Below are 121896 nucleotides of genomic sequence, written 5' to 3'. Positions count from 1 at the left end.
TACGGACATTGTTTATTTATGTTCCCACACTAGTGGAAGAAACTTTATTTTAACCTAGAACAGTCAGACTCAGACCCCAGTGCTCTTCCACCCTGTTACACAGTCCCATTTTAGAATGTACAAATGGTTAGTTTACCTCAGGCACAAAAGGTGGCAAACTACAAAATTTACACTTTTAGGTGATTTAAAAAATTTTTCGTGGATCATACATCCACTGAACAATATGCATTTTTGCCGACTCTCAAAGGATAAAATAGGCAATAATCAGAAGAGCAGGGAAAAAAACGACACTCGGTGAAGGACCACCTGATAGCAAGTTTCCAGAAAAACAAGAGCAGAAGTAGGCAGGGTGTGGGGAACAGACTAATTTGTGAATGGATCTACTCTGCAACTTGGAGAAGAGGACTCACAAGAAGTAACCCAATCTCAAACCCTCCCCCTTTTCCAAAGAGACAAGATAAATGGGACTCAAATCCCGGAGATCTTTTTTTCCACGTTTCCCTTTGCCCACACCAAAGATGTCGCCTTTGGCTTCCTCCCTCAGCAGTACGCAGGTTATGGGAATCTCTGCACACCCTCTCTATGGTATTTCCTCCAATTCCGCCCCCTTGGTGCCTAGGGCGGGACTTGACTGGAGGCGGGGCGCAGGAATCCGGAAACACCTGAGCTGTCGCCGGTCATCTAAAGCTTTAGTGGTCAGTTTTTCTCAGCTGGACCTGGGGTCCAGGGTCAGAAGTATCTTCTCGCCGGGTCTCCTCGAGCCGTCTGGTGACTTCCACGACCTGATCCGCGGCCTGGTGCCCTGTCGTGGGGGCCCCATTTGCTTGGGCCATGCCCAAAGCCGCCGCCCCCATTATCAGCGCCGTCCAGAAGCTGGTTCTGTATGAGACCAGAGCTGTGAGTATCCGGAGCCGCCGGGTGCGAGCAGGAGGAAAGCAGCAGGCCGGGTGGAGTGGGGTCCTAGGGCAGAGGTAGCACCCGTCTTTCCTCCCTCCTCAGTTCCCGGATCTCGGTCAAAGACAGCCTTGGAGGAAGCTAACCGTTTTGGCCTGTGCCTGGGGGTCATTACCCTGTTTGCATACCCAGGACACTGCTGCGTTTGCATATACATACTTCCACTGACAAGCCCTGGCTGGAACACGTGCAAACAGGTGCCTGAGGTATCTCAGGAACTGGTGACGAGGTTCTGTACGAGTTACTGTATTCTCAGCTTTCAGAAAGTCTGTTAAAGTTCTCTAGTTCACGAGTTACTGTAGAGGCAGGGATACGAAAAAATTTTCGATGATGACTCGGTAACTTTTCTACTTTCCTATTCCATGGTACATCATTACTGTGATTGATGTTAATTACATCCACTTTTTATTGCTGGCTTTTTGGTTCTCTCTCTCTCTCATTCAAAAGGAAAGAAACTTACTTTTGTGTGCTAGTTTGTTTCTATAGCATTATCTTTCTTTTCACTTGACTTTATTTCCACTACTTACAATGGCCACTAAACACTGAATAAGATCAGTGTTTTTACAATTAGGTTGCTAATTACCAGTTTAGGGGATGGTGTTTGTAGAATTTAATACATTGTTATTTCTGTGGTTGGAAAGCAAAGTTGATAACAGTGTAGATTTTCTAAATTGGGGTACCACAATGATATTATGGTCTGAGTTTAAAATTACCCACCTCTTCGCGACAGTATTGCATATGCTGAATACTTGTTTAGTACTCTACACTATGCTGTAAAATGTCTGTAAGGTGCTTTCCTTGAACCTTGTGTTGTCTCCATTGGAAGAGTACAAGAAGTTACTTACCTTGAAAGTTTCTCAGTTATAACACAAGCCTAATAATATGTTTACCTCTGGTCATGAGTATAGACTCATTGATTCTAAAGTATTTTTTTTTCTGACTACTTCATTTGATTGGAACCAAACCAGAAGATGAAATTATCTAATATACTGTATTTACAAGTATCTTTAGTTCTCTGAGGAGAGTCATGAAGAAGTATCATTTTGACATTTGTTTTAGTCAGCTTTATCCACTGCTGTGACTAAAAGATCAGACCAGAACAATTTAGGAGGAAAAATTTATTTGGGGGCTCTGGGTTTCAGAGGTCTTGATCTATAGACAGCAGGCTCCATTCCTCAGGGCCCAAGGCTGGCATCATGGCAGAAGAGTGTGGTAGAGGGAAGCAGCTCACATGATGATCAGAAAGCAGAGAGAGGGGCTCCACTCTCTAGATACAAAATATATATCCTTGCTGGATTTGTGGGTCAGTGGTAGAATGCTTGCCTAGTATGGGTGAGGTACTGAGTTCAATCTTCAGCACCACATAAAATAAGTAAAGGTATTGTGTCCATCTACAACTTAAAAAATACAAAAAACCCAAAATATATAATATATAATATATTTAATAATATAATGTATTTAAAATATAATATATTTAAAGCCATAAATTTAAAAATAGTCAAAAATCAGGGGTTGGGGTTGTAGCTCAGTAGTAGAGCACTTGCCTCACATGTGTGAGGCACTGGGTTCGATCCTCAGCACCACATAAACATAAATAGAGGTATTGTGTTCATTTACAACTAAAAAATATATATAAAACAACAAAAAAATCTAATGACAGATGGGGAAAGTATTAGTAGCCCAAACAACAGATAAAAATGCAAAAATATTTAATAAGTAGTCTGAAAAATAAACGCCCAATGTAAACAAGGAAATGAATAGATGATTCACCATAAAAAGAAGTATGAATTATTCAGTTTACTAATAGTTAAAGCAATAAAATGAAAATAGGTTCCCATTTCTTACCTATATTAGAGGAAAGATGAACTAAGGTAATTGGCAACATGTATTTGAAAGAAATGGGCATTTTCATTTTGGTTGGTGGAAGTGTATTAATTTGCATTAATTGTTTATTAAGGAATTGGGAGATGCATTAAGGAATTGAAGAAACAGTGGGCAAGATGGCTGTTTCTCATTCTGAGCTTTCATTTGGAATAATAATTGGGTTCATATACTCCTGAGGTGACGTTCAGATGGTCATTGTTACCTATGTTTAGAGGTGAATTTTGAGAAATATTTGGAGTGGAAAGGAAGTATTTTAGTAGAGAGCATGCAGGAGGTATAGTTCTGGTCTGTGCAGGACCAGTCCCCTCCCAAATTTAGCTGTTCTCTCTGGTACCAGGCACCCTCATACTGCCCTTTGGCTCCTGCCCTGGTCTTTATCTGCCCTGTAGCCCAGCCTAATTTAGCCTGGACCCTCATATAGTTCAGTGCAAGTCGGAATTGTCCATAGGAGATTTAGCAACATTAAGTATCTTGGGTAAAATGGCAGTTTGCCTTAGGTGATTTCCAGTTTACAGGTGCTCTCTTGCTAGTATGTGATGCTGGAAGTCTTATTAACACAATAAGTGACTATTTCATAACAAATTAATTTATAGTGGTTTACTTTAAAGTTGGTAGCCTAACAGAATGAGGGCTGTATGTATCTATGTGTTTTGTCGGGGAATGTTGTTAGGATAATCTTGACTGTTATAGTTCAGAATTGTTTGTTTGTATATATTTATTCCTGCCTTATTCCAACAGATTTAAGAAAATCACCTGCATCACACAAAATAGAACAAAATAAGTAAGAACCATATCATGAGAAATGCAACTTGCTTAATTCATTTTGAATGTATAATTAGGGAACAAGAGAGAACAATGCAGTCCACAGTTGATTGAGAAATCGAAACAGGATGTCAATTGGGAGAGAGAAGTGATATAGCAGGTTTAGAAGATGTGGTCGAAGGTGACAAAGTTTCTGTTTCTATAGGAGCTTTGAACCATTCCCATCAGTAAAGTTCTGACTTTTTTTTTTTTTTTTTAAGAGAGAGTGAGAGAGGAGAGAGAGAGAGAGAGAGAGAGAGAGAGAGAGAGAGAGAGAGAGAGAGAATTTTTTAAAATATTTATTGCTTTTTTTTAGTTCTCGGCGGACACAACATCTTTGTTGGTATGTGGTGCTGAGAATCGAACCCGGGCCGCACGCATGCCAGGCGAGCGCACTACCACTTGAGCCACATCCCCAGCCCCTGACGTTCTTATTTATTTATTTGGGTATGGGAGATTGAACTCAGGGGCATTGATCACTGAGCCTCATCCCCAGCCCTATTTTTGTATTTTATGTAGAAACATGGTCTCACTGAGTTGCTTAGTGCCTTGCTTTTGCTGAGGCTGGCTTTGAACTCTTGATCCTCCTGCCTCAGCCTCCCCAGCTGCTGGGATTACAGGCATGTGCCACCCCTCCCGGCTAAATTCTGATATTCTAACAGGTGCATCCCTTTAGGCTATAAGACTCACTTCCCCTTTTCCAGATATACTACCCATTATTGGGATTGCTGGATTAAGGGAGGCAGCAGGCCTACGATATTATGAGACTGTGAGAAGTAACTTCAAGATGTTCTTTAAAAATAATATATTTAATCTGAAAGTTCACATGAAGTTTAACATCAATTGAAGCTGTCATACAACCTAAAATTTCTTCCCTTTCAAGAAGGCTGATTTTTCCTCCCTCAGATGAAAAGTGAATGATTAATTAGCCTGTCATTATAAAAGGAGGTAATAATGTTAGTAGATTCTAAATTTCCTATTAAATGGGTTACCTATTATATTCCATTTGGATTTTATGTATATATTTTAGAAACACATTCATCTTAATACCAATCACCACTGTTAAAGTTACATACTGATATTTTAAGCTTTTCCAGAAAGATGACACTCAACTTTTAGAAAAGAGCCAGCTCAGATCATCTTCTATCTTAATGTGTGTTTTAATGTAGACTTTTTGTTTGGTATTCTAATTCTCTACCCCGACTGCTCTCAAATCAACATGCCCCAACATACCTATAAGCAAACATTTGTTCCAGTGGGTTGATTTCATTTGATTTTGTTTGTATGATGAATGCATGCAGACAGATGCATGCCTTCATTTTTCTGCTTTCTTTCTTTCCTTGTTGCTCTTGGGCATTTTATTTATCTTCTTCACCTTCACCATTTGAACTGGAAACCCTTGACTTTTTCAGACTTTGCCAAAACTTGAGATGACCTTTCCTTCATCCTACAGTTCCTAGCTCTTACTATGAATTTATAATAAATTTAATCCCAACTTTTCCCCAGATGTGTAAATCTCCTCTCAACACATTCACACACCGGACGTATGTTATAGGTTTTATGTTCTTGAAGCAGTGGCTCAAATCTGGACGGGCTGCTCCCAAGGCCTGTGGCATCACTGCCATCCTGGGATGTCCCTTCACTATCATCCTATTTCCTATTTGTGATGACTTTGTTTTCCAGGATCATATAGTTTACTTTATGCCCTCATTTTGGTGAAGCACCTCCTTTAGTTGCTTCTTGAAAAGGGCTTATGGAGGGAATTTTTTTGAGCCTGTGTATGCCTAAGAACATCATTATGCTATCCTTAGTTCTGGTTGATAAATTAATGTTGAATTAAAGATTGAAATGAATTTTCCCCTAGAAATTTGAAGGCATTATGTCCTTGTCTTCCACCTTCCAATGTTGCTCCTGAGAATTTCTAATGTTATTCTGTTCTTGATCTTGAATTTGAAGCCTATTTTTTTTTTTTTTTTTAAGAAACATTTGCTACCTCCTTTTTGTCCTCCTCTGATTCTCCAGAGGTCTTGGGTGCCACAAATTTCCATGCCTTTTGGTGGTTCTGTGATATAAATTGGATTGCTTCTTGACCTTTCCACTGCCACTTTAGGATTCAGCTTTCTTGGGCACGCTTCTCAGTTTCAATTTATTACTATTTTTTCTGATGTCTCCTTCACTCCTTCTTTTGCCCTTAGAGCTTGTGCACATTATCAAACATAAAAAAGAACTTACTGTGTTTGAGAGGAAAAAAAGTGTTCTCTCTCTTTTCTTTATCCAGAATCCTACCCATTTGCTCATCAGCCAGCTCTCCTATGGATTTTGTCCCCACCCCTCACTGAGACTGTTAGGCAAGGCCACACACAAGGTCCTGTTGTCAGATGTCCTGGGTGTTTCTCTGTCCTGACTTCTCAGTAGTGCTTGATGTGTATATGCCTGCTCCCTCCTTTTCCAGATGATCTCCCTTTGCCTCAAGGAGTCCACCCTGGGCAGGAATTTCCTAGTCACCTGTCATTTTTTCTCAACTGGTTCCTTCTCCATATCCAGCCTCTGGATGATGGAGTTTTTCAGCTCTGGGAGAGTGCTCACCCCACCCAATGCATTTCCTCAGGCTAGTTTTTTGTTTTGTTTTGTTTTGTTTTGTTTGTGCCTTGATGTCTGTCTTTACTTTCCCTATTGGGTTTTACACATTTCACTGGCTTGAAGTTCAGTATATGTGCTGGTGACATCAACTGAGATCTCTCCAATGAGATCCAGATTCACATACCTGTTCCCACTTGATCTCTTTAGGCATGTTGTGAAGAGGACTCTTGTTTTTCCCTGTTTCTTCTCTTATCATCTCTATGTTGATAAATGGTACCACCTTCTGGCTCTTGCTCAAACAAAAGTAATTAAATTTATTATTCTCTTTTCCAATCCAATCCATCAACAAAATACAGCTCCAAATATGTATTTGGTTTATTTTTTCTTCAGATATCCAGTCCAGTGCTTGGCACATGTGAGGCATTCACTAGTAAATGGTCAGATAAATGATGTGAATAGAAAACAAGTTAGTATAAACCACAACAAAAAAGTGGGGTCTTTAAAAATGTTGAAGTCAGGAAAAGGATTATTCTAGATTAAAAGATACAAAAAAAGACCTGGTAATCAAATGCAATGGATGATCCTTAATTAGATTCTGGGTTTTTAAAAGCTAGCTATAAATATTATAGGGATACTAAGGGAAATTTGAATACGAATTGTATATAGATAATATTATGTCAGTGGTATAATTATGTGGGAGGTCGGCCTTGTATTTAAGAAATATAAGTAGAGGTTTCTAGGGATGATGTGTTAAGATACCTGTATACATTCTGAATGGTTCAGAAGAAGCTTTTATTGAGAGGGAGGGAAGGAGGAAGAAAAAAATAACAAAATGTTAATAGTTGGTGCATCTAGGTGAAGGGCTTATGGATGTTCATTGTACTGCTCTGTTATCTTGCTATAGGTTTGAATTATTTTTCAAAATAAAAATTTGGAAAAATCAGAAATCAAGAATTTAATGGAAAGATATTTCGGGGCAATTTTTAAGCCTCAAATGCTGAGATCAGTTTTGAAGCATAGTATTAACTATAACAGACTCTAAGGTATACATAGTTACAGTGTTGCCATATTCAATAGGGAGTAAATAAGAGTGAGCAGAAACTAGGCCTTTCTGGACTTAGCAAAAAATCGTGTGAAAGTAGATTTCAAGTTCCCGCCAGAGGGCGGTGCAGACAGTAATTCTGCTGAACACAGCAGGCCCACCAAAATCTGTGGTTTTCTTTCCCACACAACTAACTCCACATGAGGTCGCTATTCTCTGCACAAAACATTTTTAGGGTTCTTAGATCATGTAGACCAATTTAGAAGAAAGAATATGGGTATTATTCTGCTTCCCATTTCTTTCTTCACACTTAAATCTGTTTCTGAATTCTGTGGATTCTAGCTTTTGGCTGCTCTGATTCATGGAATCTTTGGAAGGATCTGGATATGGGAGGTGCAGTTCTACATTCCTTTGTGTACTCCAGAGGCCACTAAATATTTGCCAACAGCATATCAGGATGCATGTCAGTCTTTTTATTACAAGCTGCCAAATCATAATTTTATGCAGTTATTCTTTAGATTTCATAGGAAATACAAAAATTCTTGGACTTTCATTTGGGGATTTTATCCCCTTTAAAACTGTGATGTGTTCCTTACTGAATGGTTGATTTAGAAAAGCCATCTTCTTAAGATGGGTTAATATAAATGTAGAAAATTACCCAACAAATTAAAAGATTACTCTGTGGTAGTTGATTGTTTTTCCCCCTAACACTTACCCATGCCTGTGGAGTCAGAATGCATCTAGTAGACTAGGAATTAAAAACCACAGAGGTTATTAGAGAGTTAGCCTCAGGCTCTTAAGGTGCTTATAATGAGATGTAGTGGGAAGACAAGCTCCAAACAATTTATACCAGGCCTTCAGAAGTTAAGTATTAAATTCAGATATAAATAAAAGTGCATTGAGGTGAGGGAGATAGATATATGACTAAGGATTTTTACAGGTGAAAATAGGAGCTATCACTTGTTCCATCATGGCTAAGTACACAAAGTCCTGCTTAGAGGTCATTCAAAGCTAAACTCGGCATCAGAATAACTCTAGCCTCTCTGCATGCCTCTCTCTGACCAACCCTAAATGAATTAAATGTCCTTTCTATGTTTTCTCTGCATCTAGTTCACACCTCTATTATAGTATGTTATTTGTGGTGGCTAATTGCACACTCATCTCTCCCAAGGATCAAGGCTAGTGACCAAAAAATTGGTGCATTCTCTCATTCTAGTTTCTGGTCATGTATGAGATTTCCTCTCTTTAGGACACACACTGTCACTTTCTCTCTCCCTCTCACTCTCTCTTTTTGTCTTTTTTTTTTTTTTTCAAATAAATGGCATAGACTCACTGATGTCTTTAAGAGGAGAGAAAAAGAACACCTGATGAGTGCCTTCTTAAATTTGAACACTGTACTCACCCTGTGAGGTGCTTTGTGAGCATTTTCTCAGTTCTGTTCCTCTAACAGATGAGATGCAACAAGCTTCTTCCTCTTCTAGGTCTTTGCCCTTCCTGTTTCCTTCCCTGGGACCTGTTTTTTTTTTTTTTTTTTTTTAAGTCCTCAAGAAAGTGACTCTCTTTTTTGCTAACAATTATGAATCATTTACAAATCATTCTTCTGAATTTTATTAGGTTGGTTCCTTGCTCCTCTCAATAGTGGGTTGAGCCTAAGGAACAGGAATGACCTGACTCCTCACTGAGATGGACCTCTTCCTTTTCTCCCTGTTTTCTTGGCCTTTTTAGCTACTCCCTGGGACATGGAATCTGTTGCTGGATGACCCAACTTAGTACTAATTATTAGTATAATTACTTTATTTCCACCTCTTCTAACTGGTAGTGTCATCTGAACCCTGCCTCTCATTGGAGAAGAGGCATTAAGTCTTTTGGTTGGCCTTCTTCTTGATGCTGGACTCATGTATCATCTCTTAACCTACGGTTTCACTCTTTACATTCTCTAAGTAGATCAGATCTTTATAAGCTGATATGTAGTCATGGGTCACTGAGCAACAGGGACAGGTTCTGAGAAATTCAACATTAGGTGATTTCTTTGTTGCACAAACATCAAAGTGTGCTTACACAAAGATAGCTATGATGTCATTAGGTGATATAATCTTAAGAGACCACCATTGTTTACAAGCTCCATGGTTGGCCAGAAAATTGGTGACCAAGTTATGTGGCACATGACCACATACTTAATAATAATTTTTTAAAAACCCATCTGTTTCTACAGATTTAGAGTTAAGACAGTATAACCAAATATTCATATTCTGAAATAAAATCTTAAAATCTTACCCATTCTTTTTTTTTTTTTGGTGATACTGGGGATTGAACACAGTGCTTTGTGCATGTGAGGCAGGCACTCTACCAACTGAGCTATATCCCCAGCCCCCAAAATCTTACCCATTCTTGATGACTCAATTCTATTCTCTACTCTTCCATTTTTACATCTATAGTAACCTACATGAATCTTTCTTGTCCTGATTTCTTGTGGTCTACATTCTTCAGTTTGGCCATTAATCTAGAAAATCATATTTGTTATTTTCATTGCTTTGTGTATGTATACCTTATATGAACAATAAGATGGTAAGATGAAAGTTGATTGTGGCAGTTGTCTTTTCAATTTTTGCAATGTTCAAAACATGACACTTTTTAAAGGGCATATTAAAAGCAAAATACCATTAAGTAACTTATTTTTGTTAATGAACTTTTACTACTTTTCCAAAATTAATTTAAAAATAATTCATCCATGGGCTGGGGATATGGCCCAGTGGTAGAACGTGTGCTAAGCAAGTGCAAGGCTCTGGGTTTGATCCTCCTCACTACCACCCCCCCCCCACACACACACACACACATAAATTCATAATAAAAACTCATTTAGTTTTTCTTAAAAACATTTTTATTACATATATGATTATTTTCCACATTTTTTTTTGCTGGGAGCCATCAGCCAAGTAGGTATGACAAATTCCTTGCCAGCTTACTCCCATGCTGTCTAGTGGAAGGACTTCTGAAAGGTGACCTTGCTCAAGGACCAGGGCAGGATCCGTGTTTAGGGTGTTCCCCCTTTAGAATAGGGCGGTTTAGCATAATAGGAGATTAGGGTGTTCCCCCTTTAGAATAGGGCAGTTTAGCATAATAGGAGATTAGGGTGTTCCCCCTTTAGAATAGGGCTTATCCTGCTGCTGAGTTCCTGTTGAGTGCTTAGGGTCAGACAGTATATTTTGGGAGACTGAAGCCCATGCGGTGTGGATTTGGGAGAGAGTGGATTTTGGGCAGAGTAGTGGATTTGGGAGAGAGTGGATTTGGGCAGAGAACGTGGATTCCCCCAGAGCGTGTTTGTAGACGGCCGGTGTGAGTTCGGGAATAAAGAATTGCTGTTTGAATCTACAAGCTGTGTGGAGACTCGTGATTTGTGCCCAGCCAGAGACTGCGGCATTTTTTATTCATTTATTGTCAGTATTTATTTAAGTGGGCTAGTGTTATTGTGTTTAGATATAAGGCTCCAAGGATGTGTTTCAAGAAGGAAAGAATATTAGACAATAACTCAATATAAAAGACCATTTGGGAAAGTACAACTATTTTAATATTTTACAGGACTTTCATGTGGACTTTTATACAATTTCATACTTGTATAGAATTTTTTAAAGTTTTATTGATTATCAATATTTTAATAGCTATAGTTGTCTAAGCTTCCTAATTACATAGTTAACTTTCTAATTCTTATCAGAGTTGCTTCTTCCTGGCAAAGCTTAAACATCAGTCTCCAATCAGATTAATTTCTAATTTTATCTTATAATTAAATTCATCTGACCTGGTTACTGGGTGTATTTCAGACATAAGACTGATACTTATCATGAAGCCACTAAGAATATTTCAATTTTAAAACTGACCTTTTGGAATCAATCTTTCTTTAAGGTGTCAGTTATACTTAGCAGAAATATTCTTTAAAAAGTAACCTGACTTTATGAATGTATTTTCACAACCTGTGTGGTAATAAAATGTGTATAGGGCAAACTGCCTTAAAAAACTAATGATATTCCTTTTTATTTATAGAGATACTTTCTTGTTGGGAGCAATCATGCAGAAACAAAATACCGTGTCTTAAAAATTGACAGAACAGAACCAAAAGACTTGGTTATAATTGATGATAGGGTAAGTAGCTTCCAAATCTGACTATAAGCAGGAATTTTTGTAGGTGTGTTGTTAAAAGGATGTGAAATAGCCTTTAGTGATATGTATATTTTAGTGATATGTATTTTTATCACGGATCTTAAGTTACAATTATTTTTCTTGGTTGACTAGATTTGAACCTCTAATCTGGTTTCTTGAAATTACTAATGTCAAAAATTATGCTAAAATTATAATTTGTCCCTCGTTTTGATTCGTTTTTGAAAGCACACTCTTCAGATAAGGTAATGAATATAGTTTCTTAAAGAGTTGACGTTTTAAGATTCCAGTGTAACTTAATATTGTATCTGCTGAAGGGAGATTATCTATTACTGTGTTTGAGTATGATGTTACTACAAGTCAGGGAAGACTTTTATCCTTTAGACTTACTATTACACTGTTAAAAATCACTTCTAGTGATTTTGCCTTAGGGGAGATCCTTCCCTCTCCTTCTCACCCCCCCTTCCCTGCCCCCACCTCCCCCCCTTTTCTTTCTACTTCCTCTTTTTATCTCTCTTTCTCCCCCTCCCTCCCTTCACTTTTGTTTTGCTTTTTTTTTTTTTTTTCTGTACTCTTTCTCTGCACTGCCCCCTCCCCCTTATGGTAGGGGACTATGTCGTGTGGGACTGACTATGTGCTTATATAGTTGTGTCCATCCATCTTTCTTTCTTCCTTCCTTCCTTCTTTCCTTCCTTCCTTTCTTCCTTCCTTCCTTCCTTTCTTCTTTTCTTTCCTCTTCTCTCAATCCCTCCCTCTCTCTCTTTCTCTTTCTCCCTCCCTCCTTCCCTCTGTCCCTCCCTCCCTCCCTCACTCTTGATCCTATCCCTGATGCCAATCCAATAATGAGGACATGGTTTAGAGAAAAAGGAAAGATAAGGTTTATTGCTTCTTACAAAGGAGAAACATAGGGAACTTCTGTCCCAAGGCAGTGATTCTGCCCATCATCAGGCACAGGAGGCTTTTATAGAAGGTGTCCCTTATTTGCTGATGCTGGCTTCAACCATGTGATCCTCTTGTCTCAGCCTGGGATTACAGGACATTTGGCTCTCTTTCCTTCTTTAAATGATGGTGGCACCTCATGATATGAGACAGGATTGGAGAATTGGAACTTTTTTTCCTGGATGGCTGTCAAATCTGCAGTAGGACACATCTGTCCATCCCGCAGTAGAGGATCTCTAAATGATCTTTAAGGAAAAGATGGAATTGGAATAAAAGAAGTGAGTTCCAGAGACTCTTACCATGAGATCAAAACTCTCTTTCTTCCACTCTTTTTTCTTCTGGGAAATGAAAACCCAAAGTTTAAATAAATAATAATAAACAATGCAAGCAGAAATTTGAAAAAAAAAAAAAAGTCACCTCCAGGACCTCTTCTGATGACTTGCTATACTCTGAAGATATATCTGCTCTTATCCAGATATTAAGTTATCCAGAGTCAGGAATACAGAGGCTTAATTCAGGTGGCACAAAAACATGAAGCTGTTAGTTAAAAGTGAAGTACAACGTAGATGTGTTAAATAGTTAATTTTTAGCTTTACAAATGAAAGAATTTAACTTACCTTTTGTGTTAAAGTTCCTGTCTATGAATATTTCTCAATACATGTGGAGTCCTGGTTTTGCAAACATATTACTAGCTGAAATTTAGAATTCACTTTCATTAAACTCTTTATGAAACTATTCTCTGTTATAATAATTTTGGATAAGTTCTTTATTACGAATTCCTGGGAATCCATTCCCCTCCCCATCTGTTTGGGAGTTTTGATTAATGGTTCTTGGCTTTATTTGGTGGTGGGACTAATTGGGGGACACTTTGTAGGCCTTCTCATAAAAATGCACATGTATTTAAAAATTTTCATTTAGTTTTAAGGGATTTGCCTTCTTATTGAAATATGTCTGTGAATCTCTTAAATCTCTGCATCTCTGGATCAGATACAATTTTAACATTTTTTAGTGTAGCAATGTGATCCAATAATTTTATTTTATAATTAGAAATTAATTTAATATTAATTAGCAATTACTTTAGCACTAATTGCTAATGTTAAAGAACTTGTTGGCTTTAAAAATTGTAGCTTAGTCATACATTACTATATAGTTGTTTATGAAATAGCTAGCAATTCATGTAGACAACTTAATTTTCAGGGGTAAATAAATAATCTACAGAGTAAGCACAACCTTACAAATTACACATGCTTATTTTCAGCATGTATATACTCAACAAGAAGTACGGGAACTTCTTGGCCGCTTGGATCTAGGAAATAGAACAAAGATGGGACAGAAAGGATCCTCTGGGTTATTTCGAGCCGTCTCAGCTTTTGGTGTTGTTGGTAAGAAATCTGCCTTCCTCTTCCTTTTTTTTTTTCCCACCCTCACATAGACTACTTGAAGAGAGTTTATAAGGCTATTTAGCTTTATAGTCATAACCCATCACCTGTGTTTGTTTAAAACTTCATTATCCATCCATCAAATATCATTTGTATAGAATCTGATTATGTACTTAGCAGAGCTTAGTTTTATCCAGGAGACATACAAAAGTGTTTTTGGGTCTGTCTGGCTCATTGTGGAATAAAAAAGTAAAAATTAGCATGGACTATTAACATCAGTGTCCTGCTTTTCAGAGCTGGAATAACAAATACATTAACTTTAAAATTAACAGAAATTTCTTCTAAAGACAAGCTGCAGTGATGAAGTATCATAATCCCCTTCTTTAGATGATAACTGCTTTCTTACCGAGAAGCTTTCTTTATACTCACAGACCATCAGAAACTTTGCTGTTAGAAATTATAAGATAAAACATTCCACTGTAACCTGGATAATCTAATTCACTCTGATGCAGACAAGTGGGTTTAATTTACAACTCAGGTGCAGACTTCAGATAAGGGGTCACTGGACATAATACTCTATGATATGCTAACTCTGTTTTATTCAAGTAAATAGGACCCTGGATCTACTTCATAGTTCAGAGTTGATATTACTCTCTGTAAATACAGACTGCTTTAGTTTGTGTTTTTTAATTAAACTTGCTTTAATATTAAATTTTGACACCCTTTACCTTAGTGAGAAACTCTGAAGTTCCTTCATTGTGGTGGGTCAGTAAACCTGTTCTTACTGTACTATGGGTTTGTGTCTGATTGGGGTAGGACATAGGATCAAAATAAATGTACATGAAGCCATTCCAAGATTATAATTAAAAACCAAGGTGTATAAGTTTACTTGTATTGCAGATTTCATAAGAAGTAGATAGCTTGGTCCTGGAATGGCCGGGAAAGATTTTCTGGAGTAGATGAGACTCAAGCTGAACCCTGAGAGTGGAATAAGAAAGATATGGATAGAAGTAGGGAATTGAGGAGGGATTCCAGCAGGAGTGACAGCAGAGGGACAGAAATGAAGATGCTCATTGGAGCTGGAATGTTGGGGGATAGTCAGATGAGACCAGATTATTCAGAGCCATGTGAATAACACATTTGTGAAATGATTAGAACGGTTGTCTTCCATTCTAAAGCCAAAATGTTTTCTCTGCTAACTTTCAGCATGCTTTATTTGTGGACATTCTCATTGGAAAATGGCATAATCTATAGGAATCTAGAGCAGTGCTTCTCAATTCTTTGTAGTAAAGGACCAGCCTAGGTTTCATAGAATATATGAGAAATTAGTGTAAATTAGAAATTAATATATGAGAAATTGAAAAAATAGTTATGCTTGATAGAAGATTCTTGGTTGACAGGTTTTCTTTCAGTGCTTGGGAGGTGGCATCATCCTACCCTCTGACCTCTACTTATCAGCAGTCAGTTGTATATGACTTATTTGAGTTTCCCTAGAAGTGATTTCAGGCAAGGGCCACTAAGACCCAGGATTCTTGACTTATCATGTTAGGACAGAGCCTCCACTCTGTAAGTAGGGACTGGGTAGAAGAAAGGACTATAGACCTCAGCCATACTTGCCTACAGTGGAGCTTCTGCCACACAGAGCTAAACGGAAGAGAAGTGCTGGTGGTCTTTCTCTCTTGAGCAGAAACTGTGGTCTAGACTGGGAACTGGGGAGAGAGGAAGGAGCCTTGTCCTCTTGGCTGTGCCTGCCTGAAGTGAATTGCCTGTTATTGGGAGAGGGTGTATAAGCAGACCATGATTCAAATGCCACAGACTTGCTGTTCTTACCAAGACTTAGTAGGTTCTCTTGAATAAATATTTCTCCATTTGCTTTATACCCTTAGGAAATTTCTGGAAACTTTCTGTGTTTTACTAATTTTCACCAGTATGGTTGTTTCCTTGGGGAAGAATTCTGCTAAGCTCCTCACAGTGCTATTTCAGAAGTGAAACCTTCCTCCCCACCACCAAGAAAGTTAGTTTTAACTCCAAAAACAAAGTATTGGGAGCCATTTTTTTTTTAAACAAACTACTGTGCTGAGAACTAAATGCTACCAAATATTAATGCATATGGATCTCTCTTTAATCACTGATATAGAACATATACATTTTAATGATTTGACATAAAATATAACTTTATTTTTCAACTCTCTAATATAGATTGAACATCCTTAAACCCCAAATCCAAAATCCAAAGTGCTCCAAAATCTGAAATTTTTTGAGAGCTAACAGAACACTCAGGTGGAAAATTCCACACCATAAAACTTCATTTTATGCACAAAATTATCAATAATATTATCTAAAATTGTTTTTCAACTGTGTGTTTAAGGCATGTGTGAAATGAATATATAAATGAATTTCATGTTCAGACTATGGTCCCATTACCAAGATATCTCAAAACTCAAATTTTCCAAAATCTAAAAAAATCCAAGTTCCAAAGCATTTTTAATAAGGAATAGTCACTTGTATTCATAAAAAGCTGAACCATTCCACCATTATGTATAATTATAATGCACTAATAAAATATTTTTTAAAAATCGCTGTGTAACAAAAAATTTTAAAAAGCTTAACTATTACTAGAGGAAATGGCTTTATGGCTCCTTGTGTTTTATAAATACTCAGGAGTCAGGTTGGCAGGAGAAAGGTTTATTCAAAACAAGTTTTAAGGAAGATAGAGCAGAATTTTTCGTCTTAAATCTCCATCTTTAGGGAATTTAAGAGCATGAGATTTTAGAAGAGAAGGTAGATTAGGATAAAAGACAGGAAATACACATATGCAGATTTAGTTATTCAGAGATCATGTCAGTCTTAATTTCCTTAGCATCTGTCCTCAGCATGAGGAATTTTTTTTTATTCTTAGTGTGAGGAAGTACAGGATGCAGAAAAACAGGTTACCAGGAAGTTACCCTTAATTTCAGAGGGAGTCTGTTTTATAACTATCAGAAATGATGTTTATAGATTTCATGAAGGATATGTAACTTACTGAACTCATTGTTTTTCTACCCAACCTCTTCACTTTTCGGGGAATTGGTACTATCTCCCTCTGCCCAATCTAAATCACCTAGTTCTTATATAAAATGGCTTACAGAGCATTGTGACTTTGTTCATTGGCCATAGTTCATTTTGGCCCAGGGCTAGGCACTTAACCCAAATTAGGTCAACCCTAGTCCTTTCCTAGGAATTCTGGAATTGAATTTAGTCAAAGAGTCAGTTTCTTCCCAGTGAAGCTTTTGGTGGAAAAGCTTAAATTTGTCAGTAGCGGTTTTCCACCATATGATTTAGAGAAGTAGAAGAGTCTGGTCTGTGGAGAGAGACAGAGGAATGGGATCAATGTTCAGAGGTACTTCTTGACTGTTTTCTGTCAGTTAGTCACATATTTGCCCAAGTGTGTCATGAATCACTTCAGTATCTTTAATATAAATTTCTTTTTAAATTTGAGTTGGCTAAAGTTGAGTTTTACCACTCATAATCAACAGTCTGTGAAATCCCAAAATATGTTTCTAAAAACATTTATTGGTAATTATTTTTTTAAAGAAGGGGAAGGAGATTCCTTGAGAAGAATCCAAAAAGGTATCTCATCAAGATTAACATTATACATTAGCACAGAACTGGAAGGTTCTGAGAATTTATGTGGGTTTTTTGGGTTGTGCGTTTTTGAGCCCAATATTTCCCAAATTTATTTGCTCATATCTACTTTTCTCTCCCTGGAACCTACTAACTAGTATTTCCTGGAGAACACATTAGAGGAAATGCTCTGTAGATACTCATATTGTACCTTTAAATGAAATTAGACACCCATGCATCTGTGTGCCTTGTCTGCATTCTTTTAGTGAATTGGCTTTGACATATGAAATATATCCTTGACACTGCTGGAGAATACTCCTAAGGTTATTTCCTTTATCACATACCTTTTTATGACAATTCACTCTAGAATTATCTCCCAGTTCTCAGAACTAGGATGGTTTCTTCAAGAAACTGATTTGATTTTTAACTTTGGTCACTGTGTATAGTATAATTTTATGTGTATTCTTCTATATTATCTGTTAGAAAATGCAGAGGAAAATGTGAATTCATAGAGCCTTAAGATATATTCTGACATATTACTTTTATTCTTGGCTTCATTTTACTATTTTTTAATGTTTTTCTTTACTATAATTTCCTCCTTAATATTTATCACTCTTGTGAGTATGTATGTGAGTAAAATTATGGCAGAACCCTTATAAAATGTACCATCTTAGTCATTTTTAAGTTTACAGTTCAGCAGTGGTAATGAGGCAGAAAAGTAGACAACTCATAGGTAGATAGGACAAGGCCCTCAGAGAAGAGAAGGAGGGAATGAGACCTTGCCATTCTACAAGGAGACAGCAGGCCTGGAGAACATCTTGTTGCTGCCCCTGACATCTTCAACCACAATGGCTCCTCCTTAGCTAGAATATCCTGTCATTGCCCCAGACATCTTGGACCCAATGACTCTTCCATGGTTACCCCAACCCCTATCCTTAATAACAGATAACCACAAAATCTGCCTCTACCCCAAGTACTTCCTTTTGTGCCAATAAACCCTATCCCAACTCTTGTGCTAATAAAGGCCCAGAAAGTACTTTGCTTCAGATTGAAGACGACAAAATAGAGTTGATTGGACCATTTCAGAATCCTGTACCCACCAATCACCTACAGGGACAGACCAAGCTCATAAAAACTCCCAGACAACAGACACCTATTGACATCCTTCTCTTGGGATCCCTCTGTCTTTGGGAGCTCTTCCTTGTGCTTTGCTCTCACCCTGTGTTCATGGATTTCATTCTACAAATTTATAAGACAGAGAACCCACCATCCATGCCCTTTGTTACGGTAATGATCCAGTGACACTTCTGATCCAGTGACAGTAGAAATGGAACTGGGCCAAAGAGCATGAGCACATAGGCAAAGCCTTAACTGGGGATGGTTTACCTCAAGGAGAGGAGAGACAACACTGAGAACAGAGAGAAAAGGCTATTTCCCAACTAAGGGGACAAGTCTTTTATCAGGTTACTCAGTTCTGGTTTTACAAGTGGCTCCTGAAAAAGTCTTTATCACATGAGGGGGCAATCTCCATTTGTCTTATGAGATGTTTATCTACCAGACCTGTGATCCTGGATGGGTGATTGCTCCTGCTTGCATGTGTAGGGAGCAGTCTCATCTTTTTGTTTTTGGTACCAGGGATTATTGAACCCAGGGCGCTTTACCACTGAACCACATCCTCAGCCTTTTTTTCCCCCCTCAGCTTAGGGCCTTGCTAAATTGCTGAGGCTGGCTTTGAACTTTTGATCCTCCTGCCTCAGCTTCCTGAGCCTGCCGGGATTACAGGCATGCACCAATGTGCCCGGCAAGCTGTCTCATCTTGAGGTTATCTGCCTGGAAAGTGTAGGACAATGAATAAAAAAAGCTTGAAGGTGGCAGTTGAATGTCTCTGTAAATTTGAAAATTCCTTAGTCACTCATATCATGGTGTACTCAAAGGGGAACAAGACAGGTTGGGTAAATTTGAGCTAATAAACCTCGTATCACCAGTTTTTAGACAGACATTCTGTGAGTAACATGCCTATATGCAGAAGGCCTTGGGAATGTATCTGCAATCTGTTCCTTTGGTATGTCTTATCTAGTAGCTCTATATACCTTATTGTGCAACACATCTCTAGAACTTTTCATCTATGCAGAATTGAAAGTTTATATCCATTGAACAACTCCCTTTAATCCTGTGTACAGCTTTGCTTAAGGCATCTCAATCCTGTTTGTATTGAGATTAAAGGAATTAATGAATTAAGTGAAATTGTTTACATTAATATTTTTACGTGAGATAAATGACTGTAAGGTTATTTCTAGATAATAATTCTAAGATAACCAAACAAATTTATGACTTTAAATGAGATAGAAAATGTGTTAAAAAGTCTTTGGCCTCTTAAATATGTATCTAAAAAACCTTACTATATTTACAAAACATTCTATTTATTTTTCTTTTTTGTTGTACAGGTTTTGTCAGGTTTTTAGAAGGCTATTATATTGTGTTGATAACTAAAAGGAGGAAGATGGCAGATATTGGTGGTCATGCAATATATAAGATCGAAGATACAAATATGATCTATATACCCAATGATTCTGTACGGATTACTCACCCTGATGAAGCTAGGTATGTACTAGTGGTAGTAACTTATTATTATTATTTTTTTTAATGAGGCAGGCCAATTAGAAAACAAACTAGAATCAAAAGATTCCAAATGCTATATATGAAGGTCAAATGTTGGCTCACAACTTTTGTTCCAGGCTGTGAAGGCTCCATTATAATAATTGATTCAGACAAGGACACAATGGTTATTATTTGCAAACAGGAAAAGGTAATTTGTATAATTAAAAAGAACAGACATACTTAACCAAATGATCAAACTTAGCATCACCAATAATGAGATAAAACTAGCATTATTTGCTTCTTATTGTGAAGCAATGGGAAAGACACAGATTATCTTAAAGTTTTTTTTTTATTTGCTGAAAATATTTCACTTGAATCTAAGCATGATGAAATGAGACAAATTTATATTGTATGAATTTTTTTTCAAGACTACTGGCCTGGACTCTGAAATATCAAAGTCATCAAAGACAGAAAAAAAAACCCCAAAATTTTAGTATTGACTATTCGAGATTTTAGAACAGAAATGACAGATGCAGCATGTGAATGTCAATTAGATCCTTGGTTGAAATGTACATGTGCATGCGCACACATACACAGGGCTACAGAGGACTTTCTGAGGACAGATTTTGGAGCATTTCAGATTTCAAATTTTCATATTAGGGATATGCAATGAAATGGTTTTGAAAAATAAAATGTGCTTGTGTATTTAAAGAGAGGGCTCTAACTGTGAATTCAGAAAAGGGGCTGGTGTTCATTGTACTATTTTCTCTCCAATTTATTTATTTTTTTTGTAGATTTGACATTTTTCCAAAGTTTTGGGAAAAATTATTGAAGACTTGGGAAAGTAGAGGAAATTAATAGATTCAAAATTATAAAGTTTCAATTCATTTAATATTGTAAGTGTTAAAATGAAACAAAGGTATATTTATGTTTTAATATAGTAATAGTTTAGATTTAAATTATGCTGTGTACTTTTCATAGTGTTGTTTTGATACACAAACCAAAATTAAAGGTGGTGTGACTTTTTTGCTTGAAATTTTGTTAGATTAAGGTTTCCTGGATTCTTGTGATGTCTTTGTTATGATTTAAAAAATAATTTGTTGCAGATGAAGATAGGAACAGTTCAACAGATAGATAAAGTAGATCTTTGTCTTACACTAACTGAAAAATTATATCACATATACCTAATAGACTGGAGTTGTATATTAATTAAAAGTGAATTAGATAGGCTATTGCACATGAATCAAGGGATGGGAAAGAGTTGAAGAGGTTTATATAATTAATAAATGCCATCTTTATGATTCTTTAGCCAAAAATAGTCAAACAAATTGTTTGGTTCTATGTAGAAATTTTAGTATCTTTAATTTTTTTTTTTAAAGAGAGAGTGAGAGAGAGAGAGAGAATTTTTTTTTTTTAAATATTTATTTTTTAGTTTTTGGTGAACACAACATCTTTGTTTGTATGTGGTGCTGAGGATCGAACCCGGGCCACACGCATGTCAGGAGAGTGTGCTACTGCTTGAGCCACATCCCCAGCCCTAGAAATTTTACTATCTTTAAAGAGAAAAAATATCTTATTGTTTTATCCAAAATAAAATACAATTATATTAATACCTCATTATAAGTGGAACAAAGTAATATTATTTGATAAACAAAATGTTTAGCACACTTACAAAACTGTATAATCCAATAATGCATTTAAGTACAAATATTTGGTAAAATATTAGTAAATTTTTACCACTTTAAAATATTGCTAGGAAAAATTATGATCATTTTAATATTTACAGGAAATAGAGAGTAAAACTTTAAAAGCATTGCCTTTAATTACATAAGGAACAATAGAGATATCTACCATCATAACTAATAGCCCTAGCCAATTCAATAAGACTAGAAAAATAAGGTATAAAGCTTAAAAAGGAGGGGCTGGAGTTGTAGCTCAGCAGTAGAGCACTTGCCTACAATGTGTGAGGCACAGGGTTCGATTCTTAGTACCACATAAAATAAATAAAATAAAGGTCCATTGACAACTTAAATAATATTTTTAAAAAAGCTTAAAAAGGAGGCACATTATTATTATGTAGACATGATGTAGAATATTTTCTACTTGAAAAATATAAGAATATCTACAAGCTCTCAGAACTAATGAAAAGGTGATTGAAAAAAAATATCAGCATGTAAGAACCAGTAGTGTTTTCATACATTGGCATTATCCAACTAGAGAATTTAATAATGACCCCATTCACAACAGCACCCAGACACATAAGCCACCTGGAAATAAACACAACAGAAGCTACACAAAACCTTATGGAGAAATTTAAATCATTACTAAAATATATTTAAAATCCCTAAATAATTGGAAAGATGTCCCTTTGTTCATGAATGAGAAGACAATGTCATAAAGATTGCTTTTCTCCAAAATTAATTCATAAATTTAATGTAACTAATCAAATTCCAGAGGATTTTTTAAAAATTTAAATGACAAAATTATTTTAATTTTCATATAGAAAAGCAAATGTCTAAGTATAGTTTAGATAATAATTCTAAAATAGAAAAACAAGAAGAAATAAACCTAACCAAACAGCAAGACTTATTATAGTAATGAAGATAATCAGTAAGTATAATTAAGATAACCAGTTAGTAATATGCTTGGTATTGGAGAAGGAACTAACAATGATTGATAAACAGAGTCGAAAAAGTCTAGAAAAGATTCACTTTATGTGGTAAAATGGCATATGAGAAGAGTGAGCACAACAAATCATTGGGGAAAAGTCAGGCTAAATGGTGCTGGTTTTAAATTTGGACAAAAATAAATTAGATTCTAATCTCTGACAGTACTCAAGAGGCAATTCCAGAAGTTCAAAGACAATTTTAAGGGAGAAAAAGAAAGTATTTTTATGATCCTAAAAGGGAGGAGGATTTCACAAATAAAATTTTAAAAAAAGCACTAAGTATAAAAAATGACATATTTGATGCTTTTTATATTAAAACAATATTATAATCCAGACAGATTTTGGGAGATAAGCTAAAGTCTGAAAGTCTAATAAAGATTAGTATGTAGACTATCTGAAGAATTTTTACAAATTAGTGAGAAGATGATAACCTAACTGAAATGGTTAAACGTTAGCTAACAAAAGAGATGCTGAACCTTGCTAGTAATTTGGGAACTGTAAATTTAAAAAGGTGCCATTTCATTCTCACTATATTGGGAATAATTAAAATATCTGTTGTTGTCAAATGTTAGCAGAGATAAAGGAAATGAATTTATGCTATGAGTAATGTGAATATCAGCAAGTTATAAAGTTATATTAATTTGGCCCCTTAGGAAGACAATTTGACATGTTCTAATAAAACTGAAAATGTGCATTATGTATATGCCAGTAGTTCTGCTTCTATATACGTGCCCTAGAGAAACTCATACAAGTGTATAGAAAAGTGGTATGTTCTTGGCAGCATTGTATCTTATAGTGGGAAACTAGAAAGGAATCACTCAAGGAATGGATAAATAAATGGATAAATAAAATGTGGCATGTATTATATGATGAAGTAGCAAACATCAGTTTAAGTGAACATATTAAATCCTTAGCTTTTAACATAGTTACTTTAAAAATTGAGTGGGAAAAAAGGGTTTCAGAAGAATATACAAAGTTTGGAATGATTTGGGCAAATGTATTCAACATAGTATAATGCTACATGTCATTTAGAAAAATTTTATTTATTTATTTGTTCTTTTTATTTATACATGACAGTAGAATGTATTTTGACATACCACACATACATGGAACATAATTTCCCATTCTTATGGTTGTACATAATGTGGAGTTACACTGTTCGTGCATTCATATATGAACATAGGAAAATTATGTTCCATTCATTCTACTGTCTTTCCTATTCCCATCCCCCATCTGCTGCGCCTCCTCCAATCTAGTGAACCTCTATCCCCACCACCCCCATTGTGAGTCAGCATCCACATATCAGAGAGAACATTAGGCCTTTGGTTTTTTGGGATTGGCTTATTTCGTTTAGCATGATAGCCTCCAGTTTCATCCGTTTACTGGCAAATGCCATAATTTCATTCTTATTTATGGCTAATATTCTATTGTTATATATACCACATGGATAAAGAAATTGTTATATATACCACATTTTCTTTATCCATTCATCTATTGAAGAGCATCTGGTTTGGTTCTATAGCTGAGCTATTGTGAATTGAGCTGCTATGAACATTGAGCTACATGTAATTTTAAAGATGTCTGTAATGGGGTAGAAGTAATGGCACACAAGGACAGAAGGGTTCATTCATGTCAGTAACAGAAAAGTGGTAGCCTTTAGAGAGAGAGAACAGGACTGAATAAACAAAGGGGATTTTAACTCTTTAAAGTATGTTTTAATTATTTTGTTTTTAAAAAGTTGAAGTGAATATAAAAATGTGAATATTTGTTTCTCTTGAGTGAAAGGCAGGTGGATATTCTATAATTTTTTCTTCAGTTTAAAAACTTTCCAACTTAGCCAGGCATGACATGCCTCCAATTCCAGGGACTCAGGAGGCTGTGGCAGGAGGATCATAAGTTCAAGTCCAGTTTCAGCAATTTAGTGAGACCCTGTCTCAAAATTAAAAAATAAATAAAAATAAACAAAAGGGCTGGGGATATAGTTTAGTGGTAAGGCTCTCCTGGGTTCAATCCCCAGTACCAACAAAACAAAATAACTTTCCAATTTAAAATTATAATGATACACAAATATCTGATTTTTGTTACACTCTTCTCTCCATCCTCAAAGTATTTACAAAACCGCACTGTAAAAGTGAAAACAGTTATTTACTGCTATCTTGCCATCAGTCGAAATGCCCCACACATGTAGGTGTATGATTTTGCCTCTGACAGGCATAATCAGTGACGAGGAACGAACTATGAAGTTAAGAGTCTTTTAGGGATGATCAGCAGATTTAGAGCGGCTTCTGATGAAATCTCTATTCAGGAATGGCTTGAATTACCCATTTTAATGAGTGTTTTACTAATATAAATATATATAAGCATATGTTATATATGTTATAAGTATATATAAGCATATATATAAATTTGTATCATCTGAATGTTTTTACATGCTTTGATTTTTTTAAGGTATCTACGAATATTTCAAAATGTGGACCTATCCAGCAATTTTTACTTTAGGTAAGTTGTAACTTAGTTTTGTCTCTATTAATAATCACTTAAAGTTTTACATTATTTTCCAAGGGGTATAAATAAAGTGAGAGCACACAGTAGCACTTCCTTCATTAAAAAAAAAATAACCAAATTATTTTATTTAAAAGCATTTAAATGTACTTATTCCTTTTAAAAATCTGATATTTTGAAAATTCATACTGGGAAGTGATATTGACCAAAATATATTGTTATATTGTGTCCATGTCCAAATATGTAACAATCAATCCCACCATTATGTACTATACCAATAAAATTGGAAAACAGAAAATTCAAATGGATAAACTAAAGGGTAGTCTCACTATAAAGGTTATTTTTTTTTTAGATAGGACTTGATGTGTTTTAAGGAAATATTTTTGTTTTGCAGTTTTGAATTAGAAACATGAACTCTGCATTCAGCCAGAGAGTTGTAACAGTGTCACAGTTCAATTTTCACTGAATAATCTGGCAAAATTAGGTGCAAATAAATTAAAAATAGGATAACTATCGCAATACTGACATATTACTGGTGCCATCTCAGATTAATAATTTTCCTGGAGAGAAATTAAGTATATATGAAAATACCTCCTAAAAAAATATTTTAGGAGGGAGAATATGAATCCCCATTAGTAAAGAGACATTTTTGGACATATATTTATGGTAACCTAACAAGCAAACCAACCAATCCAGGGATAGTCTGAATATCAATAATTAAAGAACAGGCAAGTAAATTATGGTATAGCATTATGATAAAGTGTTACACCACCACTGATGTGACCAATATGTAGATCTAGTAGAAAGAATTATTGTGATAGATGGGAGATTCTGTCTGCTATAATATCCAAATTAAAAAATAAAGCACAAAATAGCATGTGCTAATAAGAACCTCAGTCATGAGAACTGAAAGAGAACCTAGCACATTTGTAGCTGTTGGTATTATATAATGAGAGGGTAATTTGCATTTTTTAGAAATTTATTTTTAATTAATAGATTAATCGCTTGTTTATGAAATAAAAACATGTCTACTATGTATACTGTTTGATGTCTTCATTTATGTAAAATTAAAATTTGTTTTAATAATCACAGAGTGAAGGGCTCCTAATGAAATAATTTTCATTTCTGTAAATATTTGTTTTGTTTTGTTTTCTAATGCTGGGGATGGAACCCAGGGCTTCACATGTGCAAGGCAATGTTCCACTGCTGACTTATACCTCCATCCCCATAAATATTTATTGAATGTATATTTTTCTTGTATTTTATCATCTTCTTTTTAGTCTTTATTGCTGATATTATGTTTATAATGTCTGAATTATTTCTAAAATTCAGTGGTATCATTAAAATTGATCTTCATATTTCTCGGTTTGTCTTCATTAAGTCTTTCCAAAAGTAAAAATAATGAAGATTAAAGTTTTTGTGCCTCATCCATAGTCTTTTAAGAAGGGTATACTATATCCTTAAGATTCAGCTAGAATAAAGCAATTGTTTAAAATAGGAAGAACTGATTGTTAAAAGTCAGAAACCAACTTCTTTGGTTCTTTTTTAATATTTATTTTTTAGTTTCTGGTGGACACAACATCTTTATTTTATTTTTATGCGGTGCTGAGGATCGAACCCAGCGTCCCACACATGCCAGGCAAGCGCGTTCCACTTGAGCTACATCCCCAGCCCCCTAGCTTCTTAATATAGCTTTTATCTCTTTAAGATTGTCTACTATAAAATGAATGGAACCATCAAGAAAATGTAGTAAAGTTGAATTTCATGAAACTGAAATCAGTTTCAATTAAATTATGTAAATAAATTTAAAAAGAAAGGTGTTTGATTCTCCAGTCAGAATTGTAATCATCTTAAAATATTACTAAAATATTTTAAAAACAAATTGTATTAACCTGAAGTATTCAAAATACCTTTTGAAATTCTGTGCCAAAAATATATTCTAGAGATACTCATAAGATTGTTAATTATGTGAAATCAGAACTGTAACAGGTTTCTTTTGGCCTTATTTGCATAGACTTTTATAATTTTTATAAGGTTTTACTCTCCTGAAACATGTTTCACTGTAATGGCTTATCTTATATGCTTATTTTTGTTTTTTTTTATTTAGTCATTATACTACCAATAATAATTAATATAATCATTTTGGCTCATGTGTAAACTAGTGTTCACAACCATGCACTATTGTAGTGGATATTGTAATAACTTCAGGATCCCATCAAAATACATATGAAAATGTGACCCTTATGCATAAGACCATGAATGTACATTGATTTCAGCATGAAGCAATAAATGTACATTGTGCAAATCGATGAATATAAGTTACTCACAATGTGTTATTTATTTTTACTCATGCAAATATCTTTAGTCATGCCGTGAGTTTTTGAATTTCCAATCATGTTCATATTTTGCTATTTTATAGTGCTTATTTGAACAGCATTGCTTCTAAGTTGAAATAACAGGTGCTAAGTAATTTAGTTCACAGATTTTAATTCCATATGGGAGCAAGATCATGAAACGTGCTTTGCTTTTGTAATTCTCAAGTTAAAATTCTCTTCTCAGTTACAGCTATGATTTGTCTCACTCACTTCAGTATAATCTTACTGTCTTGCGAATGCCCCTGGAGATGTTAAAATCAGAAACGACCCAGAGTCGCCAGGAGAGTTTTGACATTTTTGAAGATGAAGGATTAATTACACAAGGTGGAAGTGGTAGGTGCTTTTCAGCATATTTAATGTATGTTAATGTGGCGTCCATGAAATGGCATCTCATTAAATTTATTCACATTCCTCTCATTTCTCCATCCCTCAGTGCTCTTTATCTTTACATGGGGTTGTTTTAGATTCATGAACTTGACCAATTCATTTTTATAGAGATCATTAATCACCATGTGATTTTGTTTGTAGGCCAGCCAGAAAATTGTATGCTGACATTTTCTAGCCATTATTCATGCACTTTTTTTTCTTTGTACCAGGGATTGCACCCAGGGATTTTATTCACTGAGCCACATTTACAGCCCTTTTATTGTTTATTTTGAGGCAGGGTCTTGCTAAGTTACTTAGGGCTTCACTAAGTTGCTGAGGCTGGCTTTGAACTTCTGATCCTCTTGCCTCAGATTCCCAAGGCTGTGGCATTACAGGCATGTCTCAACATGTCCAGCTATTCATGCACTTTAAAAAATTTTTTTTAAATTTGTTTTAATTAGTTATACATGACTGTGGAATGCATTTATGCACTTTGATACATATCATACATAGATGGGATATGATTTCTCATTTTTCTGAATGTACATGTTGCAGAATCATATTGGTCATGTAGTCACATATATACATACAGTAATAATGTTTGTTCATTCTACTATCCCATTACTTCCCTCTACCTAATCTAAGGTAATGCTATTCTTCCCTAGTGCCCCCGCCAGCCTTATTTTGAATTAGCATCCCCATATTAGAGAAAACATTCTCGACCTTTGGTTTTGTGTTATTGACTTATTTCGCTTAGCATGATATTCTCCAACTCCAACCATTTACTGGCAAATGCCATAATTTCACTCTTCTTTAAAGCTGAGTCATATACCATTGAGTATATATACCACATTTTCTTTATCCACTCATCTATTGAGGGACACCTAAGTTGGTTCCATAGTTTAGCTATTGTGAATTGAGCTGCTATAAACATTCATGTGGCTGTGTCACTATAGTATGCTGATTTTAAGTCCTTTGGGTATAAACTAAGGAGTGGGATAGCTGGGTCAAATGATGATTCCATTCCCAATTTTCTGAGGAATCTCCATACTGCTTTCCATAGTGGTTGCACCTATTTGCAGTTCCACCAGCAATGTGTGAGTGTACCTTTTTCACCACATCCTCACCACCATTTATTGTTGCCTGTATTCTTGATGACTGCCATTCTGACAGGAATGAGATGAAATCTTAGAGTAGTTTTGATTTTAATTTCTCAAATTGCTAGAGATGTTGAACACTTTTTTATATATTTATTGATCAGTTGTATTTCTTCTTCTGTGAAGTATCTGTTCAGTTCCTTAGCCCATTTATTGATTGAGTTATTTGTTTTATTGGTCTTAAGTTGTTGAGTTCTTTATATATCCTAGAGATTAACGCTTTATCAGAGGTGCATGTGGTAAAGATTTTCTCTCAATCTATAGGCTCTCTTCTCATGTTATTGTTTCCTTTGTTGAGAAGAAGCTTTCTAATTTGAATCCATCCCATTTATTGATTCTTGATTTTACTTCTTGTGCTTTAGGAGTCTTATTCAGGAAGTCAGATCCTAGGCTGACATGGTAAAGATTTGGGCCTGTTTTGGTGCCAATACCATGTCGTTTTTGTTACTGTAGCTCTGTAGTATAGTTTAAGGTCTGGTATTCATGCACTTTTTATTGGTCTAGACTTTTTGTAAAGTATAAATGGAAAAAATTTTTTGTTAATATCAGAGAATATAGTACATCTTATTTTCCATCATAAAGACTAATGCAACATTGTTTTTTTGGGGGGGGACAATATTACATATAATATCTCTAAGCCTCATAAATATGAGTGATGTAGTGGATTAGTTACTTGTTGCTATAACAAATTACAACTTAGTATAACACACATTTTTTATCTTATAGAAGTCAGTTTTCCCAAATGGGTCTCGTTGAAATAAGTTTGGTGTATCAGCAGGGCTGCATTTCTTTCTGGGGGATCTAGAGGAAAACCAGTTTTCTTGCCCTTTCTATCTTGTGGGAGCTCTCTCATTTCTTGGCCCTCTGCTCCCTTCCTTCCATTTTCAAAGCCAGTAGCAGCCATCCAAGTTGTTTTTCTACATTACATCATTTTAACATTCACACTCCTCTTTTCTTCTTTCATTTATAAAAACCCTATGATTACATTGGGTTCATGTGAATAATCCAGAATAATTTCCTTGGCTCAAAGTAATTTGCTTAGTAGCCTAAATTACATCTGTACTTTTATTCTTACATGGCATGTAATATAACACATTCATAAGTTCTGCTGATTAGGATTCTGACACCTTTGCTGGGGTCATGGATTAATTTCCCACACAGGGGAAAACTGATAGGAAATGAAGAGAGGGGAAAAAGTGGGAGAGAAGGTAAAAAGGAAAATAATACATTTTGAAAAGTCTCTGCTGTGTGTCATATAATGTGGCAGGGACTTTGCAAAAACTCTTTAATCTGAACAACATCTCTGAGTAGTAGGGTCATCATTTTACAGTTTAGAAAATGGCGATGTTAAGTAACTTGCCTAAGGTGCCAAAGTGGGAGAGTGTCTGCATTATTCATTCTCTCATGTGCTGCGTTGAAAGGACAGAGAAAGTTTAATTTTTATAAATGCATTATAGTACGTATCTCAGCCAGGTGTGGTGTACATGCCTGTAATCCCAGTGACTCAGGTGGCTGAGGCAAGGAGGATCACAAGTGTGAGGCCAGCCTGGGCAACTTAGTGAGACCCTGTCTCAAAATAAAATTTAAAAAAGGCTGGGGATGTAGCTCAGGGGTAGAATAGTCCTGGGTTCAATCCCCAATACCACAAAAGTAAATAAATTAATTAATACTCTTATCAGATCATGTTTTGAGGCAAAAAAATAGTATTGCTTAACTACTATCCAAAACTGGTACCGTATTTTAGGCTATTAGTTTATACATACACTTGTTTCTTGTCACTATAGATGATTTTTTAAAACTCATTGATGTTTAATACACTTATATGTGGATATTCTGAAATCATGTTTGATGAAATTAATTTCTTCATGTGAAAAAGGCCTGGTGTAATAATAACTACATTTTATTGAAGATTGAGTAATGTGTCAGGCTTGTTCTCAGTGAGTAATGTGCCAGGCTTGTTCTCAGGAATCATTCTAAGAAGTTGTTCTAAGCACTTTCTGTGCAATACTAATTTATTTCATGCACAGCAACCACATGATTCAGGTGCAGATGAGGAAACAGAGGCACTGAGATAGTGACACTTTGGTCACGCCTGTCATGCTACTGATAAAAGGCAGAGCCAGGATGTCTTAGGCCCAAGCACTCTGATTGCATGCTGTGCTCTCAACTCATACTCTCTGTTGTCTCTTAGCTTCTTAATGTATTTGTACATGTGACTACTTTCCCTCTGATTTTCTTTTCTCTTAAGTTAAAAACTCTCAGAAATCAGAAAAAGCATTTCTTTTTTGATTTTAGTACAGAATCAGCACAATGCTCTAGATACTGATATGAATGATATCTAATGAAAATGACAATTGTATTAATCAGGCATCTTGCTTTGAAGTTAAAAATGTCATTGGAAGAACTTAAAAATGAGTGAGTGTCAATCAGTTTTCTTATTTTTTTGGCATCAATTTTTATTTTTCAGGTGTATTTGGGATATGTAGTGAGCCTTATATGAAGTATGTGTGGAATGGTGAACTTCTGGATATAATTAAAAACACAGTGCATCGTGACTGGCTGTTGTATATTATTCATGGGTTCTGTGGGCAGTCAAGTATCCTTTTTGTAAAAATTTAAGTATATGTTATTAAACTTGCATTGTACCAATTTGCAAAAAACTCCATGCAAATAATATGATTATAATTATCATTCTATACGTTCCTATGCCAGGCAATAGAAATACAAAGAAGAAAAAAGACTGTTTGAACAGACCTGTTATGTGCAGAGAAAGATTAATAAGTAGCAAAGAAGAAAATGCTATATGTATGCTAAGCTATTTAGTATCATGCTATTTAGATCATGCTTCTCTGGGAGGAGCAGAATTCCTGGCAGGTGGAGAGGAATGCACAGGACAGTCTCATGGGAATAGAACTTGAACTTAGCCCTAAATAAAACTCAGGCCTCAAAGGTACAAGAGAGAGATCATGGGTTGGGATAGCACTGTGAGAGTAAAAATGGAAAAATACATGGCAGTATTCTCATGGCTTGTGTATAAAACTCCTGGGAAGGTAGGAGGTAGTGGAAAGCAGATTGGAGGGGTCAGATTGCCAGTGATCAGAGAGCCTTAGTGGTCAGGCTAAAGACTTTGGGTTTGGTGTTTTAATATTTGAAAAAATATTTTTTTTCAGAAGGGTGAGAGATATGTGTAAAGTAATATTTAGGAAGCTTTAATGGACAGCCATTTCCAAACTGGGTTAAGTAAAATGAAGGAAAATAATATACTAAATAGAAGTAGGTTGAACCTTGGGGTGAGCTGGTGAGTTCAATTTGAAGAAAACTTTTTTCCTTCTCCAACTTGATCTTTCATTTAACTTCTAGCTAAAGTTGAAGGCATTCAAGAAATTGTCATTATATTGTGAGGTTTAGAAAGGCAGTGTTATAGTATCTACAAGTGGATTTAGTTTTTTTCTGTCCTTTTTGAGATAATGGAGGGCATTTGTGCATTTGCATTTTTTAGTTGACATTCTTTTTTTTTTTTTTTTTTTTAAGACCTATAGTTAAAGCTTTAAAGGAGTGGTTTTTTTGAGACCACTAAGTGGGTGATGTGACCTAAACATTATTGTGCCTTCTTAGGCCAGACCATTGGGAGGAGTGGAATCAAGGGGCATACCTAGCCCGAGAGGTTTGCCTTAAAGAGTGTCAGTGTTGTCTTCTTTATGGCAAGTGGGGAGAGAGGCTAGATGCAGACACAGGACTTTGGAAATGGAGATGAGTGAGATTGATGTGCTACACTTGAAAATCAGGCTTATTACTTTATAATCATTTTCAACCAGAGAGTGGTATTATCAACTTGATCATTCACTGCATAATGAGATTTGACCCTGAATCACTTTCATCTGTTCCCCAAAATAAAATTCACCTGAGGAAAAAAACAAGTTTTTCTTCACCACCAAAGATTCCAAAGAGAATGTGCTATAGTTTCTAAAATGTAGTTCTAAACCATTTTGTATTTCGAAGATCTAGCTCCAGGACCTGGGATATACTAAGAATAATAAATGCTTGTTTTTTTAAAACAATGAACAGCATCATAGATTATCATTTTAAAGCTTATTAGTTTAAAAGATGAATCTAGTTTCCTGGTTATCAAGCATTTAATAAATCCTGGAAGTCTGTATGAAGATAAAAGTAATTGCTCTTTATTGAACATTTACTATATGCCGCAGTCTGACTGGGCACAAAATCACGAGCCACTCACAGCCTTGTAGATTCAAACAGCAACTCTTTATTCTCGAACTGTCACCGGCACTCTACACTGCACCTTCTGGGGAAAATCCACACCTCCACCAGGCTCTGCATCCCAAAATACTCTCTGAATCCCGGAGAACTCAGGGAACTCAAGGAGTGGGCGGGCGCCTGAGGCAGCAGGATACTCCCTATTCCCAGCAGGATACACCCCAAACCTGGACCCACCCTAATCCAGCAGGATCCTCCCTAAACCCGGATCCACCCTGGTCCTTGAGCAGGGTCACCTTTCTCAAACATTCATGCGTGTCACTGCAAATGACCTGGGTCCAAGGCAAGCCCATTTCCACAATGGAGAGTCCTTCCTCTAAGCAACATTGGGTAGGCTGACAAAGAAATTGCCACGCATCATTCCTACTTGGCAATGGCTCTCAGCAACTATAGGCTAGGCATTAGGTGTTTACAAGCATTACCTCGAGTAATCTTCCCAATCATCTAGCAAAAGTACAAGTTGACTCTCCTTTATTCAAAATGATTGGGACCAGAAATCTTTCAGATTTTGGATTTTGGGGATTTTGGAAATTTGTATAAACATAATGAAATATCTTAGGAATGAGACCCAAGTCTATATGTGAAATTCATGTTTCCTATAAAACTTAAATACTTGTCCTGAAGGTAATTTTATATAGTATTTTTAGCGTGCCTGCATTTTGACTATGACCTATCACACGAGATCATGTGTGGAATTTTCCACTTGTGGCTTATGTTGGTACTCAAAAATTTTCAGATTTTGGAACTTTGGAATTTTAGATTTTTAAATTAGTGATTTTTAACCTATAGCTACTTTTTAATTCCCATTTTATAGTAGATGAGAGTGCAATACAGAGGCTCAGAAGTTTAAATAAAGTCCCATAACTAATAAGATGTATGTTGTTAAGCATTGTACATTAATTCAGTGTTCAGGTTTTGGACCTGTTTTATAGAATTATGTTTACTCTATTCCCTCAATATTCTATATTACTTCATAATTTAAACATCCCAATGACACATGCTTTCTTTGGAAAGTGTATGACTCTGAAGACTATAGGCAGAATTATTTGTACTTATTTTCTTACATGATTTGATTATAAGAAAAGACAGATCTACCCTTGGCCAGTACCATTTCCTCTGAATTCATAGAAATCACACCTTAGATTGGGTTTTGCTAATATTCCTGCACAATTCTTATCAAATTCAATTCTCTTCCATTCTTACGTAGTGTTTTTGGTATCTTTAGGCCACTGGACAGGTATATTTAAATGTACCTTTAAAGTATAATGGTTCTCTTGTTTTGTGTGACATTTATGAATGCTAAACAACTTTAACTTGAATTCTAAGAGCTGTTGATCTATGGACGACCTGTGTATGTCACTCTAATAGCAAGAAGATCCAGTAAGTTTGCTGGGACCCGTTTTCTCAAGAGAGGAGCAAACTGTGAGGTAAGATGACAGACATAATCGCTGCCAACATTTTAACCTGTTACATCAGCTTTGCTGACATAGCTGAAGCAAAGTGGAATTGAAGAAGTACAATTTCTTAGTCTGGGCTATTATCAAGAGAATAATTAGTTCTTCAGAGTATATGAAACTTGTGAGAAATATGACTAATATACAAATGTTCTGAAAAGTCAGCTATCTTAGAATGAGTTACACAATGGAGTTATGAAATGTCTAATGTTTTAGAGGATGAGCCATTTCTGAATTATGTGAACAAATGTAGTACATATTAATATAGAGACAAAAATGGCAAAGCTCCCCACTCAAAAAATACCTGGAAGGCAGCCCTCATTATTGAGAGTACGTTCATGATGAAAATCAAAGTAGAGTAAGACATGGGAAAGCCATTGTCCTCTTCCCTTTTATGCCCAGTCTTCTTTACTGTTCACATCTGGAAAATAACAACAGAAGTCCACCCATCTTGTCATCAGCCATGTTATTCCTTTGAATGTTCCCTCTCTGCCTATAATAGACAACTTGAGTCTTGAGCAAGTGTGTCATCAAGAAGACAGATTGAGTGGGGCATTAGGTTTTGATCTTGGATTAAACTAGCAATATTGTTCTTCAACTCATATCAGCACTGAAATTCATTTTAACTGATATTTTTAGAAAAATCAGAATTTTGCAGCTATATTATTTACTTTGAAATGGTCAAAGGATTATCAAACACATGTTATTTTTTAATTTTATTTTTTATTCTCATTTGTTATGTATAACAGCAGAATGCAATGTAGTTCATATTACACATATAGAGCACAATTTTTCATATCTCTGGTTGTATTCAAAGTAGAGTCACACCATTCATGTCTTCATACATGTACTTAGGGTAATTATGTCCTCTCATTTCACCGTCTTTTCTACCCCCATGCCCCCTCCCTTCCCCTCCCACCCCTTTGCCTTATCTAGAGTTTGCCAAGACCTCCCTTGCTCCCCCTCCCAACTGCACTATGAATTAGCCTCCTGATATCAGAGAAAACATTTGGCATTTGGGTTTTGAGGATTGGCTAACTTCACTTAGCATTATCTTCTCCATCTCCATTCATTTACCTGCAAATGCCATGATTTTATTCTCTTTTATTGCTGAGTAATATTCCTTTGTGTATATATACCACATTTTTTAGTCCATTCATCTACTCAAGGGCATCTAAGTTGCAAACACGTGTTATTAATGCTTCTAAAATTGTTCTTTGTCATATCCGTGTGTACTTTTATAAGTAAAGCTACCTCCACCACCACCATAGCCACCCTCCCCCCTTTTTAACTTTTGTCTATCAGGTATTATTTGAATCTCTTTTGTCCTTTTATTCCTCTTTGGTTTCCAGAATTCAATTTTTATATTTTTCTGGCCTTCCTCATCTCCTGTATAATTTCATGTAAGTGTTTTTCTTTTCTGTTTCTCCTTACTACTACACCAGTCAAGCTGCTCTCTGTTACTTGAGCTATTAGCTATTTAATTTGATTTTTTCTACTCTATTCCATGATACTTTTAATTGCTTTTCTTTATTGCATTTTAATGGTTTTGCTTTTCTAGTATGCACATTGAATATTGATAACATTTACTTCTTTTTAAGACATTCAAAGAATAGAAGTTATAATTTCATTGTATTCTTGAAAAATTTTTTCATTCAAATGTTCTGAGAACACAAAATATCTTTAAATGCACTTTTTTTTCCTCCCAGGGTGATGTTGCAAATGAAGTGGAGACTGAACAGATACTCTGTGATGCTTCTGTGATGTCCTTTACTGCAGGCAGTTATTCTTCCTATGTGCAAGTTAGAGGATCAGTTCCCTTATACTGGTCCCAGGACATCTCAACTATGATGCCTAAACCACCTATTACATGTGTGTGGAACAATCTTTTTAATAGTAACTCTTCTCTACTCACCTTTAGAGATAATGAACTGTAGTCACAGAAATCTAATAAATACTTAGGTCCTGTACAGTAGTTAATGAAGAAGAGTAACTTCTATCATGCCTCATATATGCTAGGCAGGTACTCTATACTGAGCTACAGCCCCATCCCCTTTTTTATGGTTTTTGAGATGGGGGTCTTGCTAAGTTGCTTAGAGCCTCACTAATTTGCTGAGGCTGGTTTTGAACTTGCAATCCTCCTGCCTTAGCCTCCTGAGTCGCTGGGATTATAGGTACATGGCACCCCACCCAGCCTTCTGTTGTTTTTATGAAATAAATGTATCATTAATTTTGACTACTAGAAAATGCTTTATATTTCACCTCAGAAATATTAAAAGCATTCACATTTAATAAACACATGACGAATGAGTGTCCAGTGAATCCTTGAGAGGGATTTGGGGAGCAAAAGTACTAGATAATTGAGTTGTATTTCTTTTAACTCAATTTCACAGTAAAAGATGTTTAAAGAATGCTTATTTCTGCTTTATAATTTTTCTTTGAGTATTCATTCATTTTTTTTTTTCCTTCTCAGTGGACCAGGCAGATCCATTTGCTCATGTGGCTGCCCTTCACTTTGACCAGATGCTTCAGAGGTTTGGCTCTCCCATCATCATTTTGAATTTAGTAAAGGTATGATGTGCTTATCAAACACACTAGACAACTTTTCGTCAGCACAAAGGGGCTTAACAAGCTGTGCTTTCCCTTTTCCTAGAGAAGAGACTTGTAGATTATCATGCTGTGACATCTCACAGTGTCTGAGCCATCTGAACTATTGTTCTTTAGCTTCAGATTCCATGTGGCCTTTTCATTACATACCTGTAGGAATCAGTAGTATGTTTTTAAGGGAAGAAAGTGATTCAGCATATCAGACTCAGATTTTTTTTTTTGTGTGTGTGTGTGTGTGTGTGTGTGTGTGTGTGAAATTTCTGCTCTAGTTCCCAGGACAAGTTGGAGGAGCATGATGATAAAACTGCCATAGCCTAGCCTTGATACAGCCAGCTCTCTGTACAATCTGTCAGAACTCCTAGATGAAGTAATATATAGTTGTGTTATTTAGCTTTGTGTCTCTGTGGCCAAAATATCTGACAAGGACAACTCAGAGGAGGAAAAGTTTACTTTGGCTCATAGTTTCAGAGGTTTAGTCCATGATCAGCCAGCTTCATTGCTCTGGGCTCAGGGTGTGGTGGAGAAAAAGTATTCAGCTCATAGCAGATGGGAAGGAGGGATGGAGGGAGGGGGAGAGAGAGAGAGAGGGAGGGAGGGAGGAAGGGGAAGGAGTGAAGGAGAGGGAGAGGGGGGAAGGGAGGAAAGAATAGGCCACTGGGAAGAGACATCCTTCCAGGGCATGCCCCCAGTGACACACCTTCCCCAACCATAACCACCTGCCAATGATTGCCACCCAGTTAGTTAGTCCATTTAAACTAGGATGGACTGATTAGGTTTTAGCTCTCATAATCTAATCATTTTGTTTCTGAATATTCCTGCTTAACACAGGAGCTTTTGGGGGACACCTCATATTTATACCGTAACAGTAGTAATAGAATCAAAAGACTAGATTTAGAAATTGGGATTCTGTTGTTACTCAAGAATCTGATGGGAAGGTAAGAAGCTCAGAGGTGTCCTTTGATTCATGACAGAGTGCATGGATTGGACATATCTTGCATATGTGTTGTATATGTGAATGGGCATGCAGGTCAGAGGCCTTGGATGGAGGTTAGGGAGATCACAGAATAAATTCGTTGGCATCTATTGTGTTCTGGCAGCCCAGAACACCCTGAAAGTATGAAAAACAAAGATTTTGTTTTTTGTTTTGTTGTGGCAGTAAGCAACAGTGTAGTAGTATCAAGTTTATTTTGAGATGTTGGTTAATAAATATAAATCAGTTTAATTTAAAAAAAAAGAATCTTGTGTTTGTTCAGTCATTTAACAAGTATTTTTGAGGATTTCCTGTGTGACAAGGCAGCCATAGAAACAGTTCCTGCTGTTATGGAGCTCATGGAGGGGATGGTGAAGTAATACAGAGGTACCAGTACGGGATAAATTGTGCCATGAGTGCTCATCAAGGAAGAGGAGTCTTTCCTGAAAATGTGATGAGTCAGCCTCAGTCTGAAGGAAGAGGCATTAACTAGGTCAAGAGGAAAGAGAATAACATTCATCTTGGAGAACAAGGGCATGCACTGTGTGTGCATGTGTTGCGTGTGCACATGTATGCACGTGTACTTGCCTGCTCCCGTCTGACAGCCTTAATTTCTCTTTAAGGTAGGAGGAAAGGTCATCTGATGGGATTGGAGGTTTGAGCATAGTGTAAAAGGTTTAAAAGCCTTGTGTATGTGGGAGTGTAAGTTGACTAGAAACATTCAGGCAGTACTAAGAGCCACTTTCAAGTTGGCAGTGATTTCTTAAATGGAACTTTTTTTTTTATTATTATTACTGCTTCCTGTTTTCCCAGCAGGGCATGTGTATGTGTATAAGAATAGATAAAAGTGGTAGGTAATTGTGTTCATTTAGTTTTTCCAGATAGGTCTGACCTAAAAAAACAGGATCAAAGGCATTTTGGATATTGACAAATTATATGGTTGAAGTGGATCATAAAAGCTGAGCTGGATAAAGGAGGGGACATAAAAATGAGGACTGCTAGAGAAAGTGGAATTTTTGGTAGATTGAGGTCCTTATAAGGTGGGGCATTTAAAGCAAAATCAATTTGAGAATAAAAGAGGTTTTGGATAAGAAATGTTGAAGGCAGAGCAGTTACCTGTGATAATGACATGATCTAACGTGTGGAAATGGGGATCTAACTGGAGTGTAAGCAAAATTAGAGGTACTCAAAGTCAAATAGGATGGAGCAAAGCTTGGGGCAGAGGAAAAGGAAGTTCCCAGGAATAAACTGTACATTATAACCAAATGCATGAGCTCAAAGTGTCTGTGTGTGTGTGTGTGTGTGTGTGTGTGTGTGATCAAGAGCATATTACCCATAAATGACAGGTGCAGGGATTGGGAGAGGAGGGTGACGATGAGGCAGTCAGCTTAATTTGTTTCTTTCTCTTTGATTTATATAATCCCATCCTTCCAGATATTGAATTTGTAAAATAAACCATTCAGGTATTAAATATGCCATTTTCTAGATATTTATTTACATTAATTTGGAGTTTTCATATTGATGTTTCTCTCCTTGTCAACTCAGAATAATATAAGATAATAACTGGATAATCTATAACCTTAGCTTAGTATTGAATAGTAGCTATATTATGCATAATTGAAAAATCAGAGTAGGAAAACTTTAATAATAAAAATGTTCCTGAATACTTTTCCAATAAATGTATAGAAAATAAGACATTATTATTAGAGGAATAAGTTATTGCTCAAGCAGTGAGTTACAAAGCATTATTGGTATATAAACCTAGACCTAAATTAGGATCTTGTTCCTGTCTTACAGCATCCTTATGGTATGGTTGAAATGCTCTGGTTAAATGGAGATTCAAGTCTACAGTGCTTGAAATAATTCTCTATTAACTCTGCATATTCAAAAAGAATTAAATTATAACATATATTATTGGAGACTATGCCTACTACTGAACTAGGCCCGTTTTGCCCACCCCACAGTATGCCAATCACTGAAACAAGAAGTTTTGCCAAATAGAGAGTTTATTTATGAAGTGGTCAGTCATGTGGAGGTAGGCAATCTTTTCTCAAATCTGCCTCGTTATAGAGTTTAGGGGTATTTATGGGATAAAGAAACAGGATAGTCTTAAAGCATAAGGACAGGTGATGAAAGTAAGGAAAAGTGAAATAAACAGTGTTCTATACTTAATAGGACCAAACTTCAAGTATCTTCATAGGATTTGTGTTCAGAAAATGGCAGTTAGCATGCTGTGAGGATGGATTTTGGGACCCCTGATGTCAAAGGTCATTCATGGACACTTGCACAGGTTCAAGTGAAGGATTTGTGGTTTCTACTAGTTTGTGATAGATAAAAGGGCCCCTAAGCTCCTGAAAAACAGCTTAGGCAGCCATTACCACCATCAACATATGTCAGAAGTGTTATTTGTAGCAAAGCTAATGGGAATATACTGCTTAGCTATGTGACCTCTGAAATTGATAATTAAAGCAAGTAGCTAAAAAGCTAATGAAGCTAGCAGGTTTATTCAGGTTTTTTCTTGGTTTTATTCCTTCCAAGATTTCTCATGTCTATATTTATTTTTGAAAACTTAAAGCCAGCCAGTGGATTTTTAAATTATACTTAAAAAAATTGTTCCATGGTAATAAAAATCCTGGCAATAACTAGAGATTAACTAGAGAATAACTTAAATATTAAGTTGCTATTTCATGGCATAGAAAAAATTCTGATTTTTGTCATTGGTTATTTTACATAGAAACAAAGAGGATTTTTATTTTGTTCACTTAGAAGGAGATTTTATTACCTTGTGATTCAAGAGTCAAAGAATGCATATGTGTATAGAATGATACTGAGGGATGTTAAGTCTATTCTACCATTATATGAAGTTACTAAATTGAAATATATTTTTTAAAATTTCTTTTCTCTTACCCTGTGTAGTAAACTTCTCCCTAGTTGTGGAAATTTGAGGCACTGATTGAAAGACATTTTTTGGCCATCCATGTGCCTTCAATATGGATCCTGGGTAGCAGTAGGAAGTTAACCTGAGATCACATATAAGCTGTACATCAGAGGTTTTTAACCTGGAGACCACTGATGGTCATTATCTCTGAACCCTTGAAACATTATGTAAAATGACTTGTATACGTGAAGTTTTCATTTGGTGGTTAAAGGTTTCTGTGACCCTAAGAAGATTGATTAACAACCCATTAACACTAACCCACTATATACTGTGCATAAAGAAGATTCTTTACATAGAGATGACTAAAGGTTGATTAAATAATCTTTCTTTCTATATCATAAAATGGCAGCTTTGATATAAGAATTTCAAAAAGTTTTTGTTTACCTGGTTTGGTTTAAAATACTTTTGAGAAATATTCCAGATATGTAATTTAATTTTCTCAGATAAAAAAATAAGCTAAGTAGACTTGCATCCTAAACTGATTTAACACTGTTTTTGGTTCTTGTCTAATTTCCCATTTGATTTGTTTATCAGTGTGAAATAGATACTGTTTTTGTTTCCACAGTGGTTATCTAATTAAACTCATGGCAATTGGAAAGTCATCTCCATTATTGAAAGCAACACAGAACTAGTTTGATGCCAGCAATAGTTCCCTGACACTTTTGCAGTGTCACTGTTACGGAATTTTTTTTCTTTGTTTCTAAGATCAGGAGAACAATAAAATCAGCTAATTATACCATGTACCCACTATTTTTATAAGAACTGCTTTTTGTTGCATTTAAACTTCACACTAATGTATTAAGGGAGATGCTGTTATTACCCCATTTTACAGATGAAAAAATGGAGACCAAGGGAGATTCACAACTTTGTCCAAGGGGAGTAAGTAGCAGACCAGCATTCTAACTACAGAGCCAATCAATAAAGAACTTTCCCCCTTGAATTAATGGCAAAGTGATATCTAAGGAGATACTGCAGGCAAGAGGGAGCATCTCAGCTTTAGTCATTCTGCTACAGTGTAAAAGGAAGAGGAAGAAAGTGCCTATCTTGGCTATCTCACCCAGTATTTATGAGTCAAATTTAAAAGCATATGAAGGCTGGGAAAGTACTCTCTGCTTTGGCAGTTTGGGGATTGTCCATCCAGACCCAGTTGATTTCCCTCTTGTCCTCAGCTGGATGGAATTGGGGGTTCTCTTCTGGTTCTTGAGTGGCTATCTTTACTGGAATGGGTTGTGGAGCCTGAGGACCAGGCCTGTGATGGGTAAACTGGGTTTCTTGAAGCTGTGGGGAGGTTAGTAAGGAGAAACTTGATCCCCATGACTCTTCAAGTTCATTGTCTGTTGACTCTAATTCAGTGAAGAATTTATTTTTTTTGAATTTATATTATTTGTTTATTTAGTAGATAGGTTTCATGTCAGCATATTTAAAACTTGGGCTTTTGGTCTTACTTTAGTTGATAAGTAAAAATGTTTAAAATCATCCTTTGATTTAAGGTAACTATAATGCTGACATGTTTAATTTTTTATAGGCTTCCCCCCCCACCCCGCCCCCTTTTTTCTTTTTCTTTTGTAGTGCTGGGGATCAAACTCTGGGCCTTACTCATGTTAGGAAAGTCCTCTATCTGAACCACATCCCAAACCATACTTTTTTTTAAAAAAAATTATTATTATTATTTTTTTGACAAAGGAACGAGAGAAAAGAAAACATGAAAGAATTCTGAGTGAAGAACTTGTTGCCGCTGTGACCTACCTTAATCAGTTTTTGCCTCCTGAGCACACTATTGTCTATATTCCTTGGGATATGGCCAAGTACACCAAAAGGTGAATAATACTCATATGTCTGGTTTTGATATTTTCCTTTTCTTGGAGTACCAGATAGCAGCAAGCTAAACTCTATGGAAAAGTACATTCTACTCTTCCTTCATGAACCTGCTGAGTGGTGGTTTTGAGTGCTTAAACCAATTGACCAAACTCTCTTTTTTCCTACCATTTATACTATTTGCAAATTGTTTGAAGTATCCAGTCATTTCAGAATATCTCTACTATCCCTTAAAGACGTTAGTTTCCCTTTTTTCCATCTCATTCTAACTCACTATTTCCTCCAACACCATTTTTAGACTGTCTCACTTGTTGATGAACCTGTGGGAACTCCAGACTATTTATAGTAAATCCACACTTTTTAGTATAATGTTAAAGCCTCATCAATGGGTTGGTTCCAGAATATAGTAACTGTTTACTTATTCCAGGGTTATTCTGTTCCAGAAAGCCTAATCTTTATGTTCCCCGAATGTAGCAGCCAAGCTTCTAACCCTGAGCCTTTGTTCCTACTGGCTGACCTCCATGGAGTGCTTTCCCCACTGTGTTAGTTAGGTGTTTGTTGCTGTGACCAAAATACCTGACAAGAACAACTTAGAGGAGGAAAATTTTATTTGGGCTTAGAGTTTCAGAGGCTTAGTCCATTATGGGCCAACTCCATTGCTCTGGGCTCAAGGTAAGGCAAAACATCATGGCAGAAGGATATGGTGGAGAAGCTCTGTTCACCTCCTGGTGACTGGTAGCCAGGAAGCAAAGTGGGGAATGGGCTGCAGAGACAATGAATTCTTCAGGGCATGACCCTGGTGACCCACTTGCCTTCAGTTAAGCCCTACCTGCCTACCTACAGTTAGTCCATTCAAACTAGAATGGATTGATCAGGTCACAGCTCTTATAATCTATCATTCACTTTCTGCATTAATACAGGAGCTTTTGGGGACTCCTCACATCTAAACCATAATATCCCTTCTTTTATCTTGGAAGATTAGATTCAAAACTCTTCTCACTCAAAGAACTTTCTTTTATTAAATTTACATTATATTTTACTCATTTACAATGCATCACATAAGTACTAGGTTTATTTTAAGGCTTTACTTTTTAATGTTATTCATTTGTTTTGTACTTATTGTACTTTTTTTCTAAGTTATTTTATGTAGTTAGGTGCACACAAGTACACATGTGTACATACACACACATGTATAGCCTTTACCAAAGTATAAGTTGATTACAGTTGTTGTTATTCTTATTAATTTATTTTTCAATTTTTTTTTCCCCTGCTACCTGCACTATGCATTATGCTCTTGACACAGTCATTTCATGAATGCATATGGACTACAACTCTTGAGAAATGAAAGGCTCTTGTAGGGATGGCCTGTGCCAAAATTAAGGAATGCCAATAGTTGATTCAAAGTTACAAGTCCTTCAGGTCTCTTTTGCATTAAATATTATTAGTTATTAAATATACACTATATTACTGACATTAATTATTAGTGTTACTATTAACTATAACCCAAGAGATTTAAAAAATTAATTCCCTGAATATCTTTACTATAGAGTTGATTTACTTTAGGTATATGAATATAATTAAATATATAATGGTATATTATATATATTTAATATATATTAGAACTTGGGTTTTTACTTTTCTCAATTTTCTTTTCCTCTGCAGCAAGCTGTGCAATGTTCTTGATCGGTTGAATGTGATTGCAGAAAGCGTGGTGAAAAAAACTGGTTTCTTTGTCAACCGCCCCGATTCTTACTGTAGCATTTTGCGGCCAGATGAAAAGTATGTGTGGTATTTAAAAAAATTAAATTAAGATTTTTGTTCTTATTGATAAAAATATTCTAAATATGAACAGTTTGTACTAGATGGGTGAATTTAGTCCTTTGTGGAGGCAAGCTGCTCACAGGACTGTGTACTAAGTGTTCACTGTGCGCCTGGGAACTCCTTTGTTATAAACCTTGAGGTAGAAGCCACAGGGTCTTATTTATTGCTTTATGGAATAAACAGTACATAAAACATTTCTGTAAAGTAAAATTTTCAGTAGTGAATTTTGTTATTCAGTATTTAATAGAAACAGAAGTGATTCTGATAGATTAAATACTAATGCTTTTCTGAAAATAGTATTTATCATCGGATTATAGTTATTAGCTCACAGATACGTCTTCATTACTAGTTTATGAGCTTCATCAGACCAAAGATCATGCCTTATTTATCTTTTAAGGAACCAATATTATATACTTCCAGCATTTTATTTTCAGTTAACATAATTAACTACAGTAGTCAAACAACAAAAACCCCAAACCCAACTACTTTGTATGTATCTTTGGAAGTAGTTCTTTTGTTATTGTTTGCATTTGTTATAGTTGCAATTTTAGGGCATCTGTGATAGGGTTCCCTGTGACTATTCAGTGATTCACTAGGAGAACTCAGACAATATGTTGTACCCTGATTATAATTTATTATGGTAAAAGGATACAAATTAAAATTAGCAAAGGAAAAAAGTTCAAGGGACAAAATCCAAAGGAAATCAGACACAAGCTTGCAGTGTAGTCACATAGAACACACTTCATATCCCCAGAAATAAATTGTGACAGTATATTAAAAAGTTACCTACTAGGGAAGCTTGTTAGAAACTTGAGGTTTCTTACTAGAGACTGGTCACACAGACTCCCAGAAGGAAAGAAGGTGTTCATCAAAAGTCGTATTGTTCCTATAAATAGTTTAGGAATGATGAGCCACTCTTAGTAGTTCTTGGAATGGTGGGGACCCTCCTAAAATCCAAGGTCCAGATACCAGCCAGGCTGTTTTGTTTTTTTATTTATTTTGGCATTGGGGATTGAACCCAGGGGAATTTCATCACTAAGCAACATCCCCAGCTCTTTATATATTTTTTTTATTTTGAGATAGGGTTTCATTAATTTGTTTAGAGCTTCACTGAGTTGTTGAGACTGGCTTCAAACTTGTGATCCTCTTGTGCCACTGGAATTATAGGCCTGTACCATGACACCTGGCAGGAGCCAACCTTTTGAGCAGCCTTTTCTAAGGATAGCAGACCTAGCTCTTTCCTACCCAATACCTTCTTTTAAATAACTCAAGTACTAATATTATGATACAGTATTTCCTAACAAAACACATTCCCTTGTATCCACTATTATGTGTTGGGGGAGAAAAAACAAGTATTCTAAAAGGAAGTGTGTAAAAACAAACAAAAAAATAACTCCATTGGAATGCAACAAAATTTTCATAAAGAAAAGCTTATAGAGATAATGTTGAACGGAGAAGGCGAAGACCTAAAGGATTTTACTAGAAAAATGCTATACAATTATGCATGTCTGTAAAATCACACAGGAAATAGGCATAAATGAAAGCAGGGAGACTTTAGTTGAACCTGGGGGACAGAATGCCAAAGTGTGGGGCACTGGGATAAGCTAAGATGCCCTTTCTTGGGCTCTCTTTGGGGGGAATATGGTGAGTAGTCCACCTTAGTTATTTGCATATGTACTTACTTGAAAGAATGAGAATACACAGAATCAGCTGATTTTCCATGTGCCTTCAGCTCTATTACTTTGATTCTGTGATTCTTAACAAAAAGCTTAAAAAAAAAATAAACATTATACTATTAAATTTTCTTAAGAACTAGGGGACTGGAGGCTTAGTAGTAGAGCACATGCTTCGTGTGATTGAGGCACTCCCTGGGTTCAATCTCTACCCACCTCTGGGGAAAAAAATTAAAGCATTTATTTTTAAACACAGGTGGAATGAACTAGGAGGATGTGTAATTTCCACTGGTCGCCTACAGGTATGGATGATATATATTCATAATGAATAGAATGTGTATCTATAGTGTTTTCTGTAAGCAGTCACAGAGAGACTCTTATTTAATGCAGAATTATTAATCTTTTGAGAATGACTTTTAAAGCCTTACTGATAGTGTTTAAAACTCATAGAAGTATATGCAACTGAAATAATGTGGCTTATGAATTTTTCTATGTCCTAAGTTTTATTATTGGAAATAGAAACACAAACAAGAATGTGAGAAGATTAAATTGGAATGACTTTAGAAAATAAGCCAGTTATACTGTACTGTTAACTCTGCTTTAAGAATGATATGGCTTCAACCACTGACTGTTTCTTTTGTACAATAAAGGAGATATATCAGGGAAAAGTCCACATTTACTAACTGATACAGACTAAGTTTAATGATGCTGTTAAAAACATAGTTACTGAGCAGCAAATATAGCATTACCTCTTTTAAAAAATATTCTTCATTATTTTAACCTTTAACTTAACTGAATGATTAATATTTTTCCAAGACAGACAATTGCTTACAACCTTTCTTCTGCTTCTTTAAGAAATCTCATGTAGTATGGAAGTAGTTTTGGTGACTGAATAATGATTGAAAATCTGAAAATATTTCTTTGTAGACTGGCATCCTTCGAACCAACTGTGTGGATTGTTTAGATCGCACCAATACAGCACAGTTCATGGTGGGAAAATGTGCTCTGGCTTATCAGCTGTTTTCTTTGGGATTGATTGACAAACCTAATCTACAGTTTGATACAGATGCAGTTAGGTAAGTCCTGTTTTTTTTGTCATTTAAAGAACAGTGACAGAAAGCAAACCTGATTGACAATGAGGATTTTTATGAGCTATTTTCTACTTTCGGTAGCTCAAAGATTGTGTTGCTAGAAGACAATGTTCAAATTAATTCTGCAATTAATATTTTTACTTAAAGACCTGTCTATTATTGCCATGGGATTTTTTTTTGACTTATGTTAATTATCAATAAACACTTGTGTGTGTGTGTGTGTGTGTGTGTGTGTGTGTGTGTGTTTGGTTAATCTGAAGTGCTTGGACAAACTAGTGGGTTGTTAAAAAAAAATCCAGACGTCAATAATAAAATAAAAAGTACTAGGCCTTCATACATTTTGATCGAAAAATATGAGCTGGATAAAAGATTTAATTACTGTTTCTTCACTGTCCACTGGCTCTGTAACAATACATGAAATATTCTTTTAAAAAATAAAATGACAACTATCTCTGGTCATCTGAGATTTTCATAGCTTAGGAAAATAATCAGCTTACACATGGCCATATACACAGATATCACTGCACTGAATATATTAACAGACACTTGAAGAAATACAAATTTCAATCATGTACATATTTCTAAGAATGTGGTTTATCTCTCTGCTACAATCAGAGTATTTGTGTCTCCCTCAAATTCTTATATTAAAATTCTCACCACCAAAGTGATTGTATTAGGAAATGGAGGCTTTGGGACATGATTAAATCTGAAGCTGGAACCTCATCTTTGGGATCAGTATCCTTTTTAAAGAGACCACAGAGAACTAACTAGCTTGCCTTCTGTCATGTGAGTACCCAGCAAAATGGCACCATCTGTGAGCTAAAAGTGGGGCTTTACCAGACACTGATTCTGCCAGTAGGTTTATCTTGGACTTCCCAGCCTCCAGAACTGTGAGAAATAAGTGTTTATTGTTTATAAGCCACCTGGGTTATGATATTTTATTATACAATCCTGGATAGAGTAAGATATTGTATGCAACAAGAGCATTTTTTTTTCAAAAGCAATTCAGAGGGAACAAAATATTGTCATGGGAGAATAACTGATCTGGCAGACTGCAGAATGTTGAGTCATTTAATAAGATTAGAATCAGCTGATATGATTTTGATGGATTATGTTTTTGATTTGTATATAGTGTTTTCTGTGACTTTAATGCATATTGAAGTGTCATTATAAAATATAAAATATAGTACGTTTCGCATGTGTTCTTATTTTCAAAATTTAAGTGTTTATTTGAAGGAAAAGGCTCAGAAGAATTCATAATGTAAAGACTTGTTCTGAGTCTAGGGCTAAGTGAATAACTTGTGCAATAATTTTGGTAAAATTCTTTAATGTGAGTTTTTCTTTTGCTTAGGTTATTTGAAGAACTCTATGAAGATCATGGTGATACTCTGTCCCTTCAGTATGGTGGTTCTCAACTTGTTCATCGGGTAAAAACCTACAGAAAGATTGCACCGTGGACCCAGCACTCAAAAGACATCATGCAGACTCTCTCTAGATATTACAGCAATGCTTTTTCAGGTAATTCTGAAGTAATAGGTATTTCTAAGACTTTTGATGTACAGAAGTCTTCTTATACATGTACTTTAAAAAAAGCTATTGGTTAAATAAAGTTAAATATTTAAAAATTTAAGTAAAACAGAATTTATCCCTTTGAAGGCATTTAATAAATATTTGTCCAATAAATGAATGAGAAGAGCACTTTTGCCTTTTGGCACCCATTTCGGTGTCTCTTTTCTCCTCTCGTGAGTGCAACATACTTTGATTCCTTAGCTTCTGTTTCCTTCTATATTTCTTCTTGCACTATATATATGTTATTTTGAGGATGTTGAATTGTTTTTTAATGGAGGGTTCAAAGTCTTGATAGTTGGATAAGAATGTAAATATTACTAATTTATTAAAATGCCAACTAGAAATATATAGTAACATTAACATTAAATTAAACTCATTAAGTTATACTTCTTTTATGACTTGTGAATTCTAAGTGTAACAGATTGTTGTAATGGTACTATTTCTGTTTCCATTCCAATGGCATTGTCAATAAAATAGATATCAGACAAAGTAACTGTGAGACAAATCCCCATGTGCAGAATTTATAAAGTGCTCAATGATCAATTTCGTGAGTCTTAAGCCCTAAAACTAAATTAAGGATAAAAAAAAAAGTTCAGTGAATCTGGGAAGAAGATTAAAGAAGTAATCATCTTCAGTAAAGAAGTTCTTTGGAGTGAACTGTTGCCTGCAGTGATGGTCACCCACCCCCACTTCTTCAAGTGAAGGGAGATAGGAGCTTCAACAGGACTCTGGATGAACCTGATGTGGTGTCCAGCCATTGGAAGGACCCTACATGTTGGCCTCAGGCTGCTGCACAGCAAATCTGTAGCAAAGGGATGGGCTGAGGAGATTGCTGCCATGTTGCAAACTGCCTGCACTCTTAGAGTCGGTTGGGCCAAAGAATATTTGAGTGTTTATTGGCACCCAAATTTGGTCCTCATGAAGGAGGCTGTCAGCATGTGGTGGCCTGGGTCCTAGCCAGGAAGACTCCTTGAGAGACAGGGAGATCCTAGCAACAAGAAGTAGAAAGTCAGTACTGAAAACCTAGGATACCAAGGAAAGAGTTGCAAGAAACTGCCTTATTTAAAAAAAAAAAAAAAGATGTATGTGCCTACACCAAAGGAATTGTAAGAATCTCCAGTTGTGGGAGCCTCAGAAGCAACTATAATAGTATCCACAAAATGGTTGGCTTTCAACATTTTCTAGATTCAGAGTGAATGAAAGTCAGTTTGCTGTACTCCTGCTAGTGTGTATTAGTTTTCTATGCTATGTAACAAATTACCACACACAGCATCTTAAAATAGCACATAGTCATTATCTTATAGTTTCTTTGGATCTGAAAGTCCAGGTACCACTCAGCTGGGTCACTGCTTCAGGCCTCACAAGATGGCAGCAAAAATGTCAGTCAGGCAGGCCTCTCATCTGAAGGCTTAACTAGGAAAGGATCTGCTTCCCAGCTCGTGTGTTTGCTGGCAGAATTCAGTTCCTTGTAGTTCCTGTGGTTGTAGGACTTATAGCTATTTGCCTTTTCACAGCTGTTAAGGAAGAGGGAGGTAAATCTGAGGTAGTGTAATTATGGGAATTACATTCCTTCATCATCCCATTAATTGGGAACCAATCACAGGTCCCACACATACTGAAGGGGAAGCTGAATCGGTTTCTGAATGCTGTGGTAACAAAATAATACCAACCAATGACTTGAAATGAGAAATTCATTGTTTCACAGTTCTGGAGTCCTAGAAGTTTAAAATCAAAGTGTCAGCAGGGCAGTGCTCCCTGTGAAAACCATAAGGGATAATCCTTACTTGCTTCTTTCCAGCTTCTGTTGGTTTCCAGCAATCCTTGGTGTTGCTTGACTTGCAGCAGCAACATTTCCATCCATTGTCCCATGGCATTCTTGCCTTGTGTCGATGTCTTCATAGAATTTTCGGTGTCTCTTTTCTCCTCTCATGAGAATTAAGGGCCTGCTGTATTCTAATGCAATTGCATCTTAAATTGGTTTTATCTGCAAAGATATTCTTTCCAAATAAGGTCCTATTCACAAGAATTTGAGATTAGGACTAAAACATATCTTTTTAGGAGACACAATTGAACATATAAAAGTTGTGAGGAAGATGGAGGATTATAATTATAAGTCATGTGCCTCAAAGTACATATCTCTAGATGTGTGTCACCCTGAAGAAGTTTGGAACTGCCCCTATGGAAAGAGCATCCACTCTTCTGCCCCCTCCTGTCATTATTGCTCTTGTAATAGGAATCATTATTGAAGCCTAAGGACCAAGACTTTGTAATAAGACTAGGAGACACAGTGAATGTATAACTATAATTATTTAAAAAGAAAGGCATGATATTGAAAGGTAATGGTGGTCACAAGAATGTAATGTGCATGTATGGAAAGGTAAGGCAAAATTATGCACAACTGAAAGATGAACTATTATGAAAGGTATCATGAATAATATGGCTAAAACAGGCTTTTTATTTTAAGAAGCATGGTGTCATTGGGGTGTACAACTTATTTTAAAATTATAGTAGGTATTATATAAAGATGAAATATAGAACAATTTTCTTTAAAGTACTCCAGATAACTTTGTAAAACTTAGTGTTCTCATGTTGTACCTCTGGGGTGGGCAGAAAAATACTGATTAAGAAACTGGAATAATGAAATTAGATGACAAGAATTTTACCCTTGGTTTGCATAGATGCATGTTATGTGGGCAACTCATCTGACCCTCTTTCAAGCTGATTTTAAATAAGGTTCTTAAATCTAGGTGCTGTGACATGCACCTGTAGTCCTAGATGCTCAGTAGGCTGAGGCAAGAGGATTGCTTGAGCCCAAGAGTTCATGGGTATTATGGTGAGACCCTGTCTCAAAAAACAAGCAAATCTGTTATTTAGGCTTCACTCACTAGCATGTTTGGCAGTTGGAGGATCCCTTTCCTGGAAAGCACAGGTCTATAGGATTCCTCTTAGATGTTACCAAGAGCTTTTCATTCCCTTAAGGGCTTTGTTAAGCTCTTTCTAATTTTTTTTATACACTCAAATTTTGTAAGCCTGGATTTTCTTGCTAAAGCTTGTTGAATTTAAATACTATAATAATAATAAAAAAAAAACGGTTGGATACCTGTAGCAGTTAATGATATATACATACATATATGTACCCTGTGTGTGTAATTTAAATGTAGTAAGTTCATGTGTGTGTGTGTGTGTGTGTGTGTGTGTGTGTGTGTATGTGTAGGGAAATCATTTTTCCTCAGAGATTTTATAAAACAAAGAAAAAGCTCACAGGGTGAAAATTTTCGGGTTCACTATGCACAAAGAGAAGTGATCACAGAGGGTAGTAGTATACTGAGCTGGTTTCCCCGCATTATTAGGTACTCTGAGATGCTGCAATAATTTCTTTCCCTTTCTGCTTAACACTGAAAGAGAGGCATGCAGGGGAGCATGCTGAGAATATTTTAATTTATCAGGAATCATGAGATAACCTTCTGAGGTCATCCTTTGAACAGCAAATTTTAGTGAATAAGCTGAACTGGCAGAAAGAAAACAATTGGAAAAGTGTTTCAATAACACTGTAAATGACATTGCTAACTCTAGTTAAAACCCAACTCTCTTTACCTTTCCTATGACCAAAGTGGTTAAACATGACAAGTGGAAAGTTGCATGTCATCATTTGTAGTTTAAACTGACTGTAGTTCTCCAAAGGGCACTCAGAACAGCCTGACAATACTTACATTTCCCCAGGATGGTCCTTCTCTCACTCTCCAAAGAACCATTTCATGTTGTTCTCTTTTCTCAAACCAACAACACAAATATCAGCTACTGACCTTGTTTCATACTTCAATGAAAAAATAAAGGTCATTGGAAGGGAGCTGCTTTTTTTTTTTTTTTAACCACCATATGCAGAGGTTGTTTGTATTTGCACTCAGGGTTTCTGTCTTACATTGTGTTACAGTGCCTGCGCTGTCCCTGCCCCATGTTAAGCCAAGCTCTCTGCTGTAGTTTGAAGCACCTCTCTGCCTCTTGCTTTCTCCTAAAATATACACTCCTTGCCATGCACTGTCAGTTTCTCCCTCTCTACTGCATCACTTCCATTATTGTAAAAGCACACCTTAGTGTTTTCCACCCAAGTTTCCATCTCTATCTCCCTTCAGCTGCAATCCTGGTTCTCTGCTCTCCTGAGCAAAACCTCTTGAAAGAGTTGTATACATAACTGTTTCCTGCTTTCTCTATCTGATCTATTTGGCATCTACCCTGTTAAGACATTGAAACCCTACTTAGTGAGGTTACCAACAATTTCCCAATGCTATATGTGTTGGTTATCTTTCTGTCTCCGTCTTACTCAACCATTCAACAACTTGTATCATGATGACCAAGCCCTCTTTCTTATAACTTCCTTTGTGATCTCTCTCTCTCTCTCAGCCTCTGTTGATTTCTGCTGTTTCTAAACCCTCCTCCTCTCTTCTCTTTCTAAATTTTTATCCTAGGGCATCTCATTTCAGTTTTTACACACCATGCATTTGACACTCAGATTTGTATCTCTGACTTTGACTTCTTGATGAACTCTAGACTCACCTGACTGCCTGTCTTGATGAATATTGTATTAGTTTCCCATAGTGACTGGGCTGTGTTTTCTGCTTAGAATCTCAGTAACTACTCAACTGTGCTTTATGCTTAGAATCTCACAATGCTGAAGTCAAATGAAACCAAATTAAATGGAAGTAATATCCAAATGTCAGTTAACCTGAACTCTTATCTGGAGGCTTCGCAGCTTATTCAGGTTGTTGGCAGATTTCCATACAGTTGTGGGACTGATGTTTCATGTTCTCACTGGCAGTTGGCTGGGAGTCACTCTCGGTTCCTTACTGCTGCCTGCATTTTTTGACTTGTAGCTTGTTCAGTTTTAAAGCCAACACTGGTATATCACATCCATTTGTGCTTCAAATCTCTCAACCTTCCCCTTCTACCTTCTTTTCCTGCCTTGAAAGGATTCATGTTCTTATACTGAGCTCACCCAGATAGTCCAAGGTAATTTCTCTATCTTGAATTTGTTGATCAATAACTTTAGTTACATCTGCAAAGTCCCTTTTGCCACATAATATAAAATAGTAAGAGGTATGACACTGGGGAGCAAAGGGACCAAATTTGTTCGTATCAGAGATCTCTAATAATAATCTCACTCAAGCTTATCATTTCTGAGACAGAAAAACTTGTCTCTCTTTAACCTGTTTTATTCTGTTTTTTTTCCACCCCAACACCCATTTTTCAATTCAGAAATTGAAATTCAATTCAGAATTGAAATTTTCAATTTTCACCCTTGAATTTCTTATTTTCCTCATTAGCCACCCTTCTCCACAATTCAGTGTGTCAGCAGATCTTGTTGACTCTCCCTCCAAAATATATCCCAAATCCTTCCACTGTTTTCACCCCTACTGCTTCCACACTCATCCATGTAACCACACCTCTTTCTGGACAGCTGCAGTCCCTTGTGATTCAGCTCTGCTTCTTCTCTTCCAACCAAGCTCTTTATAGCAGCCAGAGTGATGATTTTTAAGTTAAATCAGATCCTATCAAACTACCCTTTAAAAAAATCTTTCAGGGTTTCCATTGCATTTGAAATCAAATTCTTCTCCACAATCTCTAAGACCTCGAGTAATTTAGCTGCATCAGTGTCTAATATTCTGTGCTTTCCTGTTCCCATTACCCTCTGGCCTTTGTGCCCTTTCTGTTTCTGGAGCTGCTTAGCTTTTTTTTTTTAATATTTATTTTTTTTAGTTTTAGGTGGACACAACATCTTTATTTTACATTTATGTGGTGCTGAGGATTGAACCCAGTGCCTCGTGCATGCTGGCCAAGCGCTCTACCACTGAGCCCCAGCCCCAGCCCCTGCTTAGCTTTTTCCTCTATCAGACCTTTGCAGTTGTTTGTCCTTCTACCAGGCACAGCCCTTGGAGCTCTGTATGACCACCTCTTTTATATCCGTATAGTTCAGATGTTCTTTAACACTTCAGCCTCCTCCCTTTTCCCTAACTGCCCAATCTAAGTATTCCTGTCTTCTCTCATATCATGTCATTGTTTAATTTTCTTCATTGAATTTACATCTTCTGAAAGTACCTTATCCATTATTTGCATACATGTACTTTGTTTCTTATAAAATATTGTAAGTCCCTAAGAGCCAGGTTCTCGTCAACCTTATATTCCCAGTGAGGGACATGGTAGGTTCTTGAATTAATGAATTATTTTTTTCAATTGTTAAAGTAATACATGTTAATTCTAGAGAGTACAGAGTAGCTCACAAATAAATCATATAATCTGCACCTTCTGGAGGAAGCCACTTGTTCCTATCTAGAAGAACATTATTTTTCTAGTTTTATTATATGTGTAATTATAATATGCTTTTATACTCTTTTAGATGATGTGAAAAATCTTTATAGTCTTAAATATTATTCTACAATGGGACTTTTTAGTAACCTTATAGTTCTCTAGTCTTTGGAAGCATCATGCTATACTATTTGTTGTTGTATCTCTAGAGTTCTTCTAAATAAACATCTTTGAATATATGCCTTTTTACATATTTTAAATATTTTATGAAAATTCTGGAAGCGTATTTTTTTTTCAATCAGAAGGTACAAATATTTTTTAGAGTTTTTATATACATGTATATGACCAAATTGCCTTTCAGAAGGATTAAACATCTAGTATTTCCATCAGCAAAGCATTAAAATGGGAGAGCTCATTTTGTAAAGGATTTGTCAATAGAAATATTTTAATTTGCACTTATGTGATAACTAGTGAAGTTGGATTTTTGTATGTTCATTAGCTATTTCTGTTTCTTTTTAGAATTCACATACCTATTTTTCTACTAGGAGGTTAATCTGTGTCTTTCTTACATTTAATTAGTATTTATTTCAATATATGATGTAAATAGGGATCTAACTATATTGTTCCCTTTCTTTAATAGTTAAATAGTAACATTTGTTGAATAGTATTTTCTTCTCTTAAATGACATCAGATACTACTTTATCACAAACTTAATATTAGAATAACAAATATTTTACTTCCAAAATAAATTTTTTTGGCCAATAAAATTTATTACATTCACATCTGATTTATTTAAATATAGTTATAATGAAGTTAGTGCTTAACTTTTGAATGGCATTCAAATAGTTCATGGACTTTTTGCCTTTAAAGCATGATCAGGTGTAATGGTAGGAAATCATTTTGCTCTGTTGTTATGCAGCTATAGAGCACTTAATCTATTTAGGCTCTTGTCCATATCCAAAGTCCTACATCTTCCTGGTGACCATAACCTCATACATATATTTTAAGTTAGAACAATAGCAATGCATTCAAGAAATCATTATGATGTTTTGAAGGAATATCCTTTTTTGGATATTGTAAAATCTTCAATTTTCCATACTTGCTAAAATTTAAAGGAAGATGCTATTACATTTGAAGGGTGAAAGACATTCCTTAAAAACATGGCTAAAAAATGAAAAGCTTCTCTAAATAGTATTAAGATATTTTGAGGTACTACATGGAATGAGCTATTAAGTGCCATTAAAGCTATTCAAGAAGCATAACAAATGTAATTACTATAAGAGCAGTATGTTTACTTTTGCATTGTGTAAAGAGATACAAATTGGGACAGTAATGTCTGTATCATCTAATCCTTGATATTTTCTCTCAACAAGTGGAAAAAAGGCTACAGATATATTCAGCATATAAACACATTCCTATTATATATTACTTTTAGCCTGAAACTAAGTGCTGTTTTAATGGAATGCTTCCTGTCAAAATACTAATATCAGGAATACATGTTTGATCTACCATATTTCATTCATTGCTTTTGCTGAAATGATCAAATAACCTAGTGCTAATTTCAGATGTATATGTTTGCTGTAGCTGTTGGAAGAAAATTGATTTTATAATATTATTGTGTTCCCAAAACAGTCATTTCTACTGTGCTATTTTTTAGTCCTAAACTCATTTTTGAAAGAAGTTATTATGTGTATTGTGGATCCCTAACTCAAAGAGATAGGGCTCTGAGACAAGAATGCAAAGAAGGAAATGAGGGGAATGAATAAAGGGTGCAGGGAGGAGAAAGTGTAGAATGGGAAGGGTGGTTCGTGAGACTGCTTCAGTGTTAATTATCATTTATACCAAAATACAATCAGAAAAAGGAAGAAGAAATGGGACATAGTAGAGTCAGTTTTATTAGCACATAGTATAGTTTGGAAAGATAATTTTGGAGTGTTGAATAGTTAGAATGAGACTGTTATTCATGTGTCCTTGCAGTCTTCATTATCAGCCACAAAAGAGAATGGGGCAGGCTAATAAGTGTGGGGGACAGAAAATGTTGTAAACACTGTATCTGTTAGAGCCAGAGAGAATATCTTCTCAACTATTAAAAGTGGAAACTATACAACTGACTCGTTCAAGGTTGTGCCACAGAACATGGGTAGGAATTGGGTCATTTTGTTTGTCTCTGACAACTCTGCTTTCTTTACAATAAAGTAAATGCCTTAGTCAGCTTTTTCACTGCTGGGACTAAAAGACCTGACCGGAACAATTTTAGGGGAGGAAAAGTTTATTTAGGGGCTCACAGTTTCAGAGCTCTTAGTCCATAGACAGCCAGCTCCATTCCTCTGGGTTCTAGGTGAGGCAGAACAAAATGGTGAAGAATATGAGGGAGAGAAGCAGTTCATGTGATGATCTGGAAGGAGAGAGAGAGAGAGAGACAGAGAAAGAGAGAGAAAGACACTTCCCTCTCCAGATACAAAATATATATCCCAAAGGCCTGCCCCCAGGGATTTACCACCTCCAGCCACACCCTGTCCGCCTTCAACCATCACTCAGTTAATCCCATCAGGGGATTAATTCACTGATTGTGTTAAGGCTCTCATAACCCAATCATTTCTCCTTTAAGCCTTCTTGCACTGTCTCATACATGAGCTTTTGGGAGACACCTCACATCCAAACCATAACAATAAAAAGGGTATTTATTTTAGTTAAACTAACAAATGGTGAGGTTGTTTTCATTTTAAAAATAAAATCACTTTCTAAGGTGTTTTGGCAATTCTTAAAGACTCCAAAAAGTCTTTCAGTATTCAAGAGTAGTTTATATTTGCTATCCTCTTTATTATGAGGAAAAGGAAACATAAGATTTTTAAATTTTTAAAATTTGTTTTAATTAGCTGCACATGACAGTAAAATGCATTTATGCACTTTGATATACCATAAATAACTGGGGTATAATTTCTCATTTTTCTGATTGTATATATTTTAGGATCGCATTGGTCATGCAGTCAAATTATGTATGTAAGGTAATAACGTCTGTTTCATTCTACTATCATCCTTCCTATCCCCATATGTACTCCCCATCCTTCACTCTTCAGTATCTAATATAAAGTAACTCTATTCTTCTCTAGCGCCACCTCCCGCTTATTGTGAATTAGCATCTGCATATCAGAGAAAACATTCAGCCTTTGGGTTTTTGGGATTGGCTTATTTTGCTTAGCGCGATATTCTCCAATTCCATCCATTTACTGGCAAATGCCATAATTTTATTCTTTTTTAAAGCTGAGTAATATTCCATTGAATATATAGACCACATTTTTTTTTATCCATTTATCTATTGAAGGGCACTTAGGTTGTTTCCATTGTTTAGCTATTGTGAACTGAGCTGCTATAAACATTGACGTGGCTGCATCACTATAATTCTCAGAATCCAGGTGACTATTTTAGATTGTGTGTAAGGTATAAAGTTTGGAATATAAATGTTACTTTTATTTTCAAGGATCTGTTCTATGGAATTACTATCCTTCTGAAAAGATATTCTCTTGAGTTGTCTATGTCAATGATGGATTTTCTGAAATACATGTTTTTGCTTTTTAGATGCCGATAGACAAGATTCCATTAATCTCTTCCTGGGAGTTTTCCATCCCACTGAAGGAAAACCTCATCTCTGGGAACTCCCAACAGATTTTTATTTGCATCACAAAAATACTATGAGACTTTTACCAACAAGAAGAAGGTATTTTTCTTTCTAGTCTCTTACGTGGACTTACGTTTGATGTTATTTTGAATATGAGATGTTTTCTATGAGAAATTTTTACATAGACAAAGGTAATCAGTCTAGCCACATTTTTATCATGACTTTGGTATTGTTGATGTCCTGATGGTCAGCTGGGGGAACTTGTAGATAGCAACTGGTGTTTTTTTTTTTTTAATATTTATTTTTTAGTTCTAGGTGGGCACAATATTTTTATTTTATTATTTTATTTTTATGTGGTGCTGAGGATCGAACCCAGTGCCTCACGCATGCTAGGTGAGTACTCTACCACCGAGCCCCAGCCCCAGCCCCAGCCCAGCCTTTGATGTTTTGCATGTTCCCTAAGATACCAATAAAGCTTTACAAGTTCATCATTGAGCCTAAGTGTTTGTTGCTCCACTAAAGCAAACCAGCAACCTCATTTTTTAATGTTTCCTATAAATGTAAAACCCTTAAGAACTCTAGGACTCAGTTGATTTTTCGAGTATGGCACCTAAGTAGCATTTAGTTTGTAATGCCAATGTTCTTTTTTTCTAGAAAAACACAACCAATTTTGGGTGACACTGGTAAAGACAGGAATCTAGAGCAGTGGTATACTACTGGCAAGTAATACTCCTCTTGTCCCTACTGCTCAATTTATCTCTCTAGAATCCTTTGCCAGTACAGGTTATTTGGTTGCAGTTAAATTAGTGTTAATATTATCAAAAGAAATGAATGAAACACTTTAATATAGTCCCTGTAGTGTGAACCTTAGGGTCGGGGGGAGCTGAGTTGGAATTTCTGTGGTTGTGTGACTGTGAACTAGTTCTTTGATTTTTTCTAATCTGTGTTGTCCTACTCATAGATATAAATGGCTGGACACACCTCACAGAGTCATTGTGAGGACCTAATGAGAACTCCATTTTTTCCCTCTTTTCTTTTAATAAATTAATTTTTATTAGAGCTTTATAGTTATACATAACTGAGGAGTCATTTGTAGATATTATCAGTCTTACCATATGAGCAAAATTTTTACATTTAGGAGGTTGGGGCTTGGTCCCTTCTGCTCAGAGGGCTATAAAAATATCCAATTGTTCCATAGTTATTTTTTTTCCTCACACAGCATCAGTTTAATATAGCCCTCATTCCTCTTAAATACTGTAGGGGTCATTGCCAAGCCTGTGTTAATTGTATATACAGACCACAAACAATTGATGAATTAGCAAATGCTGCTGTTGTATCTGGTACCAAATTCTGTGTTGCTTCAAAAATATTTAAAATATTAGGAAAGTCTCAGAGTTTATGTTTTTTACATTTGTTCCTATCAGTACATATTATTGGGATAACTAACTTAAAACTTGTGCTTACTTTTGCTTTAAATGAGGCACTGCTAGTTTTTCTATTAAACTTATTATTTATAAATTATTTTGTTAATTTTTTCTGACAAAATTTTCAAATTAATCATGTTTATTTGGTGATAAATGAGTGTAAATATCTGTTTGTAGTTTTGCTGATGATTATTAATCATAGGTAAATTTGATTAATTTTATGAAATGTTACATTACCAGTATTGAAGCTACTAAATACAACATGGGAACAACTAAAATTCAGTTTTCTACTGCAGAATCAACTGTATATTACAAGTATAAATTAAAACACTTCCTTGCCTTGAGTTACATAACTAAGGCAATTTTGGAGCTTATGTGCAGGAATAAAGGGAAGCTGATGTTACATCCCCATTTTCTAAAAAAGGAAACTTTGCTGAGCTTATTTAGCTAGTTCAATGATTTAGCAGAATCAACTACCAGCCTGCCACTGAAAATAAAAGTAGATAATATGGCTTACTTAGTTGACTTAGTCTCCTGCTTTTTTTTTTTTTTCTCTAGAATGTCAAAGATTATTTTATGGGATTATCAGTCAACTCTGCTCGTGAACAGTTCTTGTAAATACTCTATGATGAGTTTCAGCGTTTTATTTTGGACTTTCTAGTATCACCCATCTGTATAGCATATTGACAACTTAACCAGTATAATTCTCAAAAGAAATGGACAGGTCAACCCGAGGCAGTAACAGGAAAAGAGCACAAAGCTCAGGCTCAGGTAGAGCCAAGTTGGAATTTCTTCAAGTGTGTTACTTCAGAGCTGTTATTTCCCCTCTCAAAACCTTACTTTCTCATCTGTAAAATGGAGATACCATTCTACATACTGTACAAGGTCATTCTGAGGCTTAAATGAGAAAATATGTGAAAAGTGCTTAATACTGGGGCTGACCCAGAATAATAAACACAGTCCTGAAGCAGCCAGGCTGGAACACCTACCTCCAATTAATGCCTGGGTGATATTAGGTAAAGTCACTTAACTGGCCTAACTCTGTTTCTCTGAGAATTAGATGAGATCATGTAAATGCACAGTATGTCCAGGAGATGTTAGTCTTGTTGTTATTCTTTAAGAATATTCATTCCTTAGTTTTTAACACTTACTAAAAATCATATACAATTCCCATAAAATTGGTAACTTGGGCAGTATTTTATCACTTTTATAATGTAATATAAATAAGTACTTTATTATATATTCACCTGATATCTCAAACTTGATGGACATCCTGTATTTCATTACCACTGGTTATTCTGAAATAATATTTTATTGAATAATAAGGGAAATGGGAATAATCTGCCCATCACTCATCTAAACCAGGTAACTGCTTCTTTTAGCACAAATATATATTAATGCATTCATGAATTCATACATTTTCAAAGTAACTTTTCCAGATTAAATACACCCTGTTTCTTTATCTGTTCCTCATATGCTATAATTCAAGTCCTTTCATCATTTGGAATACTCTGTTCTATATGCCTTTCAGTCAGTGTCATTGTTCTTTTTAAACTGTGGTATCCAGATGTATTGATCTGCTCAGACCCAATTATTAAAACTTTGTTCTGAATTTGGCTATTATGTCAACATCAGCTAAGATGCCATTTAAGTGTTTATAATGCCAACAAGCTCTTTTTAGATACTAAGCATTAGTATTTCATTGACTGGGAGATTTCTGGCCTTGTTCACTGTCTGCTACTCACTGTCTGCTGTGCAAGTTCTCCTCCTGTCTCCCTAGGGAGAGGTCATCTGTCCTGTGCTCAACAAGTCTGGGTCCTTCAGCAGGGACATTTTTTGGATGATTCACTTACACAGTTTTTCTTCACTTTGTGCTAAGATCAGCTTCCCTATAATCTTACCTACTAATCCTAGTTCAGTTCGTGGAAACCTTCAGAAGATGATTGCCTCACCCACTTGCTAGTCTTTTAAATTTTTGAAGATGAGTTCATACATTCGCAAAGGAACTTCTTCAGATTAAAGAGCATGTTTCCTTACCTGTTCCTCATATGCTGTGGTTTCAGGTCCCCCAGCATTTGGAACACTCTCCTCTATGTGTATTCCAGGAGGGTCAGTGTTCTTTTTAAACTGTGTTGCCCAGACCTGGATCCAACAACAGAGTTGGGTCAGATTTGTGCCAGCTTCTGTGGGACTGTTAACTAATTGTAGCATTGTCATCACAATGTTTTCTGAGCCCTCTGTTCACTTCAGCTCCCCCCACTGGCCCAGGGCTTTTTAACATGTCCTGTTGCCATGCTGTATTTACACCATTCTTGTCATGCTCCTGTATGCTTTGCCTGCTTCCAAAAAAGTATTTAAATGTATATCCTTTTTATTAACAAATACTTCTTTAGATTTAATTCATTGGTTATCTTGGTCCCAATATAAGTCCTGGATGAAAAATGTTGATTAAATCCAGGTGGCAGAACCCTGTGTTGTTCCACCAGATAACTTCCTCCACCTAACGTTTAGTGCTTTTGGGTTGGAATTGCTTTAATGGCTATAAGTCCACCTAACTACACAGTTGCTCTGCCCATACTTCTCTGTCTTATTCAAACATCACAATATTGATCGCTTTGCTCAAGATTCTATATGTTGTTTCAGAGAGTTCCTAAGTTAGCTGAGGGGGCTAAAGATAATCATTTAAAATTCTCCCCAACCTTCCTAAGCAATCCAATGGAATTTAACAATCCTAAGATTAGGGAATGAAAAAGAGGAAAAAATCTAACTTTTGGGGTATTGTATGCAAAGAAGGTAGTAGCACCCAATGCAGTCTCCCATTCTCTGATCCCTGGTCCCAAAGCAGGTTTCTGTCCTGGTGCAGGTGTTCTTCCTCTGAGTAAATGTGACTGGTAGTGGAGGCAAAAAAGATTGGTCATGGTCTTAAGTGTCTCATCCTCCATCCTCTCAGCTCATCCTCCCCAAGGCAAGTGTTTCTCTTGGACTTCTTTGCTTCTGAGACTCACTTAGGGGACTTGGATTTGATTTAGATTACATAGGGAAGTAAAATTTGCAATATATTTTAAAAATTTATGGTTTGGTCTCAAGTCACTAATGTAAGATTATCTCTTAATTCTTTTTATCCACATAGTGCATTCTGAGCTAAAACCCATTCTTCAGAATTTACTTCTTTTTCCTAAGCAAGATAATTGTAAGCATCATTCTTTAGGGAATTCTTCATGTACTATCTGATACTGTCTGTTTTCCTCCTCTGTCCAAGTTAGGTCCTCACAGAATAGAAGTTATTTACATGTATTCTCCCCCCTCCTCACACACACACATGTACACACATTCATACACTCAACCTTATTGAACAAAACTCACACTTTTTCTTTTTTTTAATGACCCATTCCTTTTTTTTTGTTTGTTTGTTTAATTCTTTTTGTAGTTATAGATGGAGAGCATGCCTTTATTTTATTTACTTATTTTTATGTGGTGCTGAGGATTGAACCCAGAGCCCCACACGTGCTAGGCAAGCACTCTGCCACTGAGCTACACAGCCCCAGCCCTCACATCTTTTTCTTTGCCCTGATATGATAGTCTGATTTTTCTAATCAGAAAGCAAAATGAGGGGGCTGAGGCTGTGGCTCAGTGGTAGAGAGCTTGCCTAGCACGTGTGAGGCCCTGGGTTCCATCCTTAGTGCCACATAAAAATAAATAAATAAATAAAGATATTGTGTTCAACTACAACTAAAAAGTAAATATTAAAAAAAAAAACTTAAAAAATGAGATGATCCTGCGATGGCATATTTTAGTGAGCATATGTGAATTTATAGAATTCACTTGTTATCTTTTGAGGTCACTCACAACATATCTTTAATACTTGGTTCTTTTGGTTTGGAATTGACATCACCCTCAATGATGTATAGTTTTTGGAATCTATCGCTCTCTCTCACTTTTGAGTCATCAAGACCACATTTGCCCATTTCCAGTGTAGTTTCATCCATCAGTGTTCCTTAAAGATTTTTGATCTCAGAGGCACCAGAACCCTTAAATGCTTTTAGAGTTATCCTTCTGCTTCCTTTTGTCTCTAGGGCTCTACACAGTTCCCTCTTTATATTGTATATTTTTCTCTCAAGTCTGGAATAAAACAATTCTATTTTTTTCTATCATTATTTGCAGCATGGCACTTCCAACATGTAGAGCAGTGTCTGACACATAGTAGGTGCTTAATAAATGTTGAATAACTGAATGAATTCTCTGCCAGTGGCAGTGCTATCCTTTATCCGTTCTTTTCATGCTCTGAAACCTTGCTATTGGAAAAGCAGTCTGAGGGCCAGTCCTTTGGCATCACCCGGGATCCTATCATAAATGCAGAGTCTTGGGCCCTACCTGCTGAGTAAGAATCGGCCTTTTAACAAGATCTCCAAGTGGTTTATTTGCACAATGGATTTTGACAAGCACTGCTCTAAAGCAAAACTTCAGTCTAAAACAGAACTTTGGAAGCCTTTCCCGCTGTCAAGCACTGTTCCCATAAATCTCACATTTCATTAGGCTTCACTTTCCTCTTTTCATCATCCTCAGAATGGATTCTGTTTGTCGTCTCTAGGAGAATTTCCTGTGTTGCTAGTTTCATTTGGATACACCTCAATTTCTTCATTTTATTAGGATTATCCAAGTTTGTAATTTCAATATTTTATGTTTTTAAAGTATTTTTTTTTTAGTTGTAGATGTACACAATCCCTAGGCAAGCGCTCTACCACTGAAATACAATCCCAGCCCCTTCAGCGTTTTATTTTGAGGAAACCTTCCATTTGTATGAAATTCTCTCTTTAGCATTATTGGTCATAGGCCTCCCCACCCCCTTTGGAAATCTGGTGTGTGTGTGTGTGTGTGTGTGTGTGTGTATGTGGTATGTGTGTTCTGATATATTATTTCAGATTTTTTCCCTTTTGAGTTCTCATGAACTTGGACATATTACTTTCCTTTAAATATCTATTTCATCAGAATTTGATTTGAAATTAAATTCAGAGTTCTGAGAGAAGGAAGTTCAGGATTCTTTTAAATTTCTCTTAAGCAGGTGAATCTTCTATCATAAATCCAGACAGTTGAAATTTCTTATCCTTAACTCTGACGGGCTTCTGTAATCAAATAGTGAACATTTACAGCTGAAAACTAACAGGGCCTACACTATTTTCTAAGGGAACTTGTTCATTAGGACTAATTTGCTCCTTAGTGATTTTGCTGAACTGTTTCAATTCACACACACACACACACACACACACACACACACACAGATGTATTTATATGTAGCAGAGTAGGAAACATGATCTTTCAGACAGCTATGTGCAAGGGAGCCCTGGTCATAGGACTTGGGTCAAGGTCCCACTGCTAACCTGGTAGCACTGTCCTGGCAGTCCCTCCTAGAGTTGGCTTAGTATATCCAAATCTTTTTTTTTTTTTTTGCGGGGGGGGGGGGGTGGTGCTAAAAGTAAGTAACATCAGAGCATCTTTAATCTCAGGTATATCATGACACTTTTATAAATCTGTGACAGAGTTGAAACATGAAAAGAGTTGGGAATGGAATTAATGTGTTGAAGACCTATTGTGTTTTGCAAACGTGTTTTCAAAGAGAAAAAATATTAACTTTCAAGTAGGAGGCAACATCATTAACCACACAACTCCTTGTATCTGATAAATTGTAGAAAACCCAATATTTTACATTTGATTCATCTTATTCTTTTTTCTTTTTTTTTTTAAATTTTATAGTTACACTCATTGGTGGACACCAGAGGTAATAAAGCATTTACCATTGCCTTATGATGAAGGTACGTGACTTGTTCTCTTCAGTTTTTACACCAGCACATTTTTGGAGTTCTAGAATAAACTAAATGAACTAGAAGTGTCCCTGATGCAGTTTACCACAGCAACCTCTTTGTACACAGTTGGTTTTATAAAAATATCTACTTAGATGCAATCTAAAGACTTTTCAAGTAACAGGCAATATCTCTCCTAGTTATCTGTGCTGCGAACTTAAAGAAGTTGATAGTGAAGAAATTTCACAGATATGAAGAAGAGATTGATATCCACAATGAGTTCTTTCGGCCGTATGAATTGAGTAGTTTTGACGATACCTTTTGCCTGGCTATGACAAGTTCAGCACGGTATGTTGTGAGTACTCTGATGCTCAAAGTATATCAGAGCTCTAGCTTTCCTAGTTCATATAGATATATGTTACTTTACCAGAAATGTGCTCTGCAAGCCTTCCCAGCAGTAGGTGTTCAGTCTGTTTGAATAACTCCCTTGAGGGGGAATCTGCTACTTCAAGAGGCAGGCCTTTCTCTTGTTACACAACTAGAGTTAATTTTCTCTTTTGATAAGTTGAAATCTGCCTACCATTAGTCCTAGTTTGCCATTCAGAATCAACAATTTTTTTTCATTGAATATAGAAATTCAGAGCTAAAAAAGCATTTTCTTTGGTATTAGAAGGGCTGGAAGTTGCATCTTAGATCAGCCACTGCCTAACTGTATGACTTTGAGAATGTTCTCCTTATTTTCCTCATCTCCCCAACCCCCACACATGATAACACCCCAAGTATTTAATATAATTTCTGGCACAGGTTAATAAATTGGAGCTATTATATTACTATTTTTATTAGACTCAGGACAAAACTAGTTCCTTTTCTGTAAGATAGCCCTCGAGTTGTTTGAAGAAGCAACACTTTTCTTCTCAGGGTAAAATATCCTTCATTATTTCCTCAATAACTCATGTGATGTAGTTTTCAGATTCTTTCCATCTGGGCTGTTACCTTTGGACACCCTTTATTTCCCTGTGTCTCTTTTAGAACTTGATGGGAAATTTTAGGGAAAATTATAGGACCAGAATAAGAAAATTGGGCAAAAGAAATCACTTCTTGACTGTATTTTATACAGAAGTTTTAATTTTTGCATTTTATGTTTTCTTCAGAAATGACATATGTATATTTAAGGCTTATGTGGTAGATGTAGGAATATCTTTATTTCCTAGAAATTCACATTTTTCTTTAGGTAAATGGTGAGGAAAGTTTGAAATTTTTATTTGTTTGATTTTTCAATTAAACTTGTTAAAGTTTAATTTTGTTTTGTTTTTTATCCTTAATTTTTTTTTAGCTGTTGATGGACCTTTATTTTATTTATTTTTATGTGGTGCTGAGAATTGAATCCAGTGCCTCATGCACTGTGAGGTAACAGTAAGCTAGGCAAGTGCTCTGCCACTGTGCTACAACCCTAGCCCAAAGTTTAGCTGTTTTAATGTAAAGTCTTCGTCATTTCTAAAAGTTTTCAGCTCAACAAAGGACAAATGACATTGTACATGTGTTTATAAATATGTTGTTGACTTTTTGTCATAGTAAGATTCTGTAGTCACTGCAAACACTGAATTAATGAATTCTGAACCATTGCTTCTATAGGAAATACAGGATGAAGTTCCTGTGAGCATCTGATCACAGTATTTTTATCAACTGATGAATATATAACCTTGTTTTGTATGTGTTTCTGTTTAGGACACCTTTACTTAACATATATTGTTGATTCATTTACATGGTTCTCACCAACAGCACTGTAACTCATGCCTGAATGAAGCTCATTTATCTCACATATTTTTTCCAGAAGGTACATCATGGCTTTCTTGTGCTCAGAAACACTTGTGCTTAGCACTGATTGGGAACTATTTTTAAACAGCAAGGTCACCAACAGAAAGCATACAAAAAAAAAAAAGTGAAAAAAGTAGCACCAAATAGTTGGTCAAGAGACACTCATTTACAGTAGGAAAACAAAAATAAAGAGTCCACCTTCTTCAGCTCTGGCTGGGAACGTAAGTGTTAATGATGTAAATTTTTCCCAGCTCTTGGCATACACATGAGGGTGACTGCAAGAACACTGTAGATGTTGATTTGGTATTACAAATAAATTTCAGTGAGTAAGCAACTTCACAAACATGGAATCTACAAATTGTGAGGATCAAAAAGAAAGAAAAAATTAAACTAATTGCATTGTTCATTGTCTATTTTTAACAGTTTGAAAATGTTTTCAGGCTATTAATTTTAAGCCAGATCACTTTCTTTTCCTTCCAAAAATGTGACATTCAGGCACACACTGGGAACAGTGTCCTTGCCAGAAGCCACGAGTCTTAGCATAACCTGTAGTAATGTTGCCTTGTTGGTATGTTGGGGAAATTGGTCTAGCTTCTATGGTAAGTAAGGTAGCCCTTGCATAATGAGAAAGAAGCTTCAGCGGATCTCAGCCAGTGGTAAATTAAAACGGTTTCTATATAAAGTGTTCCAACAGTGTTTTAATGAATTAACCTCAGCCTAATGAGGTGGATGTTGATATTTCAAATCATACCACTGTGTTTTGATCATTATATCTACCTCCTTTGGTGCTATAGTTTAAAACATTGTCCATAAAGCTAAATAACTTAGTGTTTTGCTATTGGCTTTTGAGTCTAATTTTGCCTGAGAACTAATTGTGATATATAATCAGCTGGTATCATCTTAGACAAAGATTAGGTACCAACATAGTTCTAGGAAACAAAACCTTACATTCAAAACTGTTGGGCCTCACAATCACAGAGATTTCACAGTGAAGACTGGTAATATTGAAGTTCCCTAGTTCCTTCAGTTCATGGGATTTTTAAGGCCCAGATTACCTGAATATCTCCTGAACATTTGGCTCAAAATATATATAGCTCTGAAGTTAACATTAATGAAGGAATAATATAAGTGGGAATTGAAATGGAAGCTAATAACATCTGGATGGACAGTGATTCATATGGTATTTTGCCTTTCTTCATCTTTTTCTAGTGACTTTATGCCTAAGACTGTTGGCATTGATCCAAGTCCATTTACTGTGCGGAAACCAGATGAAACTGGAAAATCGGTATTGGGGTAAGATTTGCATATAGAATGAAATTTTAAAGATTCATGTAAAATAATAGGACTATGCAATAGTATTTCCAGCAAAAACTAATAACTTCAAGTAACATAGTTCGAGGCACAGTCCATTTATTGCATCTATGTAGGTAGTTCTTTAATAGCACTGGGATCATTGAACCAATCAATATTGAAAGAAAAATTTATAGGAATATTAGCAACATGGTGCATTTTATTATTTAAAATAGGGAATATAACAGATGGCATAAAAACAAGTAATAGATAATGTGTTTTATGTCCTATAAAACATTCATTCTCAAACATAAAATATGTAAGTAAAAAATTATACTCATGTTTATTTTTGTTGGCATCCTGAGGAACATAAAAACAAATATACTTGATAGAGAACATAATAGATTTTCTGGGTATCACTATAACATTGTTTGGGGGAGACTTATTCTATTATGTCTGATAATATGAAGAAGACATACCACATTTGCATCTTCATGCTTGAAGACTGAAGTCAAATGTGTTGTGTTCTGGCATAAGAATCTCATTATCCTCTATTGACCTCCCTAGTTCCAGTGATAAGATTTCTTCTAGACTCTGACCAGAAGTCTTGGCCTAACTGTAGATACAGAATCCTAATTGTATTTGGGAATGTGTATAGGATCTTAATTTGATTCTAGCTTCATGGGATATATACTAATTTTTTCCAGATATACCACTTTTGTGGCTTAAATATGTAACCTTTGAATAGCTTCAAGTTGAGCCCTAACCAGATGCTAGGAGGAATTTGAAAGAAGGAAAGCTTTCAGGAGTTTAGAGTTCCACATGTTCCCAGGACAAATAAATAAATGACCAGCTGTATTACTGGATAGCACAGATATTCATCAAATTTTAAGTACAACAAGTCAGAAACTAATGTATTTTCTACAATATCTAACTCATGGTCAAAAAATACTGCTTTTTCCTTTCTAGGACATTTTAGAGTATTATGGTATTTTTAGTCCCTTATAAAGAATTTTTTTAAAGTAAGAGTGAAACAATAAATATTTTTTTCTAAACTAGAAGTATTACTAGGAAACACTGATTAAAAAAAAACACACAGTATTCTTAGTATTCTCAAATTTGCCACTTAAAGTAAAAGTAAATACTTTTATGAGTGTGAATTTTTTATTATTTTTTCCTTCATCTGTTCTCTGCTATTGGAATATTCAGCAAATATATTTGATTATGAATAACTCAACACAATTTAAATAATAACTCAATAAAGAATAACTCAATAAAATTTAAAAATTAATTTATGTTTATTAGTTCTTATTATTTTGGTACTATGAATTTGACTCTTGACCTTTTCTTGAAGCTTTTATGTGTTATAATTTTCCCAATACCTCAAATATATAATCTTCCATTATTATACCATAAATTTTGAAAATATTGATTTTACTTACCAAAGGAAGTCACAGTAGCCACATGGTGAGAAAACTTTTTTGTGCTCTACAAGTACATTTTGGTTCATCTTTTGAATTTATAATATGAGTACATGTACCTGGAGAAATACTTTTCTCTTTAGTAAAACTTGAATCCAGAAACTAGTTTCTCATAGTCATTTTCTCATGCCTCACAAGCACTTAGACTTTGGGACAGAGTAAATTTATACTGTGCTGAAGTTCAATTTAAAGATGGTTCACAGGCATGTTCATCTTTGTAAAGAAACAAAAGCAATAGAGAGGAAGCCGTCTTACAGCGGAAAACAGCAGCCAGCGCCCCACCACCCCCCAGTGAGGAGGCTGTGTCCAGCAGCTCTGAGGATGACTCTGGGACAGACCGTGAAGAAGAGGGCTCTGTGTCTCAGCGTTCCACTCCTGTGAAGATGACGGACACTGGAGACAGTGCCAAAGTGACTGAGGTGCGGGGGAGGGAAGCTGTCATGGTCCTGCCTGAGGCTCTAGAGGATGATCTTTAAAATTCTGCTTTCAGTTAAAAGGCTGAGAGCAAGAAAAATGTCACATTTTCTCACTCACATAATTTAATGTGTGGTGCTTTAGGTACTACATAGGCACAATTAGCATCAACCTTGGAAATCATTTCATTTTGAAATAAAAATAGGTAGTTTTGCTTCCCTATGTAATAGTGAATTTTTTACCACTTCAGAATTTTTCAAGAATCCTTTCCCTCTTTGATCAGCCCATCCACTTGAGGTCCATTTATTCCCTGTCTTAGCATGTTGCTGGGAAGCAGGGCTTGGACCTAACACTCTCAATCTCTGAATAGCCCCTGGCGGAAAGTCATCCTATTCAATTCAGTATTACCAGTACTTTAAAGGAAAACAAATGGAAGCAAACAACAAAAGAGCCAGGTCTAGCTGGGGAAATATGCTTTGTAGAGATAGCTAAGCCATTTATAAGGCAAATAAAATATGATGATGTAAAGACTGAGTCCATTATTCAAGGAATTGGCAAATTACCACCAATAGGCCCAATCCAGCCCACTGCCTGTTTTTGTAAATAAAGTTTTATTGAAACCCAGTCATGTCTACTTGTTTACATATTATAAATGACTGCTGTTATACTGTACTAGCAGAGCTGAGTATTTGCAATGGAGACGGTATAACCCCAAAAGCCTAAAATATTTACTAATTTGGTCTTTTACAGAAAATGTTTGCCAACTCCAGCATTATACCAAAGTAATCCATAATTATTTAACAGCTTTTGTGTGTGGGGGAGGTGGGTGATACTGGGGATTGAATTCAGGGGCATTCAACCACTGAGCTACATCCCCAGCCCTATTTTGTATTTTATTTAGAGACAGAGTCTCACTGAGCTGCTAAGCGCCTCCCCTTTGCTGAGGCCAGCTTTGAACTCAGGGACCACTGGAATTATAAGTGTGCACCCAGTTTAACAGCTTTTTTTTTTAAAGCCAAAAATAAACTAGTAGGAAATGGAAATCAAGTTTTTTAAAAAAGAATTAATGAGAAGGTTAGTTAATTGAATTGAAGAAACACTGTGATTGCTTTTGTGGGAAATTCCCATGCCCATTTTCTTCATCTTTGGCAATTATTAATATGCTAGATGTCTAAATATTCTAACTGGTTCCTTTTTTAAAAAACCCCAGAATGTGGTCCAGCCTATGAAAGAGGTATATGGAATTAACCTCTCAGATGGCCTCTCAGAAGAAGATTTCTCCATTTATTCAAGGTAAGGTACTTTCATATATAGATTAAGGAAAAAATGAATATTTATTATTTTGATAACATATCTACTATAACTTTTTGAAAACAAAAGTAGTGATGCAGAAGGAAGTGAATTTTACTTGGAACACAGTAGTAGTATTTAAGATACATTGATTAGTATTTGGAGTTAAAGGGCCTACCTAACACCTGAGATGCTGCCCCTTGGTGATAGAAGTTTATTATGCATGTGAGAACTGTCACTATTCATATACAGCTGCAATTTGAAATACAAATACATCCCAGCCTTCTAACCCCTTAAGATCAAGGTACCTTCTTGTAAACTGACTCTGAGATACTGCATTTGCTTTTGCTTTGGAGTGTTGGTGGGAGAAATGGCTGAGGGTTGAAAAGTAGTGATAGAAGGGTACCAATTTGGGATATGTTGATTTCAGTGTCGTAGGACTCACTGAAAAGAGGGCTCTACCAAAAGGCATTTCCTGAAATAATATGCCTAATTTTGTGGGAAATGTGTGTTCTTCTGGTGGAAAGATTCCTGTTATCAGATTCTCAAAAGAATATTTCACCCAGAAATCCTCAAGAACCTGATAAGACCATTGTAAACACCCCTCCAGCTTAAATACAAGTTTTCTGAAGACTTGATTATTGTATTTAAATACAGTCCCATTTAATTCCTCTAAGCTTGGCTTATGTAAATTCTATAATACAAATAATCACTTCCTTTTTAAAGGCTCATATTTCATTTGTGGAATCCATTGAACTGGATAATGTCAGTTTTTCTATTTCAAACTAATAAAATCTGTTCTATAATAAATAAAATATAAAAGGCATAATATCAAACATCCCTTGACTATAAAAACATCTCCTATAATTTTGTACTCCTGTGAATATGAATCGCTATTTGACCAAAAACCAATTTAGTCATTCAGAACTCAGCCATATCCTCTCACTCCTGGACACATAAACATGCAGTTGCCTATTCATTAGAATTCTAGCTGAACTCTTGGGTAGTTGAAGTGGGCCTTTATAAAGCAATGTGATATGGAAAGATGAATGATCTGGGGCAAATTATTTAATAACCTGACTTTGCTTGTGGCAGAAACCATGAGGATACATGTCAAGGATTGAAATGTTGGCTCAGGTTAAACACAAAGAAAGTGTCCCTTGCTTCAGGCTCCAGTAACCTGGAGGCTTACTGGCTCAGACTGCTTCAGAGGCCCACCTTATTTCTTCCTTCTTAAGGAGTGAGTTATAGCCATGCTCAGCTAAAATATCCCTGGAAAACAGTCTACCAAGGATGCAAAGAAAGCCTATTAGGAAGGAATTACTACAGGGAAAGGAGGACTCCATTTCTGATTAAGAGACTGTGTTTGGTATTCCAACGAATGACACCTCCTCTTTTCATTTGTGTCAAATTTACATTGTTCTATTTTTTCTTTATAAACAATTCAGAAATAGATTGAAAAGAGATTATCATTCCACTTTAAAAGCTGAGTGCAGAAAGATAGAACCACTCAGTGACTTGTCCAAGAGATATATCCTATACCCTCTTGGATGTCAGACTTTAGACTATACTCTGCTCTTCATTTCCTTGATCTCATCTGCCTCTGCTTCCACAGGGAAGGGGAGCAACAGGGGCCTGTCTGTTCCTTCCCTCTTTGTGAGTAGAGGATACACTGCCCCAACTGGGCATCTCCCTCTTCCACATGCCTACATGGGGCATCTCTCTTCTCTGTCGGCTTTCTGTAACAAAATACCTGAGATAATCAACTTGTAAAAAGGAAAGGTTTATTTTGACTCCCAGTTTTAGAGGTTTCAGTCCACAGTCAGTTGGTTCCATTACTTTTAGGTCCATGCTGAGGCAGTACCTCATGGTCAGAAGTGTACAGCAGAGTAAAGCTGTGGGTCTCATGGTTGGGATGCAAAAAGAGAGAGAGAGAGAGACTGGGGCCTCATAATCCCCTTTGAAGGCACACCCATAATGACCAAAGACCTCCTACTAGGTCTCACCTATTCTAGTTTTCACTTCCGATAGTTTCCACCACTTCCCAGAACACCATTCTGGGGAACACACTTTAAACACATGGGCCTTTGGTTGGGAGCATTCCAAATCCAAACTATAGCAACTTCTGAAGGGTAACTGTGTCAGGGATGGCCAAGGGATGTTCAGGGACTGCTTAGCAACCACTCTTGTCCCAGCTGAGTGCTAGATATGTCTTAGTGCCTCCTCTGATCCAGAGGGCAGGGAGAGAGCCCATCTAGTTTTGCCCTAAACCTGCAGGTAACCCTCCCACCTCAGTGCTGCACCCAGTAGACTGATACCCACCGAAGTCTGGTGTACATCCCTGACTGGCATGCAGATCATAGCACCTGCCGGGCATCATAGGATGCTGTGTGAAAGAAGTGGTGCAGCAGGACTTGGTTTCCACAGCCTGTCTTCCAGTTTCCTGTTCTCCTGCCTGTTTTTTCTATATTGGGCCTCTACCACCTCCAGATTCCTGAGGATTTCTGCTATGTGCTTTTGTTCTAATTACCAATCCCTATTCTCTCTCTCTCCCTTTTCCCTCATCTTTTCCTGTATCTTTAGTTTAGTTTCTGGACCAGACCTGGAAGCTTTCTTCGAAGCCTCATACATCTGCACAGTTTTTTGTTGTTGTTGTTGTTGTTGTTTTTTTAATTCTGACAGTGATGGTACACTTAATTTGGGAAGTTTAAAGATCAAAGACAAATAGCTGATATTAAAAGACATTTTTCCCTGGTTTAGTTTTTTCTTTTTCTTTTTTTTTTTTCTTTTTTTTTGCTGCTGTGACCAAAAGTCAAAAGACCTGACAAGAACAATTAGAGGAGGAAAAGCTTATTTGGGAGTTCACCATTTCAGAGGTCTCAGTTCATAGATGGGTGATTCCATTGCTTTGGGCTCAAGGTGAGGCAGAATATCATAGTGGAAAGTATGGCAGAGGAAAGCAGCTGAGGATATGGATCCAGGAAGCAGAGAGAGAGAGAGAAAGAGAGAAAGACTGACTCTCCTCAACACAGACAAAATATAGACCTCGAAGCACACCCCCAGGGACTCACCTCTCCCAGCCACATTCTACTGGCCTACATTTACCACCCAGTTAATCAATGGATTAATGTACTGATAAGGTTAAGACTCTCAAAACCCAATCATTTCACCTCAGTACTTATATTGTTTTACACTTGAGCTTTGTCTAAGCCATTACATTCCCAAAAAATAGATCAAATTTCTCAGTTGCTGAAAGTTGGATAAAATAAATTTTATGAAAGTTTTTCAGTAGCATTATAATGATTTCATAATTGGTAGTTTCTGTAGCACTTGACCTTTAAAAAAGCTCATGAAAAATAAATGATAAAATTATCCATCATCATCAAAGGAAGATATTTTAAATAGTAGAAAAACAGAAGGAAATCTTCTTTTTAATCCTGCCTTATAATCTCCTGTGGGCACATTGAAACAAAACCATGTCCCTCAGGGGAAGATAGATGCATGTGGTCCAGTCAGAGCTTAGACAAATAAGGGCATTTTCCTTTGGCTCTTATCTTAACATCCGGATTGGTGCTGTTCGTGTCTTCTCTGAGGAGGGATGATGTGGCAGTGGTGCTCATCAACTGACCCCCACCATGATTGATGAAAGTGCTCCTCTTAGAAGTGACTGGAGTGTACTTGGGAGTAGGGTAAAAGAATGGGGACTGGGGAGGATCTCATGGTCCTAAGGAATCAAGCCCATGTCCTGGATTATCAGCAGCATCCCTGCTTCAGGAGCTGATTTCTAGCCTAATCCTGCCCTTTCCATGTCATTTGTTTCCCAACCATCCTTCTTGCATTCTGTGCATAAGATAGTGTCTCTTTTGATGTATGAGACCCTGTAAGAAACATTATCTACTTGGCTTCAGGAACTTTCTGTTCAAGTTCTCCATGACATTTAAGTTAATAGAAATGCAATGAAGTACACATGTGATTTCATCTTATGTGCATGGTTATGATTATGTGTTAAGCAGAATCACATCTCCTTCTAACAAATTCACTGTAAAATCAGGCAAAGTCTTGCCTTCCATAGGGTACTCTTTATGTGCTTTTCTGAAATAAGCGCACTACTGTCATTTGAAAGTGCACACCGTATGTGTAGTGAACTCCTGAATTAATTGCAAGTACTTCCTTCTTTAGCTTACTTTTATCCATGGTTAATTTGTAGGTTTGTTCAGCTGGGGCAGAGTCAACACAAACAAGACAAGAACAGCCAGCAGCTCTGTTCCAGGTGCTCAGATGGAGTTATAAAATTGTAAGTAATAGATTAGACCTTTTAAACATCTCTTTGTATTGATGCCATTCATAGTGCTTTTTTGATAACTATTTGAGAAAAGTATCCAGACTTGTCACCCAGTTAATATAATTAGTTGCACTAAAGCATCTTCTCCTGGTACCTTATTTGAGGAAAACTGATTGTCAGACAAGGTGGGAAAGAAATGGCAGCCTAGACTATACTGAAATATACCCTTTGTGGTGGGTTTGGAGCTGGTAGAGGATTTCCTCCATGAAGTCTGCCCTCCACAGGTACAGGTGAGATGAAGAAATAGCTCTGACCCAGGAGACAGACTCTTCAGGTTTGATACAAGATCCTTGAAGGCATGGATGGATTGCTCTTGTCTAGCTATATGTCTCCATTTATTCTAATAACTTGCTACAGTTAAATGGTTATTTAATAAATTCTTAAGTAAAAAGAACTATGGTCAAATCATACCATATCTGGTTTGTTACCTGAATAAGTCACTTAAGTACTCAGTTTGCTCTTCTGCAAAAGGGAACCATAATAGCACTACTTCAGAGGAGGGTAGTGAAACTTAAATAAAGAAGTGCTCTGAACAGTGTCTGAATAAATTCTCAGTTGTGCTCATCGTCATCTTTGTTCTTCATATTCATCATTGTTTTTTGTATATTGGCATCAAGCATAGTTAAGGGTTATGACCAGGAAAGTTTCCCTGACACCATATATGCAGTTGAGTTTCTTCTATAAAATGGGTCACTGTGTAGATTCAGTGAGGTAGTCTAGATGAAGCACCTAAATCAGTGTCTGCACTTAGTTTACAGTTAGTAAATGTCACTTCCCTTTTCTTAGATCTACTGTATCAGTTTGGTCAATGAATTGCTTATTTGGTACATGCTGACTGCCTGACTTCTCTGTGTCCTTTACACCTGAACATTTCTGATTGATGGTTCAGAGGATATGACAGCAATCCAGAGTAGACTTTTACCTTTGAGTAGTGACTGTGAGGATTTTGACAATGGGATGGATTTGGGAAGTATTTTGGAGGCAAAATAGACAGGATTTTGGATCCTCACGCATGGAAGGGAAGGGGTTTTTGTGATAGTTTGGTTGATTGATTGATTCGTTTATTCATATGTTCATTCAGCAGATAGATATTGAGGGTATTGTGCTGGGAGCATTCAAAGCTGACGTTTATGGAGGTGAGGAGCATTACAGCAAGACCTGATTTGCCTGTAAAGTGGCATCAGTGTGGAGGGGTTTAGGAGGCAGCTGGACCAACTGATGTGGAGCTCAGAAGAGAGTCTGGGCTGGGGATGTGAATGCTCAGAGTGATAATTAAAGCCACTGAATACAGATGAGACTGCCAAGAAGAGGCTAGAGTGAGATTTGTCTATAGCTAATCCTGGTAAGCTCTGGGTCTAAGCGCTTAGAGAAAGAGAGCAACCTGTGAAGGAGACAGAGATGGCTAATCAGAGAAGTGGAAGGAAAATAAGACAGTGTTTTATCACAGCCTCCTAAAGTGTTGTTTATTCCTATTTTTTTCCCTTCTTTTGGGGGCATGTAAACTCCTATTAATTTAGAGACCATTTTGTTATAGCTATTTAGCATATGGGGATATGGGCTCCCAAATGAGTTAAAATTGAGGTGGTTAAAGAAGGAAAGCATTTAAGTGTGTTAGTAAAATAAGAGATCTTGTTAACCAATTGTATGAAGTTGATTCTTCTGTTAAAATAGTACAATAGAACTTATTAAGAGATGATGATAAAGTAAAAATAAAATAAAAACATTTCCCCATTTTTTTCCAACATTGTTTTCACTTTTATCTGTAATTGGTCTTGTAGTTATTATTTTCATATCCTTTTTCTTAAAATATTTGGTATTTGCTTTACTGAGGCCCAGCACAGATGAAAACTATGGAGATCTAGAATTTTTTAACCTTTTCCACTTAATTAGTAAAGAATCCATCATGAGTGTTTTTGCTCAGCATCTTCAGCAGGATAACAAAGAGGTTGGTAGGCTCTGTATTATGTTGTCATGGCAACTGCTGAAGAGTGTTTTGGGTGTGTGTGTATGTGTGTGTGTGCGCACGCATGCATGCGTGCCCTTTAAATTGGAACTCTGTAACCAGGTTCTTAAAATGTCATCTATTCATTTTTAGATTTCTAAAGCTATGCCAAACAAACAAATTAGATTTATATGATATTCTTGAAGTTCTCTTATGTTTTAGGTTCTAGTATATTTTAAAACAGTTATAGAGCTTGGGATGTAGCTCAGTGTTAGAATGTATACGTGAGGCCCTAGGTTCAGTCCCCTCTGTGCTACAAAAAATAAAAAATAGAAGTAGTTCTAATTTTCTTTGAAGTTCATGTACATTTCTATCTACTCATCTTTAAATAGTTTCTCATCTTACCGGTTTTTTTTTTTAAATCATGAGGCATACCAGTTTTTCATTTCTAAATAGGGGTATTTACAATATTAAATGTTAAAAATATTAACAGTAAATAACTTCCAAAAAGCAGTTGGAGCAGGGACTCCTGAATTGTGCATACAGAGACCTGAACACTTTCATCCAAGGTCTTTCAGGATACTGCCTAGGGGTAGATGCTAACCTTGCAACTGGTCAATATCTACATTGGCAGTCCAAATACCCACAGCTATATTTTGTCTGAGTGTGACCTCTCCCTGATACATATGACTCCCTGAGTGTATGGGAGGTGATCAGGGAGCAATTATATCAGCCAACATTTACAGAATATTCAGTGTATGATGGGCACTTCTCTATGTATCTTAACCCATATTAACTCAATTCCCACACTAACCCTAGGAAGTAAATCTTATTATCATTTCCGCTTTACATACAGAGAAACTGAAGCACAGAGAAGTTTTATAAGTTACTCAAATTCAAACAGCTAGTAAGTAGAGGAACCAGGATTCAAATCCAGACAAGCTTGTTCCAGAGCCTGTGCTCTCCATCCCTAAGCTTCAGGGCCTAGTGTCACCATATGCTTTTATAATCATGGGATAGAAATGCTGGGTTGTTAGCATTGACAGCCCTTATTTTGGTCTTCTGACATGACCTGGACTTATAGACACCTCTCTGTGTCTCTATTCTGTTGATCTTGAATGTTTTTTAGTATTTAAAGAGATTATACCTTTATTCTTTCCCAAGTACCCTCCTGTTATCCCTCACAGAGGCATACTGAAGTTTCATGGGCAAATACACTTGCTAATTTTGTAACATGGTATAGAGATTATTGACCCACCACCAGAACAGTGGTATTAATTGTGCTAGGTTACTTATGTCTAGAGGGCATCCCACCTTTGGTGACCTCTGCTTTCCCCAGAATAGACCTTAAATTGAGCACTCAGTGAATATTTGTTGAAATATACTGGATCTCACCCCACCCCACCCATTACTAGAAGTCTCTATGAAGTCCCCTGAGCAACCTAGAGTACCTACCCCCCAGTACCCTACTAGTTTTCAACACCTTCTTTTCCCCTCATCTGAGAGGGAACTTTTTCAGTTCTTCCCCTATTCTGTTTCTTCTTTATCTGCCCTCTTCCCACTCTTGTTTCTTTTTTTACTTATGCCCTCTGAAAAAGTATAGTATTTCCTCTTTCTTCTCTTTCCCATAACACCTGTAACCAATGACCCAAGTGGAAGGACTTCCTGAGCCTGGCGGGTGGGGTGCTGTGGGGCTGGTTGGTGACTCCTTGTGTTCATTTAAGATCAACATGTTCTCATTTTACACTCCTAAAATGTTCTCATTTTACACTCTTTGGAAGGTTTTTAACCCAGCAACAAATGCCAATCAGTAGTAGGCTAAAAAAGATATGAACACAAACATTATTAATGCCTGTTATTCTGAGGCTTACCAATTCTAGGAATATGTTTCACTCATTTAAAAACTGCAATTCAAAATATGATACATTATTTGTGTGAATACTCCCATATGTAAATTATTCTGGGGCAGGACAAACAGAAATGTCCAGCAGGATATATGTATATGTATATGTTTTAGGACCAGAAAGTTGCATGGTCTCGGTACATGGTCAGGATTAACTTATCTTCTTATATTTTTCATGATATCATTTTCAATAGCTACCCATATATGGGTAACTCCTTGGGCCACACCCCTCCCTACAGATTTCATCTAGTTCTCTGTATGATCATTCTGTGCTGCAAGCTAAATAAGCATTTCTATCTTAATGGGTCACTTTTGTTGAGTCAAGTCTTTAAAGCTTTAACAGTTGGAAGGCAGAGATCGATGAATAATCAACTAATTCCCTAGTAGGTGGTAACAGTTCCTCTAAGGAGACAAGGATGCCACCTCTTCCCTCACTTCAGAAATGACTATGATAGTCTTTCATTCTGGATTTCACTTTTTTTTTCTCTCTCTCTTTAGTCCCCTTGGATTTTCCCATGTATTTTTGCATTTTATTTTATTTTTACCTTTTTCTTGCTTTCCCTTTTTCTCCTCACCCTCTTCTCTCTATCACCTTCAGGATATTTTAGTTAAAAAAATACAATTGTATTACATATTGCAAGTTTCCACTATATATTATAGGGCAGTATTTTTCGGACTACAATTCTTGACTCATTATTGGGTTGTGAAATTAATTTACTAAGTCTCCACACAATGAAGTGAAATAGAACTGAACTGAATGCAATAAAAGGGATTAGTGCATGGCACGTAGTGTGAATAAGTCTTGCTTCATGAACCTTTTTTTCTATGCCTAAGTATAGCACCTGTGTATTGGTTTGCCTCACAGAGTACATTCTTACTGAAGGTAACACAGTCACAGTCACAGTGGGATTCATACGAATGCACCTGTTTTGTAACCATATGAATTAAAAAACTTAGCCCTGTTCCTGGCATCTTGGCACTTGATACATGTTTTTTGAATGAATGAATGAAAGTGTATATGAGTGATTGCTCTGGGGATTATCAGAAAGAAAGGAGAAAGGTCAGGAAGAGACAAGAGAGGTGTTTTTTTTATATATATATCTGTAGTGAATACAATGCATGCAGGCCTTGGAGAATACACTCCTGTTTCTTCCAGGGAATCGGGAGCTGGAATAATCACGAGGTAGGTAGCAGGAAGTACAGCTAAAAGTCAAAATGAAAAAGCCATCAGATGGATAGAAAGGGCAGCAGGAGAACAGTGAATGCCTCTTCATTTGAATATTATCTGCAGTACCATCTGCTATTGTTAAACAAGACAAATTTATTGAAACGATGCATTTTTAAACTTCAGGGGAGGACTATTCTGAAAGGCTTCTGGCATTTAAGAAAAAATGAATAGAATTTAACTATTGGTACTCATGTTACTAATTTAAGGTATCTAAAATGACTTTGATTTTCCAACAAACTTAGTGTATTGTCTACTTTATTTTGGTGAGCGCAAACTTTACGGGAGCTTTCACAGTCTCACATGAAGTCTTAAGTACCCCCTTATATGGGCACATGTTGTCAAGCCTCTATCATATTCACCACTTTTAGAGACATGTCTGAGTCGACTTTATGTTGCAACATCAATATACTTGAGATTGAGATACCTCTTTTCTTCTTTATAAAGAAACTCATAGTTCTGAAGATTCAAGAGCATGGCACTAGCATCTGTTAAGCTCTAGCAAGGGGCTCATGGCAAATGGTATCACTATGGCAGGAGCAAATGCAGAAGAGAGCATATTACATATGCTTTTAAAAGTTTTCTAGGAATCCATGGTCAGAGTAAAGTGAAAAAGAATCATTTAATTGCTGATAGAGATAGTTTTTTTTTTTTTTAATTCTGGGCATGGAACCTAGGGGTGCTTTACCGTTGAGGTGCATCCCCAACCTTTTTTATATTATATTATTTTTGGTACTGAGGATTGAACGCAGGGATGCTTAATCACTGAGCCACATCCCCAGTCATTATATATATATATATATTTTTTTTTTCATTATGTATATTTTTTTTTTCAGAGACAGGGTCTCACTAAGTTGCTAAGTGCCTCACTAAGTTGCTAAAACTGGCTTTGAACTTGTAATCCTCCTGCCTCAGCCTCCCAAGCTATTGGGATTATAGGTGTGCACCACTGGCCCCCTTTTTTTTTTAATTTGAAGACAGGGTCACACTATGTTTTCAAGGCTGGCCTCAAACTTGCAACCCTCTGTGTCAGCCTTCCAAGTCACAGGGTTTATAGGGTTGCACCACCATGCCAGCAAGATAAAAAAAATTATTATGATTTTAAAAATATATTTTTATTCCATATAACCATGTCTTACTTTTTACATGAACAAGCAGTTAATCTTGAGGGATTTTAGATTTGGATATATGATATGGCTATGTAAGGGGTATTACTCATTGGTTTTGTTAGCTGTCTATATAAGAACCACATTTATAATGTTTTAACCTTTGTTATTTTGTTTGTTTGCCAAATTACCATCAGTGTTATGTATGGCAGGTGGGTGGGATGATTCGGGGCAGATGGGTGATGATGAGCTTGTGCTATGTCACTGTGGCTTCCTGACAACCATTCCTTTTGCACAGTGAAGATGAACATCCAGGTATATTATGATTATAGCCTGTTTTCTCTGAGCAAATACTAGAAGTCTTTTCAGTTCAGATAAATTTTGGTTAAAATACAAGAAAAATACATTTTTACTTTAAATTTAATTATGCTATTCTATGTGTGATTCAGAATCCTGTTGAGTTTTTACACATGATTTTAAAAAATACAGACGCCACTAAGTCTTAATTATGCTTAAGTCAACAAAAAGTCTTTTATTATTATGTAAGTAATTTTCCATGTTTGATATTTTAATATGATTTCTTGTTTTCTTTATGTTCTTATGAAGAAATTTGAGGAGTAATCCCATGGAAATCAATTACATAATGTTTTCATAATTAAAGGTTTGCTCATATTTTAGACATCCTTCTACCCTCCTTCCCCAGGAACAGAAAGTACTTAATAAATTGAACCCCTTAAGTGGTGGGTTTTTATTCTAAGACTAACCTAAAAAGATTATGAATTACCTGAGGGCAGGGCTCATCTATCTTAATAATCCCAGACCCTGATACCTGGTACATAGGAAACTATAAGTAAAATATGAATGAGTAATATTTGGCATCCAGTAATTTTATCTCGTTTAGGAATATGCAATAATTAAGTGTGAGAGAGAAATGCCAGTGATAGAAAATTGAAGCAAATGGTAACTATTTGTAAGTTTTAATTTTACTATGGTCTACTTGAAGTTTTAAATGTAGCAACTCAGATTTATCGGCAGGCGTTTCGTGATTTTTCTCAGTGGACAAACTATTGCTGTCCGTATTAGTTAACTTATACATTATGTTAGTAGGACAGGCTAAAATGAATCATGATTCTCTGATTTGTTTTTAATGCCCTAATGCTACCAAATTGCTGAAGCTCTTGATGAGAGAATTCCATATGTAGCTAGCTTTTGAAATCCCTTGATCAGCATGCCTAGAACAGAAGCATGATTTCCTGATTTGCATTTGCCTGTAGATCCCAAATGCATGAAGCTCTTTTTTAAAAAAAAAAAAAAAGAAAAAATGCTTAGTTTTTACATTTACCTTACTTTTAGAATCCTATGATTTTGAAAAATTGTAGTTTGATTTCTCTTGGAAAGAATAGAAATTTGTGTATTTTTAAAACTCTTCCTTTTTACACACACTTTCCATTACTTGAAAAATGCTGTTTCTGAGATCCATTACTAAAGGGCCACAGTTTCTATTCTGTATATGTGATTTCACCTAAATATCAATTAAGCCCCAAGATGCCTGATTAAAATGTATCCTGTTCTTATCCAAAAGAAGACAAGGATTGACTTTCTTAGCTATTTTGTTTTACTTTTTATAATTATGTCAGGAATTCATTACTTAATGTCAAAATAAAATCAATTAGTGATTTTTAAAGCCTTGTACTTCAGAATAATGTATTCCTTCCTGGAAATAAAATTCCTTTAGGCTTATTTTAGAAGAAATATAGCTAAATTGGTAGCTCCTTTATCACATGGTTTGAAAATAGAAAAGTAAATCAACTAAGTAGAGTTAGTGTGCTCAAATACATTTACTTTTGATAATAGAATAGTAGTAGGAAAAAAGTTTAGCAGATAGAAAAGTGGAAAATATAATTTTAGGTGTTTTTTTGGCAACTGTAAGTAAAATTATATTTGAAATTTCTCCATTTAGTCTTACATACGCTTTTCTGTTCATTGTTATTCCTATGGGACCAAAGATCTTTTGTTTACTTGTTTTGAACAGTTTTAACAAAGTAGGTCTTACTTTGATGAGATAATTAAATTTAGATTATTGTATATTAAGTTTGTTGTTTCTTATTGCCTTTAATTTTTGTCTTTACATCTGTAACTTTGGATGTGTTTCTCAGTAGTCTTATAAGAAAATCAGTTGGTGTCTTCTGAATTCTTAACATATTTATTCCTCCCCAAGGCTGTCTGTAATGATTTCTAGAGATACAAAGAATCAGTCCTTTGTGGAGAGATGCAAGATGGTGGGGTGGCAGTAGAGCCATGAAATTTAAGAACTAGAAGATATTTAGAGATTATCAGATTTAATCCTCTGATTATATAAGAAAGGGAGACCTGGAGAGGACCAGTAGGTCATTCAGAGTTATATAACTTTTAAGTGATAAAGCTAAGACTCAAATTCATCTCTTTGGACTCAAAACCAAAACCCAATAACATGATCTTCTGAGCCAGGCACCTGGAATTTACTCAATCCATATACCTGCTGAGAGCAGCCAAATGTGCCCATAGGAAGCACAGATAGCACTAAATATCCATGCTAGCAAATGGCTAATAATTTTTTTCTTCCTTTGATGAAGGAAACAGAAAGAAAAAGAGAGAAGGCATAAAGCAGTGGTCCTCAAAATGTAATCCACAAACCTCTGGGATTTCCAAGACCCTTTCATTGGTTTGTGATACTGAGGTGGTTGCACCAAATAGTGATTATCATTTTCTCCACTGTTATGTATTCACAGCAACTAAGCGGGGAAGGGGGAACTGTTAATGAACAGTCTAAGGAAGTCTTTGATAAAGTAGTAAAAAGCGTTAAGTAACCCTCGAATGTATGTCATTTTAGTGTTACTTGTGACAAATGAGAAATACAGTATATATAAAGTACCTCTGTTGCATATCATGGTACCATGGTTTCTTGAGGAAAAGGACTTGTCCAGTATGAGCCAAACTCACTACTTTTTTCCCAGAACACCTATTGAAATAATGACTGATAGACAAACTGTGGTTCTTCAGACTCCGATATTTGGCAGACACTGTCAAAAATGAACAAAGCAAGCCTGTCACTTCAAGGAAAACAATTGACAGTATTCATTACCAAATGACAGAGTAAGATCTTTCAAGTGAAAGTGAGAATTTTGAAAAACTTGTATCCATCACCATGAGCAGTACTTACAGCCTTTTCTCATAGGATCAGAAGCAATCTTAATAATTTTTTAACAATTTTTTACATAATGAAACACATTGCCATTTGGAAGATCTTCATAACTCATGAACCCAGATGACCAACACATGCTGTTTAAAGATTGCATGGGTAAAAAAAAAAAAAAATCCATTACAAGTGCAAAGTAGACCGTTGGATTTTAAGATAAGAGAGTATGAAAAGTTCATGGATATGCTTTAGTTCTACATTACAAGCAATTTTTAAGAAACTTGTCAGATTTTGTTGAAGTATCAAAGAAAAATATCCAGAATTATCTGAAAAGCATTAAAATACTCCTTTCTTTTCCAACTATATATCTCTGTGAAGCCATTATTTTCTTTATATACTTCAACCAAAACAGCATATCTTGACAGATTCAGGAGAAATCAATTTGAGAAACCAGTTCTTGTGTCTTAACTAGATAAAAAAAGACTTGCAAACATTTAAAACATAGCTTCTCTGTCACTAATTTTTTTGTTTAGAAAATATAATTAATTTTCATTAAAATATATGTATGTTAACATTTATTTGTTTTGATATTGTTATTTTTAATTAATTAATCTTTTTAAAGTTTCTGTTTGGTCTCTTATATGGTAAATATTAGTAGATATAACCCATATAAAACAGAGCTTACTGGGGCACTCAGTAATGTTTTTAAAGCATAAAGCCTTTTCTCATAGGATCAGAAGCAAGAGACCTAAGACCTGAGACCTAACCAGTTTGAGAACTTATTGGCATAAAGTATTCAACCACTTACATCAACATGCAGCACAGAGGCGACTAAGGGCATCATCATACCTTTGCTCAGTATTTGCCAGAAGAATGATAGCCCTGACTAGTTAAAGAAATGCTTATTTATTTTCTATGGGTTTTCTTGTTGTTGTTGTTGTTTAAGGAATTGAGGAAGTAACTGTCCTCTTTTTCTCTCAAAAAGTGGTCTGAACCTTTTAGGATTCTTTCAGCTCCAGTTAACAGAACACCTAATTTCATAGATTCCAATGATAAGATCATTTATTTTCTTTAGCGAAAAATGGCAGATAGTGTAGTCTCCAGAGTGGATTGGTTCAGGAGCTTCATATAAGGTTCTTTCTAAATCTCTGCTATACTATCTCCATCCCTTCCTTGTTATGGGTTGGATCTGGAATGTCCCCCAAATACTCGTGTGTTGAAAGCATGGTCCCCAGTGCAGCAAAGATCAGAGGAGGGACTTTTTAGGCAATGATTGAATCATGGGGGCTTTGACCTCATAGTGAACTAATCCACTGATAGCTGCATGGACGGCTAGCAGGTGGAACCTAGTTGGAGAAAGTAGGTTACGGGGGGCGGGGGCGTCCCCAGGATGGGTTTATCATCCCCACCCCACCATTCTGTCCCTTCTGTCTCTCTGCTCCCTGCTGCCATGTGCTGTTGAGTAGCTTTCCTCCACCGTGACATTGCTGCCGTAGAGTAGGCCAACCATGGACTGAATCCTAGAAATCATGAACCAAAATACATCTTCCCTTCTCTAAGTTGTTTTGGTCACAGTCACAAAAAGCTGACTAACTCAAACTTCATCCTCAGACCAATAGCAAGATGGCTGAAGCAGTTTCAGGTCCCACAGCCAGATACTGGGGTACTCAGTACAGAAGGGAAATGCTTTCTCTGTTTCTTAGGAACAAGGAGTCTCAGAGACAGCGCAGCAGACTACCCTTTGTGCCCCAGTAGCCAGGATTGGTTTCCATGCCAGCTCCTAAGCATGTTACTGCTAGGTCATGGGTTACTGTGATTGGCTTAAAATAATCATTTGGAGTACATAGATGTAAAACAGTGACACACAATGATTTAGTTATTAAGAACAAAACAAAAATAATTCATGCTTTTTCAATTAATTGAAAATTAATTTGCATAGGTGCCCAATAAGAGTGGCAGTGTACATTTGTGGGAAGAATTCTAAGCCTGAGAACAGGAGCCCTGGAATCTGGTCCCACATCTGGCACTGTGGAGATCAGTCTTTGCTTATCTGGGCCATGACTCTCTTTTCTGTAAACTGAGGGCTTGGACTAGGATACCACTTCTATGATCCTCTGGTTCATTGGTTCATTTATTCACTATCTCAACCCTTTGTTCAATAACATTTATTGAGTGCTTAGTCTGTAGTGAAAGTCACAGCACAGTATACAAATAGGCACCAAAATGTTGTCTGGTTAGCCACAACAGATATTCTTCTTCCTGCACTATACACACAGTGAAAGCCCAAAGAGGGTAAGATCCATATTGATTTTTGCTTATAAGCAACTTGTGGAGTAAACTGTTTAATGCCCTCACAAAGAGCCTTTGCTGCAAACCTAATTAGTGAACAGTTACATCATGAGAGCTTTCTCTCATCTTGTTAAAATGTAAAATTTATTTGGAAATGAAAACATGGAGTCACAAATGTGTTCTGAAAAAGATAAGTCTTTGTCTCAGGAAAATGCTTGTGGGCCTGACTGTCTGTGATTGTTCCAGTTCCCTCAGTATCAGAAAAGGCACGATGCAGAGAAGCAAGCTGTTACAAGAACAGGACAGCCATAAGAAATGAGACTGTGTTCCCTGGATATCCAAGGACACTAATATATTGTAGTTCTCAGATAAGATGCTCAGAGTAGTTTGATCTTTTTTAAACCAAGCTGCTAAAATTTTGCAGACCTTTCTCACATGCAGTGTTGGTTAATTTTTTAGGTCATGTGAAATGTTGAGATAGCTGGGAGTATTTATCTCAAACAAGAGGATTAGGAGTCATGTGATCATTCCCTCAAGTAATATTTGAATTGTTGTCAGGTGAAGCAAGGCTTTTTGAATTGCTTTTGGAACCAGTAAGTAGAACAAATATTAAGGGTTGCTGAAGAGAAAATCTTTCCAACAATTAGAGCTACCCATGATGTCATGTAAACCTCTGTCATTGAAAGTCATGAATCTTTCCATCACTGAGAACACGGAAGTGGAGGCTGGATATCCTTCCACAGCAATGTTCTGAAGTTTCTTTCTTTGGTCTGAGATTGGCAAGGTGATTTGGAGTGAAGGTCATTTCTAAGATTCTGGTAACTGTCATTACCATGAACATGAGTCATCTAATAGCTGGGATCATTAACAGCTTGAAACAGAAAGGAGGCATTTCATTTATATAGCAGATATTTATTAAGTACCTACTATGTGTTAGGAACTGTTCTAGACACTGGGGATACAGTAAAGAACAAGACTGATGAAGGTCTGTAGGGCCTTTCTGTTATAGGGTAGGCAGACAGGCATTAAACTAATAAACTAATAAGAGTTTCCTATTAGAATTAATACCCAGAAGGCCACAAACCAGGGAAATGGTGATTGGGATAGGTAAGAGTCAGATGCTATCTTAGATTAGGTTTTGGTGGAAGTTCTCTGAAGAGTTAACATTTAAGCTGAAATGTGAATGAAAAGGAAGAGTGTGTCATGAGATCACTGGGTAAGAATATTTGAAGCAGAGAGAACATATACAAAAGACCAGAACAAACTTGGCACCCAGAAGACTGGGTAAGAGGCACAGAGGAAGCTTCAATGAGATGGAGTAAGGAATGGGCGAGGACCAGATCCACAGGGCCTCGCAGCTGTGACTAGCTTAGCTGTGATTCTGAATCCATCCAGTGGGAAGCCACTGGAGGATTTTAAGTGAAGAATGGCATCATCTGATTTACATCCCTAAAAGGTAACAGTAGGTTCTCCTGGAGGATGAATTGTTGGTGGCAAGGGATATAAGTAGAGAGGAAAGTAGGAAGAAACTCAAGAGAAGTGTGGTTTCACAGCAACCTAGAAGAGAAAGTGTTTTTAGAAGGAAGGAGTGAGCAGCAGTGCTGATTAGAGAAATGCATTATTGGTTTAGGCAATAGGAAATGTATTGATGACCTTAATGAGTGAGTTTTGGTGGGTGGTGACCTTGCAAGCCTCCCTGGGGCGAATTTAGGAAAAATGGGAAGAGAGTAAGGGGACATGGGAATAGAAAACGTCTTTCAAAAAATGCTGCTGCAAAGTGGTACAAAGAAATAAGTCTGTATCTGGAGAGAAAATGAAGTGAACGGATCATTTCTAAGATAGGAGTCACTACAGGTTCTCAGTGTGTTCATGAAAGGAGTCTGCACAGAGGCAGATGTTGGTGACACTGGCCAAAGAGTGAGTAATTGCAGGAGAGAGATCCTCAAAAGGGCACTATGAATTATTTTGCATTTTTATTGAAATCCTGAATTTCATTATCTTTGGTGTTGATTAATTCGTTGGAATTTTCCTGTATTAAATTGAACCATATGAAATTACCAATATGCATTCATTTCTGACCTATAAAAGCAGCAGTTTCATAGAAATCTAATAGTTTCATTTAGATAAGTTTAAATTTCTTTCAGGGTCCTTAAAATTTATATACCTTTTTAATTTGAAAAAAAAATCTCAAACTTACTTATGGTTAAAAATATAGAACAAAGAATACCCTCTCCTGACCCATTCATTTGCAAATAAGTTGTAGACCTGATATCCTTTCTCTCCTAACACTTTAGTAGGTATTTCCTAAAAATAAGAATATTCTCCTACAAAGTCAAATATAATCAGTAGGTTTTTGCCAGTTGTTCCAATAATGCCCTTTAATGCAAGAAGATGCAGTCCAGAATCTCATATTGGAACCCATCCCTATTCTTCCTTGATCTCCATGACCTTGATATTTTGAAGAATGCAGGCCAGTTATTTTGTAGAATGGCCATGGATTTGATTTGTCATGATTATCTTCAAATTATGAATCAAATCAAAGTGTGGTAGCCAGCCTTCAAATTGGCCTCACCTTTGTTATTCATATCCTTACATAATCTCCTCTCATTTGTACCGGGGTCAATCTTAGGATCAAGAATGTTAGTCAGCTTGCTGTTGTTATAACAAAATACCTGAGATAATTAGTTCATAAGGAGAAGATGTTTATTTTGGTTCACAATTTTGAAGGTTCCATGATCGATTGACCCCTCAACTTTTGAGTCTGTGGTGAGGTAGCACATCATGGCAGGAGTGTGTAGCAGAACAGACCTGCTTACATAATGAGCCAGGGAGCAAAAACTAAAGAGGAAGAGGTGGGGGTCCCACAATCCCCTTTGAGAGCACATCCTCAAATGATCTAAGAATTTCCCATTAGACCCTTCCCCTTAAAAGTTTATTAGCCATGGCCTAGGGACTCAAGCCTTTACCACATGGACCTTTGGGGAAGATTCAAGATTCAAACTATAGAAAAGAGCATACAGTAGAAGTGACAATATTATAAAAGTGATTTGTTGAATCACTTATTCTGTGAAAGGCAAGCTCATGTTGGTAACAGCCCCATAGACAGGCTCATAAGAAACTCAAGCATCTAGCTCCAATGAGAAACTGAGGACTGTCAACCAAGTGGGTGAGCTCAGAAATGGATTCCCCAGCCCCAGGAAGCCTTAAGTTGTTGTAGCTGTAGCCAACAGCTTGACTGCAACCTTGTGAGAGACCTTGAGTCAGAACCACCAATCTAAGCCACCACTAGAGTCCTGAAATTGTAGTACAGTAAAAGTTCATCAGCTTAAGATAAGAAGGAATGCTGGCAGAAACATCACAGAAGTGATGGTGAGTTTTTTTCATTGTATCCAGTCAGGTGGTGCACAATTTCAGTCCTATTGCTGATGATGTTTATTTGGATTTCAGAGCTTTCTTTTAATTAATGAATATTTCACAGAAGATACTTTGAAACTATATAAATATCCTTTTTTAATCTAGCTTTCCATTTTTCATGTATTTATTTTTCTCAATATGAAATCTTGAGTTACTATTTATTCAATGGCCTGTTATAGTCATGATTTATTTTGATGTTCAAATTGTCCCTAATTTTACCAGAGTCCCTTTAGCCTGCTCCTGTGTCCTCTGGGCATGTCCTCATCATTCTTAGAGCACTTCCCTGATTTCTGGCACAAGATGTTTTAGGCTCATCATGTTCTTTGCCTGTCCTCACCTTGAAATCAGTCATTTCTCCAAGGATCCCTGATTCTTTTTAGTGGAAAATGGTATTAAAGCCAGGATCTGAGCACTAGGTGTACCTATGCCCACTGCAGAGTCTCTGTTCCCAGGCCCATTCAAAGAGCATACACACATTGCACGTGTGTGTGTGTGTGTGTGTGTGTGTGTGTGTGTACATGTAAGTAATATATATGCATCTGTTTTATTTTTGTACTGGGGATTTCTTAGCCACATCTCCAGCCCCTTTTATGTTGTATTTTGAAACCAGATCTCATTAAGTTGCTTAAGGCCTTGCTAAATTGCTAAGTCTGGCCTCAAAATTGTGATCCTCCTGCCTCACCCTCCTAAGTTGCTGGGATAATGGGAATGCACCACATACCTGGTGTATCTATTATATATATATATATATATTTTAGAACATAAATATATATTTGATATTTACTTATAAATAACATATGTATATTTAAATCTCTAAGTTCATAGTGATAGCTCTAATTGTAGGATATCCAGGGTTTATTCTATCCTTTTTCTTTTTCATATTAGTTAACCATCTTCTCTAACAGTGAGGGATTTAGCTCCCATTACCCTTATTATAGTATTATATTTATTGATCCAATTAACCTGCCCATATGTAACCAGTCTCCCATCACCCTACATTCGCCCCTTTCCTCATGTGGATGCCCCCCCCATTCAGGCTCTGACTCCCATTGTGGGGACAAAATATTCGAGCATGCATCCCTCACCTTGCTTGGGCTCTGAATCCTCGAGGTGTCTCATTGCAGTGTGAATACCCTTCTCATGCCATTTGAGCTCCAGCTCCCCCAGGCTGTCCCAGGCTGCCTCCCTGTGCAGATGTCCACCCATCTCCTGGTTTGGGGACTGGCTGTGCAAACCAGAGAGGAAAAGGAGGAGCAGCCCTTCATAAGTTTATAATAAATTTCAGACTGAAAGGAGCATTCTACTCTCCCACAGATGAATTTTTTGTTTCTTCTGTAATCATGGTTCCAAATTTATGGTTATACTCAAAGACCTTGGGAAGCTATAGAAATACAAATCTGAAAGCAAACAACAATAAAACAGGAGAAACCAAAGTATCCCTAGTAAATGATTAAACAGGTTATTGGGTAGAGGGTACTCAGTTTCATTCTGGACTTTTGGTTACTCTAAATTTTCTACATTTATTATTTTATTTATGTTAATGATACTAACAGATTATAGGCTATGATTTCTTTATAGTATTCTGTATCAAAAATACAACTAAAATTATTATTTTTAATAAGGGATTATAAAATACAGAATTCAAATCCCCCTTGCTGGAGATTCTGATCCAGCATGCCTGGCCTGAGGCCTGCTAATCTGTGCTTTATAACATTCTCCATCTGGATGTAATGATCGGCCAGGTTGGGAAATATGGCTCCATTGGACCCTTCCCAGAAATTTGCTGGGCAGCTCTCTGCATATCCAGTGGGCAGACAGTGCACCCAGCACTCCTCACATACTCAAAGTCACTCAGGGGAAGCATGATGAGTGTCTTTATGAAAGCTCAAGACAGTTAGGTGTTACTTTGAAGGCTCAGACCCTACTGATACCTTCTTCCAGTGGTATATTGATTTCTTCTGATTCCCTGATTCTTATTGATAGTGAAGTAAAGGAAACCCCTGAAAAGATAAATGTAAGTATGCCTTGGAATTGTCAAGGTCAGCAAAAATGAGTGATGTCTGAGAAACTGTCACTGCCAAGAGAAGCCTACATGACTACTAATGTAATATATCCTGGATGGCACCCTAGAACAGAAAAAGGGAATTTGATAAAAATTAAGTATAGACTAATATAATTGCAACAGATATATCATAATAAAGGAAGATGTTAATAATTCAGAAAATTGGGTGAAGGGCATGTGGGAATGCTGTACTCTATGTAGTAATTCTATAAACCTAAAATGGCTCTGAAATAAAAAGGTTATTCGAAAAAAGATGCGGATTGCAAAACATGTAACAATGTGACTGAGAAACTCAATGGTGTAGTACTTTTTAAATAATCAGGAAAAGGTGCACCTACCAGAATGGGCATGAAAAATTAAGTAGGGTGTCATCACCTGCAAGTGAGAGACAAGACACATGGCCATGCAACTCACTGACAGACCACAGTGCCTGCCGTTACAGGAAATGTGAGTACATAAGGAACCCAGCTCCCAAAAGGTCACTGTATAAATGTCTCATAGATGACCAGTTGCCCCAAGGGAAAATCCGGCTCTGCTTATAGGCAGGGAGAAAGGATGACTCTGGCAGGAGCTGTTGCATTCTTTGCCTTTTGTGAACAGCTGTTGTGTGCTTCATGTGCCACCTGTCCTTATTGGCCGAAATGCCTTCTCAGACCCAGCTGTGCAGTATAACCAGTCCCTGTCCCCTGTGGCTTAAAGCAAAGCATTAAACAGCAGGTGAGCATTCAAGTTGGAGCCCAAAACAATGTAGCCATGTATCATTGGCTGCAGAAAATGCAAAAAAACTGCAGGTCTTTTTATACTAAGGTAGGTAATATGTCCACAAATAGAAGTGGAACCATCCAGCTTAGTAGACCAATCTTCTGGGAATGATTCCCCAAATCATTACATTCCAAATTGGAAGCATTTACCTGTTTCAGGTCAGAAACTCATCATGCTTTATTTCTTTAAAACTGGAAGTTGTGTTACAAAACACAAATGACATTTTTACATTATAATTCTCAAGGAGAATATAAAAAGAATATCATTTTTCCCTTCCTAGATCAATAAAAAAATATTTACGACTGTGGCTAAAACATAAAAAGTACTACCATTGTCACTTTTGTGTGTGCGTGTGATGGACTGTCTTTTCTGTTCCCTTGGGGAGTCATGTGGAGCCTGGGTACGTGCTCCTGATTAAAATAAGGAGGCTGGAGCTGGATGTGCTTTACACATTGGCTGGCTGTGGTGGTCAGGGGTCTGTTGCAGAAAGATAATCCACTCTGGGTGAACAGAAAGTGATTTTTTCTAAGATTTTAGGTGGCTTTCAGAATCACTTGGGGGCTGAAGAAAAAGACTATGGACCAAGCTTCCAGGAATGATTCCCAGGGCCATACAGCAAACCACCAGAGTAGCTGCTCCATCTGCATTGATCGCAGGCGATCGCAGCAGCTGCTGGCTCTAAACCAACCACATCAGCTAGATTCAGGAAGCTGCCACTGCACTAGCCAACTCAAGAACACATTGCCTTTGCCACAGTCTGCACAGTAGAAACCCACATCCTGCTTCTTTCCACATGATTTAGTTCCAAATCAAAGCATCGCAGGAACACAAGCAGTACATAGTCACATTTTTAACCTAAATTGCAAGAGAGTATGGTATTGCTTTTTGCTTTCCAGTTTCTATATACACTAGAAGGGAAGTTCAGGTGGATATTGGAGAAATGTGATCTATGTTATCCTACAGTCTCTCTATCTGGCCACTCAGTTATCCTGCCTACTCTACTCATTATAGTAGAACTTAGAAGTCCAAGATCTCTGGACATGTACAACTGTCTTCATCAAGGTTTCTTGTAACCTACTGACCTATAAACAGAGAGACTGCCCATCTGCTCCCAGATCCAGTGTGGCAAAGGAAAATAAAAACTCTTGGGAACAGTGATAAGTGAGCTGCTGCATCTGGACACCTGTGGTGAGCAGCTGTCTCCAAGGAGAGCAAGGCCCGCCTTAGGAGGTGGGAAAGAGCTGCAAGGAGGGCAGCCCTGGATAAGGAGAGGCAGCGTGGCAATGGTTCCCAGTGACAAGGGAGAGTGGGGTCATGCAGGCAACTTTACCTCCAATTTAGGGGTCAGTTTGAGGGATAGGTAAAAAATATCCTTATTAAAATATATGTGACCAATGGGTTCTTAGAAAAAGATTGGGATTGTGGCTCAGCTGTAGAGCACTTGCCTAGCACATGCGGGGTCCTGGGTTTGATCCTCAGCACCTCATAAAAATAAAAAATAAATAAAAAATAAAGATATTGTGTCCAACTACAACTAAAAAATAAATATTTAAAGAAAAAAGAAAAAGGCAGCAGCACAGTTTTAAAAGTCTCTCTGAATCTTCACATAGAAACAGAGAACAACTAAATGGTAAAACTCAATACCCATAGACAACACTTCAAAACTACATGACAAGATGCCCCACAAATGTCAAAATATAGGCAGGTGTGGAGGTAAATACCAACAGCCGTTGACCTGCATGATGTAGTATTTGTTCAAGGGAAAGAAGCAAAGAGGGAACATTGGGCATCTGTTAGTCCTGAGAACAGGGGACCCCAGAATAGCTAACAAGTGCTCATGATAAGTCACTGCAGTGACTCTGACCAGAGCAGCTGACACCAAGAGGCATTTCACCCAACTTGATACCAGGTCATTGTGGTCCCAGGTTGCTTAGTGAGTTCTAAAAGGGGCTGGGGCATTCACATATTTTCCTTGAAGGAAAGTGAAAGTCCAGATAAAAATGGGGGAAGGCAACCCAAGGGCAGTCTTAGCCATGATTTCTAATACTTCACTAGTTTCCCTGAACTAAAACCCCCTTCTCAGGACTCAGGAAACCTAATTTTGCAAAATGAGCAATAAAAAAGTACCAAGGGCCATTTCCATATAAAGTTATCTGAAGAACAACAGAACACAGACAGAATAACATCCCTGTAGTCAACAAAAGATCCAGAAAGAAGTCAATGAGAGATCAAAAGGAACTATTTCAAAATGAGCTAAAATACAAAACTTTAAAATTCAAAAAGAAATGAAGAAAGATATAGAGAGAATTTAGGAGAAAAGATTAAATACTGACAATAGTATTTAATACAACAGGCAAAGAAGATTTAATGTAGGAAATAGGAGTCTTAAAACAGCAAAGTAAAGCAAGGGGACAGAAAAAAAATATTAAAAGCAGTGGAAAAATCCTGGAATAAAAAGTTACCTAAAATTTTATATTGAAAGAACACACCACATACCTGAGAATATTGACCCAAGAATGATTAACACCAGGATGTAGTATATGTTAACTGTTCTATAAAGGGGAAAAAATCTGCAAGATATGGCTGCTCATGCCTCTAATCCCAGCAGCTCAGGAGGCTGAGATAGGAGGATCATGAGTTGAAAGCCAGTCTCAGCAATGGCTAGGCAGTAAGCAACTCAGTGAGACCCTGTCTCTAATAAAATACAAAAAATAAGGCTGGGGATGTGGCTTAGTGGTTGAGTGCCCCCTGAGTTCAATCCCTGGTATTCCCTGCCCCCAAAAAGTAGGAGAAATCCTTTAGACATCCAGACAAAAAGAGCAAGTGATTTTTAAGAGAAGGAAAAATATTATCATAAAGCTTTTTCGATACAACACTTTAGGCTAGAAAAAAAGAATATAGAATAATATATTTCAGATTCTCAAGGAAAGAAAATGTGGGCTGGGAATTTTATTTTCAGTGCTTTTAAGTATAAAAGCAGAGACATTTTGTTATCAATGAATAAGAACTCGGGAGGTATTATTCTCATGAACCCTCCTTGTGGAGTCTAGTGGAGAATGAGCTTTAGATAATTAAAATGACTAGAGACATTGCTATAGTTTGGATCAGTAACTCCCACAGACCCATGTATTAAAGACTAGGTCCCATCTCATGGCATTACTGTGAATTGGTAGAACCTTTAGGAGGTAGGGCCTAGAGCAAGGAAATCAGAGCACTTGGGGCATGCCCACAAAGGACCCTGGCCCCCCTTCCTTTCTTTGCTTCCTAGATGTCATGAGGTAAGCAGCTGCCTCTGCCATGCCCTCTCGCCATGATGTACTTCCTTGCCATGGGCCCCAAAGCAGAGGAACAATTGATCATGAACTAAAACCTTCAAAACGGAGTCAAAATAAACGTTTCCTCTCTTTATAAATTGATTATAAATCTAATGAGAGAACTAAACAGAAAGCTAGCACAGATATTAACAAAACACCCATCATGAATAATAAATTATAGTTTCCTATAGAACTAAAATGAGGGTTTAAGGGGAGAGAGGGTATGTTATTGGTATCTGCTCAAATAATGTGTAATCTAGTACAACTCTGAAAAAATTAGGAAGGCAATAGGGAAAGTATATACAAACAAAGTCTGTTTTCAGGAATCATTTTGATAGCAGTTTTGTTGTTATTTTGAAGCTGTTATATGTTTACTAAGGGATTAAATAAACATGGAGTATATGAGGATCAATTGTAGCTCAGTGGTACAGCACTTGCCTAGCACTTGTGAGCTCTGGGTTCAATCCCCAGTACCACATAAAGTAGGGGTATTTTAATTCTATCATCCTTTTGTCGTTTCACAAACAAGATTCTCCTAGGCATGGCTTTTATTTAGACATGCATGCACACATACAATGGCCCAATAACAGTGAGAATTCCTAGTACCTGCATTATAGTCTTAAAATACCAATTCCCCCGCTAAAAGGACCCAGAGCTCTGGGAGAGGTATCTGATTCCAGGACTGTGTTAGGATATGTACAGACTAAACCTGGAAGTTCTTGTCAATCCATATAATAAAAAAGCAATCAGAGATTACTAGGGTCATATCAAAAGGACTCAGGAATAAACCTGAAGAGGATAATTTGAATTTCCTGGACAATCTGAATTTCAATAAGAAGAATAACTGGAATGGAATAAAACTCAACAAGTATGTTTAAAATCCTACATTAGTAATGATGATTTTTTAAAAAATTCTGGTCACTTTAGAAGGATAATAAGGATTTCATTATCTGGAAGACTATCACAGGGAAAGAATTAAGCATATGATTCAAAGAATCATATAAACTTGTACTACTGGGTAAACAGATGAGAGATAAAATACTTATTAACAAACATGTAATTAAAGGACTGAATAGTCATAAGTGCTATGTAGAGGTATATTATAATGGGCTTAGAAAGACAAAGGTACACAGAATTTTTGAGGAAAAAAATAACAGGAAAGACATTTTAGTATAGTGCTGTCCAACAGAACTTTCTGTGATGATGGAAATATCCTGTGGGGAGGCAGCCAGCGCCTTGTTGGGAGGTTGTTCTTCCTGCTCAGTGGGGTGTAAGCCACCTGGGAAATAGTAAAGGCTAGAATAATTAGTGAAGGACAAATGACAAAGTATAGTTTGTAAAGGAGAGCCCCTGTTAAGTCCAGCCCACACAGGAGCTGGAGTTGAACAACTAAAAAACGACTCCCGTGGTTTATTTAAGGGGGTACTTCAAAGGCGGAGTCAAAATAAACCTTCAAAGATTTCAAGGCATCTTGGCAGGTCACGCCCATCTCACAGGGGCTGTGTGGCTACAACAGATCACCCCACTTCTGGTGCTGTGTGGGACCAGGCAGAGCGGAATAGAAATCCACATGTCTCTGGGCAGTTGATCAGAAGAAATGTTCACTGGAAGTTCCCAGATACTAGATTATCGTATTCACTAGAATACGATGCACAACACAGCCCACAAACGGTTCTCAACAATGTCCCATGTCTACACTTTCCACTATGGTAGCCATTAGCCACAGGTGGCTATCAAGCACTTGACATGTGGCTAGTACTGCAGAGAAACGATTTTTTTAAATATTGAATTTTTATTAATTTAAATATACATATAAATAGCTACTTATGGCTAATGGCTACCATATTGTAGTTCAAGAGCTGCATTTTGGATTCAGACATCTGAATACTGGTCCACAGAATTTGGGTAATATTCCTTGATTTTTTAGTATGAAGAAACAAAAACATTATCACTGTATCATCTTGATAGAATACTCTTAGGTAGTATTTGAGGTGGGGCTTCAGTGTGTGAATACCTTGTTGGAAAGATACAAATAATATAATGAGAGAACTAAACAGAAGCAATGGACATCAACCAAATGTTAGAAATGGTGCCCACAAACTGAGGACTAAAACCACTGAGCAAAATTAAAGCCTTAATAATCAAAGCTCGAAAAAGAGAAACATATCAAGGTAATGTATATCATAGACCACACCACCACAATTTAGGTCACAAGGATACTATTTCCTGGCAAGACCAGCAGAAAGACAAAGTGTTACTATTAAGAACATTTGCTAAGGTTTCGCATGACTAGGACCAAAGTATCTTAAGTGGAGCATAATTATTGTTTTGCTCTAATTATAGTTTTTAAGCAGCTATAGAGAAATGACCTAATGATGACCATCATTTGCAAACAAACTAGTTGGTCAAGGTCAAAGCCTTCCATAGGATCCTCTTCAGCTATAATACTCTCTTGATTCTGTGACTCTATTGTGACCAATAAAGAATCATTTAGTTATATGAATATAATAACCTTGAGAGAAAAATTTAGAGTTTTGGTAGCCACAGAAAAGGATCATTGGGAAAGGAAATATATTCAGCAACCAGAACTGTAAGTTTTCTGGAAACCTAAGTGGGGTTTGATATATGCCAAAACGCTAGTCATAGAAAAAGCATATAAGATTTTAATATACAGAAAAATATTACATTTATAAAAATCATTGAAATTATACAAATATTTTCTAGTATTTCAATCACCAACCATAAATCATCATGGCATTACTCAGTTTTGAAAGGACTTCAGTTTGACCAATGAAATATTTTCTTATCAAACCAATGTGTTTGATGTGCAAGTTAGAAAAAAAAAAATCAACAGGAACTATAAAGGACTCAGACATTAATTCAGTACCCAAGTAGAAGGTAGATAATAATCAGAAATGGTCATATCATAACCAGCCAAGTGAATAATACTACACTGAAGAAAGAGCTTAAAAGGGCACCAACAAAGATTTTCTTTAAAAACATCTGGTTTGTCTAATGAATTTCTGCCTGAAGTGTTTCTCTTCCGTGAATGGAAAGTGCAGTTAAGGCTAAGTGCTCCGTGTTTGAGGCAATAACAGTATGTGCTAAACAGCCCATAAATGAATTGGTAAATATATTATTCTAAATAAGACTGGAACATTCCTTGAGGGGAAGTACAGAACTCTTCTTGAAGATGGAACCAGGTTTTGAAGATAAAAGGAAATGAGCCTACAATGTTGTGATTATAATATTTTATCTCCAAAAATACTGCTGGCGTTTGAATGAGGGACAATAGGTCTTATCCCTTTGGGGGCTATGAAAAGTGGTTTAAAAAATACATTCCCTCTGCTTATGGCTAGGGGAGAAATGTGGATTTTTTAAATTTATTTTTATTTATTTATTTTACTATGAAAGTGCAATAACAAGCCAGCTCTCTCCACTGGAATGAATAATAAAATAGTCTCACAATTTCCACATCATTTAATGCTTAAATACTGGCCTTTTCATACAGAAACAGATGCCATCTAAGCTAATAAAAAGACTATTTGGTTTTGGAGTGTTGGAAGTGATACTGGGTTTACTTTCATCTCTTTCTAATACCCCCAGAGACAAGGCAGAGCTTTCAGCCCCTTATGTGCATCTTGGATGACATTGTGTTTTTTTCCCACCTTGGAAATGCATAAGTCAATGGAGAAATCAAGTATTTACTCACTAGGAAGCGCATGCTAAATCTAATATTGCTGCTCACATCTTTACAGTTAAGGGTTAAATTTTGCCTTCCAAACGTAGGGCTCTGGTATTATTTAAAAAGAAGTTTCTTGCTTTAAAATGTTCAGTGCTAAAAAAAATAAAAATAAAAAATAAATAAATAAATAAATAAAAAATGTTCAGTGCTGCTGCATTGACCGCAGGGAAAGCTCATTTAGTGTTTGACATAGCTCATCTGTACAGCCTGTGGTGGCGGTCGTTTTCTTAGACCAGAAGCTCTCAAGCTTTAGCCAGTGTCCGAATCAGTTGGAAGGCTGCTAAAACACTTTTACTGGGCCTCACCCTCAGTGACTGACTCCAAAGGTCTGGAATGGGAGCTGAGAATTTATACTTCTGATATATTTCCTGGTGATGCTGATGTAGCTGGTGTAAGGACCACACTTTGAGAACCACTGTTTTAAGAGAATGAAGAGCTCGCTGTGATGGACTTCATGATGAAAAAGAGATTTCTTTGTGAACCCTGCTCCTTTTTCTGATTATACCAATAATATTGAGAATGTCTTCAGCTTTTTTCTGTCCCAAATCCAGGAGTAAACATTTCAACATTACAATTTTATTTTACTTTTTTTTTTTTTTTTTTGGTATCAGGAATTGAACTCAGGGGCACTTAACCACTGAGCCACATCCCCAGCCCCATTTTGTATTTTATTTAGAGACAGGGTCTCACTGAGGTGCTTAGTGCCTCGCTTTTTGCTGAGGCTGGCTTTGAACTCATGATCATCCTGCCTCAGCCTCCACAGTTTTATTGTTTAATGTAGACTTTGCATTGGGAAGAATAAAAAGGACCAAAGGAATAGTTGGTGCATTTTGTCACTCCCTGCACAGAGCCATAGTGGGGTGTTACTGCAAAACCTAAACCCACCTACCACTCAGTCTGAAGCCACCTAATGCTAGTGTTTGACACTTCATATTTACAATGTTTGGAATCATTTCTCATTATTCCACGTGATATTGAAGCAATTTATGATGAGTGGGATGAGGACTCCTGATGGACTGACCAATAAGAAACACACTGCAGTGGGTGGAAATGGCTGGTTCTCATGGTCCTCTTTATGTTTGTCTCAGCGCTGCACCATTGGCAGTTACTGAGCTCTGGTGCCTCCCTCTACCTGCCCAGATGTGTCGTGGCCTGAGGCCTCTGGAACAGTAACCTTGAAAGATAAAGTTACAATTTGGTGACTTAGCAATCTTCCTTTCTCAGCCAAACATGTAAGTTTGAGTTCTCAGAAGGTATCCTTGAACATCCATTCATTGGATGTCTAATATGATTCCTGCCTGAAACATCTTAGTCAATGTGCACGTTGTTTTGTGCAAAGATCTGGCTTCAAAGACAGAACAGAAGCCATTAGTCCCATTTTATAAATAGACTTTAAGCATCTCATCTATAAAATGAAGAGCATAATCCTTGTGCTTCCTGCCTCCAAAGTAGATGTGAAATTTGAGTAATATATGCAAAAGAGCTTTGAGGAGGGGCAGATGCTGGACAGGTGCAGATATGTGGTTCCTGAGGAGTTGCTGTGATTGCTGCTTTGATGATAATCTCTGAAAATGCTAATGGAGCCACCTTTCTGAAGGGTCTGGTTAAATGGTTTGGCCCTGAATACTATCAACCATTAAAGAATTCTAGCATCTCACCTTGAATTATGCAAATGACTGTAGAGTTGCTGTTTTTTTCTGAGGGAAAATTGAGAAGAAGTGTTCATGTATTAATTATCCCAACCACTCACCATTATCAAGTGTCAACCACAGATGCTAGAAGAGCTGTTTCTTATGCATTTTGAAGAAAAGCCCTGCCAGGCTGACAAATTGAAATTCAGACATTTCAGGCTTTTTTCACCTCTGGTGTTTATTTATTTTTATCTTTGGAACTTTTAAGTAAATCACTTTACCCTTTGGTTTTCATTTGCTTAAATAAGATGTTCTAAGATTATGTGAAATTATTAGAGTGCTTTAAAAATGTAAGTACATAGATTTCATAAACTACCTACTAAATTTGAGTTGAAATATGTTGTCCTGAGGTGAAAACAATTAATTGAGGTTGGCCTCCAGAAAGACTATTCCACCTCCAGTTTTATTTTATTTCATTGTGAATTAATGTAGTCTCTAATTATCCCAGGATAGTGTTAGCACTGATTTTAGATGAAGGCAAAGTACATTGAGCTACCTTAATGGTTTCTGGAAGAATGAGAAAACCTCACATTAAATTGTGGTACATCCTATGAAGATAGAGCCCTTGGGGAGGACGTGGTTTACTGTACCATTTTTGTCTTCCTTTGTGTGTCCAGTAAAATGTCACAGACCCAGCTAGCTTTAGGATCCAGTTCTGTTCTGACTATAGAGAATTTCCCCTAACATCAGAAGTCCCAACTGACCAAACAGTTGCATCCAGTATGGCTTTGAATTCCTCTAATGAAATGCTGAAGAACAAGGCTAAGGTCCCAGCCCAGCAGAAATAGATTCTCCATGTTTTCTCACTCTGTTATCTTGGGTTTCCTGGTGTGGAGAAGCACCCCATCTCTCAACTCACACTGTATTGCACCTGACTTTGTTAGTTGGTTCATCCCTTGAGGGCCTTCCCCCAGCTAAGAATGTAATAACTAGTGGATGCTCTGATTATATAAGTTGAGGGTGTGCCAGATTCCGAGCTGCATCTTGACAAGGTCTTTCCAGAGACCATACATTCCCCAGGGGATGGATGGAAGTTTCAGGCATTATGGAAGCCTGGGTGGGTGAGAACAGAGGGATATTTTTCAAAAGAAAGTTTCTTAGATGCTTTCCAAATTATCCCAAAAAGGAAGGAAGCTGCCTATTACAGATTCATAGTTCTTCAACCAAAAGTCTGAGGCCACATAAGAATTAAGAATTGGATAGCACAGCAATTTGGTACATACACCACATAATAACACCCTACCAAGATCTGAGGCCATGTCTAATATAAAACATACCAATATTCACGTGAAGTGGGATGTTCAGGTTAGGATGTTCAGGTTAGGATGTGACACCAATGAATTTCAGTAGGGTTAGGCTTTGTGGCTAAGCAACTTGTTTGTTAAAACTTTCAGGATTTCAGAATTGCAATAAAAAATTAAACATTGGAGGCTGGGGCTGGGGCTCAGCGGTAGAGCGCTTGCCTGGTACGTGTGGAGTGCTGGGTTTGATCCTCAGGACCACATAAAAATGAATGAATAAAATAAAGATATTGTGTCCAACTACAACTAAAAAAATATTTTTAAAAGATTAAACATTGTAATTGTTAATAGTAATTCATGTTTACTAAACATTTGGGCTATGCCAGGCACTATGCGAAGTGAGCACTTTACTGAAGCAAATTCATTTATTCAACAACCATGGGAGGCAGAAATTATTAGTAATCCCCACTTCCCTCATTTCTACTCATTATCCTTTAAAAACCCATTATGTGTTGTATGCCTACCATGTGCCAAGGACAAAGAGCAAACTGTAGGTACAGCCCCCACCTAAACTTGCTTCCAGTCTATGGCAGCCAGATGGGGCTGTGAGCAGAGAAGCCTGTCCTCCCTTTGTGTCAGGGAGGGTGTCCAGGCAGGCACTGGTCCAGCACATCTTCCAGGCAGAAGAGGAAACCAGGCACTGCAGAGGTCATTCCTATAGGCTTGGCTTCTTAATAATAAGCACATTGCTCAGGGTCAGCATTTCTCAAATGCTTTTGAGACCACAGCTCTCTGTGGTCTTTCATTTTGCTTTCTTTAATGCACCTGTCTTCTTTCTTTTATTACAGAACACCCATATCTGCTTTCTCGCAAGACAACATCTATGAAGTTCAGCCTCCAAGGGTAGACAGAAAATCTACAGAGATCTTCCAAGCCCACATCCAGGCCAGTCAGGGCATCATGCAGCCCCTAGGGAAAGAGGACACTTACATGTACCGAGAGTACATCAGAAACCGCTACCTGTGAAGAGGGCGCAGGCCATGGGGTAGCTCTGATGGGGACCCAGAAAGATTCATTTGCTTAGGTTATCTGTTTTCTCTCATCATACAAATGTAATTTCCCAAAATTCCTTTGCATCTGACGTCTTTCTGTCTTTTTGTTCCATACAAATTACAAATAGATAATAAATAAATGACCAACTATGTTGTTATTGTTGCCTTTGCTTTGTTTTAGGAATAGTTTGTTTTGTGGTCAGTATAGTACCATAGCATCCTATTATGAAATTTACAGGTTTTTGTGAGCACCTACTATGTGCCAGGCTCTACGGCAAGGTCTAGGAATAGCACAATAAGCAAAAAAGGCAAAAACTTTCTCTCTTGTGAGGAATGAAGGCAAAGTATTTTTATTATCACTTTTAAATTTATTCTGATGGTTTTAATGGTAACCTTATCGTTTGACACAAATTTTCAATATTCTGAAACCTCTTGTTCTTAGGAAATAAATATTTGTGGATAAAGGGACCAAATGTTAACAAAATAATTTCCAATGGTTCAGGAAAAAAAGAATATATGATAAATTAAGTGGAGGAAAATAGTAATTTGTAAATGTGGATAAAGAGCTTATGGGAGTTATTTGAGCTATTCTAACAATTTTTCTGAAAATGTGAAATCATATCAAAATAAAACATTAAAATTATCATTCAGAATGACTTTTGTGATGTGCAGTTGTGTCACCATATTTGATACTTGGTGTTCAGGCAGGTGGTAACTGATTATGTGCACAGCTGGTTTGTTCTCCATACAAACACTATCGTGACAACTTTCTGCATTTTCTAACAGTTTAATGCAAAGAATTTAATCTCATTAGTGTATGCTTTTATTATAAATTGTCTCAGTTCTCTCTCTTCATAAATAACATAGAGAACCAAACTAGCTCATGGGAGAAGGAAAACCAGTAAGAGAAAATGACCTCTAAGGTCTCATCAACCCTGGGATGCTGGAATTTGGGGGAAGGTTTTATGTTGCAAATAAAAGTTAAGTCCCAATACAGTAGACTTTTTTTTATTGATGCCATCATAAAATCAAGACTAGAGAATGACAGAATAATAGGTAGGAGGGATTTTGTGTTGGCGCAGTTTAGATCTCTAACACAATAGCTTGCTGATGTGTGTGGGATCTCACATGAGTCTTCCCAAGTCAGGTGGTAGCCCAGGTTGCTGCAGAGGTGACAGTTATAGATCAGACATTAATCTTAATTTTTAAATTTATTTGTAGCATGGTTTCTGGAGGCCCACCTACTAATGATAAAAATGGACTTTATGTTACATCCTTTAAGAAGATCCTGAATCCAGATCTTCTTTCATAACCTGTGAATGTAACTCACTCTAGATATAAAATGAGGATAATAATCCCTACTTTGTTGTTTAGTTGTGAAGTTTAGAGATAAGGTATGTAAAACCTGTAGCCATGAATCCTGGCACACATATGTTCCAACAGTGGTAGCTACTGTGGACAATGGTGGTGGATGGTGGTGGCATCTGCAGTGGTGTTTTTACCACCAACACCCTGATTTTCTTCATTTCAGGCAGCTCTACCTGTGTCCTTCCCAGAGCTAACCTGATGTAACCGGCTGGTATCTGAACTACTCATTTTGACATTAATTCACGTGACTTCAGCTTTAGTTGTGTAAGTCTTTACAAATTTAGAGCAAGGTAGGCAGAGCATTTAACCTCTACAAAGAAATTAATGACCACAAGGAGTGTGTAAACAAAGCAAATATATAGTCAAAAGCACTAAAAAGCTAATATATCAGAAAATGCAGAGGACTTTCTTATTTGTAGACCCAAAAAGAAAAAAAATGTGTAATGGTTAAGAGCTTGAGCTTTGACTCCATAACTTGCTAGTAAACATAGGACTTTGAGCAATTACTTTAGCATTGCTAAGCCTCAGGTTACTCATCTAATATAGAATTGTGGAGAAAAAGAAGAAAGAAGCTGCACATGGTGGCACACACTTGTAATCCTAGTGTCTCCAGAGGGTGGGGCAGGAGGATTACCAGTTTAAAACCAGCCTCTGCAACTTAGCAAGTTTCTAAGCAACTTATTGAGACCCTGTCTCAAAATAAAACATTTTAAAAAATGGGTTGGGACCCAAAGGACTTAAAATCAGCATATTACAGTGATGATGAAGCCACATCAGTGTTTATAAGCAGCTCAATTTACAATAGCTAAACTATGGAACCAACCTAAGTGCCCTTCAACAGATGAATGGATAAAGAAATCATGGTATGTATGTATGTATGTGTGTGTGTGTGTGTGTGTGTGTGTGTGTGTATACATACACACACACATATACATACACACACACATACATACACAATGGAGTATTAGTCATTGTGCACAGGAATGACTAAGGAAGAGTGAAATTATGGTATTTTCCAGTAAATGGATGGGAGTTGGAGACTATCATGCTAAGTGAAATAAACCAATCCCAAAAAAACAAAAGGCCAAATGTTTTCTCTGATATGCAGATGCTAATTTGCAATAAGAGTGGGTGGATAGGAAAGAATAGAGGTGCTTTGGATTAGGTAGAGGAGAGTGAAGGGAGGGGAGGGGGTATGGGGGTAGGAAGGATAGTAGAATGAATCAGACATTATTATCCTGTGTGCATATATGACTACATGACCAGAGTGCTTTTACATCATGTACAACCTGAAGAATGAGAAGTTATACTTCATTTATGTATGATGTGTCAAAATATATTCTACTGTCAGGTGTAACTAATGAGAGCAAATAATTTTTTTAAAAAAGGGCTAGGTTCAATCCTTGGTTTAAAAAAAAAACAGAAGAAGAAGGAAGAGGAGGAAAAAAGGAGGAGGAGGAGAGGGAGAAGGAGAAAGAAGGAGAAGAAGAACATAATACCTGTAGAATGTGGGGGTATTCTAAATCGTCATTAAATGTCAGCTTACTTGCTACCCTGAGACCTCAGCATCATTTGGGAATAAGGTCAGTATTCACATTCACCATGCCCTAGTCAACTGAAAAAGGAAAAGCCTTCCTCATTCAACTTGGCATTGTAGATTTTAATTCTTTAAATCAAACAATCTGAAAACCTTGACATATAGTAGATCATGTATTGAAATCTCAGCCAATAATGACCAGATCTTATGAAATAAATTTGTGTTGATGTTGATATTGTAAGGGTCCGGCGAAGCGTTGGAGGGAGAGACCACAAGAGACCGGCTCCATGCAATTGGCAGAAGGGGTTTTATTGATTCAGCATGCTGAGGCTCCAGGCTCACTCAGGAAGATAGAGCAGCCCAGAGCCCAGAGCAGAGGTTAAGCAGAGCTTAAGTACACTTTTTGGAGAGGGCGAGGGGGGCGGGCTTTGCATACATCAGAACAAATCATCATGAGGCGCGGGAAAATTGAACAACAACTCTGAGACCTGATTAGTACATTCATTGGCGGGAACAGATTGGACGGGGGTGATTAGCCACTTCTAACCGGGGTGCACATTTAAACTGATTGGTTTTGGGGCCTGGATGCCTACGTGCTGGGCTACTCAGAGTCCCAAGTTATTAGACAACCAGAGGAGTCAGTGAGAATATTTACTGGGCAGTTCGGGTATTGTCCTAACAGCTACAGGGATTACAGGTTTTGGGGGTAGCAGAGGAATTTAACAATACTTGGTCTTTTACTTTTTAACCCAAGCCCTGCAGTTTAGAAACTTTACAATGTCCGGTCTTTTACACTTTAACTCAGGCTCTGCGGCTTAGAATCAGCTTAAAAATTTCACCTTACAATATTATTTATATTAAAATAACACGAGAACTTCTTAGGTTGTATATCAGGATGTGTGTGTATGAGAGAGAGAGAGAGATGTTGAGATTACTCAGCATTAAAAGAGAATCAAATTACGGCATTTGCAGGTAAATGGATGGAGTTGGAGAATATCATGCTAAGCAAAGTAAGCCAATTCCAAAAAATCAAAGGCCAAATGTTCTCTCTGATAACTGGATGCTAATCTATAACGGGGATGGAGGGGTAAGGGAAAAAATGGAGGAACTGTGATTGGGCAAAGGGGAGAGAGGAGGGGGCATGGGGGCCGGAAAGATGGTGGAATGAGATGGACATCATTACCCTAGGTACAAGTATGACTGCACATATTGTGCAATGCTACATCATGTACAACCTGAGAAAGGAAAAGTTGTGCTGCAGCTGTGTACAATGAATCAAAATGCATTCTGCTGTCATATGTACCTAATTAAAATAAATAAATAAATGAATAAATGTTTTAAAAGGAGAGCAATGGAGGAGGACACGGTTTCATAAAGCCACTTTGTATAAATCTTGACACCCTTCCAGAGAAAGTCCTGTGTCATTTTGTCAAACCTGGAGGTCCTTTGGTCTTGGCTGGACTTTTCTGGCTTACACGCTACCTGCCACCTGGTTGAGAAGATTGGACATATCTATTGCACAAACGGTTCTGGCATGAAGATCATTCTTTTATCATGAAAAAAAAAACCCATATAACTATGCTCTGACCTCAGAAGAATTTAATCTTACATTTTGAGGATCCAAGTTGGAATTGCTGTATACGAAGCCCACTTCTCCATAGAAAAGTGGGGCCTCTCAGAATTAAAACATTTTGTTCTTCGCTTATGTATGAATAAATTAGTTGCCACTTGAAAATGAGATTCTAACTTTAGTTTAAAATTGTCCTATATTTTGTTACATGCTTCACAGGAAAGCTCTTTTCCCCAACTCTGGCAGGTTTTTTTTCCTTCCTAGAATTTGTCAGATACTGAATCAGAAGTGTTTTCTCCTTTTGGAAAATGATGTGCCTCTCAGTTGTCCTCACACGTGCCTTTGGACTCATTAGCTGGTTAGAAGAAATTGCTTAGAGAAGCCAGAGAAGGGGAAGTTGTTCTAATGTCCCAAACAGACCTTTTCTTGAAATCACCTTTTGTTCTTTTAAAATCAGTTTAAAGATGCCTTCTCTTCCCCCTCTTATATTTTGTATTTGTTCTGTCAAGATAAGGTCCACTTCTTGGGCCTGACAAATGTAGAACTAACTGAAGATTGCTGTGGTTAAATGAATCCTTTACTGAAGGAAGCATAATCTCTTTTACTTACTTTTTGAGGCTTATTACCCTCCCTTTGAAAGAGGAGATGGATTATTGTGGAAACGGCACATGTTCTGGTGTGCTCCTAGCACAGGTCAGCTTTCTCTATCTGCACATGGGAAGCTTTCTTCAATAGACTGTTGAGTTCTCTTTTCCATTTTAGAACCTGGAGGATCATATGCTGAAAAAAAAAAATTAAGCCGCCATTTAACTCTTGCTACCCACACGCAAAATATTTTATGCACTTGTTTCTTCAGCATATTCATTTGAGTCGACTCCAATGTAATTTCCATCCAGTTGGTAAATAAAAATTGTAATCTGAATTGATCCTCAGTGGTTGGAGAAGAACTTTCACAAAGAAACTTCCAAAATAAAACCACTTGCATTAGTTTATAAAGAGAAGGGCTGGGAAATAGATCTGCAAAACCATTTCCCAGATATTGCCAAGATGCTAGTCAAAAGCAAGGAAACATGGTGTGAAAAATGGGGAGAAGAATCACAAAAAATATTGCCATAAGACTAGTTGCAGAGACAAGGAATGTGCCTCTTGCAATATTTTGTTTGCTGCTAACACGCAAATAATTACGGCATTGCCCTAACACCATCATTTTTCCTTTCCAAATTACAACTTAAAAAACCAAGTTGTCTCTTCCCATCCCCCAATCATCGTGCCTTAGAGATGGCTGGACTGGTGATTAAGTTCACCAACTTGTCCCAGAGTGGCAGAATTATCAAGGAAAGATGCATTTCCCAAGATACTGGACTTGGAACAATGGCCATCATGATGTCGCCTGTGGCTAAAATAGCTGGGCAGGTCTCTGATGATTTCCTCAGGGGAAGGAGGTGCATGACTAAATTTGCATGTAGGTATCTTCAACTTATGTGAAAATAAGACATGCCTGGAAAGGCATGGGGAAAGGAAGAAGGCTTGCATGTGTGCTGAGAAGCTAGGGTTTCAAATGTGTGCCTGCTGTTTTGCCCATGGCCTCCCTTCTTCTCCATATCATCTACCATGATCCCTCCCTCTGACCCAGAATCATAAAAATTTCCCTCTTCCTCCCTTCCTCCATTTCTCCTTTCCCTTTTTCTTTTGGTGAATGTGTTGAGCATCATCATCAGTGTGCTAGGAGCCAGGCTGGCTGCTGATTTTTAATGCATTAAGGGTAAAGAAGACTCCTCCTTGATAACTCGTCTAACACAAAATGATTTCTCAAGACAATCAGCTTTGCACAAAGTCCCTGGGGCCCCAAGGAGTGTGTAACTCATTTTCTAGGGAAAGGAGGGAAAATGTGTCTGAATGTCATTTCAAGAGAATGAGTAGCAGAGAGGGCATCCAAGAGAATGATAGAAATAAGCCCACTGGAAGGGGGTGTGAAAATCATCAGGCATTTCTGGAGATGAGGATGGAGGTGTGTTGAGACCCACAGCCGAGTCGGAATGGCCCCTGGCATTTTGCCAGAAGTAGGTGATGCCAGCGAGCCATTAAGAAGTTAATCTGTGTATAATTGCTGTGACTGGATGATACTAGATTGAAACAGGCTGTGTATTTAGTTGTATATTAGACCCCTGCTGTCCGACAATAGGGCGGCTCCTGAGTTCCCGTTGAGTTCTGGTTGAGCTCTCACGGGATTCCTGGAAAATTCACGTTGGTTAGTGGAGTTCTGGTGGAAGGAGTTCCGGTTGGTGTGTGGTGTTCCTGGAAGGGCCACATGGGTGACATTCGCGGAAGTTCAGAAATAGAGTTTGTTCCTGCTTGAGTGGCTCGTGATTTGTGCCCAGCCAAAATGCGACAGAGGTGGAAGGATAGGGTGGTCAAGAAGGGAAAGGTCAAGAATAATGTTGGGAAGTTACATCAGGTGAGACTGTGAAGGCCCTAATATGTGAACACAGTGGTTCTCAGATGGAGGCTTCAGGGCCTCATTGCATCTGAAAAATTACTGAAGACCTCCAAAGAGCTCTTGCTTATGTGGATCCTGTTTATCAGTATTTGCCACATTTAGGAATTTAAAACATAACTTTTAAAATATTTATTGATTTTAAAAGAACAATAGTCAACTCATTACATTGTAAGGGTCCGGCGAAGCGTCGGAGGAAGAGACCACCAAGAGACTGACTTTATGCAATAAGCAAGAGGGAGTTTATTGAGGATCCGATTTCAGCGCGCTGAGGCTCCAGGCAGGCTCGCTCAAAAAGGGAGAGCAGCCCAGAGCCCAGAGCAGAGGTCAAGCAGTGCTTAAGTACACTTTTTTGGGGGCAGGGTGGGGGCTTTACATACATCAGAACAAATCATCATGAGGCGCGGGAAAATTGAACAACAACTCATTGAGACATGATTAGTACATTCATTGGCAGGAACAGATTGGGCAGGGGTGATTGGTCACTTCTAAGCGGGGTACACATTCAAATTGATTGGTTTTAGGGCCTAAATGCCTACGTGACATACTACACAGAGTCCCAAGTTACTACACAACCAGGGAGTCAATGGAAATATTTACTGGGCAGTTTGGGTATTGCCTAACAGCTACAGGGATTACAGGTTTTGGGGGTAGCAGGGGAATTTAACAATATTTGGTCTTTTACTTTTTAACCCAAGCCTTGAAGCTTTACAATGCCCGGTCTTTTACACTTTAACTCAGGCTTTGCAGTTTAGAATCAGCTTAGAAATTTTACCTTTACAACATGTCAGCAAAAAATAGCATTATTTTATGAAAAGTAACTCTTCTAAAATAAATTAAAAATGTTCATGAAGATTAGCATTTCTATATATTTCCAAAGCTTTTTAACGTTTGGCTTAATGGAGGACAGCTAGATTCTCACATTTTCTTCTGATAGGTAACAGACGGATGTGAACGGTGGGAATGCGAGGTTAAGGGTCCTACAGTTCTGACCCCTCTTGCTATATTTTATTTTATTTTTTGTTTGTTTGTTTGAGAGAGAGAGAGAGAGAGAATTTCAATATTTATTTTTCAGTTTTCGGCAGACACAACATCTTTGTTTGTATGTGGTGCTGAGGATCGAACCTGGGCCGCACGCGTGCCAGGTGAGTGTGCTACGCTTGAGCCACATCCCCAGCCCCCTCGTGCTATATTTTAAAAAGCAATTTATCTGAGGCCCTTCCTGGCTTAAGTCCACAGGATATGTTACAATCCTCAGCAAACAACCTGTTATCTGCAAGAGAAATGCAGGCCCCAAAGGCTCCTCCTTGCCAATAAGAACACAAGTTATCCTGAAGAGGGGGAGGAGGGGGTGTTCATGACCTTTACACACACCTAATTCCAGAACTCAGGGAGAAAAATAATTAGAAACAAAGCTCCCTAACCATACAATCTGTAAGAATAAGCTCCAATTAGAATGATCAGCAGGGCCAAAGTGACCCAGAGTTACTTGATCTTTAGCATGTCATTACAATAGTAAAATCTCCCTCCATTGGCACTGGGAACTTAAAAATCTGGAGCAATCCTGCTGTCAGTCAAAAGTCAAGAAGTGAACTTGGGTAGGACTCTGTGGAAACTTCCCTGGAACCCCCCAAAAACCAGGAGAACAGAAAGGATAAGTCCTCTCTCCTCTTTTAGAGGACCTATTATCTCCCTTGAGAGTGTCCCCCATTCCTCTTTCCCTATCCCTTCTAATAAACTCATGCCTGCTACTATGTGGGAGCATCTAAAATTTTTCCAGCATGATCACAAGAACTGGTAATGAAGGACTGCCACAGCCACCTCCGCCCCACAGTGGGTCCTTCCTTGATAACACTTCTACATTCAATGTATGTTGTTATGTTTGTTTTGGTTGAAGCATAAGAAGAAAATCCTTCTTTACACTGATACGAAGTTGGAAAAGGGAGGAAGGCGTATTTTAATAGCTTTTTAAGATAATTGTGGATATTCTTTCTTACTACACCAAAACTCAAGGAGTAGTAGATTCTTAAAGCTCAGTTGCAAAACTGTGAAATCTGAAACTCCATCAATGAACCATGAAGTTAAAAATCCAGTGCTCTATTTTGAACTTACAATGGATTTTTTACTCATGCATGATTTTGGAACATCATGATTGATCATTCGGAAAATATTTGGTTCACTGAGTCAGGCAGATCTTCCAAATGTTGACATATTCATTTATAGTCAACCAATCGTCTAGAAAAGCTTCTAAGCATTAGGAAGCTGCCAAGCCACAGTGGTGGATAAAATCTCAAATTTTATCTTTGGCAACAAAAACTGCCAATTTTCCTTGTACCAATAGACAGGCTCACTTTGTTCATTTTTAAGAGAAAGTCTGCCAAATATCCAAGTCAGAACAACTATCGTTTGTCTGGCAATTGTTCTTTCAAGTAAAAATAGTCTTCCATGAGAAAGTGATTAGTTCCACCACAGTTCAAACAGCTACAGTACTCCTTAAGGCAACCGGTGTCCTTGGGTGTGTAGCAGAGGTATTTTAGGCTTCCTTCCCATCCTGTCACACGAAGCACGTGAATAGACTGTACTCAAGAGGAGACAATCAAATTAGTTTGTATAGAATGTGCAGGGGTGAAGCACACTAATCCTGACAATGTAGTTTGGTGTCCTGCATTGATGTGTGCTAAGGCTGCAAGGGTTTTACCCTTGTTGCTTTTACACCATCAGTGGCACGGATGACAATTTTAAGTTTAGGTCAAAGGTCAACACAGTGAAGAAAGGCAAATATCTTCATGTCATTATGAAAGTAGTTATGACCTCAGGAACTCCCATCCATGTAAAAGCCACATTTTAGGAACCACTAAAGCACTTTTAAGTCCCAGGATGCACCCCTTTAAGTCCCAGGATGCACCCATAAACCTATTAGGGTTTATGGGTGCATCCTGGGACTTAAAGGAATGCTTTGTTGGACACAGTCTTCTGGGCACTCACAGAACCCTGGATTCTTACAGCACTGGCTACAGGGTTCTCCTCTCCCAAGTCCAACGCCCACCTGGCCACCACTCAATATACACAGCTGAATGAATGCTCCCAGGACAATTTGGTCATCCCTGTGACTCTGGAGTCTCAGGACTAGCAGGAGAAATGGATGAGTCATCCACTTAGCACTGAGCTCTCGGAGATTTGACCCCTTGCTTCCTGCCTCTGCTTGCCCCTATCTGATATAGCCACCCAAGGGTGTTCTGCATACAGACTAGATGCTTTGTCTTTCTTGAGAAAAGAGATGTATGTGGATATAAAATTTGTCTTGGTTTATCACATCAAAAGAATCAGCTAGTGCAGAACCTTCATTGGATATGGTCATTGAAACATAATAAAAATCATATTAACAATGTTGAAAATACTTCATGATGTGCTTTTTCATCCTTATTTATTTATGTTTGATGACTTTTTTTTAGCAGGGGAAGGTCAATGTGCTTTTCTTTTTTTTCTTCTTTCTTTCTTTTTTTTCTTAACTTTTAACTTGTGGAGAATTATTTCTCCACTTCCAGATGAACTAGCTACAAAGCTTTGCTTTTCTTTCAGAGACATGGATGACAATTTTAAGTTTAGTTCTGCCTCAATAAAATCCATTGCCTCTGAAAAATAAACATGAGAAAAGATACCACATGTTGGCAAATCACGTGTGAGTGAAAAAAAAAAGTCCTTTATGAATCTCTCTTCCCTAATTATGGAGTCATCTTTAATTCAGTTCAATAAAACATTTAATTTTGTCTGGATCTTCAGGGAAAGAAATTCACAGGTCAGCTTGTTCACAGAAAACATTTAGTAAATGGAAGTATATGACCTTTCCAGTCATTGTTTCAGGTCAATTAAGCTCATGTAAAAAATCTATTTTATCTTTTCCTCATGAAATCTTGGGATAGAATGAAATCAAATCTCTCTATAACCCCTCTGGTAGTCTTTTGCATTTTTAAAAATTACAAGCCAGGCTCAGTGGTACATGCCCATATCCCAGTGACTCGAGGGGCTGAGACAGGAGGATTGCAAGTTCAAGGCCAGCCTCAGCAACTTAGGGAAGCCCTCAACAATTTAGTGGGACCCTGTCTCAAAATAAAAAAATAAGTAAAGGGCTGGGAATGTAGCTCAGTGTTAAAGTGACCCTAGGTTCAATCCCCAGTGTCAAAAATAAAATAAAAATGAAAAATGTTTATTCAGGAAACTCAAATTATTATCTGTATTAAAGACTAGTATTTTACATACTAGGGTGAGGTTTTTTTTCTTTTTATAAGAAAATCAACTAATTGTGGTTTGGCAGCCATGGTGAGGGGGCTGCTCTGGATCTTCTCTTAAGTGAGAACTGGTTGTGTGGGGGAAAGAGCACAGACCTATATGAAAACTGTTTTTTTTTTCCTTTCATAGCACTAATCTATTTAGGCCCCAGGATGTGATATTTTGTGATTTATCATCTTGGCCCAGGGGAGGGAATGGTTTGAGAAGTTTCCAGGTGGCCTTTATGGCTCTGAGAGCTCTTTTAAGTCATAGTCCAAGGATCTAGTGTAGATGTGTTCATCCTTTCTCCATCACTTTACCTCAGATGAATCAACTTATAAAGAAGACAGTTTTATTTCAACTACAGTTTTCAGAGGATTCAGTCCATGATCAATTGGCCCCGTTGGCTTTGGGCCTGTGGAGAGGCAGCACATCATGACAGAGAGTGTGTGGAGGAGCAAGAACTACTCACCTTGCAGCAGGAAGCAAACCACAACAAGGAGAGGACTTCCGGGGCGTGCCCCCTCTCACCCAGACACCTCTCAGCAGGTCCCACCTCTAAAGTTACTACCATATCCTAATAGCACCAAGGCCGGTGACCCAAAGTATAGCAGAAGAGATCATCCTGACTGAGTACAGCCAACACTTCTTATCCATGTGTTCCCAATCTGCAGATTCAACTGACCAGGGATGAACATTTACTGACAAATTTTCTTGTCATTATTCCTTAAAACAACACAGTATTATATCTATTTACATCATAGCATTTGCATTGGAAAAGATATTAGAAGTAATCTAGAGACAATTTAAAGTAAATGGAGGATGTGCAAAGGTTACAGGTAATTATTACATCATTTTATATAAGGGACTTGAGTGTCCATAGATTTGGTATCTCTGGTAGAAGGGTCCTGAAACTAGTCCCCCACAGACACTGAGAGACACCTGTGTGTCAGTTCCAATTATACACTGAGTCTGGGGAAATGGCCACCACTGACCTAGCAGGCCAACATGGAGAATTGCTGGACTGTGGCTGGATTCCATATGTTACCTGGCCTCTATGAGCCTTCTAAAGAGGCACAATGACACTTCACATCTCCATGTATCAGTGCCAACTCAGATCTATGTCTAATGACTAGTTAAGGTGTAGGATTTGGAGTAAGAAAACCTGGGCTAAGACCTCTGGTCCAACATTTGGTGAACAAGAGGTTCTGAGTAATGTTCAACCTCTGTCCCCCTCATTTTCTCTTTCTATTAGATGGCCTAGGATGTGAATTTTTGTTTTTTTAATAGTATGAATCTCATTTGGGCTCACCTGAGGATTGTATGAAGCATTTCACAGAAAGCATTTAGAGGAATCCTGGCCCATTTCAAGTGTTTTGATATGCCAATGTTATTGTTAAGAAACTAAAGGCCATTTGAGATCTCTCCCTGAGTAATACTTTGCTGAAAATTTGAGAAGTCTACAAAAGAAGCATCCTCTATATCTGTTATAGTTTGGAGTAATGGACAAGTTGAAGCTCAGTGGGGATGTGATGAGAGACCAAGGAGAATTTCTGATCTCAGAAAAGGTTTTGATCACAGTCCTAAAAAATAAGGTGGCTGAAAGGCAGTGTTCAGCGAGGAGGTGTCTTGACTTAGACACCTGACCCTAGGGTGTCAGAAGCTCCTGGAGACTGGTAGTGCCCTTGAATGGCAATGTGCCGCAGTCTGGCTGGGCACAATTCAGGAGCCATTTGTCAAAAGAAACTAACTTTATTTTTAGAACCACACCTGCCAAACAAAACAGCTCCTCAGGAAAAACCCTCAGAGCCCAACTGCCACCACCGGCTTCCCACAAGCCACTCCCCCAACCACCAGCCTCTCCACCTCCCACAATCCTCCTGCTCTTGAGGCCGATTGGCTGGGTCGTGTGGGCGGAGCCAAAAAAGTGCCCCAATGAGCAGCTCCGTGGCCTGAAAGGGCAGGGAAACAGCCCAAATGAGCATCACTGCAGAGGAGCCAATCAGCTAGATGTTGCTGGGGCCGCTGTGAGCCAATCATTAGCTGGTAGTCTGAAAGGGCAGGGAAACAGCTCAAGGAGCATCTCCAATGAGCATCACCGCAGAGGAGCCAATCAGCTAGATGTTCCTGGGGCCGCTGTGAGCCAATCATCAGCTGGTAGTCTGAAAGGGCAGGGAAACAGCTCAAGGAGCATCTCCAATGAGCATCACCGCAGAGGAGCCAATCAGCTAGATGTTCCTGGGGCCGCTGTGAGCCAATCATCAGCTGGCAGGCTGAAAGTTTGCTGGGGCCCCTTCGGCTGTGGCTCTCAACAGCAATGTACCTCCCTCCTAGGACATTTATATGTCCAAGGAAAGCAGGGTCTAAAATGTTTTTTTTTCCAACCATCCCAGGAGGCCCCACCCCCTTTTTGAGCTATAAACTATTTGTTCAAAGGACACAGAGCTACGAAGGCTGAGGTTTGGAAAACTTCATGGGTTCTGGAGGGCAGCCTAAACCAGGTGAGAAGGCACCCTGATTTTGTGAGAAGGACATGATTGGGCGACCTCATCCACCTGCCTGTAGCAATGTGGAGAATGGAGAATTGCTAGCCACGGCCGTCCCAGGGTGACAAATTCCCACTAGAAAACTCACCAGAGGCAAACTTCTGTGGTGGGGAAGAGCATGTGTCAGCTACACGGAATACATGGACCACAAGGTCTGGTGGGAAAGAGCTCAGGGAGAGAAAGCATCACGGCAAGAGAAATTTCCACTAGGGGAGGCGGGAATGAGAGGCAGGAGGTGTGGGATCAAGAGTTGAGAGAGTCTGAAAAAGATCTTCCAGAAGATCTGAATCTGAAATGGTATTGGGCTAGCTTTTTAAGAGCGCGCGCGCGCGTGTGTGTGTGTGTGTGTGTGTGTGTGTGTGTGTGTGTGTTACTAGTGTTTGAACCCAAGGGTGCTCTACCCCAGTCCTTTTTTTTTAATTTTTTTTTTTTTATTTTCAGACAGGGTCTCACTGAGTTTTAAACATAAATATATTTACAACTATCTGCATGTGTGTTTGGAGGGAGGAGTCTGGCTGCTGGATTTTTTAATTTGATACCATCTTGAGTCTGGTCCTAGAGGTGGTGTTGTTGTATTTGGGTTGCACACTTATGCCCCCAAGGCTGGCACAGTGACAGGCTCCTATTGTGCCAATGGGGCCAAGGAGTAGGGAGCTCGGTCTGGAAGTCTAAGTAACACAGAACTCTGGGCAAATGCTGAGATTGGAAACTTGATAGAGAGCTAGACAGTTGCTATTCTCACAGTGCTGATGGGGCAGCCCTAGTGCTGCCTCTCCTTAGCCACACTGTATACAGTTAGTGCCTCCTATCTTGCCCACTGCTCTGTGAAGGCTGTTCTGACCAGAGTTCCTGAACCCTGCACCCTGACACTATCAGAACCGCAGGAGGCAGTCACCTTGGTGACTGGACTGGACAGCCCAGAGCAGAGACCCTGAGATTTCCTCATATGGAAGCAAGTAGATGTGTTCCAGTCTTCAGGATGAGGCCCACCTCTTGATGGCCCCTCTCCATCAGCAGGTGCTCTGCTGAGAAGTTAGGAAGAAGTGAATGGGCAGGATGAGCCCCTGACCTCAGCAAATACATTAGGATTCCAATTCCTGGGGAAGTCACGTGCACAAGAATAAAATGGACCATCTATCTGTTGAGGGTGGGGGCAGGGCAAACCAGGGGGAAGGGAATAACTGGAGGGAGTTAGTAGGCCCAGTGATGCTCCTTTACATTGAGCTGAGCTCAGAGTTGCTTATGCCAGTGAGGAGAGTGGAACGCCACACCAGGGACGCTTTGCCTAACATCGAACAGATCATTCCATTTCTACTTTAAGAAGTCCGTTTGGTGAGCATGCTGATAAGCTGATCCACTGCCCAGAAAAACCCTATGTGTGAAAATCCTTAGGCATTTTTAAATGATAGATATTTAGGCTCTCTTTTTAGCAACTGAAATCTGATTGAAGTGGAGGTATGCCTCCAGCTAGCTTGCCAAACTTTGGTTGAACACTTACTGGGTCCCAGGCATGCTGAGCTACAAACTTCAAAATTCAATTCAAAGCCAGGCTCTGCACTAGAAGAAGCAGGGAAATGGCGGCTGGCTCTGTCTGACAGCTGCTCGTTGTTAGAGCAGGGCTTGGAGCAGACCCATCTGCTGCATGTATTCCTTGGGGCCTTGGAAGAGAGTAGAATCAGGGCTTTTGATTGTCCTGATTTTGAGACTGTTGCATTTTATACACGTCAACTCCATGGGTTTTTAATTAAATTTGACTATGAAGCAATTAATCTGTATATAATGATGCACAAAGGTTGGTTTCAAAGTTGAAAGGACCTACATATTTTGGGGAAAAATAACACACAAAAAAGTGCATTCCCAAACATGAAAAGATTTCTGATTAGAACTCCTGGGGCCAATGATGTTCGCTGTTTCTTTGTTTGGCAAATATGTTGGTGAAACAGCGTGTTGAAATCTATCATGGGGCAGACATTTCCTGTGGAGGTGTGGACAGCAGGACTTCCATCTTCTGTTAAAAAGCACATCCTCAGGAGCACACTTAGAATGAGGCCTTCTGCCCGTCCTTCATGGGGTGGGGAGCTGGACTGATCCTTTGTCTCACACACATGACACAAGGAATTCTGGAACAAATATTTGGTTGGTGACAGCATCACTGACAAGCAGGCTGCCCTAAGAATTAGACAAACCTGGAGCCTCATGAGTAAACTTCAGCCTCAGAGA

General features: G+C 37.2%; 1 protein-coding gene across 1 annotated transcript; it reads left to right on the top strand.

Moving 5' to 3' along the window:
• Positions 1-656: 656 nt before the first annotated feature.
• Positions 657-106503, top strand: Fig4 (FIG4 phosphoinositide 5-phosphatase). The gene is made up of 23 exons (XM_076859851.2): positions 657-897; positions 11297-11395; positions 13608-13731; positions 19776-19932; positions 25046-25096; positions 27659-27807; positions 31465-31593; positions 34599-34699; positions 36436-36598; positions 37200-37297; positions 42925-43058; positions 44719-44835; positions 46807-46852; positions 47478-47626; positions 48993-49159; positions 59084-59222; positions 66296-66354; positions 66543-66690; positions 69367-69450; positions 71152-71347; positions 72553-72635; positions 76840-76926; positions 105692-106503. Exons 1-23 carry the CDS (start codon positions 832-834, stop codon positions 105867-105869), a joined length of 2724 nt encoding a protein of 907 aa, XP_076715966.2. The 5' UTR covers positions 657-831; the 3' UTR covers positions 105870-106503.
• The last annotated feature ends 15393 nt before the right edge of the window (positions 106504-121896 follow it).

The sequence above is a fragment of the Callospermophilus lateralis genome, chromosome 6 (assembly GCF_048772815.1).
Source record: "Callospermophilus lateralis isolate mCalLat2 chromosome 6, mCalLat2.hap1, whole genome shotgun sequence".
Lineage (NCBI taxonomy): Eukaryota > Metazoa > Chordata > Mammalia > Rodentia > Sciuridae > Callospermophilus > Callospermophilus lateralis.
This window is presented reverse-complemented; position numbering and strand designations above follow the sequence as displayed.

Coding starts and splice junctions, on each gene's coding strand:
- Fig4 (XM_076859851.2), top strand. CDS start 832: ATGCCCAAAGCCGCCGCCCCCATTATCAGCGCCGTCCAGAAGCTGGTT. Junction 13,732..19,775: donor CTCAGCTTTTGGTGTTGTTG/GTAAGAAATCTG, acceptor TTTGTTGTACAG/GTTTTGTCAGGTTTTTAGAA. Junction 43,059..44,718: donor ATGGCCAAGTACACCAAAAG/GTGAATAATACT, acceptor TTTCCTCTGCAG/CAAGCTGTGCAATGTTCTTG.